Below are 141,129 nucleotides of genomic sequence, written 5' to 3' on the forward strand. Positions count from 1 at the left end.
GACCTACGGCAGCTGGCACAATGCGACCAGAACCTTCCGCCCCCCCAGGTTAGCACGAACAGACAAAGGGCGGCCGGTGCCTCGCGAGGCGACGTCCTGACATATGGACGCTTGTCTTACCCTTTCTGAACAGCGTTCTGTCCCCGGTCGGTTGTGGCTTCTTAAAGAAAGCACATCGACATGCTCTTCATGACCACGTTAGTTACCTGTTGCTGCGTAACCAGAGTTCCACAGGCTCAGGGTCAGGGAACGATGCCTGCTCACGGCCGCTGGGTTTCTGAGGGTGGAGAGTCTGGTCACGGCTGTGCAGGGTCTCCCCAGGCTGCCTTCAGGGGCGCGGGGTGGGGGGCCCATCAGAGCATCTGCGGGAGAGGGACCTGCATCCGGGCCTGTAGTGCAGGCCGAGGGCTTCAGCGTCTCGCTGGGTGTCTGCGGGGGGTACCCAGCGCCTCGTCTCTCTGGGGCAGCTTCCCACATGGTAGCTGCCTTCTTCCAGGACAGCCAGGTGACATGTCACACAGTCACAGAGCTCCCGGCACCCTGGCCATGAAGAAATGCAGCGATGAGCTCGACGTGTTGACTGGCCTGGGACATGGGGCACCAGGCGTTTGGTTAGACACTGTTCCGGGCGTACGTGATGTGTTTCCGGACCAGGCGGTGTTTCAGCAGGCGGCCGGAGCCCAGCAGAGGGCCCTCCCCAGTGCGGGTGGGCCTCACAGCCCGGCAGGGGCCTAAATAGAATGAAAGACTGGGTGAGAGTTCTCTGGCCGTCTGATCGTTTTCTTGCTGGGGCCGTGGTCTTCTGCCCTCTCCTGCTGCTGCTCTCCTTGTCCTCAGGCCGTGGGACCCAGACTGGAACTACGCCACCAACGTTCCTGAGGCTCAGCTGGCCAACAGTGCGGTGGACTTCTCAGCCTCCACGATCGTGTAAGCCGATTTTGCACGTGTGTGTGTGTGTGTGTGTGCGCGCGCACACGCGATAGCGTCCATCCTTATACCGTATCAGGTATACGCAGGTGTCTCCCACCGGACTGGTTCCGTTTGTCTGGAGAACCCGGACTGCTCCGGGAGGGACTCCCACGAGACTGCAAACCCCAGGGCTGAGGGTCAGGGGCTGAGGGTAACGGGCCGCTGCAGAGTCGTTCTGCTACAGCGTCCCATCGTACAGAGTGATTAAGTTCTGCACTCATATCTAGAAAAGTGTCGCTTTAACAGCACAAGACAAGGAGGTGACGGTGCTCATGGGCTTAAAACGGAACCGACGCGCGACGGCCCTGAGACAGCGGAGGCTCCTCCTCATAAATGAGTGGTTTCCACGGCACTGGGGTGCGCACCCGAATGCACGGTTCCCCCGATCATCCGAGCATCACTTTTTGCCATTCGTTGAGGGCGTGCACGGGCCAGACGGTGCCTCGGAGCTTTCTGAGTCCTGTGTCACTTCCGCTCCCCCCTGGGCCGGGCGGCCGGTGCTGCCGGAGCCACGCGCTGCTTCAGGACGGGCCGCGCCCCGAGAAGGGCGCCGTTAGCCGTGTCGTGGGCAGACCGCGGCGTGCCCTCGCGCACGGCCGGCTGGCGGCCGCGTCACACCCAGGACGCCTGCTCTAGTTCGCTGCTCCTGGGCCACCACCGGCCCGGACAGCGCGTGGCTGCCCAGGACTCCACGCGACTCGCCAAGCGCCAGGGCACACGGCGCCGTGGAGAGACCCGGGCAGCGCGAGGTGCACGAGGCCACCCGCGGAGTCGCGGGGCGCCCTGCCTCGCAGCACACTGTTTTTGAAAGTGGAAAAAGCGCGACTAAAATAACGATGAAAAGTATGGTGCAGTAAATACACAAGCCAGCGGGAGCAGCCTCCGCGCGCCTGCACCCCGGTCCGCCGGCAGGAGGCACGGGCTTCGTCCGCGTGTGCCTTCTCAGAACCTCCCGCAGCGTCCGGGCCACGAGTGGAGACCCCGGCGCTGGATCCCCTGGGGCACTCTGCCCCCCCCCCAATCCACCTCTACGACTCCCCGACCTGTAGGGGGGCCCACTCGACACTGCAGCTCAAAGAAGAAGGACGCCAGAGAGGCCGGACACCTGACGGGGGTGGGGAGCCGCCCCCAGCAGCAGGGGAAGCCCCCTGCTCCGGGCCAGTAGGTGGTGTTGAAGGTACTCCCAGCCCTGGGGGAGTGACCCCCGGGAGGACACCGGTATCGCACATCCTCTGTCTTTCTGGGTTTCAGCTTTGGCCGAGACAGCGGCGGGCGCAGTCTTCTCACAGGCAGCCGCAAACCAGAGGACAGCAGGTGACCATGGCTGTGCTCCGTGGCCTGCAAGCAGTGACGCCCGTTCAGATGGCAGGAACTGTCAGCGGGCCCTCCCCAGGGGCATAGAAGAGGGCTAGAGGGACTGGGGACCACTGGCGTGGCCCGAGCCACTGGTTCTAACGCGGTGATTTACATGGTGATCTTGGACTTCCTCACACGCCCGGATCTCCTCCTTGATGAAGCCGCTCAGGGTCACGTCGTCGGTGCTTTGAGAAAGAGGCCAAATGGCGGAGCTGGGAGGCAGACGTACCTGGCCCCAGCAGGGGCTTCAGTTCTGGCTGTTACTTCAGCCCCAGAGGGCCTCTGAGAGGACACCCCCTCGGCCACCTTGTCACCCACTAATTTTCCCCCAAGGAGACAGGCCTCCTTCCAAGACTGTTATGGAGCTAAAACCACAGAACAGTTGCGTTCATCCACATAGACTCGAATGGCCCTTCGCCAGAGGCGGCGACCGGCATGATGCTTGTCCAGCCTGTCCTCCCCAAAGCCACCGACTCCGGACACTTATTTCGGGATCCAGACCCTCAGGCTAGGCTGTCCCCCTTCCCCTCCCTCCAGGCTTTCACTAAAGCATGGAGCTTTTCTGCTCTGGCTTTGTTCTTTGAGAAGCAAGGCAGGAGCCATTTTTTCATTTAACCGGTGTGTTCGAGCCCTGACTATGTCCCAGGCTCCGGGCCCACAACCCAGATGTGGCCACTGCTCTCCCCAGGGCCCAGGGCCGGGCTGTCCAGTGGGGTGCAGCGCAAGCCACGAAGCCCATGCCATGCGCACAGCTGATCCTTGGCACCCAGACTCCTGGGCACTGGTCAACCTGGATGAAGGGAACGCCTCCATGGTGCGGTCTGCCCTGCACAAGGACGCTAGTGTGCTGTTTAGGTAACAGCTTGGGAAAATGCCACATTTTAAAGGTCATAAGATTTCTATCTGCGGGAGACCCGCCTGCAGAAAATGGGAAGAACAGTTAACCCTCTGAACATCCAATGAAGTAGTCTCCTGCCCGCTCGTATTTATTTATCTTGTTTTATGTAACTGAATCAGCGTTCTATGTAAATAATAAGTATGTAACCCTTTGCTATCTGAACAATGTAACATGTTAACAACCTTCCACTTTTGCTGAATGCTGTCTGACAGCCTCATACATTGACCGCCAATTCTCCGATGCTGTTCCCGTGTACCAGAGGGATCTTGGTGAGACTGTCTAAGGCATACAGTGGAAAATAAAATAGAAAATTACTCATTTCACTTTCCTTGCAATTTTGAAAAGATAACATCTTTATAAGATGAGGCTGTGTTTAGACTAGCTCTTCTTATTTTTTTAATAAAAAAAAATAGGACTAAGTTTTTGTTAATAAAGATCAGATAACTAGTTATCCTTGTTTGCTTCTTCCTGGTCAAACCAGTTTTCGACAGGTCAAACCAGTGTTCATCTTTCACCTTGCCCAGAGAACCTCCACCGAGGTTTGTAAACTATTTGCAGTGAATGTTACAATATTTAATAGAAGGAAGTAAATAAGTCATGACTTAAGAGTGTTAGTGGGAAAATGTTCATGTTTTGAGAACTGCTAAATTGAGAAGGAATCGTTATAGATTTCAGCATTCGACATCAGAGAGCTAGCTGCGTGAAAAGCTGACGGACGCAGAATGTCGGATCTCTTCAGCTATGAATCAGCAACTGTCCTAAGCGTTACTCGACCTGATGCAAGTTCATAGAGAGAGCAAAGGAGTAACGATTGTAGCGTGCGCACTTCCTTCTCTGTAGTACCAAGCCTTTGAAAATGAAATCCTTTTTATTTATCCAAATTGAAATTTTCTTTTCTTTTCAGATACAGCACTTCAAGTCTAAATTACATTTTGCCTGCCAATTTGAACTGGAGTCTCTTATGGCATTATGGTCTGTATCTAGCGTTTGAGAAGCTGTTTCCAAACCCTCTAATATCACATTTGTAACTTGGTATGCCACGGGATAAATGCTTCTGAGCTCTGGCAATCAAGGAAAGCTTTTAGTAAGCCCAGGGAAGATGCAGGCTGGGGATGTGATTTATAAAATTTGCAATGGTGCACTTATTAAATTCACGCTGTGAGTGGTCTTCAAAGAACAAGCCGAAAAATTAAGAAATTCAATCTCTGTGGTTAAAATTTTCCAAGTTTCAACAGAAATTCAGCTAAATTAAAACTCAGAGTTAAGAGATTAAGAAACCGTGACTCTGCTCTCACGTGGACCAGCAGTGTTTGCTGTGTGTGATCAAATGGTGGTAAAAATCTAAGGCCGTTAATTATTTGGCCTTTGATTAGCGTTAAATATTTGACAATTCAAAAAAAGGGGGTGAAAGACAGAGAATGAAAGAACAAAAGAAGGAAAGGAGGGAAGGCGAGAAGGAAGGGAGAGACAGGGAGAGAAAGAAGGGGAGGAAATGTTAGTTTTCCGAATCGGCCTTGGGTTTTGCGTTCCCGCCGCGACAGGTGCATGAGCTGCTCAGGAGCCCCATGTCCTCCCCGACTTAGTGGGGTCAGGCTTTGTAATTGGGGCCATTCTGTCCCTTGCAGGGCGATATGTTTATAGCCTCAATTTGCGTTTTCCTAAGGACCGATGATGGTCAGCATCTTTTCATGCGCTACTTGCAGGTCCAGCTTCTTTAGTGAAGTGTCCGTTCAACTCTCTTTGCTCATTTAAAAATATAGCCCTCGACTTCCACTCCTGAGTGTCTATCATGCGCATGCTCCCTCCCCAACATGTCTCTAGCTCATGGCCTCGTTTCCTCTAGACGCCCTAGCCACCTCCCGGGCCCTTGCCCGGCTGCCTCCCTCGCATCTCCCGCAGGGCTACCGGAGGCATCACGCAGGCTCTCGATCTCACGTGGTCGTCCTCCTGCTCAGACGTCTTCGGCGAGCCCCGAGTGACGTGACAGCATCGTCCGACCTTCTCTGGCTGCCGCGGGCGCGCCTGCTTCACATTCTTCTCACCTGTCCGTTAGTCCCTCCCTCCTCCCTCCCTCCCTCCCTCCCTCCCTCCCTCCCTCCCTCTCTCCTCTCTCCCTCCTCTCTCTCTCACCAACATGGGGCTAAATGCAGTCCCTGGAAGTCTCCTGGCTCTTTCACTCCTCTGGCCTCTGCACGTATGATTGGCTTCTACCCAGGTCGTTGTTCCCCCAGTCATTAATAGGCGATACCCCCTCTGAGCAGACTCGGGGGCCCTCTGTCCCATTTCCTTCCCATTACGTCCCCTTCTTGTACTTTCCTTGTGGTCCGTCTGTCTCCACACTAGACCACAGCTCTACTGAGGACGAGGCTGTATTTGGCCCTCTGCCTTGTCCGTTTCAGTGACTAGCCACAGTGGACAGTCCCGAGATGTACTGACTGAGCGACGTAATCCTGCTTTTCTCCCTCGGGACAAGGCGGTCGAAGGACGGGATATGGTACCTGTTCTCCGGTAAACTCCATGTTCACCGTGGAGGACGTGTCACCAGATCTCAGTGGGGTTCATGAGCTCCTCATGCTGCCTCGATTCCCAGAAACGACAATGTGGACAACAAAGAAACTCGGAAGATGCTCAGCCCGGCCGGGGAGCGTGGGGGAGGGGGGGGAGGGGACGCAGCACAGCCTGCGCGCCTGCGCGGACCTCTCCATGGTGCTGAGTGGCCGGCGCGGACCGCGGAGCGCGGAGCCCGGCGTTCCCTCCTTCATCCCCTGCGGGCTTCACTTCCTAGCATTCTGGACTCCAGGGCCCGGCTCTGTGCCCTTTCCATTTTTTAACTAGAAATGTAAAGATACCAAAAACTACAACGTATAACATAACTGCCCAGGATAAATATTGATATCTGAAAAATAGATTCATTTGTTTCAGATCTTTAAAACGAACAAGACAAAAAAAAAAAAATACCCATCACAGGAGTCACCTAGATTCTCTTGCATCTCAAACCCCTTTCATCTTCACAGACGCCCGCCCTCAGAGACTGCTGTGGATCCGGCCCACACTTTCATCCTGCCTCCGATCAGCTCGCGTGGGGAGAAGTGCCTGAAGTCATCCAGGTGACGAGGGGCCCGGGCAGATTGCTCTCCTGCAGCTCCCGCGCGTCAAACGTGGGCTCTCCCAGGTGATTGCATGTTTCTTGGGTCTCGGTCTTTTGTTATGTTTTCTGGGACTGATTTTTAGCTTCTACCTCCTCTACCAAATTTTTGTTTTCAAACTTCCTGGATTCATTTTTCTTAACTTGGTCTTGATAGCATCCTGTTATTTTATTGGAGTGATAACGTGTCTTTAAAATCAGGCTTATTGAGGTATAATGGACATACAATGGACTACATATATTTAAAGTGTATAATTTGATGCATGCAGCTATGAAAGCTTCACACTGATCGAAATAATAAATACTTGTTTCCAAATGTTTCCTTATGCCTTTTTGAAATTGTTTCCTTATGCCCTTCGCCCCCAGCTCCAGGTAAACAAACACTTGTCCGTACACAATACGGCACATGCGTTTTACGCTGGCTTCTTTCAGTCAGAATAATGATTTTGAGATAGTCATGTTGTCATTGCTGGTGTTTATCGTTTATTCCTCTTGTGGTGCAGAGTAGAATTCCATTGTACGGCTACCCCACCAGATGCTCGGTCCTTCGCTTCTCGATGGAAAATGGGATTGTTCATAGTTTTTGGCTATTACAAATAAGTCTGATATAAACATTCATGTAAAAATCTGCGTAGAGGCACACGCTTTCATTTTCCTTGGGTAAATCTAGGAGTGAAATGTTCGGGTCATATAGAAAGTGTACGTGTGACTTTTCAAGAAACTGTCGAGTATTTTCCGAAGTGGTTGTGGCATTTCTCACGTCCTGGCAGTGCGTGAGAGTTCCGGAGTCTTCACGCCCTTGCTGCGCCTTGGATATGTATATTTTTTTAGTTGGAAAACAAGTGAATGCCATTGGTGGAGGTCTTTTCTGTTGTTGCTCTGGAGCATTGCTTTTCCAGAAGAGTCCAGTGACTTCCTGTCATGCGTATGTGTCTGTTGAGGGAGGGGTGTGTGTATGTGTGTGTGTGTGTGTGTGTGTGTGTGTGTTTCATGGGGAACCCTACACAAGAAATTAATCATGAATGAAAAACACGATCCAAAGGGCTGGCCATTTCTCTCGTTCTTTTTGAATTTCGGGCCTGCTAAGGGATGAGTGGTGCCGGCTCGTGGTTTGTCGGATCCCCGCTGACCGAAGCTGGTGAGCGTCTTCGCACGCGTTTACCTGACATTTGTACGTATTCTTTGGTGACATGGCTGTTCAAATCGTTTGCCCGTTAAAAATGGACTCGAATTTTTTTATTCACGAAATTTGAGTCTCCGTATCTGGATGCGAAGCCCTTATCAGACAGGTGGCTTGGCCATGAGCGGCCCCCTCTCCCGCCGCTGGGCACGGCCCCGCGCTCGGCGGCCCAATCCGTGCCCTGGGCCGCCGACGCCGCCCCTCCCCGACACTGCGGCGGCTCGAAACGTTTCCCTTCTGCTCCCGGATCGGTGTTTTCTCCACGGGCACCCATTTTTCTTTCAACATGTAGACTTATCTGAGTCTCTAGTGATTCCCGGTCATCGTTTCACATTTTTTAAAAAGAACCAGGAGAGCTTGAGGAGGAGCCTGTGACTGAGGGCTCCAGGCCTCCTGGGGTTCCTTGCAGCACGAGGCAGGTGACCAGCCACCGTCATGCCTTTTTTTTTTCCCGGGAGGCCAACATCTAGTTGTCCTGGTTTTCCCAATTCCTCATTTTCACCCATGAGAGTCCCCGCCCTTTTCCACGCCCACCCCCTCGCTTCCCCCTGGGAATGGATTAGAGCTAATTCCCGGGCTTTCCTGCTGTTTGCAGGGGCAGGAGTGGGGGGCGGGGGACCCCGCCGCCTGCTCCGCGCACAGACTTCCGGCGGCTGTCCCTCTGAGGCACACGTTTCCCTGCCCCCTCCATCCGCCCTGGTTTTCCGGGCCGGCCGTCTCAGCAGCGCACGGGACGGGCTCTCGCCATCATCGTGGCGCCTCTGGTCCCCATTCCCACGCGCCGAAGGACTCGCTCTCATTCTCCCTACGGGCCACTGTCCCCCACACCTTCCGATCCCCTGACGGGGACCGGAACGGGCCAGGAGAGGGAGTAGGAGGAGTAAAAGCGTATGTTCAGAGCGTCATATGTAACTGGGACCTAGTAAGTGTACTCCTAAAAAACACAAAAACTGTTCCTAATGTTGCTTTTTTCTTTGTTAGGGGAACTCTCCTTTCTAGACCACTATAGGAAACAAGGAAGTTGCAAGTGAACAAATAATAAAAAACAGAACACATGATGGAAGATAGCACATTTCAGTACAGCGAATAGTAAGATAATTTGAGCTAACTTATTAAATGGCAAAGTCTACTTACTATGTGTCGAAGACAATTAAAACAAATGAAGTTTAAAAACTTGGAATGAGAGGATAAGCAAAGAAATATCAGATAAATTTATCAACAAAAATGCAGTGTGGCAATATTCTTATCAAAGTACAATTCAAGGAAAGAAATATCCAGCAGGAAGACTACAAGGTGGAAAGTTTTGCAAAACAACAGTATTAAAACATAAAGCAAAAACTATTAGAAATACAAGAAAAATTTGACATAGGAGAAAAATAAGTAAGGAATTTGAACAATTAGTTTGAATTAACAAACTACGGAACAAACAACATAAACTTTAAAAAAAAATGGTCTTCTTATTGTTATAAAAGGCTTGAGGCCACAAAGGAAAACTCAAAATCCACAAAGGAGAAATTTCACATAAACGATTTCTATCCACATATGTGGAAAAGAATAAGCCTTTAGACGAAATCCCTATACAGTCGAAAATTTTAAAAGCATCATTTCAGAAAGAAATTAGTTTCCTAAAATTATTCGGATCGAAGCAAACCTGAAGCGGACAGCCGAAGATGACCTAGGGTCATAACGATGGGGACGGTGTCAGACCAGAGAGGGTAGTCGGCCTCGCCCAGCAGAGACACACGGCCTCGAGCTAAGAACACAGGCGCCAAGGGCACTGAACACAGAGAACTCCCCTTTAAGGGGTTGACGGACATGACTTCTCCCCCGAATCAGAATGCCAAAACAAGATGAAAAGCAGATAGTAATAATTCAGGAAACGCAGAAGAAATTACCACAATAAAAGTTAGAGTAAAACAAACAAACTTTGAAAATATCTAATGAAGAAAATAACCCACGAGATGAGAACGCCCACGTGGACATGTCTTTAGTTTGCTGTTTTCCTCTGCACCTGTCGGCAGACCCCACTTCTCATTCCTGACGTGTATGGAGTACATTTGAAAATCTCAAAAGAAATAGATGATTTTGTGTTTCCAAAAAGAGCAGAGAGACGATCCCAACGGCCAAAGTAGAAACCAAACAAATAACCATGAAAGAAAATAAAAGGCTGCTCAAGATAGTAAGAAAAGGCATTCCTGCGGAAAACCACACAAGATTCGTGAGGATCGCTTCTACGATCCAGAATTCCTCTCGCCGTTCTTGCTAATATGAAGAGCAAACAACAACAGAAGCAGCAACTTCGAATGTCGCGAAACAGGAACGTCAGACATTTGCGGATAATATGACTGCAAAGCTAGAGAACCTAAGAATAGCCAAAGAGAAAAGTTGGACTTTGTCATGTATCTTCAGGACCATGGCCGGATGCGACCAATACACAAACCTCGACAGCTGCGATTTCTCCTAGTTCCAAGATGCCGTTCCGGGACACATCCTCATTCACGACGAAGCATCCCCTGTCTGGAAAGAACCTCGTGAAGACCACCACGGGGTACGAGATGCTCGTGCAGATTCCAGGGCTGGAAATGACGCTGCCGCCTGGACCGCCGGCGCGAGGGAGCGTCCACGCGGCAGAGCGCCGGAGACTGACGGGAACGAGGGGGCGTTTGACGGCAAAACTTTATTAATCCCCTCAATCGGCATGATTGACACAGAGACGGATGACGATCCACGACGTCGTCAGGAAAGGGAGGGCAGGGCTGACGAGATGACATGGGCCTTCTTGCCGTGTCGATCGCCCGTTCGGTGCGTGCGGGAAGGCGGCGAGCTTGCACCCAGCCTCGAGTTAACGCGAACTCTGTGCCCGGGGGGCCACCGCGGCGCCGACGGAAACGACTGCACGGTGACCGTCCCCGACGCGCAGACCCGCGGCCCCCGGGCAGGTGCGCCTTCCAGAACACAGGGCCCGGGGCGGTCAGGACCGGCTCAGACTTCCGACTCTCCCTGAGATCCAAAATATGTATCGCTTTATGGTTTCAAGCACTTATTTGGTCAGAAAAAGGGGCCGAAGTTCATTTAATAATAAAATTTCCCTGCGAAAACATTCCTTTTTTTTTTTTTTTTTCTAAGAAGGACGCACAGTTGCATCAGAAAAAGTTTCCTGGGTCCTTCTAAACACCTAAGAGACTAATAGTTTTTACACGAAAGCCCGTGAGGGAGGGAGCCCTGCCCGGCGGGCGAGCCGGGAGGAGGGTGGAGAAGCCGCTGGCCGAGGGCCGGGGGGCTGCGGGACCTGAGGGCCAGGGGATGAGCTGACGGCCAGCTCTGGAGGACTCCTGCCACCCAGCACGACCAGCGGCTCGGACGCGAACGAGCGGAGCCTCTTCCTTTCCACGTCTCTTTCAGATTCGACTTCTGCAAACACGGCAGTGCCGTCCCGGGAGAGGAAAATCATGAGGTGTTCACAGAGGGCCGAGGGATGCGACACCCCTCTGACTGGAGCCGGCTTTTCAATATCTCACAAGACTAGTGAATTCTATTACTGCCATTTATCTCGGCGGATCCTTCCAGTGCTTCTAGAGCAAGAAATTCTGTTTCAAGATACTGTTTTGCAATACCGAGGTACTTCAAAGAACAAGTGTTTTTTAAAATCCTAGTTCTACCTAGAAGAAGAAAAGGCATCTCAGGCCAGAGAATTCCGATGGCTCCCAGGGCGCCGTCCGAGCTGGGGGCAGGGAGTGGGGAGGTTGCCCCACTGTACCTGTACGCTCACCCACCGTGGAGCCTCCATCCAGTCCCTTTTGGGGGACAAGCAGCCTACGCCATACGAACACCCCAGCATGCAGCCCAGCCAGCACGGTCACCTGATGAGCCGGGCTGGAGCAGCAGCCAGACGCCTTCGGTGAGGGCCTCGCCGGGCCTCCCGAGGGAGCCTCCTCGCTATCCCACGTCCCCCCGCCAGCACAGCACCCAGCGGGGAGAGCCCACGGCTTTCCCTGAGTCTGTGACTATACTGTGGGCACCCCAGCAGGAAGGGAGGGCCCTTGAAGACTGATCACGCCCCTATGGGGGGAGGGGACATCATCTTTGACCTTGAACCAACTGTTGTCGGGGGCTGTACATGGCAGTGGAAGTTTTGGTCCGCAGGGGACACCCAGCATGGTCCGTGTGTCCCGGTCTTGCGCGCATAGCGGTGTGTAACGAGAGGGATGGCCGGCAGCGGCTACCAGGCTCCTGCCCTGTACGCAGCATAGCCGTCGGCCTGCGTTTCAGTTTGATTAGTTTGCTATTAGGTAGCTTCCAAATGCACTGAGAAAATACTTCTTATAGCGAATCTTGAAAAAGACAAAAATTACAGAGAAGCAATTCATTTATGTAATCCCTAGAGAAACAGCATCGGAAAGCTCAAGTCAAAGATACTTCCATTGATGATGGACTTAAAACAAAAACGGAATCATAATTTTTCGGAACTTCGGATAATCTTCAAATTTCTCAAGGTACCACCTAAAATAAGAAAAAAAAAGGCATTAGAAAAGGAAATAATTTTGTCATTTAAACGGGTAACAAATGCTAATGAAAGGGACAATATTTTTTATTACACAGGCAGAGTTTTTAAAAGTATTAATAAAAACTTTGGCATTTCAGATACACGGTTTGGTTTTGTCTAGACCACGAACAATTAAGTACATCCGATTATAGAGCGTGATTCGCAAGAAGTGACCCATACGATTCGCCTTTTCACTGGCAAGGGAATCACTGACGTGTGATCAGGATGCTGACCGGTGTGTGAGAAGCCTCCCTTCTGGACCCCGGAGGCATGCGGACTGGGGGGCGAAGGGAGCCGAGCGTCTGCCTGTGGCTCTGATTGCTTCGTCCGGTCCCCAGGAGAGAGCGACTGCGCCAGGCACGCGGTCCGCGGAAACGGCGCCCACCCTGCTGACTCCGACGGCCACGGGAAGACGACGGGTGGGCTCGTTTTGGAGCATGCAGAGCAAACGGGTGTCTTCTGCGTTGACGCAAGTCATCTCACCAAAGGCATGCTCATTCGTTTTGGGGTACCGGCTAGTCGGGAAGGGTGGAAACTAAGTGGATGCGGTAAATATCTCAAATAACTCGACAAGATGAAGAAGTCAGCGGAGAAAAGGAGTTTCCGTAAGCACGAAAGGCCACTGGAGAGGCTAAAACTCGCGACGGAACACGACTAGCTCCTCGTTGCTTCGGTGACAGTCTGTGACCGCGGCACGCTGGCAGTGAGTCGGCGAAGGCCTGTCGATTTCAGATTTTAGAGAAGTTTGGCACTGTAACCCACAAACACAGGACCGTCACAGACGACCACGTTTACTTCCTGATGCTGTTCTGTGGACCCAAAGAGACAGGTACTGGCAGAAGTCCTGAGAGGCCGCTCGGTGGCCCGGGGACCAAGCACGGGATGGAAGCCGCCGCCTCCAGATCGGCGACGTGCAGCAGACGAGAGTGCTCACGGCAGGGCGCGTGTGCAGTTGCATAATACGCACATTTACTCATTGGTGACCGACGGTGTTTACGGACCTATGCAGTTGTCTGAATGCTCATCCCCCAAAACTCAAACGTTACAAACCTAATGCCTGAAGGGATGGTACTAGCAGGCGGGGCTTTGGGAGGTGATTAGGCCATAGGGGTAGAGTCCCCAGAGGGGCCGGGGTCCCGATGAAAGGGGCCCCGGGGGGCTCCTTGCTCCTCTGCCTTGTGAGGACACAGCGAGCTGGCAGCCCGCAGCCTGGAAGAGGCCTCCCCCAGACCCCGCCTGGCCTCGGAACCCCCCGCCTCCAGAACCACGAGAGATAAAGGCCTGCTGTTCGTAGGCCCCCAGCTCCAGCAGCCCGGACGGATGGAGACAGCCCGCTGGGGATCTAGCACACGAAGCACAACAACTCTCTGAGCTTCTCCCCACGGGTCAGCGCCGGGCAGCGGGTCAGGGACGCGGAGGGGCTCCTCTCCTAGAGACCGCCCCGGGAAGGGGACACGCTGCCTCCAAGGGACCAAAGCAGAAGCAAAGGACAGTTTAGAATCCCGGAAGCGGCCGCCAGCCCAGGCCTGCTGGGGACACGAGGCACCCCGCTCCCCGCCCATCCTCCTGCGGCGCACGGAGTAGCAAAGCGTTGCTAAGCACCCTTTTCAGAGCAGAATCTTCTCTCCCGATAACGCTACGTCCAAACATACTAAATTTACTTCACACAAACCATTCTGTAGGAATAAAAGATACTTCGTTAAAGGATTAAGGAGAGAAAAATTACCCCATCATTTAATCACTCAGATCACAAATCCACCTCAAGAAGTTACATTCGAAGATGTATAAATACGTGTATACATATGAATACTTTTAAAAGGGCAACAAGCAGCATGATTTCTATTGTTTTTCTCACTCGTTTTCCTATCTCTAGAATTACAAGGATGCTATTCATGTGACATGGGCCAGGGCTGGCTGCTGACTTTTCCTCCTGATTTCCTCATTGTCAGGCCTGAGCTAACATCCCCTGGCCTTTGGGTGGAAAGCGTAAGGACCCCCCGCCGAGGCCGGCCCCCTGCATCACAATCCGATGGTGCTGTGGCCAAGATGCTTCTTCAAGTTACACTTCGAAGCGGTTGCTGTTTTCTTGGCTCACGGCGGCTCGATGTTCCCGAATGGCTCTTGGCGACGTCTCCCTCTGACGGAGACAGGTCAGGGACAATCGCAGAAACGCTCTGCAAACGCTCACAGACCACGCTCTTCGCGTGCGAGTCCGATGAACGGGCCCTGGGGCTAAGGAAGCGTTTCATGAACGTGCCCCCACGCGCCCTCCTTGTTTTAAATCATTACACCGTCGGTCACGATGTCTTGAAGACACGTCGGATTCATTTTTTTTAAGTGACATCAAACCTGATAGGTAAGCACGCGATACTTTTCTATTTCGACGGAGACCCTCCTCAAAGACTGTCCTCGCTGGCTGGCCTCAGGGTGCGGCCCTCGAGCGGGACAGGTACCCTGCTGTGCTCAGCTTGCCACCTCCTGGACAGCTGCAGAGGCTCCTGTGGCCCGCACGGGGCTCTGGGACAGACGTGTGGCTGCCAGAGGCTGGCGGGGCCGAGGCAACGTGGAGACAGGGCACCAGCCGTCTGTTAGCAACTCGGCACAGCTGACCCGACGTGTCCAACCTAGAGCGTGTCCATCACTATGATCATTTATGAATTAAATACTGCGCATCTGCCTGTCACAGGCAGAAACTTGTAGTAAGGCTGCTCTGTGCGGAACTGTTGTGGTGCGTTCAAATCTAAGACCCATGGAGCCAACTGAGATTCATTATGAGCCTTCATTAGCCGGCCGGCGACTGACCCTCCCCACTAGAGAGTCAGCCCCGAGCCTCCGGAGCAGGCAGCGTATAAAGCCCGAAACTACGTCCTGGTTGGCCTTGATCAAGCAAGCAAGCAGGTTACAAAAGTCGAAGTTAGCTGTTAGCGTCCAGCACAAAGAAATACGGTTTCCGGTGGACAGCTACGTTATCCTTACTCCAACGGCAATATCGTTTTATTTTTCTTCTTGGGAGCCTTGGAGCTATTTACTCCCAGGCAGCTGGCGCCTGGAGAGATCGCTCTCTGCCCTGTCCTTGGGCTGACTCACTGAGGAACTGATACCAATAACCATAACAGCATATTTTCCAAAGTGGTAACAGTAAAGAGGGGAGATGTGAACAAGAAAGATGTTATTGAAATGCAATTTTTTTACACTGTTACAGGACCAGCCCTGAGGGCTGTTTGCTTTTGCCATTTGTTTATCCCGTAGTTTAATTAGTTGGGCTCGCTGCATTACTAGATAAAGAATAGTTTTTATTTTGTCCTCGGCTTGTAAAGCCAACATTGCCAAACATATTTCCACTAAGCTGAATTGATTGATTGTTCGGCAATTAAAACTGCTTTCACACAGACGTCCACGTAAACCCCAACAGGGCGACAATGGGCCTCGTCCACCCATGACTCTTCCCTTGAAGGACACCTGGGGTTTCCTTACGGAGAAACGGGGATTCTTCACTCCCGTTTTCCATTTGGGGAACCCCTTCCCGGCTGTCCTGGCCTCCTCCTGATCCAGTTCCTTATCTTCTCACCGATTCTCAGTATTCGAGACCAGCCGACGTTCACTTCTCTGTAAGGGACTAGCACCCTTCCCCTCAAGCGACGGCAGCCCCGAGCGGGTGGTCAGGGCAGGAGGACGGGTCCTGGCCACGCAGGGCTCGGGCCGGGCTGAGGTGGGCTGGCTGCCGTCCTTGACGTGGACACGGGAAACCCAGCCTCGTTTCTATCCCCCCTCCGGGACTTTGTGATGCACAGTCTGCAGTGGTCACGTATCATTGCAGCCAGGCCCGTGCAGAGCACGGATCGCCTCGGTTCTGGGAAAGCACGAGGTGTGATCTGGGGGAGCCCAGGGGAAACGGGGCTGCATCGTGGGGTGGAGCACCGGCGGGAAGGGCTCGGGGGGGGGGGGCCTGGCGGGCTGCCCACCCCCAGCTCCGAGGTTCCTTCTGCCTGCGGCCTCTGCGTGCGGTCCGCACCGGGTCCCAAAGCCCGGCTCGACATTTGACTTGACTGTCGAGTCCAGAGTCCAGCAGCGTGAACTACAGGCTCAGAGGACGTGGTGACGCTACCACGCGGCCCGTGGCCCCTGACGGCTGGGCTCTTCTCCCCATAGCTGCCGCATTGTCTGCTAGTTTAGCCCAAGCACGATGTGACCCGGGGTCCGTGCGCCCAAACTAATACCGACGTTTCAGAAACCTAACCCAAACATTGGCATGATACGGTCAGAGAACAGACCGAGAGGCGGAGGGCGGCGTGTGACTCACCGGTGATGGTGCCGCGCCCTGCAGGCCAGAATGCAGAAGCTGAACATGGCGAACGCCGCGCCCTGGACCGACCAGCTGGCCAGGCCGTAGCCGCACCACTCCAGCACCTCCCCGAAGTAGTTAGCCGTGCTCACGTACTCGAACAGGCCCCCTGGGGAAAGGCGGGGGACGGCAGGCGGTGAGGCGAGGGGCACCGGCTCCGGAGGTGCGCCCGCTTACTCGGCGGACATCGGCGTGACTGTCGGAGAATACAACTTCCACAGAACTGTCATCGGTAACACATATTGCACATGGCTGGTTTCACTATCACCACTCCGGGTGCTGACTACATCCTCGTATCAACCCCTAGCTGTCTGAACATCAAACGCTACAGTTTTCACACACCTTAATAGGTCGCTTTACTGGTTCATGGGCCAAGCTGACGGAGCCTGAGAAAGGGCAGAACGCCGAGTCACGATTAACAAACTGGCTTAGAACAAGGAACTTGGAACTTAGCTTAGAACTTAGAGCATGGCCTACATAGAACTCTCGACCTAAGACTGAAAAAATATTACTTTTCACAGACATAGTCGCTCATTCGTTCATTCACGCATGCATTGACGCAGGCATGCATTCACTCACGTACCCACCACGCCTTCACAGACGGATCGAGTCTCCTTGGTGGGCTAGACCCTGCTCTAGGCACTGGGGTCCGGTGTGGAGAAGACCCCCCCCCCCCGCCCGTGGTCTGGAACACTGAACCTACGTGTAATAAACAAGGAAGGCACAGAGTACGGCCCAGGGCAGGGTGACAGGGCCCAGCCGGCCGGGCTGGGGTGGAGGGAGGTCACGGCCACAGACGGCGTCTGGGGACAGGCCTCCCTGGGCAGCGGGAGCTGGATGCAAGGCCTGTGGGGAGGGCCGGGCCGCAGCTGCGGGGCGGGAGGCCCCCAGGCCGGCCAGCAGGGGGCCCGAGGCAGAGGGCGGAGCTGCGCCCTCTGTGGGCCACCTCCGGGCCCCAGCTCCGGGGGCCACAGACGTGGAGGGCTGGTCTGGCCACCTGCTCACGTCACGCTGCTTCCTCCCCTCCTCGCACGAGGTCGGGTAGGTGAGTGGAGGGGCTCAGGCTACGTGCAGCTGCGAGCTTTCCGGCTGCACGGAAGTTTCAGCTTTTCCTACGGCATTTTTTTGTTTTAGAGGCTCCGCTGATTCCTGCCGTGTGTTTGCTTTGTCCTTTTTCTAGTGCATCACTCTTTCGCTCACAATTTCGATCCTTTTTTTTGGGGGGGAGGGGACATTTAACAGTGTATAATCTGTTTCTAGTAACTCTAAGATCAGGTCTCTCACGCTGAGTCGTGCCAGATTCCCCCTCTTCCCGGGTCTGCGCCTTTCCAGTGCGGGGTCCTCGGCACGCGCTCCGTTGGGCTCTCAGAGGCCCGAGTTGGAGGCGGGTCCCTCGGGAGACCTGGGCGTGCACCGGCCGATGCGTGAGGGAGGACACCACCTCACTAGGAGCACGCGGATCACACGGATCGTGGCTCGAGGTTCTCCAGACCAGCCGCGTGGCGCGCGTTTGGGCTACGGCCCACGCGAGGGCAGCGGCTGGCTGCGGACTCTCCCACGTGCGCCCTGGACACCGGCCCTCACGCGGACTGGGCCCTCTGAGGAGGCCTCCCTCTCCTGGCATCACGCGCATGCGTTTAAGGAGATTTCCAAGGAATGTCACGCAACGTCATTGTGTTCAGAGGGGCGGGGGTCGGTCGGGGTATCCATCCTTATTGCGTGACCCTGCTGGCAATGAAGTATTAGACACCCCCTGCAAACCATAAATTCTTCCCCCTGTTCTCTCTCCAAAGGGAGTTAACTAGACTTTCCTTTTCGCTTAACAACCGCTCGGTGGGCCGGAGCTGGCCCTTTTATCATTCTAACAGAACGATCATCATGGCGACCGCATTAAGGACAGCGACTCCCGCTGCAAACCACAGCTAACACACAGGCCGCCGGTTATCAGACACGGCGGGGCTCAGCCGCAGGCCGCCGCCCCTTCCAGTACGTACCCCTCGGGATTCCGTACCCGGTCTGCCCCGGCTGCCTGAGGTTCCTGAGGATGCCGTCGGAGTGGATGTTTATCAGCATGCCCGTTAGCCACAGGACGAAACCTGGAGACCAGAAACGCACAAGGGGATCATGGCTAATAAGGTACCGAACTGACGAAGCCGCGCCCGAGCGACCGCTGCCAGGGTCATGCTTCGTGTTGTCATGGTTACTACGACCTGTTGGCCGTAATTGACAGTGATAATCATCATGATAAATACTGTCCTTTACTTAGAAAGATAATTCAGAAGCACTGCTCTCACAGGTGCGCAACAGGGCCTTGTTTTTCTAATGATGTTAATCAATGATCTGATCCGCTCAAACTGCCTTGACCCGATGGCCCCGACCCATGCTTCCAGGATGACGGCTGTAATTGCAAACACGGCCTCTGTCGTCGGCACGAGGCTCGCTCCTTGGCCCGCGACACTGACTTTTCATCGCGACAACTGGGCGGAGCGTGCCAGCTCCCTCCGCTCGGCCGGGGACGGGCGGCCTCTCAGCACGCGCCCCGCCGTGGCGCGGGTCGGGTGCCGGGTCCCGGCTCGCCCCCGGGCCTCCTCTCTTCTTCCCTTATGGCCGCGTCTGAACAATCCCACGCACGTCCGCGGCGTCCCCCGGCGCAGCCAGCGCCTTGGCCCTTGGCCGCTGCCATTGCACAGCACCCCACACGTGTTCCTTCCCACCCTCCCGGTCCCCGGGGCACTCGCGTCGCTTCGAGGAGACGTGTTAGTGCCACGTCGACTAAGTCCCGGAAAAGCCGGCCTGCCGTAGCAGTGTTTTATGAAAGAAATAACTTGAATTGATAAAAGAGAGGTAATCGAGTGCTCTGAGGAATTTTAAAATGTGGAAGGCAGAGAGATGATGCTTAATGACGGTGCTCCATGCCACGTGAAGGAACAGGCCCTTGGAGTGACGTTACTGTCAGTTACCCGTCGGCTACCCCAGCGGCGTCAAATCGTTTTCCACGGGTGAAAGAGAGCCCCGCGAAGCGCTCCGGTCTGCGGCGAGGGTGTCGGCGGCTCCTCCTTCTGGAGCGGCCGCCGGACGCATCTTTCTTTCTAAACAGTTCATATCGAACCTTGTAATATGTCTCATAAGTCACTTATTGGACCCATAAATGTATAGTCGATTTGCTACATGTTTCACATTTCATTTTGTCACTTCCGGGCGATGGGGCCCCCAATCTGAGGTTCCGGAAAGAATCTTATTTTCAAAATTCCGTGCTCACTTTATTTCTCTTCTAAGCGACAAGCTCCTTTTGCTGTCGAGTTTGGCAAGACTGGTAGTATTTGTATTTTTATGCTCAACATTTAATTCCATTTTGGGGGATCTCAAAATCTTTGTATAAAATCTTTTTGATTAATGACTCTCACTGCTCTGAAAAACTTTTTGTTCATATACTATCATCATTGTTGGCTTAGCTCTCATGGTAACTACTGCAAATGTAATTAATTATCCATGTAACTTCATGTTTGTCTCCTTACAAAAACTATAAACTCTATGAAATAAATACAAAAAAAAAAGGAATCTAGTTTGCATCCTAATTGGCATATTTTTCCATTTTTGATTCCTTCTGTTCAACTGCAGAGAAGCCAAGAAGTCTGTATACGATTTACCTTAAATTTCACACCAGCGTCCAAGGCACCTGCAGGGGTTGGAGTCTGTCACAGAACTCCCTCAAGGACATTCAAAGTCACAGACCGAGAGGATTCTTTTGTTTCGTTGTCATTCATCAAAAGTATCCCAACGATTCATCAGATAAATGATCCCCGTGAGAATCACAAACACACACTAAACCCTTCCTTATTTTTTTTAGATTCGAAAAGTGCCCTCCTTCCCGTCCTTCCCTGCCTACTCTTGGGGAGCTGGGGTGCGGAGTGGGTTAAGGCCCTCCTCTGCCACTTACTTAGCTGGGCCAGCAGCTTAATCCCCTGACCTTTCCCTTGGCCCGTGAAAGGGTAATTTCTGCCCTTCCCAGAACCTTGGTGACAGAGAACGCATGCGTGCAGCTCCTGGCTGGTGCGGGGCCAGCGGGAGGCCCAGTCTTTCTCCTTGTCATGCTCAGGGCAGAATATCCGGTAGTCCAAAGCAGGTACATCAAGAAGAGGTTTGGGGACAGTGTACAAACTGCACACGTTAGCGTTTCAGGGATATTTGGGCACGGTGTACTCAGATGTGTCAGAGTTTCATGGGTTTGCAGAACCACACAGCTTTCTCACCCACCCCTTCTTGGAGAGATAGGGACCCAGATCCCTCAGGACGATTCTCAGGCATGATCGGGGCACTGCCCTGGGGAAAAAATTTTAATTCGCAGAAAAAAAACATGACTGAGAAAGGTAAAAGTGCTTTATGGACAACAACATATTATTCGAATGTTAGTTACTCCCTATTATTACACATTTAGAGAGAGAAAAATCCAAATGAAATGCGAGGTCGTTTTATGGAACTTTGGGCAAAGGACTGTGAGTGGCCTGAAGATGCGAAGGACAATGTGATGTGCGTATGTGACCATGGGGGCAGGTCATATCTGAATGTGCTAGAACTTCCAAATGCCCAGAGCGGGGTAAACCACATAAACAGCCTGGAGAATTTTCCTTATAAACAAGAGCCCCAAGGGCATCTATGTTTAATGCTCTCACAAATATTTTTGATTGCTAATGTTTTATTTTCATTTTTACTCAGAACTTGGTTATAATTAGAACTTGAAATGTACCTTAGTTTACATTAATTGATAAAAGTTTCAAAAACTCCACAAATGTAGAAGTTTATTCAACTTAGTATAATCACAAACCATGGAATCGCCTGGTTGGAAGATGCCCCAGTCTAACTTTTTTGCACCTTCCAGAAGGCACTGTAAGAGGTGTACGACTGTCTCAGATTACGTGCCCGCGCTTCCAACCTTAGCGGCCGCCCACTGTGCCGGAGCTTGTGGTTCTTTGCAGGCTCACCTTAAGAACAGGTATTTGTGCTGTCGGCATCTGAGAGGGCGCAGGTGCTGAACACCTGTGTCACCACCCGCTGCCGGGCCGAGCCGGGACGTCCTGACTCCCTCCAGCACTCCGGCCCCCCTGCAGCTAGGTCAGAGACCATCACACGCTCTTGGTTCGCTCAAGAAGTGTGCGCTTTTTAACTAGAAATGACCGGAATCCGAAAACCGAAGTCATGCCTCGCACGGTGGAGCGCGTCGCCAGGGGTACGCACCTGCGAGGAATCGGGGGTCGGTGACCCAGTCGTCAGCGTACACGGCGTAGTGGCTCAGGTATCTGCTTTGCAAGTAGCCGTTATAGGTGCAGAACATGAACGCCATCGCACACAAGTGCCACGCTGTCGGCTTTCCTCCTTGGATCAGGAATGGGAAAATCAAGGACCTTCGAAAACGAAAACCGGGAACAGATCAAAAACGACAGCCATGACGTCGAAGACTGGCATTCCTGCAACTCTGTTTTCAGGGTCTGGAGTTTTGATCTTGCTTCCGTGTACAAAGTCGTTCTCAGGAACACTCGGCTTTACTGCCTCTGTTAAAAGCAGAATTTCTGAAGAATTAACCAGGTTTCAATAAAGTACACCACAGTACACAAACTCGAGATTCTTACTAGATAGAATGTGAAACAGACACACCGAGTTACAAAAAACGGAAGCCTACGAGAGGCTTATAGAATCTCCACTACCCTAAAACCCATTACTCGGTCTAGTCTGAGCAATACGGTCTGGGGGACACCATTCTCTCAGCCATCGCCATCTCGATGGTTCATGAGCACCCGTCACCTACCAGGCCCCCCGGCTACCTGCACAGCAGACACTTCACAAACACTCGAAGGGACGAGACTGACTCAGAAGGGTGAAGCTTAAGTAGCCAGCTCAGGGTCATAGGGCTAATGAGCAGCGGCTGAGTGCGAGTGTACATCTGAGTAATTCGAAGACCATGTTCTTCAGACACGCCACACTGGCCAAGGTGCACACTAGTAAAAGTTCACGGAGATGAGATTTAAGAGCGAGAAATCAGAAACTCGCGAAGCAAAGAAGAAGCGACGCTTTACTTTGTGTCGGGGGTTTTCTCTTTAAAGTCAAGGCGTAGCAAGTACCTTTGAAGAGGGGGTGTCGCTACATACCCTATAGACCTTACAAAGATATCAAGAAACTATTATCGGCATCTTCGTGCCAATAAATTTGAGAAGCTGGATGAAGAGGCGGACAAAATCTTTAAAAGCCACAGGTGACCAAAAGTGACTCAAGAAGAAACTGACAACTTGAATAGCCCTCTATCCATACAAGAAATTGAATTTACACTCACGAAATTATAAAAAGGCAAAAGCAGAGGCAGGCGAGAAGGTTAACTGCAAAGAGGCACGAGGGAGGTTCAGGGGAACCTCAGCTGTTTGTCTCTCTCCCGCGGCGCCGACTACCCAACTGCATGCAATTGTCAAAACCGATCCAACCACACAAACTTAAAACGAGTGATTTTATTTTGTGTAAATTATGCCTTAAGACAAGGGAAAAACGGAGAAGTGTATTATTTGCTGCCATTTTGGCATCTACTCCAGGGTGAAAACGTAACTCATCACCAACAGTGACGGCAAGAGCAGTGACGTAATGCCGGCCAGGCACCCCCAGGGCCTCCCCCCGTCCCCGCCCCCCGACAGCCTCGAGGTTCTCATCTTGGTTAGGCCAGCTTCCCCAAAGGAGGCGTCATTCAGGTTCCAGCAAAGCGCTGGCTGGATATTAAGCACCCGCCTGCTGGGCCATGAAGCTGTCAGTGAGGCAGTTACTGGCCTGGAAGCTATGGTCTGGGCAAGCATCTGAAAACAGCCAATTCTCTCTGCATCTTACTACAAGGGCAGACAGTTGGGACAGTGGGCTGGCATCCTTGCATGCAGGAGTAGGGTTCGGCTCGGTTAGGGTAACTGTGTGCTTCCTGGACCAGCAGGCTCCCTTCCAAATAGGCAGAGATTTGGATCAGGCATCGTTGCCGAGGGGCTTCTCCCCATCCCAGCTTCTCAGGGCAGCGGGCTTGTGTTCGACCCAGAGGACGTGACCGATGGCAGAGACAGCATGGTTGTCACCCCAGCCTTGGGTGTGCAGACTCGAGAGGAACCAAGAGTGAACAGCTTCACTTCTGAAGCCAGCCCAGGGGATTCTCCCGCCACGGGGCCATCGTCAAGGGACCGTAGGATGAGAACGCTGAGAGAAAACGTCCCAGGCGGCGATGGCCTCAATTAATTGTCCAGGAAGCTAATTGCAGGACAGAGCTGAGAAAAGTGTTAGAATTTCGAATTCGAAGAAATATAGAAAAAAAGAAAGGAAGGAAGAATTATGGGAGAGGTAAGGGCTGGACTTGGTTTGCAGAGATTCCCGATAAACTGGAGAGTACTCAGTTCCTAAGAGAGTCAAACTGCTGACCTGAACACAATCCATGCTAAATTCAACACAGGATTCTAGAAATGCAGGTCAAAAGGGAGGCGAAAATCCTAGGAAGCTCGAAACACACACGACAGATACTAAAAATGGTTCAAGGAAGTCTTCTGGGCTCCACGTCACACTTTGTAAATTACGGATGAACTAAGTGTTAACAGAGTGACTCTGAGGAAACGGTCTGCAAACGCAGTCGACACTTCCATCCTGGATATGAGAAAAAGTCCCGGGCTTTCCCTCGGGGCCATGAGCATCATGTACACAGCGAGCATTTGCTAGGTTTCTCCCAGTTCAGTTTCAAGTTCAGGGCTGACTTCTGAACGACAGACGAACACCGGCTGGCACCTCGTAACCGTGGAGCCCGAACCTCTCCTGCTTTTCCTTACGCCCCTCTCCTCCTCCGTCACTGACGTCCCGCGGCCGCGTCGGCCACCCGAGTCTAGATCGGGTATCAGCAAATCGAGTCAGCCACTAACAATGGGTTTTTTTTTTACGTTTTTAAATACTGGGTAAAAAAAAAAAAAATCAAAAGAATATTCTATGAGACATGAAAACTACACAAGTTTCAGTGTCTGCAAACAGAGCCGTGACGGAACGCGGCCAGGCCACCCGTTTACAGCCCGCCTGCAGCGGCCGGCCTCGGGTGGCGGCAGGGCCTGTCTGCGGCGACCTCGGCCTCCCGCGAGGCGGCCCGGTGCGCTCGCAGCAGCACCGCGGCTCCGCGTTGCGAGTGTCACACGCCCCCTTGCATCACACGTGCCCAGGCATCTCACTTTTAGGGGTGCCCTTTGTGCCCAGACAAGAAAACTGGCCTCTCCGTGCTCTGGAACGGCGGAGTGCGGGCGGTTTTGTTATTTCATCAGAGTTCAGCATGAGGCCTGTGCTGAAAGGGCGAGTCACCACACGACACGCTCATCGCAGCAGCTCCAACTCACGGAAGTGCAAAGGACAGAGAAGTAACGAGAATTTAAAACAGACGCTCCTCACTGCCGGGGTCCCCTACCCCAGGGCCAGCCGCCACAGATAGGCAGACTTAACCCTATTTTGAGCTCAGAGCTGAGATTAACATTTTTCTTAATGAGAAAAATTGGCTTCAACCACTATTACTGAGTTTTAAAGGACTGGAAATTAGCTTTTGCTGCAGACTTGGTAATGTTTCTTAGTGAATTCGGCCCAAAATTGTAAGGGAAAACATCAATTAGGTGCAAAATTTATACTGTGTTTAAATCATTTCAACGACAACTGACATTATTTGGACCACAAGTCACGCTTTACGGACTATCTATACTTTTAAAGTTAAAAGAGGTGCCGAGGTCTTCGTTCTCACAGACATTTGCAATGGATGTAATTTCTAAGTTCAGATTTAGAAATTCAGCATTTTGAATCTTGATTTCCATATTGCAAAAACCATTTAACTGTAATTGAAGAGTCGCCACCTAATTTTCAACGGGAAGACATTAATCTACAAAGTGATGACATACTAAACAGCAAATATCAAGAAGAATCTAATAGAATTTCATAAATGCCTTTCAAGCAATGAATATGCCAAGATAAAGGTCAAACTTGTGGGCTGATGTCACTATTTGGCAGTGCCTACCTGTAGGAAAAGATGGTCTTAAAGATAAAATTTCATCACAGATCAACGCCAGGATGTGAACATTTACAACACACTTTGGTGCTAGGGACACTAACTCTGAAGCCCCGTATGTCCCCGTCACTGCCCTGTGCACACGAAGGACCCCAGAAAAGTCTCCCAGCTCCGCGCACAGCTTATGACAGGTGTGAGTGCTGCTGGGGATTCTGTTCTCTCCCGAACACTCGCTGCCATGGGTCAGGTGGCCGTTAATAAATTAGTTGCTTGGGTAGAATGGAAAATGTTTATCTTTTCTAGTTGGAAAATTTCAGTGTAAACCACACAGGCTATGTGTACAGTTACACATGTGACTTGAAAAAAAAAAAAAGAAAACAGCCCAGCAGTTTAAAAAATTACTCCTAACCTCTGACCCAGCAGGGTTTTGAAAGCCACTGGTCTAGGCACCAAGGGTGGTAGGTAGTCCCAGAAATCTCCAGTCCGAGGGCCTTGAGTAAAACACCCGAACCCTGTGTCCAGTGGCCTCGTTTGTGTGGGAGGATCTACTCAAGTTCTGTCCCCATAGCCGTGGCCTTGGCCCCTCGGGATGTGTGTTCACGCTCCTGTTCTCTCGCTAGAGTGAGCCTGGAAACCAACGTCATGCTTTCAAAAGCGTCTGCTCCAGGCTCTCACACGAAGCTCCGTGAAGCGCTCCCTTCGCATCCAGTGTCACGTCTTCGAGAACTCTTTTGCGGCGCACGTAAATGACACGCAGCATGTCCGTGGACACGCTTACTTGCACGGCAATGTAAAACGGCATTATTTATCTGCATCGAGCATTCGGATCTGCCAGTGCTGTGCAAGCGTTTTACAGAGTTGCCTTTACCGAATGCTGCCCCCGCAGGCTGGCCCCATCGCTGTGCCCGTTTCATAGACAGGGACACCTGCTGCAGAGCAGCTTCGTAATGGATCTCAGGTCCCCAGTGATGAGGCTGAGATAACGCCCAGCAATCTGACTCCAGCGCTTGCTTTTACCCCCTAGAGAAACAGACAAACACGGGTTCTGGCATAATTATGGACAAGCGTATATAGTCGCAAGAGTTCTACGGAGATTCAGATTGCAGTAATGCCAATCATACCACACACACAAAATGAGCAGCCGGGCATCAACTTTGCTGAATGGAATACTCTTGGAGTGTCCAGAGCACAGGACTCAGAAAGCTGTGTTGAACACCGACTCTGTCTGTTTAAAGTGTCCTGTACCAGGACGTCTGTGTCCTGATGACCGAACTGAGAAGAGGCTCGTAGACAGACGGGAAGACACACAAACACACTCATGCTTACTTCTTCCCACCTCTCTGTGCAGGGGGTGTGATGAGGTGGGACCAAAATGCAGAGAGGTAGAGCACCTGCCCCTCCCCCTTCACAGAAGCGAGCCCAGCTTTCTCGGATGCAGAGAACATCCATTTATATTGTGCAGCCTTCTGAAGTCTAAATGGAAATTTAAAATTTTGATTTCCAGCTTTTGTTCAGCTATTTGATTTAGCCAAAACCTGAGAGCTGGAGAGAGCCCTAATTTATCAGAAGAACTTGAAGATCTCCGACACAGCCATTCAAAATTCTTCACTAAAGTCAAAACACTTGAAAGTCATCTTTAAGACTTTATATGTGTTTGAAGCCATCACCTGGAAACCTACTCTCACAGTCCCAGGCACCCTGCATAATGTGGAAGTGAAAGTCCCAGCAGTGACCAGTTTAAAGAGGGATCACAAAGTCCTTTCATCAAAGTCGCTTTCCAGGTGATCGGTCACCTGTCCAGGAAAACACAGCCCCAGCAGAAAAGAAACCAGAACCCATGGCTTCCGCTTTCACCTTTGGCCAGACGCTCTGGTCTTGAACGAAACCCAGAACTTTGTGCAGCTGATACTCTCTGGGTGCCAGTTGTTTTTTCGGTTTTGTTTTTTTAACCCTTTCTATGACTCCTTTCTAAGTCTTTTAATATCTTCCCTACTTCTCCAGACTAATATTGTTTCAAAGCCAACTCCCTGACCACAGAGGATGGTGTAATGTGTGTATGGAGAGGACCCCAAAGACTTGGGGTGTATGTATGGGGAGGAGGATCTCACAGGGAGAAAGGGGCCACAGGGAGAGAGTGCTTGGGGGTGGGAGCACCGAGTGACTTGACAAGGGGAGATGAGGCTACAGGGAGATGGCGCTGCGTTGGAGAAGGGGCACGTAAGGACTAGGTGGGGGGAGCCAGAAGGGAGGGCAGCGAAGTACAGGGGACGAAGGCTGAGAGACTGGCCAGGCAGGGCAAGCCGGCCAGTGACACAGAGAGAGTAAGCCGGGCTGGCGGAGCCCAGCCCGGGTGGGGTGGAGGGGCGGCGCAGACAGAGGGAGCGGGGCCGGGAGCGCAGGCAGAGGGAGCCCGGCGGGGGTCACAGGCAGAGGGAGCAGGGCCAGGGTCGCAGGCAGAGGGAGCCGGGCGGGGGTCACAGGCAGAGGGAGCCGGGCGGGGGTCGCAGGCAGGGGATGCCGAGCCGGGGGCGCCAGCCATTACCGATGTATGTAGTGGACCACGAACATGGCCAGGAGGACGCAGTTGGGCCAGCGGCGGAGGCGCTCGGCAGCCGTGGCGACGCACACGAAGAGCGGCACGACCAGCGAAGGCAGCTCCTGTACCACCCAGGCGGTGGTGGCCTTCAGTTGCCAGGCGGAGCCCGGCAACGTGTAGCGCCCATAGGGGAAGCCCACCGTGTTGAACCGCACGGACAACAGGACACCCAGAGCACATTCCAAGTAGGCGAGCGCGTCCAACAGAAACCGCTCGGCCAGCTCCATCTCGGAGGGCGGCAGGGGCACTCCAGGGCCCTAAGGTCGCGGCGGGCCACATATAGGGCGGCGGAGAGTGGGCGGGAGCTGCTTTTACTTGAGGGTGGCACTGACGGAGGGCACCGGAGCCGCAATCCGCACACCTGAAGCGGTTTGGAACCTGCCAGCGCGCCGCTTGGGCGCGTGGAACCAATCATCTGTGCGCCCCGGGGCGGCGCTGGAGGCGGATCCGCGGGCCGCCCCGCCCCGGATCCCAGCCCAGCGGCTCTAGCCCCGCCCCTCGCCCCGCCCCTCGGAGGCTCGAGCCCCGCCCCGCGGCCAGAGCCCCGCCCCGCCCCGGGCGCTCCGCGCACGCGCCACCCTGGGCTGTCCGCACAGGTGCCTGAGGCCGCGAGGGGTCCCGGGGCTCGGTGCGGGACGCCTCGGGACTCGTCTCTGGGGCGACTGTCCCACCTGCACCGTCGGCGGACCGCCTCGCTCGCCGTCTTCCTGGAGGACGGGTTGCGGCGCTGTCGGCTTCGCAGTAGTCCCTGCGGGCCCGGCGGAGGCGCAGGCGCGGGCCGCGGGGGCCTCGGGCGCGGCCCGGAAGAGCGCGCGGCCGGCCGTGGCGAGGCCGGGTGTGCGGGCGGCGTGCGCGGCCGCGTGGGCCATGGGGCGACGGGCGCGGGGCCGGCGGCTGCGGCAGCGGCCCGAGGGCGCGCAGGACGGCGCCGCGGGCGGCGGGAAGCGCAGCGAGGCGGTAGGAGCCGGGGCGAGGGCGGGTCGGGGCTCCGCGCGGGCCTCTGCGACCCCGGGGCCCGGGGTGAGTGGGTGGGTGGCGAGGGGCAGCTCCTCAGGCCCTGGGCAGACGCCCCCTTCGTTCCTCAGGGCTGGGAAGGCGGGTACCCCGAAATCGTCAAGGAGAACAAGCTCTTCGAGCACTACTACCAGGAGCTGAAGATCGTGCCGGAGGGAGAGTGGGACCAGTTCATGGACGCGCTCAGGGAGCCGCTCCCGGCCACCTTAAGAATTACTGGTTACAAAAGGTAGGGGTCCGTGCCTTTATTTCCTTGAGAGTTTTGGGGTTAGGACGTCCAAGGTTAAATTTAAAAACGAGGATGTTTTTCCGAGGTGTCACAGTGCTGGAGAACTGCTGCTTGCCCGCGGCGCGGCTCCGAGACCGGACGCGTCGAGGAGGGAGCACAGGGTCCACTGGAATAGGTCGAGGAGGCATTGCGACTGGGGGCCTCGACTGAAATAAAAACGCAGTCTGAGGAAGGGTTGATCCCTGGGGATTCGTCTGAGCTGAGGACACCTACGCTTTGGAACACATGACGATTTGTGACATCGAATTTGCCTAAAGCTTTCAGTCTTTTCTTTTTTTATGTGCGTTTATAGTTAAACCTTTCCGAGATGAGCTGCAAGTAAAAATGGGACTGTAGAAATATTTAGGAGAAAAGGAATGCAGTACTATTGCATTTAGTTTATCATTCTTTAGTGATTGAGCAAAGACTTGTTTAGACTTGGATTAGAGTAAAAAGGCAGCGATTAAAGAATGTCTTCTCTCCATGCAAACGTGGTTTGAAACGTGCTTATTTTTAAATAGCCACGCGAAGGAGATTCTTCATTGCTTAAAGAACAAGTATTTCAAGGAATTGGAGGACCTAGAAGTGGACGGTCAGAAAGTTGAAGTTCCACAACCCCTGAGTTGGTAGGTACAACAAAGCCTCATGCCATTGTATGTTTCTTTGGGATTTTAATCTTTGTCACTTGAATGTACTTTTGGTAATGCATATGCTATTAGCTTGAAAGAACCTGAATACACTTCCCAGACATCCTCAGGTTCTGTCGTCCATTGTTTTTTAACAATGCTACTTAACGCTGTGCAGATTTTGTGTATGAATGACGACAGTTTTCTATTTTTGTTACTGACTTCAGTTAATTTTTCCTAGCTGATTCAGCCTCTTTCTTTCCTTGATGTTACCACTTCCATTTCCACTTAAACCCTTGTTTTCTCATGTCACAGCTGTTGGAGAGACTTCTCTACTTTCAGAAAAATGACAGACAACCCAATGAAGGTTCACCAACACTGCTCCACCTGATTTTGTCTCCACTGTCTCCAGCGCCCCAGCATCCTCCTGACCTCCATGCTAACCCTTTCTTTACCTGTTCTGTAGGTTACCTGTTTCTCATGGCCCATTTCAGATCTCAGTTGCCCGAAGACAACCCCAGGTGTGGACAGCATAGTCTGTCTTGTAAAATGCCTGGAGCACTCAAGCACAAACTTAGGGGCGCCAGGCCTTGGGGAGCCATTCAAATAGACCGTTACAGGTTCACATGTCAGGTGATGAGCTTCGAGGCGTTGAAAGTTGTCACAACCCTGCCCCCAAATTTATTTTAAATGGCTGCTATAAAATGGCGAATATAACCAGCATTTTCTGACGACTTCTGGAGGTTTTGGCTATTCCGGTCTATGCTGTTGTCTTTCTTTTTTGGCTGTCCTTTAGAAATGATTGTAAACCAAGGTCAGGTTTCTATTCATCATGGGCTAGAGATTTGCTTGCTTTCCTGCCTTTCATTGGCCATTTGGAGTTTCGGTGTCCTTGTCACAGATGTGTGCAGCATACACATTTGAATGAGTGATGAATAGCCAAGTTCAGCATTCAGCCAAAGTCGTATGTCGTCGAAGAATAAAAGTGAATCACTGTCTAGTCACAGCCAGTCATTTTCTTCACGTTATTGTTTGCTTTAGTTTTCTGAACACACAACTGAAGGGTGGGAATGGCATATTGTATAATTCGGGTTCCTAATACTCAGAGTTTTCCTTTACCGGTGACGGCTGCATGGCAGTTTTATTGTATTCAATCAGACATAGGGTAAAGCAAAAATTAGCAAGATGTCTGCTGATATTCTATGCTGCCCAAAATGCAGAAGTGGATCACATAATAGTCTTCCTAACCTTTGGTGTATGGTGGAACACAATTTAGGAAAGTGATTTTGGCAACTCTTTTCTAGAAGGATATTAAGTATAGGACTTACAACTTGGCAGATTGCATTTTTTCCTTACTTTTTGTAGACTCAGCTTGAAGGGAGTACCCTAAAGCATTCTTATAAAAGTCTTGTTTTGACAGTTGTTTGTAGAGAACTCACCTTATTGTCATTCTGTTCTTTTTAATGTCTGGATTGAAGATGATTTATCATAGATGCTGTATGTATTTACAGAGATTTCTTTTCTTTTAAGAATTTTTGAGGTGTAAAGGTGACAGTGATGCCTTTCATTGATCCTCAGAAGATACAAGTTTCTAAGTTAGACATTAAAGATGTTTGAGCTGAATTTGAATTGTGCAACTAAAAATTAAATATAGTTCTTTGAGATTATTTTGTTATTAAAATCTACACAGATTTTAATAAACATTTGTTGGCTCAAAAAAGTTGATCTTAAAGCCATATAAGAAACATTTTTTAATTATTTTAACAGGCAGTTTGTTTTTCTACTTAGGTATTTGGAAGTCCTCAAATATACTTTTTCTTAAGATTAACAGCCTTCACATATCATTAGAGTAGAATTTTAGTCTTGTTATAATAAATTTACAATTTAACTGTTAGAAATTCAACCTAGAAGCACATAAATATTCCCTCGAGTTATATCTAGACGGCTTATTTATATTTGAAAATGGAAATTAAGCTATTATAAATAATGGCATGCAGAATTCAATGTTGGTGATTCGGTAAGGTGGTAACTTGCATGATTATTGGTCATTAATCATGGATAATTAGGGTTGTGAGAAGTCATATAACAGTAGGTGTTTAAGCTAGTCAGCCTTGTAGAGGTTGCAAGGGAGGGCAGATTTTTCAGAACACTACAGTTGAAGCAAGTTTGAGTGTATCCCTAACCATTTCACCTCTAATGAGGCCAAAAGGAGTATTTAAAACTAAAGTCTGTTTTTTTAATTGGTAAGTATGATTGTATTTTGTTTTTATATTTTTGAAACATTTTAAGTTTTAAGATAGAACCAGGCATAGGAAATAGAACCTAAAGCACTTGGGACATTTGGAGGGTGACTGTACAGATCCAGCCAGTTTAGCCTTTATTTGGTAGACAACTTTCCGAATGTATCTCTGTATTGCGTATCATGCTTGCTGAACCGTGTCTTAAAATCTTAACCCTAAAATTTCTGTCAATCAAAATTCGTTTTCAGAAGATTGTTTCATTTTCGTGGCTGTTACCTTAGTTGCAATTTGACGCATGGAAACATTGTGACTGTGCATTGTTAAATTAAGCTCATTATTGCACCTGAGGCTTAATAAGTGCTAAAACTGAAATAAGATGTTATCGCTGAGTGCCACGTTATGCTTCGTTAGGCGTTGGGTTGAGTGTAGCTCTGTGTCCTGCCAGTGCAGTGAATTGCGCAGTTGGCGATGAGTGGACGGGAGCAAGCCAGGTTTAAAAAAACACCCGTTCTGACCAGTGATGTCGTTATGGAAAGTTGAAATATGGTCACGGAAATGGTGGGAGATGCTTCATTCTTAGTTCTGTACGAATGACGACCGAGGAGCTCAAGTTTATGCATTGTTGATTCCCAAGGCGTTTTGTTATGTTCAACATTTCAGTACGTGGTCGGACGGCCTTATTTTAGAAGTAGTGAAAAATATGGTAAATAAGATCATAATCAAATATTTGTCCAACATTCTGACACCTGCCCCACCACATCGTTTTGATTGCGTGTGATCGGCACGTCTTTTAAACGTAAGGAATTCGTTCCCGTAGGTCGTCCGCGCCGATGGCCTCTGCCACCGCTGACTCGCCCCACACGGAAGCGGAGCCGGCTCCTTTTCCCTCAGCTCTAGCGCGTTCGTCGCTGCGATTTTGCAGTGACATCATACGCGCGTGTCTCCTGTGACCCCCCCAGCCTCCCGTGTTTCTGCCTGGGCCGTGAAGCAGGCAGGACCTGCTTCACGTGTCCCACGGACGTCACGCGGTGTGGCCGACTGCTGACACAGGTCGTGGGTGAGCAAGCAGCACGAAAGTCGGCTGTCACGTTTGGTGTCGTCCTTGGGTCAGCGTGACGTCGTTAAGACAGCGCTTTAATACTTACGATTCTTAAGGGTTTTACTCTCTTTTTGGCCAGGTATCCTGAAGAACTTGCCTGGCACACAAATTTAAGTCGAAAAATCCTGCGAAAGTCTCCACAATTGGAAAAGTTTCACCAGTTCCTGGTTAGCGAAACCGAATCTGTGAGTAGAGTTCTTTAGATTTGTTGGTTTGTTTAAAGCTTTAAATGTACATCAGAATCAGAATCATATTGTAACCTATCTGTCGCTGGGAACGATCGAGTCGCTAAGGCACCCGGGAAAGACACCTTTAGGCGTCTGTGCCCCCTTTCATCTGCAGTTATGGCCGTAGCCCTGACCGTTTGGCCGGACTCGTTTTGAAGTTTCATGATACCACAGTGGTCAGCCATGTCGTTTCCTGCTGCTCCTGGGTCAGGGGGTGGTGGGGTGCTGCACAACTGGGGTGCACACCACACCTTGCTCGACGCCATGCCACCCCGGAGACGACCACGCAGTTCACTCGTTGTCGCCCTGGGGGCACACGCCAGGTGCTTGTCGCACAGAGAAAGCGACGTATTTCTATGGCTGTGTTACTTACTTCACCAGAAGTGAGACTTTTAAACTCGCTTTTTGTCATTTCGGTTTTTCTTGTACTATCTGTATTCCACGTTTGCCAAAACAAATAGACATATATACATTGAAAAAAAAAAACACGTAAATAGGACAGTTTCAGTTCTCCTAAAATGACACCCATCCGCACCCTCTCCGTTTTTTTTTTTTTTTTGCCATCCCAGGTTCCTCAGTTGCAGTGAACATTTATCATTGTGGTCACTAAACTTTTTACCTTTAGCATCAAACTTTTACCAATGAAATACCTGTCTCCTCAGTACACGAGTCAGTGAATGTACAGTTTGGCTGTTGTGAGGTCTGCCGCTTCCTTTTTATTCTCCTGGAACCCTTCCCGGCCTCACGTTTAGAGTCAGAAGTTGCCCCTTTCTGTGTTCTGATCTCCTAGCCAAGGGGACATGCGCGTCAGCAGGTGGCGTTTCTCGTTGGCTCTTCTGTGTCCACTGGCAGGTAGCGTGCGCCCTGTGTTTCTCCTCTCAAGCCGCCGCCAGAGTGGAAACCCTTCCCCTCCCCGAGTTCTGGCCTCTGCTCCACCCACAGCGTTCCCCCCGGCGGGCTTCCTGCCTGCTTGGTAACCCCGGAAACCGAGCCGTGCCAGGCTCCCCCCCCCACCCCATCAGTTAGGAATAAAGCAAACCACGTGGGCCAGCACAAGGGCGGGTTCTCGGAGCAGGCTTTGGTCGAGATTCAGGGCTAGCGGAGGGCAGGTCGAGGTAGCAGCGGAGGTTCGTGGGGAGTGGAGCGGACCGTGGTGCGGCGGGTCGTGCAGAGCCGGATTTCGGCGGCTTTGGGGGGGGCGGGAGGAGGGGAGAGCTTGGTGTCGGTTAGCGTCTGTCGCAGGGAGCCAGTCTGGTTTTTGATCGGAAGTCCGCGGGAGGAGACGCTCTTGGTTATTGAAAGCTGACTGCAGAACCCCTTCAGGACGTGTTTGTGAACCAGGACTAACTTTCGGGATGTCTTGTCAGGGGCCCAACGTCCCCGTCCCACTCTGATGCTTTAATTGGAAATGACTAAAGCAGAAGGCAGGCTTGTCAGAATCACAGGTGTGACCCGAAGCCAGGAGCCAGTGTACCTGGCGCGTGAGCTGGGGTTCAGGCCGCACAGGCTCGTGGCCCGGGCGGTGGGGACTGGCGGGGGGACGTGCAGTCTGTGTTTAGGCAGGTGCGTGAGCGCGCAGTGAGCGATGGCAGTTCGGGTGCCCGAGACCCGGATGTGATGGCGCGGAGGCCCCAGGCCACCGATATGTCACGACCCCGTCCAGAGCTTTCGTCATTCAGGCTGGGCAAGCAGAGTCGTGCTGGAGGCAGGTGCTGTCTGGTTCCGAACAGCCGTGTGTTTTAACAGCTGTCCCGGTCCACTGTGGACGTCCTGACAGACGATGAGGAGGAGAGGGAGGCCAGGGAGGCCAGTGGGGGTGGCTTCAGCTTTCTGAGCGGCAAGCGCCAGGACTAGGGGGCAGACATGACTTCCTGGAAACCGGGCGCTGAGACAGGAGTTGCGGTTTCCGCTGACCCGGCGACCCGGTCCCGTCCTTTACCGAGACTGTTTCGGCAGCAGGGTCTGCCTGTGACACATGCTCGTCCGGCTTCCGTGCCTTCTGAAGTTGGGAAGTTGGGACGGTGTAAGCTTAAACTCTCCTTGCTTTTATAAAATTATAAAACGTGGTCTTATGCGTGCATTTCTGTGCGTGATGGTAAAACGCATGACGGTCACCCTGACTTGGTCTGCAGGCGGCGGCCCCTCATCCCCGGTATAAAACCCGCCGTCGTCACTTAGCGTGAGTGCAGCAGCACCAACTCATTCCGTGTCCGAGGATGTGGTCTTTTTTTGTTGTCTTTGAATGTTTGAGTTTCCAATGTTGAAATTTTCTGCCTTTTAAAATGTCATTGCTGATATTTTTTTCAATCTTATTTTTTAAGGGAAACATCAGCCGTCAAGAAGCCGTCAGCATGATTCCACCACTGTTGCTTAACGCTCACCCTCACCATAAGGTACTGTGTTTACGTAGAACGTGGCGGCGGCCAGGCCGCTGCCTCTGTTGGTGCCTTTGTTTTGTTGGGACCATTTTTCTTTAATGTCACGAATCTTTGTTTTTTGTTTTTTGTTTTTCTTTTTCACTTTCAATGAAGTAGAAAGTGATACATATTTCCTTTTAGGTGCATTTTTGCGTTCAGTTTTTTACAAGTCACTCTTCTTCCCTCATAAAGCCTGTTTTTTAATTCGTTTATTCACTGCACACATTACCTTCAGTGGTTTCGATTGAGTGACTCAGACTGGCAGTCGTAGTGAGAGCTGGTCATGTACCGAGCATTGCTTTTCACTCTTTTCGTTACTTAATACGTTGCTTACCCACACAGTCCTGTGAGGGCGGATGCCGCCGCTGTCCCCTCGTTTTCTAACGAGGAAGCGGCAAGGAAGGCGCACTGGCCGCGGGCCGCGGTGCGGCTCGTGTGGAGGGTGTTCACACTCGTCACAGCTGGAGCACCGCCACCGGTTTTCCGTGGCACCTGTCGCCACCCCTCTGCCCCCGTGCAGAGAGTAAGTTTGGGGCACTCTACGTTATCACTTAAATACGTCACTGTACATTCACTTTTCTAAAGAAACGTATTTGGATCTTGGAATAGAAACCAACTACTAGGATTCCTCAAATTGTTTTAAATTAAGTGTAGAATGTTTGATTTCTTGAAATAAAAATACCAAGTATTGTCTTGCCGTTTAATAGATCTTAGACATGTGTGCAGCGCCTGGATCCAAGACCACGCAGTTAATCGAGATGCTGCATGCCGACATGAGCGTCCCTTTCCCAGGTAGGCGGCGCGTGGGCGTTCGGCGGGCGGGAGCGCCCTCTGCTGGTGGGCTGGGAGCAGGAAGCTGTTAGATTCTCACCTGAGCCTCTCTAGCGCGGCGGGCGGTTTGCACACTGCCGTCCTGAGTCCCCAGCCAGCGTGCGCCATGCAGCAAGGGGCCTTGCGTTTGAATTTGCGTGTTTTCTGTAACAGCAAATGGTCTATCTTTATTAAGCCACAGTAGATAGATTTCAATCTCTTTGCATTTTCAGTAGCGAGTTTCACATTGTTCGCTTTTGTCATTTTGATTACCTCTTGATTTTGAGGCAAGAGAGTGTAGCCGCTAAGAGCTGTCTGACTCCCCAGGTTCAAATCCCAGCACCATCTACAAGACGAGTTAGGGGGCGTTTCTAGACATCATATATGAAATGAGACGTCAGTGCTAAACTTGGGGAATAATATAAGTTGCAAAGTACTCCGAGAATGGCAGCTATTACTGTATCACTGATGCTCCTTTGTGGGGATGTTTTAAAGAGGCAAGAAGCAGTGTTCATAGTGTTTTAATGTCTAGCTACCCGTGTCTTCTCCTCCCTTTCTTTTAAGCCAGCTGCTCTAGTTCGGTTTTAATGCGCATGCTTGTTAGCTGTGTTTCCTGAGTCCTTTCTCTGGTGAATATCTTTTCTTAGAAGACTTCTTGTTTTCTCCAGATCAGTAGTAAAGAGCCTCTTCCTGTTAGCAGTGCTTTGTGTTTCATACTGTTTAGAAGAGCAGCATCGATCGTAAAATGTTTTTAGGCATAAACGAGAGAGAAACCGAAGTGGGAAGAGCCGGCGCCCGGGGAACTTTCCAGGGTGGTTCTTAACCGGGGGCACAGCTCGGAACCTCGCAGAGAACTGGTCAAACTGCAGGAGCGCAGGCCCCACCCCGAGACAGACCCGCGGGGTCTGGCATGGAGCCCCAGCCGTGCCCCGTGTTTTAAACACTTGTCAGGCGATTCCATTGTTTTTACCCCTTCTCTCTTCCCTCATCCGCCTTTTTAATTAATGGTTAATAGCAATAGAATACATTTTTAGCACAATAATTGGTACAAACTGAATAACTGATGAATAAATGAATCTCGAAGTTGTAAAATTTTAAGTGACCATCAAGTCTGTGCCAAGCCAGCCGGTCCCTTGTTTGGAACGACAGACATAGTCTGAGCGTATCTTACGCTCCGGATCCAGGCATGAGGCAGGTCGTCCCTTCTTACCTGCCAGCCTAGAGGTTACATATGTCAGGAAATTGCTCTACTTAAGCTGCATGTCACCTGACCCTGTAATTTGATGTTCCCAGAGGGATTTGTCATCGCAAATGATGTGGACAACAAACGCTGCTATCTGCTGGTTCACCAGGCCAAAAGGCTGAGCAGCCCGTGCATCATGGTGGTCAACCACGACGCGGCCAGCATCCCGAGACTCAGCGTGGACGTGGGTGGGAGGAAGGAGATTCTCTTCTATGATCGCATCTTATGCGATGTCCCCTGCAGGTACGTAGCGTTCCAAGAGACCAGAAAGCCCAAGACCTGCCCCAGGGAGGCCCCACAGGCCCTCCCTCCAGGCCGTAAGTACAGACTCAGATGAAGCTGCACATAAGCACAGCAGTTGTACAGACTCAGATGAAGCTGCACATGAGCACAGCAGTTGTACGTGTGACTCTGCTGGCGACTGGCGTAAAGAGAGAGATGTCAGGACCTAAGTCAGAAGGTACTCAGGGTTTGGGTGACGCCCAGCACAGACGGAGGACACGGGACATACAGCTGCAGGAAGGGTGGTTTTGATGAGTAGTCTGAAAAGAAGAAAATGCCTGAGAGGGAAACAGCGCCGTACTCTCATCGTGCTGCATTTCGGGATGTGGTTGCTTGGAATGATCTGCTCATCCAGGCATTTATACCTGCGCCTCAGCGAGTATGTAAGTCACTGTCCCAGAACCACACATAATCACGCTGGGCGTCTGTGATAAGTCTTGCGTTATTTAGCACAATGAAGTTAGGAGTTAAAACCTTTGAGAAACTGATTTTACCTGTATTTTTTCACATACTTTTTTTCAAATTTTACATGTAAATTTTATATTTTTGGAGTTCACGTTTAAAAGACTCTCGTGGCATAATTCAATAACTGAGTTTTTCCAAAAAGAAACAAACTAGACAGTTGCTCAGTGCCTGCAGGCAGTGATGTAGGTGACACTCTCAAGACTTTAATACCTTCTGAACACGGGAAGTTGTCAAGACCAGGGTATAGAAGCTGACACGGAGCTTTCTTAGCACTGAACAGTTTCTGACACGTTGGCGTTAAACCCATCTTGTGTAAGTGGCTGGCAGTTTTACCGCTGGTGGCGGAACTGCCTTTGAAACTGTGGCTGGTAGCATTGAACATGGCAGGGTTTTTAAATATCTGGAAGAATTCCCTTTAAAGTAACATTTAAAATCTGTCATGAACTGCATTTCTGTTTTTCTATTTCACAATTTTCTAATTTTCTTACCCCCATATTCTTTTGATGAGAAGTATAACTCATTTCTCATTTTGAGAGAATGCGGTGACCTTATGAGCCTAAATTGTAAGGTGAGAATCTCCTGAAATTATGGTAGAAGTTTAAACTACCACCATACAAGTGAGGGATGTCACTTGAAAACCATTATATCTCAGGACATTTTCGTCCTATAGACTTTTCATCTCACGGACATGTGACTAGGTCACCAGGGAACATTAAACTTTATAGAGAAAGCCAACAGATGCAAGAATTACCCCAGAAAAACAGAGTAGCTAAAATTAAAACTGGACCAATAAATGGAGCAATTCTGTATTTTTACATGGAAAAAATTTGCATGACATAAAAGTAGAAAATCAAAAATGTTTAACTAATATGTAGAAACACCATGGTAAAGAAATTAAATTGGCTTAATTGAATTTTATGTGGGAAGCCCTCGTAAGTGTATCATTATTCATGGAATTCTGATTAAAATGCCACTTTTGAGTTAACCAAGTTTCTATAAGTAGCAGAACCAAAACTCCTCCGTTGTCTGCGTCTCTGGGGCTGATGGCTAGTCCCAGCAGTACCCTGGATGGAAGGTAGCTGCTGTCTCTGAGTGTTGAATGTTTCCTTTTCAAATCTGTTTCCTCCCTGAATTGAAAACTGGAGTATAATTAAAAAGTTTAATGCATTGGAGTGTCCCCGAAACAGAAGTAGCAAGTTGGTTGTAGTTTGTGAGGATGTAGATTGTTTTCTAATTGATATTTGTAATGTGCTAAAACCTGTTTTGAAATTTAACTTGAATATGCCATATTTATTAAGCTAACCATCTACCTATAGAGTTTTAAGTTCGTGAATATCTCTTTCCAGTGGAGATGGCACTATGAGAAAAAACATTGACGTTTGGAAAAAGTGGACCACGTTAAACAGCTTGCAGCTGCACGGGTAAGTCAGGCTGTCACTGGCCACGCTGTCACCCAGCTGAGCGCCCAGGTCCCTGACTGACAGACTGACGAGGGAGTGTGCTTGTTCTCGAAAACCTTTACTAGGAGCAAACTGAAATGCAAATTGTAAACGTTTTAGGTACACGTTTATTAAAACTTCCTTTTAGAAAAATTTCCTCTAACGTTTCAAACGTATTTTTCATGAAATGACTGTTTACCTTACTGTTTTACCAATCTTCTCTCCTGCCCGCCTGCTGTTCTTTTGTGTTGAATTCTTTTATTTCACAATTTGATCTCAGAAATATTTTTTGTCTTTAAGGAAATTTGGAAAATTCCTAAAAGGAAAAACAAAATCTTATAACTCAAAGATAATTTCTGTAATACCCAGTATATTGGAGTGGTTTTCTGTGCCTAAGGATTTTTAAAATACCTGTTTTGTACTGTTTTGATTGTCTAGACTACAGAGCTTTTTTTTTTTTTTTCCATCTAACATTACAATTATACATTTTTAAATGTAGATATCAGGATGATCGAAGTGTATTAAATGAATATTCAACATTAATGACTAGTAAGAGATTTTTGTTTTTCTTAAATGAAGTCAGATATTCCTACGAGTATAGAGACTTTTAATAGTGAAATTAGCCTCACATTTTGAATTTCGCCGGCAGTCCTTTGTGCGTTGTTGACGTGCTGGGGAAGGTACGCAGAACAGCCAGACCAGTGTTCGCACGAACCGATGCCGTTGTATTCACATGAGCTGCCTTCCTTACGTTGATGCTAACTTCACTTAAAAACTTCAGGTTTTTTTATGGGAATGGTTCATTTTACCTAAAGTGTTTTGTAGTTTATCTTAAGTGTGACATAAAGACTTGTAGTAAATGCATGACGGAAGAGGCACCTGGAGAGCCGTTCGGGCCGAGGTCACCTGGTCACCTGTCCTTAGCTTGCAGCTGCGCATCGCCACGCGGGGGGCCGAGCAGCTGGTGGACGGCGGCCGGATGGTGTACTCCACGTGTTCCCTGAACCCCATCGAGGACGAAGCCGTCATAGCCTCTTTGCTGGAAAAGAGTGAAGGTGAGCGCGCTCCGTGAACCTTTCACCTTGCAACAAAACTGTACTCAGAAAACCTTTTTTTATTGCTGTGATGTATATTCTTGTAGGCTTTTTCCTGCTTTTGCTTATATGGATTTAGCCTGTAAACTCTAGAATGAGAGTCCTTAATTGAAAACATGCTTACATGATGGATTTGTCACCTTTCATGAGTTACGAGGTTTGCCCATTTTATTTGTCTAAGTGCGAAAGATTACGTCAGAATCTTACCAGTTTTAAACGTAATTGTAGAATGCATGACATTTATCGTCTTGCGCGTATTTGAACACGTATCTCAGCATATTAAAGTGCGCGCGCATTGCCGTGTGGACCTCCAGAGCTCCTCCTTGCAGAGCGGGGATTCTGAACCCCTTAAGTAACTCGCGGCGCCCCTCCCCACGGCTGCATTCTGTCTCCGCGAGTTTGACTGCTCTGGGTATCTCACGCGAGTGGAGTCCATTTTTGTGTGCCTGGCTTGTTTCCCTGAGCGTGATGTCCTCGGGTGTCTCTGCGTGGCAGCAGGTGGCAGCGTCCTTCCCGTCAGGCTGCATGATGGGCCACTGTGTGTGTGGGCCACACTGTATACCCCGCGTCCACCGATGGACACGTGGGTCTCCTCCTCATTTCAGCTGCTGTGACCGTGGGTCTGCAGATGGCTCTCGGGGGCCCTGCTTCGGGTCCTCGTGGGTGTGTACGTGGAAGTGGGGTTCCAGGGCCCTCGTGCTGTTCCTGCGGCGGCTGCGCGGCCGTGGCTCCCGTTGGTCGGCGCTCCCCGCAGCGCTTGCTGCGCCCGCGGCTGTGACCGTGCCGTCCCGGTGGGTGTGAGGGCCTGATTAATCACACCACTGCCGTGCGCGGGAGGCCGGGCAGAGTGCAGAACGTTCCGAACGGCGATTTCCATGTTACGATATAAAATGCTCCACTTTCATGTTTTCACTGAAGTGGCACCTTTGCCGTCACATTCTCCTTAAAGTACGCGACGAGAAATTTCCGACTTTCAGGATGGGGTGCCGCCGGGTCGCCGTGCGTGCGCGTCTCTTGCGAGTTGGCACGTAGACGCCGAAGCCTGTGCGCTCCGACCACCCCCCCCCCCCCCCGCCTGGCGGCGCCCGCACCGTCCAGGCTCCGGCCGGGCTGTTGGGCCGGCGCTGCGTGGACGGGCCTCCCTCCGGGTCACCGCCGGAGCCGGATCTAGCACTGTGTGTCTGCCACGTCCTCGCTGCCCTCGGGCCGGTCTGCAGGAGGGGGAGCTCGCGGGCGCTGTTCGTCGTGCGGTCTCGGCCCCCGTGTGCTCGGTGGCGCCGCGCTTCAGAGGGCTCGCGAAGAGGGGGCAGAGCGCGGCTCCCCGCCGGCGTTGCCGTGACGTCGCGCGTGGGAACGCTGCGTTTTCTAGGATTTGTCCTTTTCGGTGATAGAGAATTACTGTATTTTGTCAGTGGAAATGCTGTAAATAGAATGACGTCATCGGTTTCCAAAGACTGTCAATGTGCTAGAGCAATGCGAAAATAAAGCGCGACATCTTGTGGCAAACTTTGGCGGTGAAGTTAGGACTGTGCCCCCCCGCGAGTTATCTCGGGGTGAGCGCCGCAGCCACAAGAGCCACTGGCGAGTATTCTGGGGGCACACGGGGAGTGGGTTCATAGTACATTAAGTCCGGCGTCCTACCTGGTCATCGTTTTCTTACCGGGCAGGTGATTTCCAGTTTGTTTCAAACCGCCGCGTAGACACGGCTTCACCTGAGAACCCCCCTCAGCTGAGCTCTGTACTTGACAGTTGCTGGGGATTGTGACAGCATGGGATGTGGTCCCCAGAGACTTAGCTGGAGAAAGGGTGGCCGGTAGACATTCAGTCTGACTGCTGGGCCGCCGTAGGCGGCTTCTGACCCAGAGCGGCGGAAGGCGCTGCTGAGCGCCGGGCAGTGTTCAGAGAGAAACCCCGTTTCCGCAGCCCCGCGCCGTCAGTGCGCCCCTTCGCAGCAAACTGTTCGACACGCTAGTGGAAGTCAGGGTCCTGCTTTTGTCAACGGCATCCTGCTGCTGGACACGCCTTGGGGATCCTCTTGCATTGTTGCGATCGCCGGCGCTCGCCCTGGCCTCCGTGGGGCTCGTTGGGGTTCCTCCCTCCGAGAGGCTGTCAGTCAGGTCGGCGTCTGTGGTCGTTCGTGGGAAGGGCTTCCTGTGATGTCGCTGCCAAGACACAGTGTTTTCAGACTGGACCGTTGTCTTCGTGGGCAATTTTTGAAAACTTGCTTGGACCTAAAACTGAATGTTTAAGTATTTCCACATTCACTTTAAATGTTTTCAGGTCCGGGATGTTAGTTAGACATGAAGGCATGAAGAAGACCCAGGTCACGTGAGAGGCGCGTGTCTCGGCCTGGCCTCGGGGCGCCTTCGAGGGAGCCCCGGCCATGCAGTTGGTCTTGGAGGCGCGGGGGCTCTGCAGCCCCTCCCTTCGTCGGTAGCTCGCTGAGCTGCGATGCTCACGCCGTAGCAGCCCCTTGTTTTAAGTGGACAGTCAGCGATCTTTAGTAGATTTGCACAGTGGTTACGGATCCCTGCTGCCCGTTTGTGGCCACTCGCTGTCCCACCCCCGCCCGGGAGCCATTGCCGTGCTCTCTGCACGTGCGGCTTTGCCCTCCCGGGGCATTTCCTGGACACAGAATCATGCAGTAGGTGATTTTTGCCTCTGCTTTTTTTAACTGAGCATAATGTGAAGAAAAAACCATTTCTAATCCTAGGTGCCTTGGAGCTTGCCGACGTGTCCTCTGAGTTGCCGGGACTGAAGTGGATGCCTGGACTCACCCAGTGGAAGGTGGCCTTTCCGCGAGGGCCAGCTGGGCCCAGCAGGCACGGCGCGGGGGCCCGCCGTAGTCAGAGGGCTGTAGCGCGCCCCCGCGGGCGCCGGGAGTAGGGCCGGGTGCGGCGGAGCAGTGTGGCACCCGTTTCCAGGTGCACGCGTCATAGCAAGTGGTGCGATGGTGCGGACGTCCTTCTCCGGCCTCTGGCAGCGGGAAGGTTTTCCTGCCTTTATTCTCCACTTAGAAGTGGACGTTGTCATTCTCGTCCGCATAAGCACAGCTTTGCTTTATTTACTTACTTGTTTTTATCGGCTGGGAGTCCATCTTAGTTTCAAATGTGAAATGAAACAATTCACTTTTTAGTTTTAAACCAGAAACTGTATGAGGCTTTTTTTTTAATCACACATGGAAAACACTTTTTTTGTAGAGTGGTCATCCTGCTTTATGGAATGAGAGATGATCTCATTTTAGCTTGCAAACAGTCTTCCTCACTTCGGGGAAACTGAGAGCTGCCATTTGTCGTGCGTGAGGGCACACACGTGGCGCCCTGTGGTTTGCCTTGGTACCGGTCGGGCTGGTGATTCGGGCCCCACCCTCACTCTGCAGGTCATGACAAAAGATGGACAGTGGTTCGCATCGTGGGATGAGGTTCCTCACAGCAGACACACCCAGATCCGGCCCACCATGTTCCCACCGGAGGACAGGGACCGGCTGCAGGCCATGCACCTGGAGCGGTGGTGAGTGGGGCTCGGGGGGCGGGGCTCCGGGGGGCGGGGCTCCCTGACGCAGTCGCTGGCCTCAGGGCTTAGTGACTAAGGGCCGTGGGTAGAACCTGAGTGGCAGTACTTTGGATGCTGCGTTAACTTTTTGCATGTTTACACGCTGACTGTTCTGTGAGCAAGGGCTGTGATTGTTTGCAGTGAAACGTGACTATCACAGGTCATCTTCAAAGTATGTCTTGATATTTAATGTTATGTATTTTGGATCGGTCAAAAAGTGCGAATTGTGTTTTTTTTTAGTCTCAGAATATTACCACATCATCAAAATACTGGCGGGTTCTTCGTCGCAGTGTTGGTGAAAAAGTCTTCGATGCCATGGAATAAGCGTGCGCCAAAGGTAAGCGTCCCCCAGCACAACACAGCGAGCACATGCATGACCTCTGCACTCAGGCAGAAGCCGAGGACCAGCGGAGTGTTTTGGGGGGGATGGAAGGCGGCTGAGCATGAACGATTGTGCATTGGGGGGATTCGTTTAAATTTTGAGTTTTCCAAACAGAAAGTAGCGATTTCTTATAAGGGATAGATAAATGGGAAAGGCAGGCTTTGGGGAGCGCATTTCTTTTACATCTGATAAAAACTGAAAAGATATAAACAGAGCTTTGTGGCTCAAAATCAAAACCCCATCCCCCAAACTGGCTCTGCGCTTGGATCCCTCTGCGTTGTCCAGCTCAGCCCGATGCGGGTTGCCAGGACTGCTGGCCTCAGGCCAGCCTGTCCGTCTTCCCCTCGCCGTGGGGGCAGCGACAGGGCTTTACCCAGGCCTGGCTGGAAAGGAACTGGACAGGCCTGGCCCGTGAAAGGAGTTCGCACGGCCTCCTGGTCGTGAGGGAGGCCGCCGTGGGGTGGCGTGGGCGGCCGGGGGCCCCGAAGCCTGACACGAGGCTGCAGCTGAGCGTGCGCTGTCCTCTGCCCGCTGGGCATTCTGTGGGTTTCCACGTCAGCCTTCCCTGGCTGTGGAACGCGGCCCGAAGGTCTGTATTCCTTTCAGAACCGTGCTTAAAACTTAGGACAAACGATGCTTAGGCCTTGGAGAAATAGTACGGAAACAGTTTCTGGGAGACGACCAGTCCAGATTAGCACTCGCGCGTACAGCTCGACCCACACTTCCGGGCAGGCCCCGCGGCGTGGGCGCGGCCCAGGGGCTGATGCGCAGCAGGCTGTGCCCTCGTCCCCAGCAATCGCTCGCCCTTCCATGGCCAGCGGTGTCTCCGGCGTCCCAGAGGTCGTACTGCCCTCCCCCAGCTGCGGTCGTTCAGGGCTTGTCGCCCTGCGCCTCCCTGACGTTCAGGGGTGGTGGTCACGCATTTGTGCCCGCAGTGCGCCGTGCACACGGCAGACGCGAGAAGACAGGCTGGCGTTTCTGCCTGCGGAACAGGCCGTCCGTGCTTGTCACGGGGTTGATGTAGAATCGATTCCAACTTCAAAGAAGCAATGTCCATGCATCATTTATAATAGCACATAGATTTAAAATAACTTTTAGAAAAGTTTTTGTTTCCTTTTGCACATAAAAGACTATAGAGAATCGTTAAGATCAAATTTGTGAGCTCGGTGTTCATGATTTTCTGGAGCGGTGCAAAGCAGGCCGCTCTCTGAGTGTTAACGGCCTCGTTCCCTGTGACAGCTGCAGGGAGACTCTGCGGAGCTGAGGGCGCCCATGCAGTCCAGCCCTGCAGGTCCCACGGGAGGGACAGCCTCGGGTCCCTCCGAGCTGGAGAGGAAACCAGCCACTGGGATGGGTGACGCAGAAGCAACTGAGAGAACTGAGAACTTAGAGGATAACGGAAGCAGGAAAGACGGCGTGTGTGGGTGAGAGACGGGGCCGGTCACCTCTCGAGCCTCGGTTGGTGTCGCCCCAGCCGCAGACTCACGGGGGTCCCGAGCCTCCTCTGCAGTGGCGTTGCAGCGGGCGGGGTGGGAGCATCGCTGTTCGGTGTTACTGAACCTGCTGTGAGTGCGGCCGCCTGCCCTTGTGGGAGGTAGAGGCCGAAGGCCGCAGAGCCTGTTGTCGCCTCACCCCAGGTGCAGAGGGGGTGGGGCGAGGGCCGGGCGGGGAGGGGGCAGTGCTCTGAGTAATGGTCAGCGTCGCCACCCAGGTTCCAGACTGACATCTCTCCCCACATCCCTTCTTAGTCCTCCTCCGTCGAAGAAAATGAAGTTGTTTGGATTCAAAGAGGATCCGTTCGTGTTTATTCCTGAAGACGACCCGTTATTTCCACCTATCCAGTAAGGATTCCTTCGGCCTTCCAAATTCGTCATTTAAAGAAGCCGACTGTGGGGTTACAGATGCACAGCTGGTCCCATTCGGCCGTGGGGTTTTATTTAGCTCCGTATGGCAGAACTTTTCCTTCGTAGTTGAGCGGTAGAGCTAGCCGAAGCGTTAGAAGGTGTTTACTGAGCCCTGCAGTTTAAGGTGAACAGTGATGACAGGAAGTAGCTGCTCCCAGGGGAAGTCCAGAACACGACGCACGGGCTCGGCCCGCGCCCCGGCTGTGGGTCACAGGTCACGTTAGGCGCTCCGTGGCCTTGGCTGTGGGATGCGAGTCCGATATAGGAAATGAGGGCGGCGGGGCTGGGTGTCGCCAGGTGGGAACTTCCAGGCGGAACCGAGAGGACCCGTGCTGGGGCGAGTGTCAGAGTCTCGTGTCCTTAGTCATGGAAGTTCTGTGCGTTCACCAGGGCAGTCACTTATGTTGTCTCGTGGGTAATTGGTCCCTTTCATGTATCTGTAAAGATCCCTGTTCAACCATCTGGAGTGGTTTGGGACCTTGTCTGGAGTAGCACCTCAGGGAGAGAAGGTCCCACGTTGGCCTAGGGCTCTGACCTGGCCGCGCCGCCAGTAAATGCCACCTGGACGCTGCGGGTGAAGTGGGTTCATCTTAGTGCGGTGCGGGGCTCGGTGCCGTGTCCCGCACGGGTTTCCGGGACCCAGCGCTGTCGGGGTGGAGGCTGCCCAGGGCCGTTCGTTGAAGTTTGGCCTGTGCTCCCTGTAAACAGGAAGTTTTACGCCCTGGATCCTTCGTTCCCGAGGATGAATTTGTTGACGCGAACGACGGAAGGGAAGAAAAGGCAACTCTACATGGTCTCCAAGGAGCTGCGGAACGTGCTGCTGAACAACAGCGAGCGCGTGAAGGTGCGGGCGATGGCGCGGGGTGCGGGCGATGGCACCGGGCGATGGCACCGGGCGTGGCCCACGGCGCCAGGCGCAGTGACGCCGCCGCCCTTACTGCTGGGGGCCCGGGCGCGCTCGGAGCCCATGGAGGCCTAGGCTGTGCGGCCGGCGTGCCCCCGTTGGGGAGTCGCTCACGGTTCGTGTCCGGGGAGGAAGGCGCAGGGGGCTCGGGGGCCGGCCGCTGCCCCCGTGGCCTTCGGCGGTGGACGTTTCCTCTTCCTGTCGCTTTCCTGCCGTCAGCCCGTCTTCGCTCCACTGCTTCCCGGCTCGTCCGCCCTTGGGCTGTGTCTTCACGCATCGCGTCTCTAGCCGTGGTCTGCAGGGCCGCGGGTTGACGTGTCCCTGTGGCAGTGCGAGGCCCTTAGTGGCCTTCGTCCTCTCCAGTCCTGGGTGTCCACTGGGGTCTCCGGGGCGACAGCGTCCTCGCTGCCCTGGGCCCGGGGAACGCGTGCTCGCGTGTTCTCACGTTTTCAGAGTTTCCTGTTTTGGGCGTCTCTTGCGGTCGTTAGGCAGCATACGCCACATAAACACAGCCACTTGAGAGGGTCAGTTGGGCCTGGAGACCCCTGTGGGCCCCTGTTTAGTCAGATGGCTTTTCAGAGTTTTTCACTTTCTCTTCCTTTTCAGCTGCTGCTCAGCTCTGCCTCCTCGTGGTGGAAGGGAACATTTTAATCGGTTACCCTGATTTTTATTCGCATGCACATTTTGGCTTATTTTTTCCACTTACAGGTTATCAACACCGGAATAAAAGTCTGGTGTCGAAACAACAGCGGAGAAGAGTTTGATTGTGCTTTCCGGCTGGCACAGGAGGTGCGTGGGGGTCGACGCGGGTGGCGCGGGCACGGGCGGGGTGCCGGCGCCTGCCGCCCGTCGGGCTGGTCGTGGAGCTCTCCGCCGTGGGTCCCCTGCCCCAAGGGGTTTGGTTACGTGCTGCAGGTGCCCCCGGACTGCAGGCGCTGACTTGCCAGGGGCTGCGGCGGGCAAGGCCCCGAGGGCTCCGGTGCCCACTTGACACTGCGGCGGGGATGCTTCTGTCCCTGACGGCGCCCCCTCTGTTTCCACAGGGAATATATACTCTGTATCCGTTTATTAATTCAAGAATCATCACTGTGTCGTTGGAAGATGTTAAAATTCTATTAACCCAAGAAAATCCATTTTTTAGAAAACTTAGCAGTGAGACGTACAGCCAAGCCAAGGATCTGGGTAAGCGTTGGGCTTGCGTAGAGGCGTAGCTTGTCCTTACGGAGGCTTCCGACGTGGGCGTTTACCCTTGTTGGAGCTCTCGGTCTTGCATTCAGTACATCGTGGCTTTCTTTACCTGACTCAGTTTCCAGAGGGCTTTGTGGAAACGTGACTGACGTCTCGGTGCCCTGAGGGTCGAAGGCACCCTGGGGGTTCCTTGACTTCGCCGGGCCCTGGTGGCCCCCTGTGGAGGCCCCAGTCGCCTGCGCTGGTCGCAGGTGTTGGGGCCTGGCCAGCCCCCCAGCCCGAGCTCCAAGCCCGATCTTCAAGCCACCTGCCCGTCACCAAGCAGGCGGCCAGGGGAGGGCCCTGCGTGGAGGCGGAGGAAAGCGGGGGGCTCGGGTCTGCGTATGAGGCGCGGACACCGCCGTGCACAGGCCATCGGGCCGGTTGGCGCTTCGCTCGACCCCGCTGAGGCGGAGTCTGCGCCGCGCCGGCCGCCAGCGCAGCCCCGGGCACGCCGCCGTCACGGCGCAGGCCCCGCCGCTGGCCCCGCCGCTGACGTTGCACCTGAGGACACGGGTCGCTCCACCGAGGGTTCCGATTTGGATTTTCGTTTCACTAGTCCATTTTCTATGTTACTGTTCAGTATTTCTGGCTCAATTTGATGACAGCTGAACAAATCAGTTGCTGTGGTTTAGGACCCTGTGTCTCGTGCGAACACGTAAATCCTGCTGTGTGAGTCCGTCTCCTTTTCCTTCCTCAGGCATAACCGCAGTTTAAAGGAGAGTTTTTTTTAAAGGGTAAAGGAACTGTTTGTACTTTTTTAATCTTTCACTTAGGTGGTTACAGTATAATTTTTGTATTTTTTTATTCCGTTGTTTCATGCCGTATCTGGAAGTTGGAGCCGTTATTCACCTTTGATGTTGCGGGCTAACAAGCAGTTAATCCCCACGGCCCCTGCCCTGTGCAAGAGACTTGCTGGGGAGCTCCGCCCGGACCCCGGCGGTCTGACTGCCTCGTCCTGGCTGCCCTGCTTGGGGCTTGGCTGGCTGGTGGCTTTGGATTTCAGAAAGTCCTTCCTCCATCAAGGTCCTTGAGACCAAGTATGGGTGATTCGCTGCTTTCTGGGCACATGCACGTGCTCAGCCAAGGTGCCCCAGCCGGGAACACTTGGCCAATGCTCGTGTGTTTCTCTTCCAGCCAAGGGGAGTGTCGTCCTGAAGTATGAGCCAGACCCCACGTAAGTGAGGATGCCGAGAGTCACATTTTCATGGGGGGTGGCGGGGTGGGGGGATTGGTTTTAGAAGCCTTTTATGACTGTTCCCCTAAAAACAGTACTGGGAAAATTTTGCCACTGAACGACGTGTATGTCATCATGCAGGTATGTTTTCATGGAACATTCAGCTCAGGTTAAATGTCTTTTTATTCAGAGAATAAAATGCATAGTGTTTATTTTCTGCGCTTTGGAAGCCAGAGTCCGACTTCTGTCTTAAACAGAACAAGTGTAAAGGTTGAACAGTGAAGTGCGAGGCCTGGGGCTCCCGACGAGGACAGGCAGGCCTGGCCCCGCGCGGCCCGCTGACGGCCGCCTGGGAGCCACCGCGGTGCCGCGCTTTCCCGCGACACCCCCGGGGGCCGGGGAGAAGGGGGTCGTGGGCGGCCAGCACTTGCCAGACGGGGACAGGGCCCAGAGCGCTCGGCGAGGGTGCGACAGGCAGCTGTGCTCCCTCCCAGGGCACTAGTTCCCTCCCAGACCGTGCGGCCCGGAGGGGCGGTGTCTCTGGGGAGGTGGCGTGTGACCTGAGTCTGATGGTGGGAAGAGACGGACGGGCGCCCACCCCCGAGGCAGGGACGAGCGGGACGGCGAGCGTGCGGTGGCAGGGCCCGGCGGCGGGCGAGGCGACGGGGGCGCAGTGCTGCACGTGCGTCCCTTCGGGGCGTGTGTTGCCGACCAGGCAGCTGGGTGGCCATGTGGGGCGCTGAGGGGAGGTGGTGCCAGGGAGAGGCCCGTGGGCTCCGTGAGTGGAGCCGCCCTGTTGGGAGCCGGGGGGCCTGCGGGCCTGCCTGAGGAGGACGGAGGGGGTGGACGGGACAGGGGCCTGCGGGGGGGCGGACCTCACATGGGGAGCACTGCAGAGGCCGAGCGGGGAGGGCGCCGGGACCCCGGGGGCTGTGGGGAGAAGAGACAAGGAAGGCACTGGGCGAGGCCGGGCGGCAGGTCGCGGGGTCGAGCTGGTGTAGACGTTTTCCTGCAGGGTCGAGCTGGTGTAGACGCTTTCCTGCAGGGTTGAGCCAGTGTAGATGCTTTCCTGGCGTTTGCTGTGACAGGCGGGGGCGTTTCCCAGGTGCAGTCGGGTCAGGACAGGCTCAGAGTGTCATCTCGTGGCTTCCGCGCTCGTGGAGATCCGAGACGCCGGAGGGGCTGCCGGTGTCTCAGGAATGCACGTGGTTTTACAAATCCGTTTGGCCAGAGACTGGAGTTGTTTTTTAAAGGAACAGTACTAAGATATTTTTGAATGTAGATTTGTTTTTCCCCCTACAAACGCTAGTTTTCTAGTAGTTGAAGTATACCCGTGAAGACACAGCTCCAGGAATTATTAGATTTAAACAAAAATAAGGAAATGGGAATTTGGAGATTTCTTGTGTTTTTCTCTCATCATTTTCTAACTCCCTGTTCATGGAAAAGTTCTGCTGGGTTTTCCTCCCTCTTTTGAGTGGTCTCTCTCCCAGTTCAGGCCTTTCTGTTACTTTTCTTTGTCTGTCTTTTAAAAACATAACTGAAGCCTCCTGTGGCCATTCCTTAGTTTCTGTCACAGACGCCTGGCATCAGATAGGTTTGGGACCTGCGTTACATTAAACAGGGCCTTTAGGAGCCGAAAAACTAGACCAGAGTCACCTCTGAAAGACGTTAAATAACGGTGCGCCCAGCAGGGGCATGTGTGATACCGGATGGGCACAGGGCGACAGACCTCCCCGCCATCTCAGGTGTGGAAAGGGGCGTGGCGTGGGCCGGCGAGTAGGGAGGCGCCCCAACGGCGGGCACCCAGGTGGCACCACGTGCTGGCGACAGCCACGGCATCCCCGGCGGGGCGCGCTGCTCCGTGGGCAGTCACCAGGGAGAGCCAGTTAGGGCCACGCAGCCCAGAGGCACGGGGGTCCTGGGTCCCAGGTCCGGTGCTCCAGTCTGCCGGCGCCGGCGCTGTGGGTCGAGGTGCCCAGTCCCCAGGGAGGCTCGGTTTGTCCACCTGTAAAAACGGGCAGCGAGCCGTGCGGGGCGGTGCAGCAGCTGGACCGAAGTGTCGGGTGTCGCCAGGGCGAAGCGTCACCGACGGGTCTTCACGTCCGAGGGGGCGAGCACGCGGAAATGCCGATGTCGGAAGTGTGGACTCTGCAGACTCGGGGGCCGTCTCACTGGGAGCTGGTAGACGGGAACACGGGACAGCCTGACAGTGTCGCAGGTCCTCAGGACACGGACGAGGACGCCGATCTCCCTCTGCGCAAACCCCCCGTAGCCCGCAGGCTAAGTGGCTTCCCGGCGGGTTAGCGGCGTGTGTTTTGGAGCAATCGCACGTCCTCGGGTGCGGTCACGAGGACGTTCAACACTTACGCGTAGCCGTTTCGTCTCTAGGAAACCGGACACCCTGCAGTGTCCCATCGTGTTGTGCGGATGGCGGGGAAAGGCCTCAATTCGAACTTTCGTGCCCAAGAATGAGCGGCTGCATTACCTCAGGATGATGGGGCTCGAGGTGCTGGCAGAGAAGAAGAAGGACAGGCCTGTCCTGGCCGGCGACAGTGCAGCTGGCTCCGGGCCACCGGAGGACGAGGCGAGTGCCAGCCAGGACGCAGAGCAGGCTGCCAGTCCGGACGCTGGCACGGGCGGTGACCCGGCCGGGGGTCCTGAGGCGTCTGCACCCCAGTCCAGGACTGCCGACCTGTAGAGCACACGATTTTAAAGCCTGGAAACCGACGGGACGATAGAAGCATCTGTGAGTGGCCGCGCCCTGCTCGCACCCGGAGTGTGAGGAAAGTGTGTTTTTAGCTTGTTGGTTGCTCCTTCTGCTTTGTCCTCTGGCGAAGCTGGGGCCAGTGTGCCTGCTGCAGGTGGCAGGCGTTCACGGCTGAGGTCTCACTCCCATCGAGAGATGTAACTGCCCATGCAGAAATACTCAGGTCCCGTGTATTACACCTGTATTGGTCTTAAAGTCCAGTATTTCTCGCAATTATTATTTATAGGGAGGATCTGTATCTCCTCATGAGTCATTGGAAACCGCACTGTGAGCTTTAGTGATTGTGAGTTGCGCAGCGGTGTGGCATTGGTGTGCAGTGGGTTAACATCCGGGCTGCCAAACGGCTTCTGTGCCTTTGTAACAAAGGGTGAAACGTACCCTGTCGTGTCCGTGAGACCTGCGTCATGAACTATGATGCTCATGAGGGTTTTATGTGCTTTTAGGAAATGAAGCACTTTGCAATTTTAATTTTTAAATGGGGTTGGGGATGCCTGGAACGTTTAATTAAAGAGACTAATGAAATGTGTACATGTGCGTGACTTGTTTTATTCTTCACGAGGCAGAAGGAACAAACTTCTTTTCGGGTAAGTGAAAATGTTAGAATTAAAACATTCTTATCTCAGCTGGTCAGAGGCGTCTGGGGCAGTGGGCCAGGACAGACGGCGTGAAGCTTCCAGAAAAGGGGAGAGGGGGGCGGTGGACCCGCAGGCCCTGTTACCCAGCTGTCACCGTTATCAAACTGACTAAGGCCTTTCCTTGTTTGCCCGGCCCACCTGTTTGTACTGTTTTCAAATAAATTGCATCCAGTAACATTTGTAAAAAACAGCCTCAATGAGGTCGTACCCAGACAGTAACAATTCCTTAACATTAAATAGCTTACATGGAGTAGTCTGTACACTGAGAACTACATGACGTGGATGAAAGGTGCTGGAAATGAGTAAGAGGAAGGGTGTTCCGTAATTGTGGGTCGGAAGAACCAATGTCGTTAAAATGTCCGTGCTACCAAGTGTGATCATGGAGTCCATAAAAACCCCAGTGGCCTTTTTCACAGAAATAGAAGAAACAATCCTAACATTTTGTATGAAACCACAAAGGGCCCTAATACCCAAAGTAATCTTGAAAACAAGAATGAAGCTGGAGGCATCGTATTTCCTGATTTCAAACTATATTTTCTTAGCTGTGGTAATCAAGACAGTATGCTGTTGCCATGGAGACAGACACTTAGGTCAGCAGCAGCATGAGGGGCCCGGAGCAAACCCAGTCCCGTGTGGTCCGTTTCCGACAAAGGGGCCAGGAAGACACAGAGGACGGTCTCCGGTGGTGGAGGGGAAACCGCACGGCCACGTGGACGAGTGGAGCGGCCTCCGTCCCGCACCACGTGCAGAATCTACTCAGCGGGCGAGACCTGACAGCAGCACGGGCAGGAGACGGGGGCGAGCTCCGCCCTGGGGTCCCGGCGACGCGGCCGAAAGCCACTTAGCCAAGGAAACCGACGGAGTGCAGAGGCGGCCCGCGTATCTGACAAGGAGCCAACACCTAAAGCGGTGTCGGAAGAGCTCATGCAACTGATGAGCAGGAGAACCATCCGGTTTAACAGGAGAGGGGCCTGAATGGGCATTTCTCCAAGACGACACGGACGGCCAACAGATACCATGAAGAGCTGCGCAGCGTCGCCGATCGTCAGGGAGATGCAAGCCAAAGCCACAGCGAGCCGTCACCTCACGCCTGTGAGATGGGCCGTCATCAAAAAGACAGGCACTAGGCAGGATGCGGAGAGAAACCCTCGGGACAGTCGGGGTGTAAACTGGTGCCGCCACGTGGGACAGCAGAGGGGGTTGGGCCGAGGCTGCAGCCGGAGATGGTGAGTCGGTAACCGGCGTGTGACTCGTTTAATCCAGTACCTGCAGGAGGGGGATTGTTCGTACCCCGACCACCGTGTGAGTGAAGCAGACCAACCGGGCGTCACAGTGACAAAGCCAGAATCCCGGTTAAAAAGAAGTCGACCCCCGGGAGCAGGGCCAGGCCTCCGGCGGCAAGTACGGGTCTCGTCCCAGGACGCCTCCCTTCAGGGACAGCCACGTGGCAACGGCCGCCTTTTAGTCGGACTTTGGCAGCTTTGCAAAACTGCCAGAAATGAGTGTACCTCCGAGGGACGAATGCGGCCATCGAGTGTGTGTTTTCCCGCTGCTTTAAAAGTTAAGGCTATTGAAAGCCTCTGAGCTTTTTGGTCAGATGTAAATTTAGGAACTTTTCTCCAGAGGGAAGATGATTAGGGGGTTCTGCCTGGACCGAGATACGGGTTGAATCCACCTCTGCTTTCACCGCCTCCCGAGGCCTCGTGACCCAGTGGGAGCGACGTTTGGACAGAGACGGGGAGGGGAGGGCAGAAGCAGCGAGCGTTTGGAAGCAGGAAGGCAAACGGGCAGGTGGCGACGGGCCCTGAGCCAGCGCGAGAGCCACTGAGGCACCGTCTGCCGTGTGCCAGGGTTCCTGGGAGGCTCAGACCGGGCTCATCAAGATGAGCCGAGGCGGCTTGAGGAGCAGCTGAATCGTGGGGCCCCCTCACCTGCATGGCGGGTGCCACACAGGGCGCTTGTCCCCAGGGGGCGAGGACTGCGCACGCTGCCCTTCCCTCGGCCCCCCGAGTGTCGGGGGCGGCCAGACCTGTCTCTGGTGGGAGCTCACCGGCAGGCGCCTCTCTGGGGAACCTGTCCCGCTCCAGAGAAAAGATGAGGATAGTGGCCTTGGGGACCCCAAGAAATGGCCCCCTCGCATCCCCCTCAAAGATGACATGTCGCCACAGCAGTGCTGCCAACAGGCCTGGCAGCCCCTCACTTAATCGGAGTAGAAAAGAGGGACCCCTCGACGTCGGAAAGCGGCCTCTGGCACTGGACACAGGCGTCAAAGCCCATGGGACCGAGCAGCCCGGAGCACAGACCGCACGAGGAGAAAGCGGAAAATCGGGAGCTGGACAACGGCGGCGTGTAGCCAGGCCTGGTGAGACAGGTTAGAAAGAAACAAAAAAAAGTTCTGAACGTGAGCAGATACCGCAAGTTCTCTCTCCAGTTTTAATCGCCATTGCGCTGGAGACATCTCCAAATAGTGGGGGCCTTGCAGAGGAAAGACAGCTTCGGTAGAAGGGTTTCTCTCCCGTAACGGCATCTGGAGAGGAGCCACCCATGGGAACCGGCAGTCGCCGCTGCGGGTGGGTGATAATGGAGACGCGGTTTTCACTTAAAACCCGCTGTTCCCTTTGAACTTTGAAATACCTTTTGAGAAGATGAATAAATGCCTAAAAAAGAATGCCAAACACACATCACTTGGGCCCAGGAGGTCTGCTTCCCAGACTTGCAGATGTGTAAAATGACGAGTTTCGATGTCATTCGATGCAACATTTATTAGGGCAGAAAACCTGAAAGACCCTCGATGTCCAGGACCATGGCACAGTCATTACAGACTCAGAGCCCAGGGTCTAAGCGGGCGCTGGGCCCACAGGCGCCCCGTCTGGCTCCAGACTCCCAGGAGGGAAGCAGGCGTTCCAATATTGTTTGCAAAAAGCATTAATTGCAGGAAAGTAAGTTCCTCAGAAGTCACGTGCAATAGTTGGGGACCGAAGTTTGAGAAGCATTGGGCTTTTGGGGGTAGAAAGTATCATTTCTCTGTTTCCTCGCAGTGAATTCAGAGCCAGCGACAGACAGCGTGCCCAGGTGAGCTCTGGCCGTCCCCCCCCGCCCCACCGTCCCATCCGCGCATCCAGATTGTCGACGAAGGAGTGAAACTGGCAGCCTCGAACTGGTGGAAGAGGCAGTTTTGAGAGACCTCAGAGAGCTGTGGGTCCTTCTTTTGTCACTGAGTAGCTGTGGCATCACCTCTCTGAGCCTCAGCATACTGAATTCAGACGCGTATAAAAGGACCTCCACGACCCGGCCAGGCTCCAAGGTCAGGGAGTGGGAGCTTTTTGCTCCAGTCCAGAAGTCTGGTACCAGAGGAAGAATCAGGAAGGACGGGAGCCTCCGTCTGAGGGTGACGCGTGTTGGCATCCCAGCGGCTGCCTAGACACGCGTTCTCCGTGCCCCGTCCCCCTGCCCGGCGCCCGAGTGGCAGGAGGTGGCCTGAAGGGCCATCAGCCCGCGGCCTGTCTTCCCGGCCCCTCCATCACTGTCCACTTTCAATACCATTGCCCCGCGGTGTCAGACGCCGCTGAGAACCGTCAGACTGACCTGACCGCAGCCGAAGCTGTGTCACCCGGGCGACCAGGAGAGAGAGGCCACATGTCACCGGAGCTCTGCTGTAGTGCATTCCCAGAGCTGCTGTGAAAGGCAGGCAGCGTCCTCCCAAAGGGCAGCGGGGGTCACAGGCGGTGCAGCACGACTGGGGTCGCCGGTCGTACCAAGGGCATCAGCTAAATCACAGTCCAAACCGGAAGATGCCGGGCAAACAAAAACGGCACCGGCGAACTTCTGTCATCCCGGAGAGGCCCTCAGTATCCGCGGGGGGCTCCCTGCGCCCTCCCTCTGGTCTGGACAGAGAGGGGCGTCTGTGCGCGGCCGCGGGGCTGCGGCCGGCAGGAGCCCGAGACGCGCAGGGTCTCCTTCCCCGACGTGGAGCCGTTGCCACGTGGCTCAGGCTCCCAGGCGACAGGGCGCTGTGCCGGCCGCAGGCGGCCTCCGCCACCAACCACTCGGCCACCTCTGCGCCTCGCAGGGCGCTTCCCCCTCCCACGGCAGGTGCCCGCGGCGACCTGCGCTCTGCCGGCTGGCGAGGGGCGGGCGTGAGCTCCGCGCGTGGGGTGTATCGCTGCGTCCCGCACGGCTCGCCCCGTCTCCTGGACGAGCCCCGCTCATCTTCTGCCAAGAGGGGAGAAGGCAGTCGCCACCCTCGTCCAGACCTGCACACGCCTGGGCACTTCCGCCGCTGACCGTCGCTCCCAGGCTGAGGCCTTTCTTTCGCACCGCCTTGACCCTCCTCGGATGCGTTCACGCTCTCCCGGAGCGGGGAGGGGGGGGTTGGAGGGGCTCCCCACCTGGAGGTGTTTTCCACCGGGACCTGACGCACGCAGTAGCCGTGGAGGACGCGGAGCGCGCGCGTGGCGCCATCCGCACGCACCGATTCTGCGGGCGCCGCGGGCGCAGACGCGGGCTCCGGGCCCGGCCGCGGGAGGTGCGGGGCGGAGCTGAGGCAGGGGGCCCCCAGCCCCCGCGGGCGTCACGTGCCCGTGCGTCCCAGGCGCGTTGGTGAAGCTTTTCTCCTGCGACAGCGCCCTCTGCGGCCCATCCGCGTTCAGATTTGGGATGTGCTGTTTTCAAAGTAACAGTTTCGATGTGGTACTCTTCTGTCTCCTGATTCATCAAATGGATGTACTGCTAACATGTTACTGTGAAAAATTTCAAATGTAGGGGTAACAGTACAATGAACCTGCCTCGTGTAATTGTCACCCGACTCCAAGTGCCACTGGGCTGATCTCGTGATGTCTACACAGACCCTTCTACTAACCCCCACCCCAACACACCTGCTCCGGATTATTTTAAAGCGAACCCAAGACATTCTGTCCTTTCATTCATATATTTCTAGGGGATAAAAAAAAAAAGGACACGTTCTCTCTTAACTCACTGGGACGCGATTTTCTCGCCTACAAGGTGCGAGATGCAGAGTTGAACCGTGTTGTGCTCCAGGCTCTTAGCAGCTTCCGGGACATATCGTGTAGCTCCTACGTGTTCCCAGGGGACACCGTCCCCCATGAGGCATGGCTGCTGGCTCTCTCCAGCTCGTGCTGGGGTCTCGGACACCACCACGGGATGACCCCGATGTCCCACATAAGCCACGCCCACCCCCTGCGACCCTTCACTTCCTGCTCCAATGAGCTGAATATCCCTTCAAGGACATCAGCAGGCACCCCAATGTTTATCTTCTGAGGGATTACTCCCCAAATGACGGTCCAGCCTTGTGCTTCTCAGCCCTGGCCACCCATGTGAATCACCCGAGCAGGTCCAAGGACACCAGGGCCCCCGACTGCGGGCTCCTACCATGCGGCTGGGTGAGGGGCCCCCCGGGGGGTTCAGACGAGCAGCCTGTGTGGGCGCCCATGTCCAGCCACGCTCCAAGCCCTGACTGTGCCCGGAGCACAGACGTGATGATCAGCAGAGACACTAACGGCCCTGGACACTCAAAGCCATTAGTTTGACCCAGTTTTTTCCTTTTAAATCTGGACAATACCTGGGGCCAGACTATTAAGCCAGCAAGTGCAGCTAATGGAGAACCACGATGGGCTTCCTCTCCCATGGCGATGAAGGGGCCTGTACCGGACTCCTGGTCACCTGTGTCGTGCTCCTGAGGTCTCAAAGCAGGCTGGCCCCTGAAGAGTGCAAAGACTCATTTTTGTCCGTTCTCTGTCCCTCAGTAAAACCCTCTTTCCCAGGAAGCCCTGTGAGCTAAGCAGAGAACTTGGGGTGCCTGTCATCTCCCGGCTGTCGCAGGCTTGGTGGGACCTCTCACACACGCAGGGAGGTGTGAGCGGAATTCCAACGCCACCCCCAAGATTTCTGGGCGGCAGGCCGAGCCCGTGACTCTGCTGGGGAGGTGACACCCAGCCTTGTTTGTGTCAGTGAGCCCAGCCCGTCTGTCTCCTCAGGCTGTGCTGGCGGCGACAGTAAAACCCAGGCTCCTGGTGACGGCTCTGTGATGGCAAAGGTGGCGGGTGGCCGCTGACCTCTCTGGCCTCTTGCTGGGGAGGGGCTCTGGGCCCTGGTCCTTCCGCATCCAGCTCCTCTGACGCACGGGGAGCCCATTCTTCCCCCTGCCACCTGTCCGCCTGGGCCTCCCTCTCGCAGGCTCTCCTGGAGGGCCACAGTCTGGCCCACTGTTGAGCCCTCCCAGAGTGTCCTTCTGCCCTCCTCCCCGCTGGGAGACGCCGGGGTCTGACCACATGTCTTCCACAATCATGACACCTCACGTTTTATCGTGAACGACTGCTGGGCATTTTTGATGCAACAGGAATTTTGTTAGAAATTTTATTTTCGAATATTTGTGGTCTCGCTAATATGTCCCTGTTTATAAATGACAAACTGAGGCTTGGGGAGGTGGAACAACTTGCCTAAAGGGACAGCACTGGGTCCAGAAGACCTGAAGCCTTCCGCGGCCAGCCGTGGACTAGGGTACACTGGACTTCTGGGGAGACGGAGGCAGGAGCCCCCGGGAGGGGCTGCTCCCGGATTCCCAGGCCCCGCTCCTGCACCGGTCGACTTCGTTCTTAGTGTCTGTGGGAGTCCCCCACAAAAGACCTCTGCTCCCCCACAGCAGAGCGAACGTGAGCGAATTTGTTTCTTGCAGCGAAAGTCCCATGTAACTGTCTCGTATTATAGTTTGCATTTTTTTTTCTTTATGGGTAAGAAATTCCTATGCATTTCAAACAGTCTGGGGGGGTGGGGCAGGGAACCCATTAAAGCAAACTCAGACAATTCCTACTTTCGACACAAAGCAATCGATGTGGTTATTTGCTGCTTACCTGTGAAACCGTTTTTATGTATCTAAATGTTTTACGAATTGTTATGATCGGCACCGATTATTTCGTAATCTGCATGAGCTCTGGATTACTAATGTCTTTGGAGAACGTTCTGTAGGTGCCTGCATAGATTTCATTGAATAAATGAACCCTAGTTTGTTTATTCACCGGCCATAGTTTGCTGTGGAGCGCCTGGGCTGTTTCCGCTGTGATCAGCACTATCATCACCGGACAGAAATAAGTCAGCAGTTGGCAAATGCTCACCGGTTGATAAACTGAGAGACTGGTCCATTAATAATATAAAGACCTGTGAGACAGCTTCCTGGAAAGGAAAATTCAGATTTTTATGTGGCACTTTTTCTAATCCTGGCTGAAGATTAGACTCACTCAGTGATTTTTTTTAGTAAATGCGATGATCTCAGAAGCTAAGCAGAGTTGGGCCTGGTTAGTACTTGGATGGGAGACCACCTAGAAAGACCAGGTGCTGTAGGCATAAAAACTAAAAAAAAATAAGTGATCATAAGCTGACAAGGTCCTTGCAATCTGTGAGGTCAACCAAGGGTTGCCTCAACTAAAAAGAAAAATAAAAAAAAAATAAAATAAATGCAATGACTAGGCCCAATCCTGGAGATTCAAATTTAGTTGGCCTGGGTGTGCTGATTAAAAAAAAAAAAAAATTCTCCAGGTGATGGTATTTTTCAGCCGGGGTTGAAAAACACTGAAATAGGCAACGGAGACTGACAGGTACTCTTGACTGGCGCGACGTACTGGGAAAGCCTGATCTTGAAACAAGATGCTGTTTTTCAGACAGTCTCGATTCTGCCCACCCCAAGCAACATGCCATTTTCTTCTGCGCCGCACCGGAAGCCAGGTCCAGAGCCTGCCCGGGGCCATCTCGCAGCCATCAGCGACTCACCGGAACCTCTTTCGGCCTCGTCTGTCCCGCGACAGGAAGTGGCGCCGTGTTCCCACGGGCGCGTTGTGGGGCGCATTGTGGCGCGCGGGCTCTGCGATCGCTCGCTCTTTGGAGAAGTTCCTGCCGGCATGGGAAGAACTTTCTTCCCAGACCCTAACCTGTCCCTTGCTTGATACACTTACCATGACATTTATTTGGAATCTCTAAAGACTTCGAAAAAGAAGAGTAAGAGGGGACTTGCCCTGCTAGGTATCAGGACATTCCGTTAAGATGCTGCGATAAACACGATATGCTGTTTTTGAAAGGGAAAAAGGACCTGTGAAGTAGAAGACAGGTTCAGGGAGCCCGTACACATGAGAGTATTCTGTACCGGAAACGTGGCACCTCTCTAAAGTAACGGAGGCGGGTGTAAATGGATACCCATGTAACACGGAGGTGGAGGACCCGTTCAATGAAATCCCCAGGTACTGTACGACAAAATAAACTACCGATGAATTGAGCCATCTCGTCGTAAAGATTTATGTGCAGTGCCGATGGAGCAAAACATCTGTGGCCTGAAATGAATAACCGAAAAATAAGTTATACAAGGAAATGCTAAAATTATTAAGAAAAAGTCAAGAACCCAAGCAGAAAAATGAGCAGAGTACCAAGAGGCAATTTACAGAAGAAGAAAACTTCAAAGACTCACTAAATAGGAGCTGTTTAAACCCGCTACTATTTAAAGAATTGCAAATTGAAAAAACGCAGTGGCTTTACACCCATTAGACTTGCAAATATTTGAAGGCTGCGTGATGCCTTTAGTGCCTGGGGATGGCACACGCTTGCATTTCCAGGGGGAGCATAGCCTGGTGAAATTTCCTGTTGCAATCCATCAGAATTTAATAAAATTAAGTATTTGAATACTTAGGGCCCGGCAGTCCTGCTCCTCCACGTGGACCCTAAAGAAACTCTCCATGGGTCCCCGCTAACTGGAGGTGGGTCCTGTGGGTGTACCCGCCGCGTCTCAAAAGGGCGTGTGTCCTGTCCCCACGGAACTACACAAATGGACGCCTTGGAGACAGGAATTACAGTGTCCTGGGGCAGGGCCTCCTAACCTCTCTCGGTCTGGGGTCTAACCTTCCTTGTTTCTTCGGGGAATTTTCCTTACTCTTCTGCGAGCTCCGCCATGCATGCGAGCGTTAATACGTGTAAAATACCCAGGCTTTTGGGGTGTGTTGGAGAAGGTGCGGGCTGAGGGTTTTACCTCTCCCCAACTTTGTGCGGTGGAGAAGCGGAGTCTGGAATGAAAATCAACCCACTTCCCGTGGTCCCAGCCACACAGCCAGGGCAGCTGTTCCTCCCGGATCCACGGGGACCTGTCTAGACAGTGTGTCGGGGACAGCGAGTGTGTCGCTGTGGCATTCTGGGTCTTCTGTAAATTACAGAGAAGGCGTCTGAGCCTCCATCTCTGTAGTGAGAGTCCAGGATTCTTTGTGTGTGTAGGTCACATCTCAGCTTGTCCCAGCCCGGCCCTGTGACTTGTCCCAGGCCTTCATTCTGCAGCGCGAACCGTGGCCTCCCTGCCAAATGCCCGCGGTCCCTGAAGCTCACGACCCCGCCACCCACAACCCCACGGGCCCTCCAAGGTGTGCCAGGCGGGGAGGGGGTTTTCGGAGGTTGTTTCAGGGCGCGTGTGAGCTCTGTCCGCCCCCCGGGTGTCAGGGTCACATTCCGGGGGTGAGACGACACAGCCCTTGAGCGGAGGACGCTGGGTTGACATCGTACCATTAATCAGCGCTCTCGGGGATGGCTGTCCAGTGGTTTGCATCCTCTGGACGATGCTGCTGTCCACTCCGTCGACTATGATCCTGCCCACCCGACATCGTGAGAGGCTGGGCAAGCGCATGCGCACTGCCTGACTGAGCCACCTCTGGACCCAGGACAAAAGGAGCAGAGGAGGGTACGTCCCTGTCACGCGTTGTCCACCAATGGCTCGGCCTTCGGCACCTCGTTAGAACGAACTCCTGGACGAACCCTAGCCGCGCCGCCAAGGTGTCGGGCGATGGACCTTCCATTAGGATGCGTTCGGAGCCGTGGGTCTGCCCACCACACCGGGCCGCGCCCCTGTTTCACGACCCCGTGTGAGTCATGCCTGCACGTGGTCCAGGTGTGTCCTGCTGCCCCGCACCCCCTCCTCCCGCACCCCCTCCTCCCGCACCCCGCCGTGAGCCCAGCCTCGGAGTCTAAGCTGGCTTTTCAGATTCATCCTTGTCACTGAGAATGCCAGTCCTGGGTCGCCTGAAGAATGGCAGCCCAGGTAACTGGGCTCTGTGGCTGGTGGTCCCCAGGCCCCCCTGAGCCTCTGCTAGGGACTCCAGGGGGCCTCTCCAGGGGGTCCCCACATTCATGCAAAGTGCGCACATGGATGCCGCACTCCTGCAGAGGCTGCGAGGGGACTTGGAGAAATGATCCTGCCGGAATTATCTGGAACCTTCCTTTATTCCCTTGTGTCCTCCTGCCCTCCCCACCCCCCATGCCAGGATCGAGGAAAACGGGGGTCTCCCACCTCCCCTTGCCTGCCCGAAATGGCGGCAGCGCCTTGCGCGTGCGCATCCCCTCCCGCCGCGTGGAGGCTGCTGCCCGCGCTCGCGTGTTGTCCACCAGCGACTCGGCCTTCGGCACCTCTTTCTGTTTTCTTACTGCTCCCTCACCATTTTTCTAAAGTGAAAAAATTACAGGGAACATGTATGTTCTTCACAATACGAACGGAACGTGGGGAGCTCGCGTGGGCCGTCTGCCCGGCCGAGCGGATTCTGCGGGTTCCAGGCCGACGCGGCCTCGCTCCGCCCGGCCTCCCCTGGGACCGCAGGTCCCGGCCACGTGCCCGCGCAGGACAGACGTGCTTTGTCAACTGTTTCTTGACTCCAGAAATGATCAACCAGGAAATATAATAAAATATTAAGATGTTACTCTCAATGATAACAAAAACTATACAGTGTGTGGGAATCTTCTAAGACTCTGTGAAACTTCTTTGGTGAGCACTCAAAACTCTAGTGGTGCTCCCAGAAGTTGATGCGAATAAGTAAGAAACAATCCATGTTCCAGGATGAGATGACAATATCATATTAAAGACTTTTTTTCCTCCTAAATTAAGTGAGAAGCAAACCTTGTAAGCAAGGAAAACAAAAGTATAGAAATCAGGTGTGTGTGTGTGTGTGTGTGTGTGTGTACACAGAATTTGGTACAACTAAGGTGTACTCTCAAATGCAAAGTGATCTGTATTATTTAAAAGGGGTAAAACTCTGAAAAGCTCTAGCTACAAATATTCCTTGGAGTCGGAGGTTTAAATGTGGTTTTAGGATCTTCTTTAATGTAACGTTTTTGCGACACGGGAAAGTAATTACCACATGGACTAAAATCCGATTAGAAAACTCAAGTACGTGCTAAAAGCTCATTTCTAGTCCACAGGCTTGGCAGAGTACCGGCCACTAACTCATCCCGCAGCATGCTATAGGCATGATGGAAGCAGGCAGATCTTAAAGGTCTTTGAGAAATTAAAAACTCTGTAAACGTAGACAAAGAAAAAAATAAGAGTGGTTCCCTGTGGGAAAGTTTATTCACGTTGTTTAGGCTTATCGGATTGTATTTATCCTTCGAAATTATTTATTAGAAAACTTCTCATGACTCAAAAAAAAAAAAAATCTTTTAAAAAGCAGCCTGAGATACGTTTAAACAACAAAAAGTTTTGTTTTCAACTAGTCCTGCAGTTACACAGAATCCCCACGGGAGGCCGAACAAATCAACGTAGCTTCTTTTTTTGCAAACAGATGGTCTCCACCTATCTCAATATCGCTACCATGCCCCTGTTTTTAAGCAAAAATGACTTGCTTCCGTGAACATGGCGCATTTATTTTGGTATGGAAAGAAGGCCCTTTGAGACAAACGCGTAAGCGACAGGCAAAGCAGAGCCCCCACGCATGCGTCTTGGTCGTTTTGACCGGCCCCTGTCCTGCTTACGACAGGTACAAAGCGATCGCATGTCTACAAAGGAGGACAGACACTTAATTTGCCACCGGTAGAGAAATGGGGACCCGCCAGAGCGAAGCCACAGGAGGCAGCAGTGCAGGCATTTATTCTGACCCAAGAGGATGACCAGAAAGGCCGACCCCACCCCCTCCCCAGTCCGCTCTGTTTGTCTGGCCCCGTTCGACCTTGAAATTGAATCTTGCTTTCCTTTGCATCTATCTGTACTCTGTTCAAATGCTTCTCCTTGGGTACGTCTCCTTGGCCAGCACGCTTTGCTCCCGTGTTTCTTCTGGAATGAAGTTTACATTGCTCGTTGCCTTCCCGGATGTCAACCATGTTTACTTGTCCTTTCCAGCTCGCTGGCCACAGCCCGCGGGTCAGATGGACTCAGGGATTGAGGGATACTTAATACTATGTAAATTGGAGCCTGCCTGCATCGGAAAGGTGAGATCGCCTGTGGCGGAAAGCCGAGGAATGGAGTGGTGATTATCTCGATGTCTGCGGAGGGGAAAAACAAGTGCTGATTGGGATCAAATGGGCCGAGGTCTAAGTCCCTCCCCGCAGCTCCCCGGAGCACACGGCAGTGGGAGCTTTTGACGCACAGCGGATTGCCTCTGGTGTCTCCCAGCCAGCTCGGAAGACGTGCGGTCCCCTGACTCAGCAGTGGTCTAAGATGCGTGTGCTTGGGTGGGGCCTTGTGAATTGCCAAATGGTCCACAGCAGCGTCGTGGAGGACCAGGCAGCACCTGCAGGACGGGCCTTGGTCCACATCCCACGGTGACCCGGGAAAGCCCCTCAGGCCCTCTGGGCTTGTTTCCTCCACTGCCGAGTCTATGAAGCTAGCTAGACTAGGTGGCCTCCCCGATTCAGTGGGTCCACCCTCTTGAGTCGGCCAGGTAGCTCTGCCCCTCCGGAAAGCAAATTCCATTACAATTTTGCATGTTCTCAGAAGCGTTCAGATAAAACACTGGGGTAGAATTCTTAGGTAAGGGGCCAGCGCACACGCCGTGTTGGGCTGTGAGGCTGGACAGAGTGAGTCCCGCCTCCTGAAATCAGATCCGTGGGCAGGGTCCCTGCAGGTGAGACGTGGCGGGAGCTGCCCCCAGGCCGGTGTGGACGGTGCCCACACCCAGCACGAGGGCACCCTCGGCTCTTCTCACTTCCATGCCTGTCCTTCCCTCTCACGGGCCATCGCTCAAGCCTGGCTTTCTCTGTGAAACCTGCTGGGTCGTCAGTGAGGGGCCCTCTGCCAGCAGGGCCTTGGCCGAGTCTGCCCGGTGGCCGAGCACCTCGGCGTCTTCGTCTCCACTCACCCGCTGCCGGTTCCTGTGTTGTTCTTGTCTGATGAGCACCCCCCGAGGCGGGGGGGTGGGGTAGCGGGGAGAGGACGTGCCTCACACTCCTGCATTCCGTGTCTGAGTGGGTGGACGGATGGCCAATGGGCTTGGATGGTTGACTCAAAGTAGGGGCTGGGGACGGAAAGCTAGCATGGGATTAGAAGGGACTCGTCTCAGAGCCACCGTGACTGTTCAGTCTGGTCTTTATCTAAGCGTGTTACGATGAAAGCCTGTCGTGATAAAAGTTCCTTGTTACAATAAAAATAATCCCTAAAGTCCGCACGACGGAGTTGGGTTTCCCAAGTACTCTCCCTCACGTGCAGGTCAACTCTCACTCGACCCTGGGGGCAGTTGCGAGGATGCTGAGGCCCAGGCGGGAGAATGGGTACATGGCCTCTCCGCCTGGGTCTTTTCCTTTCCACGGATTTCCTTTCTAAAAAATGAGGTCGAATTTTGATAGATAGAGTGAACTTGGGAGGCAAAAAATGTAGGCCTAGTTCCTGTTTTTTTTCTGAGTAATGGGTTTTAGAGATTGTAAGCCTTCTAAGGAATATGTACGTGTGTGTGCGTGCGTGTGCGTACATGTGTGTATGTGTGTGCATGTGTGTATGTGTGCGCGTGTGGAAATGCACAGTAACCTTGCTGCTCACATGGAACTTCCTAAGGCATGAGTCACCTTGCTCTTCCAGGACGCCAGTGAACCGCATACATGCGGCTCTCACACACCGTGGCCTGCAGAGGCTGTCTGCCCAGGAGAATCGCCGGGTAGAAGGCTTTGGGGCTGCCTGGAAGTGCGCATGTCTGCATTCCTTCCCTCGGTTGGCTCTGGCCCCTGGGTGGGTTGGTGTTCCCACCAGCAAGTGGGGTGCGCGCTGGCGGGGTGCGCACGTCCGCGTCGGGTCTGACTCCTCCCCTGCTGCCTGTCTGGAGGAATGGGCTTCTCGCCCTGTGTGGGAAACTGACCCCAGCCAGCTGGCTCGTTGGCTCCGGGTCTGGCCCCGCCCACCCCGGGGCCCACCTCGGAGGCCTGGGATGAGCTGGAGGCGGGCACGACCCACTGCGAGGACCTCGGAAGGGCTGGGATTCGACCAGCACCACCATGTCTGCCTACAAGCTTCCGGCCGCCAGGAAGCGAGTTCTTGCTTGGGGCTGAGGGTCAGGGCAATCGTGGAGCTTTTGTTTTTTCCCCACTGCTTTAAAACGAGGCAGTCTTTCTGCTTTAAGTGAGAAATGGTGTTTTTCTCACTAAAGAATATTTCTTCTCTACGGCCGTGACACCCTGAACGCGCCTGATCCCATCTGCTCTTGGAAGCTAAGCAGGGTCGGGCCTGGTCAGTACTTGGATGGGAGACCACCTGGGAGTACCAGGTGCTGTAGGCTTAAAAATATATATATTTATCTCACAACTTCCAGTTTCTAACAAATGTAATGGAGGTGCCGTGCAAAAGAGATGCAATTCAAGGGGTGCGGAGATGTGGAAATTGAGCCAAACGTCCCTGTTGCCGTGGGCAGTAGCTCGCCTCCCCCCCCCCCACCCCCATGGTAAGGACCCGCGTGGCTGCCCCTTGAGGACGGTGTCCCCTGACATAACAGTGCACAAGCTCTTCACGCAGCTGGCAGACAGCTGGGGGACCGAGCTCGGGACAAATAGAAAGATCGCCACGTACGCACATACGGGTCCTTGAAGGACGCGTTGCATTAGACGGGGAGCTGTCTGGAGAGAAGCAAGCTCAGGTGCGCCCCCAGGCGGGCCGCTCCTGTCCTGGACGTCCATGGCCAGTGAGACCGCATTGCAGCGAGCAGCCGAGGGCGCGCAGGCTGCCCCGCCCGCCCGGTGTCGGCGCTCCGGGCCGGAGGACCGGATGAGCGGACGCTTTACGTTCATTGCCATCAGATGCCATGACTGCTGTTCACGGAGGGAGCTTGAGCAAGAGGTCACGCATGCTCCGTACGCTGCCATTTTGGCCGGACGAAGCTGCATGGGTATTTGGGATACGAGAATATGGCGAAATGATAGAAGCCGCAATAAAGGGTGGATTTGGCGAATGGCCAGTCGCACTGGGAGGACGGGACCCCGTCCTGGGAGAGGAGATCAGGTCCCTGACAACCTTGGACAGTGAACAGGGCCCCAAGCAGCCGAGACTGCATGAAGAACTTTATGTGATCAGCAAAGACCTCTCTTCCTTCACGGTGGGAAAGTATAATTGGCAACATTCAGGTTTGGCCAAATCATCTCTTCACGCTCCAGTTTCTAGTTATCTCCTGTTTGCCTCTGGGGACCATTTCGACCCACCGAATTTTTGTAAAGACTATGGGTTTCTGAGATTCATTTCCTGAACCCTGACGCAGAATGCTGTCATGCTATTCGCCTTACTCGAAACACTAAAATTGTTAAACTGGATTAAATATTTTAGACGGAAGCATAGCCCACAATGATTGGATTCTTGAGGCGGTGTGTTGGTATGCATGATTTATTAAAATGTGTCCAATAAGATTTTCCACTTGGATGAACACTTTCCCTCTTCCTGCACATTATAAACAGTATTTCCTCATTTCATGGAGTTTCTTAGAAAGTTCTAAGTAACTTAACAGAAGAGAGAAATGAAACTGTGGGGAGATTAAATAGCAGGAAGTTTGTCACAGCGAGGGTGCCTGGGCATCCCAGCCTCGGGGGACACACAAGTGACTACGGGGTGGAGAGTGAAACCCGGTCATGCAAATCATCGTATGATCACCTGGTACCCTCTGATGCTCCTGGCATCGCCTGTCTCTAGCACACATGATGCAATGAGTCGGATGACTTCAGAGAGCGGGAATCGTCTTTTGCTTTTGGCGGTGGGCGGACCAGCGGAGAGAGGACAGGAACAGAAACACCGGCTGGAGGAGCATCTCAGGACATTCGAGGCTGTCCGTGACCGACCACCCGCTGCTCGGAGCCCCGGGGAGCGCGGGCCTGGCACCCGCAGCGCTCTGCGCCCCATCGCGGCCGTGGCCCCCCGCCTGTCATGTGAGGGCGCTGGCCTGTGGACAGCCACTCAACACCCCCTCCGCGGACACGGCACGTGAGAACCAAGAGGGCAGTTGTTTTAAATCACTAGAACCTGGCGATATTAAATTTTTGTTTTCATGAGCCAAAGGGCATAGCACAAATGAGGTCTACATGTTGTCACACGGGGCCACAGAAAGACACGTCTTCAAGTGACATTGCCCTGCCAGGGAGAGGAACAGACACAGAGCACAGCGGACGGGTACCGATGGGTCGCGGGAGCAGCGGGCCTCGGGGTTCCTGCCTGCTCTTTGGAGCTGCTGTCATGGAAAGAAGCTAAGGGCGGTGTGACTGGGGCTGGGGAATGTCGCCATCTCCACATGTGTTCTAGAGTGACTCAGAGATGATCATTCACTGATAACCGAAACGTAATCCCGAACAGCGTTCGCTCCCTCCTTCTCTCTGTAAACACATCCATTCATAAATAACTTAAACGTCTCCTGGGCGTTCAGGATTCCGTTCCAGCGGGAGTAGAAAAGGGTGGCGATGCTGGGTGTCGGAGGAGATGGCGGTGTCTGCGTGTGTGGAGAGGCGGCGCGAGCGTCTGCCTCGCCCGGCGGGCGTCAGCCGTCGGAGACGGGCGGGGTGACCCAGCCGTACTTCTCGTGCGTCTTCACCAGGCTCTTAAAGGTGGCCTCCGCTTCCTTGCGACTGAAGGACTTTTTTGATTTCCCGGCTTTTCTGCAGATCCGCCCCTGCGTGAGAGGAAAAGAGAAGCCAGGTTAGAACCCGGGTGGGAGCCGCGTTTCCCACCCGCTGTGCGGAAACGTGCCAAGTCGTGGGAGTTTCTGATTTCTGAATCAGCGTGACGTGGGGACGGTTTCGGGGCAGGACAGATGGAGGCGTCAGTGGCTGGCAGGCTTCTGGGGAAGGGTTCAGGGGAGACACGTGGCTGCGGCCTCCTCGGACGCTGGGCCCTGCTCCCTCCGGGCTGGCTCGTGGCGGTGCTGGGGCGTCCGCACCCTCTGCCAGGCCCCGAGGGCGGGGGGCAGCCTCATCTGCAGAGCATCCATGCCGATTCCAGCACGCTGTCCCCAAGGCGGTACTGTCCTAACTTCCTTCCGTGCCACCAAAGAACGCCTTTAATGATGACTTCCGGCTCCCCTTCCCCAACAGTGGAGATCCACGTTTATATGCGGATGAGCGAATTTATATATTCACAGATACATTTTAAAAATTGGGCTTTGAACATTCAAGCTCAGGGGCGATCGGTGAATGCTGCGTCAGGCATGTCACTGGGGAGCCATTTCTCGAGAAGACGGTGGAGCCCCTAACGCCGCTGGGGAAGCTGCCCTCCAGGCCACACCCCTCGCCCCTCCGGGCCACCCCCCCTCGCCCCTCCGGGCCACCCCCCCTCGCCCCTCCAGGCCACACCCCTCACCGCTCCGGGCCACACCCCTCGTCCCTCCAGGCCACACCCCTCGCCCCTCCAGGCCACACCCCCGCCCCTCCGGGCCACACCCCTCGGCCCTCCAGGCCACACCCCTCACCCCTCCGGGCCACACCCCTCACCCCTCCGGGCCACACCCCTTGCCCTCCAGGCCACACCCCTCGTCCCTCCAGGCCACACCCCCTCGCCCTTCCAGGCCACAGCCCTCGTCCCTCCAGGCCACACCCCTCGCCCTCCAGGCCACACCCCTCGCCCCTCAGTGCCCAGGTATGCTCGGGTCTGAAGACTGGGCCTTCGGGTCTGCAGTGGACAAGGGGTCCGATTCCTCTGAGGATGGGCACAGAAGACTCTGGACCACGGAGAAGGACACAAAAGTCGCTGCTGGTGTGACCGTGTCTCGGGCCATGGTCGCCCTTCCGAGAGCCCTGGGAAGTGACGTTTGTTTGGCCTCAGCAGGGACAAGAGACTGAAGACAGCGGGGCGCTGGGCAGCGCTGGACACTGTCGGGCAGAGTCGCCGCCGCTCCCGGCACCCGGGTCACGCTCACGCCTCCGGTTCCCTGGCAGATCAAGCGACACGCGCTCCTGGCGGCTGGGGGCGTCTCCCGGCCCTCGGCGTCCCTCACCCCTCCCGGAATTCCCGCTTGTCTTCCTGAGTGTCTCGTGCAGGCATTTTGCTGCTGGGGCGAAAACGCCCCCAAAAGACTGGGCTGCTCCTTCTCAACATGGGTACGGAGGCGATGCCCCGGTGACGCGTCAGAAACCGGTCCCCGCTGTGCCCCGTCCCCTCCGGACACCCCCAGAGGAACCGCCGTCTGCCGATCGAGGGCAGAGCTACTTTTTCTATCTGCTGCTGGGTTCAGAGCGAATGAGCTGCTACAAGGGCGAAGTCTGGAGGGGAAGACGAAGGGCTGCCGTCTGCCAGCTTCTAGAAACTTCTCCACGTCTCGCCGGGGTATGACTCCTGGTTTTAATTTTGTACCTTCGCACGTCGCTTATGTGGGAACGCAATTACATGGCGAAACGCGGCCACGACAAGCCACGACGTTTATGATCGTCACTGACACGGGTGGAGAGCGCAGCGCAAAGTTACCTCACTGAACATAGTGCACGCGTCTGCGCGGGGCTGTGGGCATCCGTCCCCACGCAGGGAAGAGCGAATATCGATATGTATCTTTTTTCACATTAAACACAAACTCTAACCATCTCTACCATTCTCTTCTGTCATTCTGAAAATGTATGGTGCGATTTGGGAATTCCGGACTAAAAGCAACCGGCCACGTACAGGCTCACGATAATCTTGAAATATTCTGCTGCTTTGGGCACGAGCGCACACGTTGCCGGTTCTTTGTGGACGCCCCAATTTTTAGAGAAAACCCCAGATGGAACCCCAAACGAACAGACCACTCCTGCTGCCTTTTCTTTCCGGGACAAACTGTGAAGAGAAGGCCCCGGCGCGAGACAGAGCCCGTGGTCCGCGGCCGGGGACACCGGCCCCCGCACGTGGCATGGCACCGAGGGCTCTGCCCTCCTCTCCTGTGGTCTGCACCCCGGTTCACAGGTGACGGACACCTTTTCACAGATTGCCTGCCCTCCTCTGATTGGCTGTTTCAATATCGCCCAGTGAGACGCTGAGCTTGAAAACGCCCCCTTCCGTTGTCTGCCCCTGCTCCCCACCCCCCCACCCCCACCCCCGCCCCGCCCCGCCCTTTTCAGCCCGGACACCCCTGAGGTGCCCAGTGCACCAGGAGGGGACAGTGCCAGCCCAGAGCCGACGGGCCACGGCCACGGCCATGCCGATGGGCGCTGGCTCCATTCCTCTCTCCGAGGGTCAGTCTCCCCGGGTCTGGACTTTTAGGAAACCGTGAGCCTAACTCCTCTGACCCTCTGTTTTGTAAAGCCGGGGTGACACCCGCTCACAGCATCACTGTGAAGCTCAGGTGAGACGCCGCATCTGGACGCACGCTGAGGATTTCAGAGTGTGTACGAGCAAGAGCTGTTGTTCTCACTCTCATTACACACACAGGCCTCCCGCGTCTGCTCCCATTGAACTAATAATCAGAGAGCCTAGTCTGGACATTTGCCCTCAAACAGCTGCTTGTATTTAATGCTCAAAGACCTGGATGCGACAATCGACTCAACCCACAGTGATCGCTTTGCGCTTTCATGAGGCAGTTACACGAGGAAACACTCTCTCCCGAGCCCCAGGCTGTAAATGTAGAGTTATAAGCGACCTAGGACTTTGCTGTAAGAACCTGAAAAATCCCACCATGACATGGACACAGAACAGTGGGAAAGAGCGTGCGGTTCCGTGGGGCTGCGTCCGTCACACAGAACCGTTAGTCGGTGCTTTGCTTTGACCATTTTCTCCTTATGGCCAGTTGGGGGCTGATCACGATGACCAACATGACATTTCCATATGGCTAACTGGTGACCCCAAACTCGGGTCCTTGGTCCGGCCACCTGATCCTACAGGGTTTTCATTACTCCAGTGTGCACACCGAATCTGTCTGGCTCTGTCGCTTCTGCGTTCCTCTCATTCACCCACCCATCCATCCGTCCCTCCCTCCCTCCCTCCCTCCCTCCCTCTCTCCCTCCCTCTCTCCCTCCCTTCCTCCATTTCTCCCTCTCTCCATCCATCCCTCCATCCATCCATCTCTCCATCCATCCATCCATCCTTCCATCCATCCATCCGTCCGTCCGTCCCTCCCTCCCTCCCTCCCTCCCTCTCTCCCTCCATCCCTCCCTCCCTCCCTCCCTCCCTCCCTCCTTCCAGCTGGGGAGGTCTCGGGTAGGCTGTTGCTGTGGGGACAGAAGGTCTAGGCCAGGCTCCTCAGCCTCCCTGCTGCTGATGTCATGGGCGGGAGAATGCTTTGTTGTGCGTGAGAGGCGGGCTGTCCTGCTCACTGCAGGGTGCTTGGCACTGCCCCTGAGTTACGGCAGCCAAACTGTCTCCAGACAGTGTCAAGTGTCCCCTTGGAGGTAAAAGCACCCCCAAATGACAGTCACTGGTGTACAGAATTAAGAGGGCTCAGAGCAAGGAGGAATCAGTTCATTCTGTTTGGCAAATAATTGTCCGTGTTTCCCATTAGGCACTGTGCTGGAGACTGGGCTGCAGGGTGTCCAAGGTGGAGACGATGCTGGGCTTTGCGCAGCTGGGAGCGGGGTAGAGTCTGCTGTGCTGGAGAGAAAGGGAAAAAGGCGGGGAGGGGCAGCGTCGGTTGCCCGCTCGTCCAGAAAGATTTCTATGTCTAATGACACGAGCTGAGCCTTAGAATATGGGTGGGTAGGTGTTTACCAGGTCATGGTGCTGAGGATAAGGGGTCCCAAAGCAGAGGGTGAAACAGCCGACCGCATTTAGAGAGTGATGGGCAGACACCCGGTTAAGCTGGGGGCACAGAGTGTGCGTGTGCACGTGTGTGTGCGCGTGTGTTGGGATGGGCAGTGCAGAATTCGACAAACCTGCTTCAAATCCCTGCTCCAACATTTCCTGGCTGTGCGACCTTGGGCAAGTTACTTAACCTCTCTGAACCTCGGTGGCCTCAACTGCAAAATATGCATGATAATAGTATCGCATGACACTGGATTTCTACAAAGATTTAATACGTTAAAGCGGATGAGGTGCTTGGCACAGTGCCAGCCACAGGGCTCACACAATAAAGGGTGCACTTTATTTTTTAAAATAAAGAGGTAAAGTCCTTTTGAAAAAAAGGACGCTCAAAATTTTCTGTCTTTAGTGTGGTTATTATGACTTCGTTCACTTGGTCACAAATATTGGATTCAGGCGAATCCAATATTTGGCATTGACGTAGCTAATTTCTCACCTTTTTCAATAACATCTGTTTTAACAAGTTGACATATAGACGTCCATTCTATAGTTCTCCCTTGATTAAATTAAAAAAAATTTTTTTTTCTTTGCAAACATACTTTTGTGGCATTTTGTGCTTCGTTTGCCTATGAATTACAGGGTGCTCGTTTAAAAATAGAATTTCCAGACAGCTCATGTGAAGTTTTGAGGTTCCCTCACTCATTTCCTGGGCTGAATTGCAGAGCGGCTGCTTGTTTTTCAAAGTCTTGGAAAGTGTAATTGTTGGTCTAACGGGACGCGCAAACCCTAGCCCCTGCAATGCGGGTTTCAAATGGTGCTGGGCTCCTTTCAGGCAGGGAAGACTTCCTGGAGGAGGCGGTTCCGGGGCTGGACTCAAAGACAAGTGGAACCATCCAGGGAGAGGGAGCAGGCAAGGGTGGGAGGTGTATCGGTCCCTGGGGCCCTTTAAACAGAGTGCCTTAGTGGGGGGGGGGGGGCTCTTATTTACCCAGAAGTCGGAAACCCAGGTGTGGGCGGGGCTATTTCAGGAAGCTCTAGGGGAGCAAGAGGCTGTTCCACGCCACCCCCTAGCTTCCGGCAGCTCGTTGGCGACTGTCAACGTCCCATGGCTCGCAGATTAACTGTGATCTCTGCCTTCATGTTCACATTGCCTTCTCCCTGTGTGTCTCGCTGTCTCTGTGTCAAACTTCCCTTTTCTTGCTGGGGACACCAGTCATTGCATTAGGGCCCACCCTAACCCAGTGTGACCTCACCTTAACATTACATCTGCAAAAGCATCAGGTAAGGTGGCATTCACAGGCGGGGGAGGGTCAGGACCTCTGTATATCTCTTTAGGGCATACAAAAGGTACGGTTGATAGAAAGGCTTTCAACCCCCTCATCCGGTACTTGGGCCTCTCCTGGGTCAGGTTGTCTGTTGGGACAGGTGGGTGGCCATCGGGTTGGGGTGTTGGCCAGTTAGGTTATTGTCACCGTCCAGGGAAGATGGGTGAAGGCTGGGCCCGGGGCAGAGGCAATGCAGGTGGAGAGAAAGGGGCTGATGCCAGCCAGGCTTGGGAGGAATGACATTGCGCGGACAGTGACCCCGGGCACCCAGGTTTCTGACCTGGGAGGAAACAGGCTTCCAAGATCAGCCATTGTATCCCTTTGAGTGGGCGGGCGCGGGGTGCGCCCGACATCTGGGCACACCGGCGGGAGGCCGCTGGAAGTTAGTGCTTGGCGCCCTCACATCGCGGGGTCCGTACGAGGGGCACAAGGAGAGAGGAGAGGGAGCGGCCGCCCCCCGCTCCGCCCACTCGCTACAGGCTCTGAGCAAGTCGCCCTCCCGGCGCCGGCCTCCAGGTCCGAGTCACGTGCCCGCTGACGCCTGCAGCACAGGTGGGCCAGTGGAGAAGGAGGAATCGCGGGCCGGGCGAGGTTCGCCTCTGGTCAAGCGGAAATGCCTCCGGAGACGCGGGGCAGGGGAGCGCGGAGCCGGAGGAGGCAGAAAGGCCGCCAACGCAGGGGTCTGCGGGGGCGGCGCATCAGGGAGGGTGGGGGTCCCGGTGCAGGGTGCCCAGCGAATGCCTGGAAGACATCGGCCTTAAGAGGGGGTAGTCATTTCAGAAGTGAGATGCTTGCTTGATTATTAATGAAGTCAGAACTCTGAAACTTCTCGACCTTGCTTTTTTTTTTTTTTTTAGCAATCTCTACACGTTAAAGAAAAATCTGGTTCTTTAAAAAAGTGAAGCTTAATAATGAAAAAGTCCAAACACAGCAACCCGTGGGAATTATTAAGTGCCTGCCACCCAACAGACCCCCGTGCGCCTTGCTGGGGACACCAGTGGGGTGCTCGGGGCTCCGCCAGGGGCCTGGCGGGCGGTGGCAGTGGGCGAAGGAATGAAGGAGTGAAATTCCATGAGTGTAACCCACCACATTCTAGCTCCCCCCCCCGCCCCCCCCCCGCCCCCCATACCCCTCCCCGCCCCCCCCCCCCCCCCCCGCAGCTCTCCTGCGGCGGTTACTTTATCCGGGCAAAACATGCGAGCGATGCCCAGGGTGTAAAGCCATTCCACTCAAGAAGAGATGGTTCCTTACTGGAACATTCTAGAATTTTCCATTGAGAAATATTATGTAACCACAGACTATTACAGTCTCTAAAATATTTGCTCAAGTATTAGGTAATAAACATCTTCAGACATTTGCTCTTAAATTTGTGAAACCTCTCAGATGACAAAGTCACATCGGTTTTGTACAATAAAATTGGATCATAGTCAATATTACCGTAAAAAACCCTCAAGCCACGGGAAGCACCAAAGGCACACTTCATGGATATTTTCGATCCTTGCAAAACATAAGCATCTCTTCCCGCTACGTTAAAAAAAAAAAAAAAGTTCTACCAATTATTGATTCTGTTTTGAGATAGATTGTATTTTCTTGGAAAGAGCGGGCAGAGAAAAAGAACTTTTTGCAAAACATTTAAATTATATAATCGTCTCAAAAAAAAAACCACTTTTTTTTTTTTTTTTTTTTTGGAGATTTCACTAACACTTCTACTCCTCCTGAAGCAGCCGGGCCCCAGTGGGCTTCATTAGCTGCACTGGCGCACAGTAAGCGACAGCTAGACATACTTAATTACCGGCGCTCATGGTGGCTCTGTCAAGTGCTTGCTGGGTGCCAGGACAGACTTGGACACATTCATTAAAAGTTTCTGCACAGCCAAAAGCAAAAAAACAAAAACAAAACAAAAAACAAAAAAAAAACTGTCAACAAAACAGAAAGGCGACTAACCGGATGGGGCAGAGTATTTGCAAACAACACCCCCAATAAGGGGTGTATACCCCAAATACATAAAGAACTCAAAACTTAACAACAACAACAACACAACCAAACAATCCAATTAAAAACTGGGCAGAGGACCAAGAAGAGATACAAATGGCCAACAGATACATGAAGAGATGCTCAACTTCATTAGCTATTCGGGAAATGCGAGTCAAAAGCACACGGAGATATCACCTCGCACCTGTCAGGTCGGCCGTCATCACCAGGACAAGTAATGCCAAGCGCCGGAGAGGGTGTGGGGAAACGGGGCCCTCACACACTGCTGGCCGGCGTGCACGTTGGTACAGCCGCCATGGAAAACAGTGTGGAGGGTCCTCAGAAAACGGAAAATAGAGCTGTCAAATGACTCAGCAATCCTTCTTCTGGGAAGCTACACAAAACATTTGAAAACATCGGTTCATAAAGCTATATCTACCCCTATGTTCACTGCAGCATTATTCACAGCGGCCAGGACTTGGAAACAAACAAAACGTCCTTCGATAGATGATTAGATGGATAAAGAAGCTGTGGTACATATATGCAATGGAATATTACTCAGCCGTAAGAAAGGATAAAATATTGCCATTTGTGACAACATGGATGGATCTTGAGAATATCATGCTAAACGAAATAAGCCAGACAGAAAAAGTTGAGGACCATATCATATCGCCCATTTGTGGGATATAAAACTGAAAGCCACAAACGAACAACACAAACTAACAAAAACTGAAAGGCACAGACAACAGTTTGGTGGTTACCAGAGGGAGGGGGGCTCAGAGGCACCGCGACCCGATGAGATCTGACTCTGGGTGGTGAACGCACTGCGCAACATACACGTGATGCGTCATAGTATTGCACACTCGAAACCTATGTCATTGTATTACCCAATGCCACGCTAAATGGAATAAAACTGAATAAAACAAAAACACCCTCCCTGGCGCCCTCCCAGATGGGCTCTGCCACTGCCGCCCCGAGTCATGGACGGAGAAAGGGGCACAGAGAGGCCCACGCGCGCGCAGAGCCACACCGGAGCCCGCCGCGGGGGCCGCGCTCTGAACCGCAAGGCCGGCGAGCGTCGGAAACGCGGGGGAAGGCCACGGAGCAAGGGAGAGGAAACGGCGGGCCGGACGCGCACTCCACGACGCTGCCGCGCTGGGTGCGGGAGGCCCCCGGGCACTGAACCCCAGTCCACCCCCGTCCCCCTGCGCCCCGGGCACTGAACCCCCCACCCCCATCCCCCAACCCCCGACCCCTGCGCCCCGGCACTGAACCCCCCACCCCCCACCCCACTCCCGTCCCCCTGCACCCCGTCCTCACGTGGAGCCCCGTCCTGCGGCCCGCACATGCCGCAGAGGTTGACGACCCCCGAGCGGACCAGGGCCTCGCGCCCGCCTGTGCCGCCCAGCGCCCGGTGCTCCTGCTGCCGTCGTGCGGGCCCCTGGACCGGACCCCGCGTGATGGGAGCAGGCGCGGCCGCCTCACGAGACCCCTCGCTCGCGGCCGGCTCCCGCGGATGGCTGGCGAGCTGTCGTTCCCGTTTTGCTCACGCAGAGTGCAAAGGAGCCGCTGTTCATAAGCCAGGCCAAGGGCACCGCGCCCCATTTCCACCGCTGCCTCCTGCGGGGTTCTGGAGAAGTCCGGCGAGCACGCCCTCTGCCCCTGGCGTCACGGGCAGGCTGGCCGGACCGTCCGCAGTGACCGTCCTCACTCACGCACAGGGTCCTCCTGAGACCGGGCTCCGTGACAAACACTCATCCACCCGCTGGCTCGGCACCCCGACCTTCTCACTGGGGCAGCTCCGCCTCTGCTCCCCGCTCAGGGCAGTGACAAGGGACGGTGGTGTCTTCCCGGCCAACCCGACCTCCAGGCTCGGATCCCCGGCCACCCCTCTTCCGTCCCTGCACACCCGACCTTGCTTCCGGCACCATCTTGACCCTTCCTGTTGGAACACGTTTTGTAAAGGCCGAGAACCAGGGGTCTTCCCTCGATTTCAGGGCCTGCTCCCCTCCCCTCACTCCCCCTCCCCCAACTCTGCCGTCCTGCCACCAAGGCCCCTGAGGGTGTCCCCCTCCCACCACGTGGCCCCGATTAAGGACAGGGCACAGGGTTCATGGAGCCTTCCACAGCTGGGAGTCAGAACAAAAGAAGGGGTGCCTGGGGACAGGGGCTTTGTGGGCGAGGCCAGGTGATCCTCTCTTCCAGGGCGAGAGGAGCCCTGGGCTGTGAGGACCAGCAGAGCTGACGGCCACCAGCGAGAAGAGACGAGACGCCCACCGTCCACCCCTCCTGCCTTCTGCCCACCCGACAGCGAGCGGCGATGCCAACAAGGTCACTCGCTCCTGAGAGCATCACCCCCGTGTGTAGGGGGCGATCCGCCTCCAGCCAGGGGCCCTTCCCCCAGGGCTGCCGTTGATTCTATGACCCTTCGCAGCCAGGTGACCCTGACACCCAGCACCCAGGTGACCCTGACGCCCTCCGGGTGATCCTGACACCCACTCGCATCAGCAGCAACGGCTCTGTGCTGGCCCAGACGCCAGCACAGCGAGGCCACCGAAGGCAGCGCCAGAGACAGGATGGAGACCGACCCCGCCGCGGGAGGACGGGGCAGGGACCGGCCCGCCTGTCACGACGGAGAGCGGCCCCTTCCGGCCCGCGCCTCGGCCGCAGGGGCGCGTGAGCCTGCAAAACGACCCCGAACCGGGCCGCTCTGCACAGCTCGGGTGGGGAACGGGGCAGGGAGCCGGGGACCGTGGCCGCGCGCCTGCACTCGCGAGGTGGCTCTCGCCTCCGGAGGCGTCCCCGTCTGCGCGATCCAGGGTGACGTCTCACTGTCTTCCCCAAGCAGGGGGCCTTGCAAGGACCGAGAACGTTCCTGCCACAGTGCCGTTAACACAGGGACTTTAGAACATGGAACGCAATTCTTGAACATAAGTAAGGCCGGTGAGATTCAGGGATCATCGTTAAGCTACGTTTTCTGGAGAAACACAAATGCGAAAATGTTATGATTTGGGCTCAAATTCTCTAAAACATATATTACTTTCAAGAAGAGTCCATTTTGCTGTAAAAACCCAGCGATAACCAAGGCCCACGTGGGGTCTGTGCGCTGTCTCTTTGCTTTTACGGGGCGGGGCTCGCGGAGACGTGGACGTTCACCTCCGGCCGCTGCGGCCCGCGCCCGTGCCTCTCCCGGTCCCAGCAGGCCGGGCCTGCGGACAGCCCGGGCTCTGTCCCCACATCCGTCCTCTCCCTTGAAGCTCTGAGTAAAGACGGAGCCCGTCGCTATGGGGACACGGATGAAGGCTCCGAGAACAGCCACGGATATGCAGCTTGTCCCCGGAGAACCAACGGACCTGGTCACCAGCGCACTCCGCCTCCGGCTCACGTGTGCCGGGACAGGGACTCCGGAATTGTCACCCTCCACTGCCACCTCGCTCCTGAAGGTCAGTCCCTTCCTGCCCGCTGCTGTCACTGGGTCAGCCACCGCTGCCCGTGCGTGGAGATTTTAGGCTCAAACTCATCGCCTTTCCACCCAAAGAGTTTCTCTTTCGCCTCTCTATTTTGGACAAAGGCCACCCAACTTTCTAGTCAGCCATTTTTTCAGAGTCTGGAATGTCCTCCCGCCTTCAGCCAAAGAGGCCTGTGGACGGTCACGCCCGTCCCGTCCCGGTGGCTTCCTGCCAGTGCCACCGCGGCCCGTCCTGCCTGCAGCGACCCTGAGCAGTCTGGCTCCGGGGGAGGGCTGAGCGCGGCTGGGACCCTGAGCTTGGCCTCAGGGGCATCTCCTCCTGTCAGCTTGGCTGGGAGGGGTCACGGCCTGGAGCCAAGCGCTGTTTGTGAGGCCTGGGGGAGCCTGCTGGGCACACACAGGTGGCCTGGAGATGAGCGGGCGGTGGGCAGATGGACAGATGCCGACTCGGTCTGAGGCAGGAGGCCGTAGCGGGTGGAGGCATGTAGGAGAGGCTGCCCTGCTGGCCCTGTGTCCCCCAGGGGGTGGGGGTCCTTCCTGTGACCACGGTCTTCAGCACTGATGTGAGCCCATGGGAGAGGGTGCTGGCGGTGGAGAGTCCCTGGAGCTGGGCTCACACTGGTTTCTGAGGGGGACAGATGTCTCCATCTCTCTCTACCCCGAGAGGGGGCCCCTTCTGCCCTGGGACCGGCCCCTCACCATTGGTGGCAACTAGCATCCAGTGGGGACAACGCAGTTTGCTTTTCTACAGATCCCAAGTGTGTCCTCCTGCTGAGGAAACTAATTAGCAGGTGGGCATCACAAACGGGACATGACCCAAGGCCACGCCACGGATGCGAGGACCCCACGAGCTGTCCCCAGGAACGGGGGTGCCCCCTGGGGCACTTCTGCTTTCGGTGGCATTTGCGTGCACGCTGCCCTGAGTTCTGGGGCGGATTTTGCACACTCGAGGGACAGTGCGTGTGACCCCTTCAGTGCCCCTCCCCCCGGAGCTCTGTTTCACGGGACCGTCCCACGAAGAGTCACCAGGCCCGGGCTCCACGGCCCCCGGCACCGACCCGGAACGGTCTTCCCATGGGGTGCTCCCCTCGCAGAAAAACGCGCCCCTTAGGTGCCGAAAACTCTGACTCACCAAACACCCTGTCATGAACTTGAACCCTGCCTGGTACCTTCGCCCCAGGAACAGTTGAGCGGTTCCCAGAGGGAAGGGGGAGGGGAGGTAGGTCAGGGGACAGGAGATCAAATTCACACAGTGACGGAAGGAGAGCCGGCGTGGGGGGTGAGCACACAATGCTGTGTGCCGACGGCGTGTCGCAGAACTGCACCCCTGAAACCCACGTAATTTAATGTACCGATGTCACCCTGGTAAATTTAATGACATTAAAAAAACCGAGCGTCGTTCACAAGGCGCGCTTGCCGGAGGGTTTTGCGGTGGCACCCGCCGCCCGTATCGGGGCTGCCCTGGCGCTTCCTGGGCTCCAGCATTTGGCCCCCCGTATCACCACCCCGCCCCCACCCCCTCTGGCTCCCCACTCGCTCCCGTCCCCCGACTCCCACTCTGCACCTGCCTGGTCTCTCGACAAATCAAGAGCTCTGAGCCGGGAGTCCACCTGACCGTGCGCTAAGAACAACTCAGTGGGTAAAAGCAGAGGGAGGATTCCACCCATTTCGGGGCGACACACCCGCCACCCTCCCAGCCACAGTGAAGGTTCCGGTGTAGATAAAACCGGACACACGCTTTTTGTTTGTTTGTTTGCAAGAAAACGCAGGGCAAAGAAATGGCATAAGCTAGCTCACTCAGGGTCGGGAAAGCAAAGGGGCATGGATGCTTCTGGAAAGTGTGGTGCCCCATTACCGTAAAGGGGTCTTCAGATGGTAATCGAGGAAGGCAGTTGGTTCTACATTCACATTTCTAGTCTCGGGCTGAAAAGCTTAGAAAACTGAGGGACCGATTCTGGCTGACCTAATAAAAACTAAGAAGTGATTTCCTACATGCACCTGGGATGGCTATTATTACTTTGAGGTCATTTCTTCGGGGACGCTCTGATTTCGACGCTCTTGTTTGGATAAGGGCGTTGCTGCAGAATCTTTCCTTTTTGACTGACTGAGAATTAGAATAAGTAGAGAACGTAATTCAGGCGATGAGTTTTACACACCTCTCTGGGGGTCTTCAAACAATACAGACTTTATCGTACGAAGCAGGTAAAGTGTGTGCCCGTTGCGTTCCAAGGACTTTTTGTGAATAAAGGAGCCCGGTCCTCCCCCGAGACGGACGGCCAAAAGCTCGCCCTTGACGAGGACACCAGGGCACAGAGTTAAACCGCCCAGGGCCACACGGCAGGTGGGCGATGGAGCCCGAATCTGACCTCACACAGCTGGGTTCTGGGGTCAATGCTCACAGCCGCTCGGCTGTACTAGAAAAGGCAATGACAAATGACGAAGCTATCGATGCTGGGGGCCACTGTCGTCGCCCACACCCAAACGTGCCCGGGTCATCGGTAGCTTTGCACGATATCGGTGCAGTTTTTAACTGCGTCTTTCACAATCGTGTTTAAATGCTCACTAGATTTTTAAGCGGTATATCCAATTGCACTTGTCTCTTTTGAAAACAATAACAAAGGGTCATTTTACTCAGACCGTTTGGCGCTTTCCCAGCCTCACCCCCTACGCCCACCACATCCCCAATCGGGATTATCCTTGATTCATTTCACCATTTCTCCAAATTAATTTTCCTCTTTTGTACACGGGCTTTGAGGTTTGGGGACGAAGGGAGAAGCCCTCCCCCTCCTCCAGTCTCTTCCGTGACGACACCGACTTGTTTTCAACCAAAATGCATGTGAGCACTGAGCACAGCAGCCACAGACCCTCGCGGTCAGGCGTGGCCCACGTCCCGGCTGTGAGTGAGCATGTTAGGGCAGGGCTGGCGGGCGCCGCGATGGGGCGGGACTTGCCGGGCTTGCTTCCCCTCCACCCGTGGGCTCCTCTGCCTTACGATCTACGACGCCGCGTACAGGAAGCAGGGCCGAAGGCTTGATCGGCCCCGAGACGCTTGCCGTTGTTTCTACGTCCTTCCCAAATCTCCTTTCTCACGCACATCGCCCTCCTTGGTGCGGCAGACAGAGCGACTGTCATCTTCCCTGAGGCCGGCAGGTGGGGACATGTTCAGCCCGCTGAGATTCGCAACAACCAGAAATGCAATCGCATCCCTAAACGTTTCTTCCACATGATCCGAGACACGCACCAGCAACTCCCTAGACCCTGCCAAACCCCATGGGTCCTGGGAATTTTAGGGGTGGGAGCAAAATGAACCTCTAATTTATACACGATTAGCTACATAATCTATCAACACTGCGGGATGGCGAGTTCGATACTTTAGTTTTCTCTGTTAAGACAAGGTTGAGTAATTATTTGGTCAACATAATTGACCAGCACAATAACAACGTAGCAAAGAAAATCGACTTAGCCACTGGAGGCTAAATGGCTCCTCTGTATAGACATAGCCTTGAAATTCTAGTGATTGCATGGGCGCACAATGCAATCAAACAGCATGTGTTCTGGGTGCGTGAACTTGATATTAAATGATGAACTTGATATTCAGCCTAATGAAAACTATTTAAATTTGAACACAAATATATTCTCAGGATATCAAAAATGTAATAAAAATCAAATGAAGCAATTTACATCAATGATTTTGGATTTTTAAAAAAATGTCACACGTCACATTTTTCTAAGAATTCTTGGTTTCAAATTTTCTCAGAAAAATGAGAATGCCTAATTGGCTGTCAGTTGCTAGGGTGCTACAAATAAAGGAAATTCTATTTCCATTGAGCCACAGATGTGACGGCTGGATCCTCTCTACACTGCGAGTTCCTGGCAGCTTTGGTTATTTGACTCCCGTGGTCGTCCACTTTCTTCGCGTCTCTGACCTTAGGAGACGGCGCGAGGTGAACCAGAACACTCCGTCTTATTCTGTGTCGCGACGAAAACTCGAGGCCGCCGCACCTGCGCTCACCGTGGGCTCTCAGGCCTCCCGAGGAAGGAATCGCGCGTTCCTTAGGGAGCTGACCCCAGGAAGAATTCCGAAGAGAAGGTACCACACACGTCCCCCCTGCCCAGAACGTGCCCCACATGGCATTTCACACGTTAGCTGATTTACTCCTCACCCGGGAGGTGATCATGCTCGTTGCAACCTTGTAAATGATCGAGTGAAGAAGGAAGGGGAGGTTGTGAATGACTCCGTCCCTCAACGGCCCCCCAAGCCTATTCCCGGAGTCAGGGCTGAAATCCTATGGTGCAAAATTTTGGGGAACACTGCGTTTGGAATCTGTACTTGGACAGTCACAGGAAGCATCAAGCATATCGATGGCTCTAAGAATTTTCAACGACTTTGCGTAAGGCGGGCTATCCCAGCCTTGCCTGACCACAGATGGCCCGTCCCCACCCGCACCAGTCATTAGTCACAGCCTAGCCATGGCTGCCTTGCTGGGGACGTAACGCCTCTGAAGTCACCGCGTGGCCGTGGGCAGCGCCGCTGGGTCCCATGTGCTCAGGCCACCGTCGCTTCAGCCCCTCAGGCTGAAAACTTTGACGGGAGCTCACGGTGTGGTCACGGCTCCCAGTGCGTGTCTTTAATAAGGTACACGTGTCCGGGAAACTGGATTTTTCAGAGTGAAATCTTTCATTTTTACCGAAAACGCCTACGATTGAGTTCGCGGTCCATGATTCTGGGTAGGGCCTGCCGGGGTGGACGCTTCTTGGCTGCCGGGGGAGCCCAGGAGATCATCGGAGCCGTCTTTTCCCAGCTGACGGGAAAGTTCGTCCCAGGGGTATTTGGCAGCGGTAGTCTAAGTGTCCTAAGAACAATGGCACGCGCTCGTTTTCCTGGCTTCGTTCTTCTGTATTTATGTTGGCTTGCATCAAGATTCAAACATTCCAGAACCAGGTGTGCGCAATCTTCACATTCGAAGTAGCAAAAATAACCGTTCCGCCCTGGCTTGGCGCCCCGCCCCGCGTGGTGTTGACAGTTTTTCTGGGCCGCTGGGAGGCAGGGCTCTGCTGATTTCATTATTCGGAGATGACAGAATTTCCTACGCAGAAAATCCTAAAGGCTCACATGTGTTTTTTTGAAACCACCTTGTTGAGGTCCGGCTGACCTACCAACAGCTGAGCGCGCGGCGTGCGTGCCGCTGGACGAGTCCCGGGGCGGCTCTTTCGAGAACGCGGGCGCAGTGGGGAGCGCTGGTGTCCACGGAGCCACGTGCTCGCTCACCATCCGGCCCCTCCCATCGGGGCGTGGCCCTGGGGCTGGTTCCGCCCAGCGGGCCCTGAGCAGGCGGGAGGCAGGTTCGTTCGCTCGTTCCGGATGGGGACATTTCCAAGCCGATGTGCTCACCCGTTCTTGCCCCCCACCACCCCGTCTCTGTGAGCTTGGGGGCCACGTGACCCAGATGGAGCAGCTACAAGATGGAGCAGGCACAAAGCGTCGTCACACTGTGCAGGAAACGCGGGCTTGCTGCGTTTTACTGAGGTCGCGGGGCGCACTCCGTGCGGAGAAGCGAGCTCGGACTACCAGGGAAATCCCTGAGAAATCACTGCAAAATTTACACGGGACGTCAATGGCCCACAAAAACTGCGACGATTCTAAAAAGGGTGAGCAAAGAGGGGGTCTCCCCTGGCTGATGCCCCACAGAGTAGGAGGCCGATCCCTAGAAACAGCATAATATTTGCAGAAGAGCAGGCAGGTAGGTAAGTAAACTGAAGAGAATCATATTTATATGGGACTTGCGCAGGCTACATAAAAATGGCAGAAAAATAAAGGCCTCAGAAAAGGGCCAGGTGGTTTAGGAGACAGGGCTCAGGGCGCCAGGTCCCTGCGTGGGAAGAATTGAGGCCAGACTTCGACCTGAGTACGCATGAAGAAAATGGATTAGCCTTAGAACGCAAAGGAGAATATAAAGTCGGAAATCCAGTGGGAGAAAACCCAGTGGCTTATCTTGTGACGGAATGGGGAGGAAATAGTCTTCGCAGCTTTCACGGTGAAAGATGGATGAATGGAAGTACTTCACAATTAGAGATTTATTTTCTTCAATAAGATAGAGAGAATGGAAGTGAATGAATATATTGGGAGAAAATATTTGCAGTGTCTAAAACCCGCACAAGGAGTTAATATCTGGAAAACAGAAAGCGTTCCTGAAAATCGACAAGAAAAAGCCAGACAACCAGAAAACTCGAAGAAAAGTAGGGAAACTATGTGAACAGGCCGTGCAAAGGAGAGCGAATCTGGATGGTCTGGACGGCTGACAAGTGTGTGAGTGACGTCCAGATTTACCCGTGATCAGACAACCACACGTTGACACACTAGTCAGAGACCCCTCAACGCCTGTCAGAGGGCGAAACTCAGGGTGGAGGATCGACGCCGAGGGGCTGCGAGGGCGTGTGAGGGCCAGGGAAACCATTCTGGAAAATTCTGCAATGCCTGGAGAACATCGGTGTGCACAGGCCAGCGCCCCGGTGAGCTCACACCTGGGCGCGAATCCCAGAGAAAGTGCAGGTGTGTTTCTAAGAGGCCAGCTGGAGGAGGGAGCCACAGGGCTCACGTGACAGCAGTGGGGGGTGGGGGGGGGACGCAGGGGCCTTGCGCAGGAAATGGTGCGTGACCGGGGTCCCGCCCACCATGTAACACGACACGGCATGAGAAGCAACGGGCGAGTCACACCAAGAGCACCGTCCACGGCTCACGAAGCCGAGCTCTGGGAGAAGTTGCTACGACTCGGAGCGACGCACTGAGGACAATCCGTGATGCTTACGGCACATGCGCCCAGACAACCCGCACACTTTACGGGGGTCCAGGCGTGATTAGGAATGTCCATTCCAAACCGAGTGGGTTTCCGTGGGCAAGACTGGTGGGGTCTATGATGAGCCTAACTCTCTGCACCCCCGGCCAAAAGAAAAAGTCACAATAAAAACACAGTGTAAATTCATAGGAGCCTACGTGCATACATCATGTGTGGAGGAAAGCTCGGTAGTTTTCCTGTGTATCAATAATAACTGTTTAGAAAACGTAATGAAAACAGGCCCCACTGACACCGTCAACAAATACTCTGTGACCCTAACCTGGCCCCGGGGTCCTCCACCCTGGTGCCCACGACCCTGTGTGACCCGCCCCTCCTAGCCGTGAGCGGCACCTGTCACTCGCTTCTGACTAACGGCCTATGGTGGAAGCGCTGGGCTGTCATTTCTGAGATTTAAAAAGCTACGAAAAGACGTGGCCTCCATTCTGGGCGCTGTCATTCTCTCAGGAGCTCCCGGGGGAGCTGCTGCCGCACTGGAGCTGGCCCGTGGAGACGCCCACGTGCAAGGAAGCGGGGCGCCTTGGTGAGCAGCCCTCGGGGAGCAGGATGCCGCCGCCACCTCCTGAGGGGTCTTGGAGGCGGCTCCTCCCACGTCAGCCCTCAGATTCCTCAACCAGGGTAAGCCCTGGGCTCTAACATGACATGACTGTATGCGGAACTGAGGCCTTTAAAGAGGTAATTAGGGTGGACTCTAAACCTATAGGTCTGGTGTCCTTGCAGGAAGAGGAGATTAGGGCCCAGCCACACATAGGAGAAGGCCGCGTGAGGGCACTGGGGGCAGACAGCCGTCTGCAAGCCAAGGAGAGACCACTGATCTTGAACTTCCAGCCTCCGGAAGGGTGAGAGGTAAATTTCGGTTGTTCGAGCCCCCCAGGATGAGTGACGGCAGCCCTGGGAAAGTAGCACGGACCCTGCACCTCAGTGAAGGAGGACGTATGCGGGTTTAAAAATAAGATCCGTTCGCCACCGAGATTAGGGAGCACCGACTGGAGTACCAGCCGGAGACGCCCGGGCAGGTGTCTGGCTCACGCTGCTGACGGGACTGCAACCTGCATGGCCTCTGTGACGGCCGAGAGGACGATGTGGATCTGACCGGCGCTGGAGGGGCCACGCCAGCGGCGCCAGTAACCAGCTTCCCGTGGCTTCCTCCGCGGCCACACGGGCACCGGCGAGCAAGCCTGGTGTGCGGTGCGACCGCGCCGGTCGTCTGCGAGAAGGCAGGACCGCTCCCACGGCACCTCAGGGCCACGGAAAGAGTGGCCTTGGCCTTGATTCGCTGACCGGAGGATGGATGTCTGTAGTGTAGGTGTGTGAGCTTCGGACCACCACGGGCAGCACGATCCCGGTACTGCGGGAAGGATCGCACCGCAGGAATTGTGTGTGAGTGTGCTTGCGTGTGTGTGAGTGTGTGTGAGGACAGTGTGAGCGTGTGCGTGTGTGTAGAAAAGCAGTCGTCACCTCTGGCAGGTGGAACCTCAGTGCTTTGCATTCTCAATTTCCTACCTTCTGGCAGTGCACAGATTCTGCACAAGCAGCGTGTGCTACTTTTCTGTACTCAAAACAATCTCTCAAGAGTTTTACACACTAGACAGAATAACATACACCGGTAAGACGTCGCGCATGATCACAAAACCGATGCTTTTTCAGGTGCCTTCCTGAAATACTGAGTCACGAGTATTCATGCAAGAGTCGAAAAAAATAATGACAATGATAACGATGATGACGATGACGATGATGACGATGACAATGACAATGATGACGATGATGATGATGATCACGACGATGACGACGACGATGACGATGACAATGATGACGATGACGATGATGATGACAATGATGACCACGATGACGATGATGACAATGACAATTACAATGATGACGACGATGACAATGACGATGACGATGATGACAAAGATGATGACGATGATGATGACGATCACGATGATGATGATGACCATGATGATGATGACAATGATGATGACAATGACGACGATGACGATGATGAAAACGATGCTGTCATTGTGTACCAGCCTCACGCCAGCCCTGACTCAGGTGGGCCAAGGCGCGTTCCTAGAACTGCCCCTGGGAGAAACGGGTCTTCTGAGGGGCCCGTCGTTGGGGGGCACAGTCATCACACCACATTCTGTCCTCGAAATACCTCGGACTCGGTGCTGGAGCACGAGAACGCGCCTGCGTCTCGGCCCCGACGCCGAGCAGCCAGGAGAGGGAACGGGGGGCGGGGCGGGGGGAGTTAGTGGGGGGACGGAAAGTCGCAAGCCACGGGCTCGCGGCGTGAGGGGGCGAGAGGGGCTGAGCCGGCGCGGGGCGGGGCGCGATGCCAACGCGGCCAGGAGCGGCCGTCCGGGTGGGAGGGAAAAGGGAAACGCGAAGAGGCAAATCACAGTTATCGGGGAAAAGCCGCAAAGAGGGGAATTCCGGGAGAGCGAAGGGAAACGAAGAGCCCCGGGAAAGCCGAATTTCACGGGGAGGGAGGTGTCGCTGCTGCGGCAGGGGAGGGGCTGGCGGCGCGGGGGAGGGCCACGGCGCACGGGGCCCGGAGGCGGTGCGGGCCGAGGGTGCGGGACGGCGGGGACACGGCGGGTCTCAGGTCAGGGTCCCGGGAGGCAGCACACCCGGTGCGAACTAGGAGGCGCTGGGGAAGAAAGCCTCCGTTTGCGGCCGAATCGCGCCCCCCAATATTTACACGGTGGCGTCCTGGGCCCCGGTACCTTGGAATGTGGCTGTATTTGGGGACAGGGCAAAAGGCGGTCGTACGGGTGGCAATCCTCCGTGACTGGGTCCCCCTCAGGAGGCCCGGACGCGGACGTGCAGAGGGATGGCCCCGCGAGGACGCGGGAGGTAGACGGCCACCCACACCGCGACCGCGGACGCCCAGCCCCAGACGTGCGAGGAAACCCACGGCGGTCGTCCGAGCCGCCCTGCCCGTGGCCCTTCGGATCGCAGCCCTCCAGTTCTAACGCGGCTCGGATAGGAGAAGTGACAGCCGGACGGATAGAGGAGCCGAGGGGACGAGAGAGGGAGGGATGCAGGGCCCGAGTTCACACACACAGCAGCACGGAAAGCTCCCACGCGGTGACGCCGCGTGGAAGTCGGAAGTCCTTGGAGCACAGCCCCTGCGCGACCCTGACTGCCGGAGTCGGCGCGGGACCCCAGCGAGCCGGCCGGTGGCCTGGGGACAGGGAGCGGTGATGGAGCCGTCCACCTTCTCTTGGACTCTGAGTTAAAGCCCTCGCCCGGTGTCGCCTGGTTATTTTCTGGCAAGCAGTTTGATGACATCTCAAGGGCACGTGACTACAAACAACTTGTGAGACCAAATCCCACCGACCAAAACACCACGATCAAAAACTCCGGCGTTTAGAGAAACACAGGAAATTCGAATCTCGCGGGATGTGCGCGGCCGCGGTGAGGTTATTTCGGGGGCCGGTGTCGGCCAGACGGCCCCTTTGCGATCAAGCGTCGTTTTGCTGCTAAAAACGTCCTCTCTTCCGACACTGCAATTACAGTGCACGCAACACCCATAATTTTTCTTGGATGATTCACGACCTTGCGGTAGCTGAGAGTCATCAACTCCGTTTCACTCCGCAATGGCTGTGGAGCGCGCACCTGGTCCCCACCGGCCCCACGAGCCCACTCAGGGGCCCTGCCAAGTCCCCGCCCCCTGAGGGCTGCCCCCCCCCCCGCCCCCGCCTCCCAGCAGGGCGGGAGCTGACGTGGGAGGCACAGGCCTCGGCACGCAGAAGCGAGGCCTCGGGTCTGTGCCGGGAGCTGGCGGCTCAGCCACCGGGAGGAGCAGAGGCTGCAAGGAGACGTGACCTGGGGTTGGGCCTGCCGCGTGGGCGGGACTTGGGGTGCTGAAGGGGCAGCCCCGCGCGCCCTCACAAGGACACTAGGTGGACCCTCGTTACGATCTGCAGCAGAGGAAGTGGGAGGCGAGGGAAGAGGGGGACCCGCCGCGGACACCTGCTGAGGGCTGGTCTCCCTGGGCGCAGGCGGGCCAGTGAGGGGTCAAGGTCCCACGCTGGCCGAGGCCACACACGGGCAAAGTGCCAGCCTGAGCCTGGCTTCCCGCAGCATGGGGACCTGGCGTTGGCAGCCCAGGCGGTGATGCCCAGGCGGGAGGTGAGCCAGGTGTCCCCCAGGTGTGGCCTCCCTCCCCACAGGCACTGAGCTGCTGTGTCCTGGGCCCCAGGGACACGAGAAGCGTCACGGCGTGCCCCGAGGAGTCCCCTCACGGGCTCTCCACCCTCGGGACCAGGGGAGAAGGCAAACAGCACCGGGCTACGGGATGGCAACCCAGCGGGTGACATTTTGCTAATCTCCTGGTTTTCTGTTACAAAATTAAAATATGTGCTCTCACTGAGACACAATGTAATTATAGACTGCCACTTCACTGTTGTCTAAGAAAACTAAAAAGGTGGTTACATTTAAAAAGTGCCCAATTCTGGTGACGGCCCCCATAGGTCTCACATAGGATGACATTATTAATCCATCAGAGGGGAGACTTCTCTCTGGGGGCTGGGGCACAGGATATGTGGCCCCTCAGAGCTGTGAATACCTCTGACCTCACCTGCTTAAAATACTCAGAGCAGAAAACAGCCACACCTAAGTCCGGAAGAATCTCTATTTTCCAAAGGCCGTCAAGGAGTTTAAAACCCGATGTGGGTGCTCGAGGCAGGTGCAATTTGTGCATTTCTCTCTTTCGTTAAGTTACTTAGAACTTTCTGAGAAACTCCATGAAATGAAGAAATGCTGCTTATAATAACATGCAGGAAGAGGAAAAGTCTTCATCCAAGCGGAACATTTTACTGAACACATTTAAAACAAAATCACGTATACTACCTCAAGAATCCACTCACTGTGGGCTATGCTTTCATTTAAAATATTTAATCTAGTTTGACAATTTTAGTCTTTTGAGTGATACAAATAGCAGCCACCTCCCAGTTTTCTCTGGGCCCCCATATCTGTTCCAGTCCAGCCCTGAGAAGGACAGCCACAGTGGCCAAGAACTCTCACGCATGTGACAGTAAAATCGGCTGTTTCCGTAAAGACTCACAGAAACTTACACACACACACACACACACACACACACACACACACACACACACACGTACCGGGACCATGGTTCCCAGTTACTTTCCACTGATGAGAAGACTTGCCACCTTCACTTTAAAATTTTGTCTCCTGCAGGATTTTAAATCTTTCGTAGCTTCCTTATTCTGACTGCAGAATTTAAACCATGACACACTGGGAAGAAAATTTGCTTTGAATGGCACGGGGACGCCCCACGTTATTGGGGCTCAGTCCACATCACAGAAATCTGGGTTTGCAAGTGAACATCTACCCTCTAACTTTGGCCGATCCTGCCTAATTACGTGATGCTAGTTTTGTTGTTGTTGTTGTCATTGTTGTTGTTTAAATCTTTGAATACTCTGAAACGAATGCTCGGCCTAAATGGATTTTGGAGGATTTCAGATCAAGGCCCGGCTCCTGATCCCTTGTGGCCTGACTGTGGCCCAAGGTCCTCCACAGGGTGTGAAAGTGGGTATTGGCCGCACCACAAGCCAACGACTTTCGCAGTCTGCACCAGCATGGAAGGATGGAGGGCGTCCCATCAAGGCCCTGCGGTGAGGATGCCATGACTCTCGTCACCTTTCTTCTCCCTTCCAGACACCGCTGGACCCGGACTCTCTCTGACTACCTCCTGAATCCATCAAACATTATACATCTAACACTTTGTACATGTTTAAGGTCTCCGAGAAATAAGTTTCAAAGGGCTAACTTACCCAACAGCATAGGGAAGCATTCTGGAACACTCTGAAATATCTTTTAAACACTATCTCCCTGTAAATATTATGACTTCCTGACTTAGAAGAGCAGCAGAAAATAGTGAAATAGATGAGACTGGCAGAGGAAGAAATGAAGATGGGTACAACGTACCCATATTCACTGTGACTATGCAGAGAAAACAACACGAAAAGGAAAATACCGAGTAGCAAACAAACGGGTGATTTAGAGATTTGTGCTTCTGAAAAGTAAGATTACTTATGAAAATTCTTTCTTTTATCACTCAAACTATGCTTGACTTATAAGACTAGTTAATATCGCCGCATTATTTATCTTATGACCAAACATAGCAGTCTTTCACTGTAGGTTTGGGAGCCGGGAATGTCAGAAGCAACTCCTCGTGGCCGAACTCATGAAGTGGACAGTCAAGAGCAAACCTGTGTAGGTGTTAGAGCAGAGTCTACAGGTGCGGGTACCGCTTTAACCGAATGTCTCCATTGCTTCGGTTGTCATGTAGCTTACGGCCAAAGATTAAACAGCGTGTCAGTCATGTCTGGAGGCCTCCTTGTAGAGCAAATTCCAGAAAAAGGTTTAAAGTTACACCTTGCTTGAGGTAACGGAGAGATGCAGCTAGTCAGGCACAAAGCAGTGTCGGCTTAAACAACAGTGGTCACAGGACGCTCGGCTTCTGCCCGTTGCTTTAAAGATAGGGTTGCTGACATACCAGCATGAGATGCTTGGCGGAATCTTGGTTCCGCAGCCCCGTTAGGTCACCTGACCGCGGTGACGAAGGCTCCGGACGAGATGACTCAGGCTCTAAATCAGGCGAAGGGAAACCACAGACGCTCACGCAAGGACTAAGCGGTCAGCCTCGCCCCGGCACCGAACCCCGAGCCCTCAATCTTTGCCTTTCAAACCCCTGATTAAAGTCTGCCCGGGAGTTTGGGGTGTAAGCGATGGCTTCCCGTCCTGCTGGCATGGCGCCCTGCGGATGGACGCTTTAATTTCTCTGCAGCAGAACTCGGCATTTGGTGTCAGGCTCTGCTGCATGTTGGTGGCTCAGGACCCTCCTCAGCAGGTCCCTTGACACCTCTGGGCAACTCACGTTGATGGGACTCGTGTCAAGTTTCCGCTGAATCCACGGGGACTGTCCGCAGGAAGTTTGGATGAGGCGTACTCCGTCCTGAACGTGCCCTGGGTGAGGGCCATCTCCTACTCCCTGTGACCCGTAACGAGCGCATTCTGCCCATCCTCCATGGCGGGCCACCTTCTCTCTACTTCCTGGCCTCTCGAACATGGATGTCTGACAATTCTTACTCGCCAATGCTATGAACTGGGGCAGTAGATGGCCTTGGAGATTCTCACTAAGCCCCTGGTCCCTACAGGTGACGGAAGGCGTCCAGCCTGCTTGTCCCCCGCGCCAGAACACCCCCGTCTCGGGCTTCCAGAAAGCCCTGCCCATGACGTGCTTTGAGGACGTGCTTTGAGTACAAGCTTAGCTCTGGGATCGGGGTCTGGCTTACTCTCGTCTGCTCGCCTCGGTCCCACGCCCTCGGCTGGCATCTGCTGGCAGAACCCCACTCATTCTCCACGCAGACCCAAGCCTCTTAGGTCCACCTGCTGGCTGCATCCTTCGTCTGCCTCCTGCATCTGCGTTCCGAGTCCTGGGCCTCGGGTCTGAAGTCCCTGAGGGTTTTCTGGCCACCATGATCATGTGGGACCATTTATCCCTTTTCGACAGGCCTGAAAGGGTTAAACGATGGTTACCTGCTCTTGGGCAGTCTACCAGCCAGGTCAAGGGCAGAGCAAGTGCAGACAAACAGCCTGCTTTCCAGCCAAGCCGGCGGGGCCCAGCAGCTTATGCGAGTGGGGAAGCCAGCAAGCCTCCGGGGGTGTGCGCTTGGGGCCAACGTGTGTGGACTGAGTGAGGGTTCTGAATATTTCTCTTAGGGTAGAGCAACCAAAATGATCTCCACCAGAAGAATCTATGACAGCTAAATAATTAGTTTGCAGGAGAGGAAGAAAAAGAGACAAAAATAAACGCGGAAAACCCTCTGAGCAATGCCGGGTAGATCTGTTTCTATTTGCTGACGGTGATGCTGAAATCTTAAACCTAAAGCGGTAGTTATGGCAACACAACCCAGGCCCATGCTGATTTGGATGCAGACTCCACTCCACGCGGGAGATGGTATCGCAGGCTCGACAAGCTGGGGGCGGAGAAGGCTTCGCGCCCCAAGGATCTCAGGTGTCGGATTTCAGGTTTCAGTGTTGCTGAACTGTGGGAACAGCATCGAGAGTCCCGCGAACAGCAGAACAGTCCCGGAGGACGCGGGCCGGGCGCCACCCCCTCTGCCGGAGACCGAGCCGTTCCGCCCGCCCCAGTCTTCAGACTTGAACCCTGGAGACAGCTTAGTCGCTGTCCTGACAACTGCAGGAATGCGCCCTCGACTTGGGACCACCGTCCAGGGCCCTCCGTAGCGACCAGGAGCAGGCGAGGCAGGCGCCGGGTTCCACCGCTGACCAGCCTCCAACTGTCACGATGTCGCACGTCCTACCCCGGAGGTTTCCGGGAAAATCCAGCAATTTCTGCGGGTCGAGCATTTCAAGGAGCTTTCTCTCGAATTTCACTAAAGGAAAGAAAGACCTTTCCTGAAGGTGACAGCGACGTCCTCTTTCGACTGCGCTGCGGGAATAATTGTGGTAATCATTGGAGCCCGCAGCATTCTACGAAGTCTTAAACACAGTCTCCGAGCCAGCTTGTCATCTTGGAACAAAATGGCAGCCACGGGGCTTTCAAGCGGACGTGGCATTCTCCGTCGGAGAAAGAGTCTCGACGACCCTTAACGGCTACCAAGGACGGCCGGAGTGCACGTAGGGATGATCGCAGCAAATGTTTTCAGTAACAGTATCCTCCCTCGCGATTTTCTAACGTGGCAGCAACGGAGGGAATTAAACGGATTCAAAGACAGTGCCGACAAACAGGATTCTCATGAGTGCGAGACCGAAAGCGGGCACGGCCGCCATCGGCCCCACGGTGGGTCACCAGCGTGACTCGTCATGGTCAGACACTGGCTCCTGACGACTCGGCATGGCTTGAGAGCCAACGGAGGCCGGGCAGGGCAGGAGCCCACCGCGAGGGGGTACAAGGAGGCTATCTGGCGGTCTTCGTGCCTGTTCACAAAATTATGGTCAGGTGTGAAAAAATTGAGCCAATTGGAAGCCAACGGTGGCCTGAAATACTAACAGCGAGGCCAGCAGATCCCTTCACGCGACGGATGTCAAATGAAGCCCGGTCTGGGTCTTTGGTCACTCGCTTCTTCTGTATTTATCTCCATTCATAGTCCACTTCTCTAAAGGGAGGAGCATCTGCTGACCACCTCTGCGCCAGGCACTCTGCACATCATGTCTTTGGGCATCACGACTCCCCTGTGAAGTGGGGTTTATGGTCCTCATTGTCAGGCGAGGTGCCGAGGTTTGGGGAGGTAGCCACTGGCTCGGCAGGCTCAGGAGCGGGCGGTCCTGGAGCCCTGCCTCCGCCGGCAGGCCCGCAGCTTTATCCCAACTCCCCCTCCGGCCCCCCAAGAAGACCCAGGGCGGAACGAGACGTGCATCGAGCTCCTAAACCCTGTTCCCAGCGGTTCCGGCAGGAGCTGCACAACTAGCTTTAGGATCTCTCCCGACACGGCCACCGACACTTAGAGCCACGCGCCACCTGGGGCTCTCACCCCCACCCCAAGTGTAGACAGACGCGAGTGAGAAGCAAGCCTTTGTTTTCACTAACTCCTAACTGCGATTTAGCACTTCATGTAATTATGACGGATAGTGACAACTCACAGCAGTATCAGCAATGCCTTGACTTAGAAATCCCAGATTAAAAAAAAAAAATCGCGTTACCGTTGTAGGTGCCCAGAAATGCCACCGGTTAGGGGACTTGTGGGACCCGTCCCCAGATCTGGATATGAAACGAGTTAACGAAGCTGTGCTTTTTAATTTTGTATTTCAGTTTGTCACATTCTTTTAAAAAATGTGACAACTGTATTTAAGTAAACAGCGGTCCTCCCTTATCCACGGGGAATGAATTCTAAGACCCCCTCCCCCCCAGTGGATGCCTGAAACTCCAGAGAGGACCAAACCACACACACACACACACGCACACACACACCCATGATAAAGTTTACTTTGTCAGCAAGAGATTAACCACAGTAACTAAGAACGAAACAGAGCAATAGAACCATGTGCCGGAACGCGTCTCTCGCTCTCCAAACGCCTAATGGTGCTACGTTCGCCTTTTCCTTCGGGGGCGCACGCGCCAGCGGCCCTGTGGCGAGTCCCAAGTGCCGGCGTCACCCTGCTGCTTTGGGGCCGTTAGTAAGTAAAGCAGGCGTCACCGAGGTGCCCCGTGGCAGTCGGCCTGAGGCGTGGGACGGCTTCCGAGTGCCCGGCGGGCCGCCGCGTACACCGCGTGGGCACGGAGGGGGGATTCCCGTCGCAGGTGGGAGGAAGTGAACGGGTGCGAGATGCCGCTGCGCTCCTCAGAGCGGCGTGCACCTGAAACCTTGTGAATTGTTTATTTCCGGAATTTTCCATTTAATATTTTTGGGCCGAGGTTGACGGCCACCGGGGGTGAAGGGCAAATACTGTAATTGTTTTCTTTTGAAATGCTATGAATTTTATTTTGTGCGTTGAAAACTTTGTTCCGAGGAGGGGTCCACAAGTGTCCGCAGAAGCCAAGGGGCCATGCCGTCTTCGGGGTGGCCTTGTCAGGGCCGGAGGTGGCAGGAAGTGGTCCTGGGGGCTCCCCTTCCTCTCTGATCTGCGAGAATAACCAACAAGCGGCCTCCCCGTCTCTTATCCACGAAAAGGCAGATGCCAGGATCCCCTTTCCAATAAATTACTAAGAATAAGTCACCTTAATTCAATCCAGCAGAATACTCTTTATGAGATTAGTTTTATTTATAAATTAAAATTACTTCCTTTAAGCTTCATGTGATTTTGCCGGTTGATCCTACAGTTAAGAGAAACTGTCTTTTATGAGTTCTCTAAGATCAGGATTTTGCATAAATGTGCAGTATAGAATGATGGAAGCAAAGAGCAGTGGGTGTGAACGGAGGAGGGCAGTGGGCGCCCTGGGAAGCTCACGTGCGTAGCTTTAGGTGGTCTTCAGAGGGGACGAGGCTGGGGGCCCGGGCCTGCAGGACTGCTGTGCTCCGCCTGCCCCAGGCCCAGCTGGAGGCGGCTGCGGCCCCGGGGGAGAATGCTCCCACGCACGGGGCTGCAGAGCAAGCTACCCTGACTCGGCCCTTTTGTACAAAGCGGGAGTCAGGAAATCATGATTTAGTAGTTTGACGCCTCTTTAAAAGTTACATTTTAAAGGCTTATAATAGTTAACCGGTTGCGATTCATTTACGCGTGTGACCAATCCGGTTTCGGGTTTCCTCACGGAAGTTCTACATCTCCCTGTGAAAGGCCTCGACGCAGCGAGATCCTTAACAGCAGAGACTCGGTGTCTGTCCCGAGCGTCCTCATCCGTGGCTTTCCCGACTGGCCTGTCCCGCAACGCGAAACGGGCCCCCGGTGCGGCGCGCGCAAACCACCCGGGTCCCTACGCGGCGGCGAGGCGGGAACGACTGTTCTAATAACTATGTCCGACGTTCACGCGGAGGCGACAGCTGCTTTCTGTCCTAACCCACACGTTATCAATTCTGAAGCTCCATATTCCGATTTTCAGAAATGTCTGAGTCTCAAGGTCAAAAAACGGCAAGGACCCCCTTAACATTTTTTTTTTCCTGGAAAAATTTCTTTCAATTCCCAAGTGAACTGAAAACATTTTAACTTTAAGTGTGATCGGATCCATTGTAAGACAGCATCTCCTCTTCTCTCTCTCTCATCAAAAATCTCTTAATGAAAATACTGAGAATGCTTGGCAAATATTGTGACAGAGAATTAGTATTTATTTTACAGAAATTATTTTTAAAGTAGCAATTTCTTCAGTCTGAGTGGTTTCCACCAATGTAACAATTATGTTCAAAAAGCATTTCTTTCTCGAGTTATTTTCGGAATTTTTAAAATGCCTTTCTCTTTTGTGCATCGAAGAAATAAAGCAGCAACAATTATCTTTCTTCTACAGTTCGAAGGAATTAAAACATCCTTCCGTTTCGCACAACAGATAAACCAGCTCACAGTGAATTCAGACCAACACAGTCATCCAACTTTGCCGATAAGTCAGCATCGTCCGTCAGGTTTGATGGACACGTCCGGCCCCCCTTTCTTTGTGGGTTCATTCTGGGTGTCGCAGCAAAACCAAGCACAGTATCATCACCCGGGTTCCCCAAAGGTCATAGGGACCCCTGAGAAGAACCGAGCCGCAAGCGCACCTTGGCGAGGTGGCTTCCATGGGCCAGCATGACAGTGCATCAGAAGCAGGGGTCAGTTGTCAGGTCCAACACATGGGCACTTAACCAAAATATCACGCAAAATATAATGGTGAAGCTGCCTGGCATGTCGGGGGTGGGTCTGCACTGCCCCCACGAGAGAGTCGGCTCTCCGTGGCAGGCTATCCGCGGGTCCCTTCTTCGCTGCTGTGTGCCCAGCAAGTGCCCGGCACACGGCAGGCACTTGACACCTGGCCGAGCGCACTGGCTCTCCGCGGCTCGGGCGGCCTGCGGCCGAGCACTCTCGGCTGTGTCTGGGGGTGAGTGACCTGTCTCAAGCACACGTCCTTCTCAAGGTTCACGCACCCCCACCTTGGTCTACCGAAGCCGCCCAGGGAGCAAGGACTCATGTTTTGACAGTACGGCTTAAAGGGGCCTCCGTCAGGGTGGATGGAGGACAGCGAGACCATCCAGGTGGAGGGGAAGAGGCCGGGGCGGGGCGGGGGGGTTCGCGTCCACCCATCACCACCCAGGGCCCCCTGCCACCCTGTAGCTGCGGTGGGGGGAGGAGAGGATGCACCCCGGACGACTGGGCCTGGAAACGCTAAGCCACTACCGGTCCAGGGTCGCTTTTTCAACCCAGGCCTCTCAGTAGAATCACAAAGGAGCTTTTTCGAGAAGCCTCCACCAGGAAGCCTGAGTCTCCGAGGGTTTGGGCCCTGGCACCGAAACAGTAACGTGAACACTCCCCAGGGCATGCGATTCATCACCGAGGCAGAGAACCGCTGGTAGAGAGTGCAGGAGTTCCGCCTGCCCCCGTGGCTCTCTCCCTCCCCAGGCCCTTGTCAACGCAGCACAAACCAGGATTTAGGAGATCGGAAATGTGGCTCAGAGAACCCACTACTAGGGGCTGCTTTAAAAAGAAAAAGTCAGCCATCCCCAGTGTGGTACCCGAGGCTGTCTGCACCCAAACACTCCTCCTTCCGGGGGCGAGAAAGGGCACGTCGGTTGTGGGTCTCGGACTTCAAAACAGACTTGGACTCATCGTCCACGTTGGCACCTTCCATTAAAGACAAACACCCCTCCCCACGAACACTACGCAGTCTCCGAGAAAGAAAACCAGCCTCTCGCATCCCTCGGATAAAGCAGCAGAGCACACGGGAACACGGTGACATCCTCTTCTCGCAAGTGCAGATTCTCAAACGCCGGCGACTCAGGGCAAAGCCAGCCGCACTATTATTAACTGCCCCGTCCGCCCCAGGAGGAGCGCGGCGCCAGGGAGCAGGGTGGTGGGGACGCCGCGCTGGCATGGGGCTATTTTTAGGGTGCAGCGCCCTGTCTGCGTCCTCCTGTCTGCCCTACTTGGTATCAGAACGAGCTGTTTTTTTCTCTGAACAGTCCAGCGCTTGGAGACCTCAAGCTGCAGAATCGTCTGGTGGGTAAATCCCCACCCCCCACCCCCCCGCCACCTGCATGTGGCACAGGACAAAGCACACGGCGACGGGCAGAACCCTCTCCCCCGGCTGAGCACCCGCGTTCCCGCCCCGGGTCCTCCCCGCCGCCCCCTGATGGGGCCGCCCTCTCGCTGGTCCAGGACGGGCTCGAGGCTGGCCTTGCCGAGCCTTCCCCGGTGGCCCTGTGCTCCCGCGACTGCCTTCGCTCCCGTTACTAGCACAGCCTCGCGAGGACCGGGAGGACGGGCTGGTTAAGGGGTCCCTGTCCGGGCTAGTCGTGGGGTGCATCGTGTCCCTATGAAATTCTTGTTGGCGTCCTACCCCCAGCACCTCAGGGTGCGGCTGTATTTGGAGACGGTCGAGTTCAGCCGAGTGCTGAGGGTGGGTGGGCCCCTCAATCCCGATGACCGAGTGCTCCCGAGAAGAGAGGACACAGACATGAACAGAAGGAAGATGGCGTGAGGGGAAGCCGGCCACCTTCCAGCCAAGCGGAGGCCTGGGACGGTGTCCTCGCAGCCTCGGGAGGAACCGGCCCTGGCGCGGCCCCCTGACCAGGGTGTCTGGCCCCCGGGGCTGCGAGACGCCCCGTCTCTTCTGCGAAGGCCGGATCCGGTGCCTGGTCAGCAGCCCTGGCAGACCAAGGTGGTAGGTGCCGGGCATGACAGCTTAGAACCCAAAGCAGTGCCCAGCTCCGCCACATTTTTGGAAAAGACCTGGAGATTTTTCAGTCATAAATAAAATGCTGTTTTCAAGCCTCATATTTGGAAGACGTCCTGAAGAAAGCTGTGTGTGTGTGTGGGTGCGCATCCTTGTGCCTGTGTGTGCCTGTGTGCATGTGCGTGCCTGGCATGCATATGTGCAATGCATGAGCACACACATGTGCGTGTGTCAGCATGTGTGCGCACTCATGTGCATGCGCGTACACGCATGCCCTGCATGTGCACACAGCTGTGTACATGCATGCACACATGTGCCTGCGCACACATGTGCGCCTTCGTGTGCATGCATGCGCCCACGCATGCCTGTGCGCTCACGTGCGCATGTGTGTGCGCACATGTGTGTCCATGTGCGTGTGCGCACACATGTGTTCATGGGTGTATGTGTGTGCATGTACGTGTCCGTGCGTGCATGTGTGTATGTGTTCGTGCATGCATGTGTGCACGTGCATGTGTGCACTTGCATGTGTTCATGCGCACCTGCGTGCATGCGTGTTCATGTGCACATGCATGTATGTGTTTGTGTGTGCACGTGCATGTGTGTTCATGTGTTCGCGCGCGTGTGTCACGCACGTGACTCAGCGGCGCCCACGTGCAGGTCCTGCCACGGCCGACATTCAGCGTCAGAGCTGCGTGTTGTTGCCGGAGCTGACCCTTCACGTCCTTATCACATCCTGACCAACGGCCACCACGTCCGCCAGTCTCCTTTGCTCGAGCCCCAGGAGCCAGAGTGGCGGGCAGACGGGACCGCCCCGGCACCGCCCGCCAACAGGACTTCGAGCGCTAACCTCTGAGGAGGTCTCGGGGCTCTTGTCCTCGGTCTTCTGCTGACGGCTGGCTGCGTTCTCTTTTCTGTGTACACAAAAGCCTGTCACGCGGGTCACAATTCAGACCACTCCCCGGCGACAGCCAGGTGTGTGGATGGCCCGGGCTCGACTCCGCCAGTCCTGACTGCGGTGGCCGGAGGGGGCTGTCCTCAGGGCACTGTCACTCACTGCTGGCACCACGACAGGGCGCTGCGTGCACCGCCCCGAAGGCGGGGAGCTGCGTGCGGCCCCCTCGCCCGCACAGTGACCGCTGAGGTGACGCCGCCCGCGTGGCTAGCTGGCCCAGATGCACAGTGCACGTTAGCTGCCACCGCCGCCGCTGTCACTATTAGCATCCTCGACATCATCGTCACGGCGGGTCCAGGGATGTGGTTGGCTCTGAGGGGACGGAGGAGGAGTCGGGGACTGTCTTTTAAGTGCCATCTGTCACCTCTCCCTGGCTACGTCTAGTTAATTAAAAAGGGACGATCTAGAGGTGAGCAGATGTGGAAACAGAACTGAGTTAGTGCTCCCTCACGTGGCTTTCGGAGACCCTTCTGCTCACACAACCACAAGCACAGGGTGTCCGGTCACCCAGTCATCCCGGGCCCCCCACCTGGAGGGCGAGCCGGCGAGCACCAGGCACGTCCGGGCAGAGCCCGCCTACTTCGGGGCTAGTCCGTCTGGGTTCACGGAGCCTGTCTGTCCTCTGTCATCTCTGCCAACGTGGCTTTCGATCTCAGACTGCCTGCTAGGTGCCGGTACCGTGCAAACGTGGCAACTGCCTTCAGAGACAGGAGTCACCTCTTAGCGCTTTCGGGTGTGAAAACCCTGCATGGGAAGCATGGACTGCCTTCTGCAGGCTCAGCACACGACAAAGGGCAGAAACAATGGCCTCGGCTTTGGCCACTGTCACCAGTTCATCTTTAAAGCACGGGGCTTTTCATCCAATAGCAGAGGACTGAAGAGTCTCCTAAAATACCTTTGCTTACTCAAAAGAGGCCTTGGCCACGGACAGCAGACAAACGGCAGCTGTATCGCTGTCTCCACGCAGAATACGGCACGGAAGGAATGTATGCTGATTTGAGTGAAAGCGACCCCACTCTGTAGAGCAGCTCACCAGAGACAGCTCACCCGACGTGGGCCAGAGAGGCAAGTAAGGGCCTCGGGAAACGACTGAACTGATCATGTCCTGCGATAAACCCCGACTTCTTACTTAGTACGCAAAATAATAAAGCAGATCATCTTTTCATGACATTACCAACGAGACCCTTAAAGTTATTTTACGATTCCCCTAACGGTATAGAAACAAATTCAACGCGGTATCTTCTCAATTCAGAAAGTTAAGCTGAGTGAGGACGAGGAAAAGCAGCTTTTCTGACTTGGTCACTCAGAAAAACAAATCCTAACAAGAACTGCCAACAGACGGAGGAATGTACTAGAATGCAAGGACTCTTCCTCGTGACTCCTGGTTCGGTGGCAGTCCTGGTTCCCTTTGATACCTAAAGAGGCATTCTGAACGCTTTCCCAAAGCCCATGATCCTCAGCTATGGGCGTCTCCTGGTAAGAACAGTACCTACCACATGCACTGTGTAGACAGGGGATTCACGTGAGCAGGAAAGGCGCAGAGACGCTCGGGCCCCCCGAAACACGCTTAGAACCCCGAAGCGCTGATGACCGATTTCTCCGATTCTTACGTGGCATTTCAAATAGTTTATGTGTATCCTACGTTACTCTCTTTTGGACGTCGAAGCCAGCATTAAAAATGCAAACACAATGGATTGGTATTTTAATAACTTGCCGAGTTCTCACCTTCATTTTCAGATATTTATGCACCAGATTTTAGAATTGGTAATAAAACCAATATGCTAGGTGGAGGGCCCTGAGTTCAGTGAGGTAAGATTTTGGAATTAATAAATAAAAATGTTGATAATTACATTCAACACTGAAGTCTCTAACTTGCAAGCTGTATGCAAAACTCAGTTACGATTACAAAGAAAAGGACTACACACACAAGGACCTGCCTATCTTAATAGAAGTCCATGGGCACAAACAGAAATGTTATTCATCGCATTCACAGAAACGTGGAAAATGATTTACTAAGACATCTCTCTCTCTTTTTTTTTTTTCTTTAACTTCCTTATTTCTCATTAGAGATCTTTTAAAACGCAGACTGTGGTCCAGGTCGCCCCTGGAATCTCTTCCAGGTCTTAAATGTTATGATTCTGTGATTCTAGGTAAAGTGACATTCCTCTTCCCCGGGTCCCCAAAGTCATCTTCACTGTGATGAATGAAAGAAGCGAAGAGACTGCTCTACAGAGTTCTGATTAGCAAGGAGTTCGCGAACAAATAAAGGCATCTCTGCAGAATATTCTTCCACAGCGTTCGTACAAATCCTGTTTGAAAAATAAATAACAGGCCCCCTCCCACCCCTGCGGCTCGTGCTGATCCAGTCGCCTTACGGCAGAGCCAGCGTGGAGCCGAGAGACTGGGGATGAACCCCGGGCGTGAAAGTGTTCGGCCCTGCTCAGTTATGGATGTCTTTCCACACATGTCACATCCATCCTGCTCCGAACTGAAGCAATCAGCGGAACCTACACCCCAGCAGAGGTAGACCAGCTGCTTGGTCACAACGGGCTTCGGTCAGAATTAAGAGCCCTCCTCCAGCGGAGGTAGGATGCTATTTGCTTGGTATCCCAGGGGCTCTGACCTGAGTGAAATTGGCAGAACGAGAATTATTTGATTAGTGTGAAAGATCCCGCAGTGAAAGGGACAGAGGCAGGGGACAGGAGACCGACCGATCGCTTCTGATACGCCAGCTATAGAAAGGGCAGATCGAAGTCATTCAGGGTCTTCTAAGCAAAACAATGATTCTTCATGAATCTAAAAGATGCCCATTTAAATATAATTGTATTAAATAATGTTTGATAGAGGTTCAGGACAACACCAGCCAACTCGAACAGGGTCGAGGCACCTAACTTGGGAAGACAAAACCCTCGTGCCCCCGGCCGCAGCCAGGTGGGGACATATTTCAGAAGATTCTTTCATTCCCTGCTCTCTGGTGCCCCGAGATTTCTTCTTGGTAAAGCCACCATCTGGTGCCATTAGGCGAGGAGACTCAAACTCATCCCTCACCTCGGTACTTAGTGAAAACTGCTTAGCCCTGATGCAGGCAGGATTTAACCCCCGGGGGCAGGAGGAAACCAGAGGAAGAAACAGGTCTGCGAGAGACCTTGAACATCTACCCCAGAGGTGAAGGTCCTGGAAGCGGCAGGTACCAGACATTTTCTTTGAGGGAGTCTGGCCTTGTCACACACTACACCTCTGCCTCTCCGGAGACATTTCTCAAAAGCGACATTTTCACCTCTGCACTGGGTGCTGCTCTGGGAAAAGGAAGTGGAGCCGGTGGGGTGGATCCACCAGCAGTGGCCGGCCCTCTGCAGGGCACCCCACCCGCAGGGCACCCCACCCGCAGAGCACCCCACCTGCAGAGCACCCCACCTGCAGAGCACCCCACCTGAGACACCGCGGGGGAAACCTGTGTGTGGTGGGGGGCGGTTATAAACCAGGTTGGACAGGTGGATCCCGAGGTACACATAAAGTTCCACCTTCATGGAGATTGTGGGGACAGCAGATGGGGAGAAGCAGATGAGGGGGGCATGGGAAAGGCAGGGGAGAGGAAGTGGGGGAGATTGGGAGGCTGGGGGAAGGAGGGAAGGGGAGACAGGGGGAGATGGCGGAGGGCTGGAAAGGGAGTGGATGGCGGGGAGAAGGGGCTGAGGAACAGAGGGGTAGCGGGGAGGTCTGAGGGACGCGGAGGGCCTGGTGGGGGGATGGATACAGGAGAGCAGGGAGGGGGGCTCACGGCGCGCGGCGGCCGAGAGCAGGAAAAGGGGAGCGCAGGGCGGCGCGAATTCTGGGGAGGCCAGCAGAGAGTGAGCCCGCGGGAGACCGGCGGAGACCGGGCGGGGGGCCGGAGGGACGAGACGGAACAGGAGGGAAGGGAGACGACGCTCCGGGGAAAGCAGCACAGGCTCGGGGAGCGTCTCCCCACGGAGGCCGGTTTCGAAAGAGCCCCGCGCGCTCGAGCGGCCGGCCCGGCGCCTCCCCGCTTACCTGGCCCTTGACCAGGCTGGCGGCGAACTGGCGCATGACGGCCTCCACGGTGTAGGCGCTGGACCAGCCGCGCGGCGTGAGCAGCTCCATGCAGATGGCGCCGCCGTCCAGCACGTAGCCGTTCTCCAGGCGCGGGCTCAGCACCCGCATGAAGGGCGGCGAGAAGGGGAAGTTGTCGGGGAAGGTGAGGTTGAGCAGGATGAACTCCGTGTTGGTCTCCTTCATGTCCTGCCACAGGACCGAGTCCTTGTCCACCTGGTGCAGCTTCACGTTCCAGTCGAAGAGGCTCTCGTCCACCAGCTCCACGGAGATGAAGCGGTCGCTGAGGCGCGCGATGTCCTGCAGCTCCTTCATGAGCCGCCGGCTGCGCACCTGCGTGCAGTGCTGCTGGCGCGCCGCGGGCACCAGGCTGCCGCCGGCCGGCGCGGCCGCCGCCGCCGGGCCCGGCCCCGCCTGGCGCCCGCCGCGCGCTCGCGGGGGCCCGCGGAGCCCGCCGCGCCCGCCGCCCCGGCCGCCGGCTGCGGCGGCTTGTCGCGCGGGGCCGGCTCCGGCGCGCGCCGGCCCTTGCCCTTGCCGGGCCCGGGGCTGGCGTCGCCCGCGCCCCCGGGCGGGTGCTGCGGCGGCGGCTTGTGGCCGCCGCTCTTGGCGCCGCCCTTGCCGCGCAGCGACGCGCTCTGCTGGCCGCCGGCGCCGCGGTGGTTGTGGTGGTGCTTGGGGTCCTCGGTGTCCCGGTTGTGCAGGCGGATGAGCCCGATTTTGCGGAGCAGCGTGGCCATTTTAGGCTCGGCGCCGGCGGGGGACTGCGCTCGGCTCCTGCCCCCGGAGCCCGAAAGCCGGGGCGCGGGGCGGCGGCGACGGGCGACTCCTCAGCGGCGCGCGGCGCGGGCCACCGCGGGCGCCGGCGGCCGAGGCTCCGCGGCGCGGGCAGCAAGCGCGCTCGCCGGCCGCGGTGGCGCCGCTGTCATAGGACGGGGCCCGCTCCGGCTCCGGCTCCGGCTCCGGCCGCCCTGCGAGCGGAGGCGTGGAGGGGACGCGGCGTGGCTGGCCGGCCCCGGCCGGCCCCCGGAGCCCGCTGTCCGCGGTCCTTTGTGCGCGGCCGCAGCCGAGCTGGCCTGGAGTCCGAGCGCCGCGCCGGGGCGCGCAGAGCCGCGCGCAGAGCCCGGGAGGCGGTGCGGGGGCCGCGGGCTCGCGCCGTGCGCGCCCGCCGGGCCGTGCGGCGCTGGCGGCTACCGCGGGGCCCCGGCCGCTGCGGCTGCTGACATTGCAGAGGCGGCTGCTCCGTCTGAGCGGCGCGCGGCGCGGAGGGGCGGCCCCGCCGGCGGGAGGGGGCGCGGGGCGGAGCCGCGGGCCGGCCTGCGCCGAGCCGCCCCGCTCCCGCGGCGACAGCGCTCGGCCGCTGGGGGGAGCCAGCGGCGCGCGCCGGGCCCGGGCCCGGGCTGCGGGGGCTCCGCGCGGGAGCCCACCCGCGGGCAGACCCGGGGCGGGGGCGGGGGCGGCGCGCGGCGGCCGCACAGGCTCCGGTCCTTCTGCGCGCGGTCCGGGCTCGCCGCGCACCCCCAGCCCGGGTCCCCGGCGTCACTTAACCTCGTTAGGACCCCCCGGAGGGGGAGGGATGCGGGGGAGCGTGGACGGCAACCTCGTGGTTGATCCCCCGGGACCACAGGGAGCCTGATGTCCCGCGCGGCAGTCCCGGGCCAGCAGGGGCCAGGGCCGGGGGACCCGCGGCGGGGACGCTCTCGTAAAGACCGATCAAAGACTAAGGGCCGGGGAGGAGGATGCGGAAATCGTGCCCACCGCGAACCTCCTAAAGTCCCCTGAGTCGCGACCGAAGGGCGGCGTCACGCGAATTCACCCCTGCGCGCCGGCCGCCGCCCTCCGGCCCGCCACTCGGGAGGGTCCCTGCGCTCGGGAGGACGGGACTGCCCTGTACTGCCGGCTTCCGACCCGTTTCCGAACGGCCGCGGGGAAACGCGCGCAACGCGGGCGTCCGAGGGCGCTCAGCGCGCGAGGCGAGCGTCCCCGCAGGCCCCCTCGGCCCCCGGGGACCTCGGTCCCAGCGGCTGACCTCCTGACCTCCTTGGGAGGGGAGGGGCGCCTCCCTCAACCTGGACGCCTCCCCGCACTTTCCGCTTTTCACCCTTGAAACTTATTTTTATCTGTGGACATTCCGAGCAAAAAGCCTGCGCCGAGCCTCAGAAGCTGGAAGACCCGGGAGCGGGTGACGCTTCGGCGTGTGCGCGGAGCGCGCCGCCCTGCGCGGGCTGGTGTGTCTGGCCAAGGCCGGCAACCGCGCGAGGCGGAGCTGACCGCTGACATGTAGGTAACGCTACCCGGTAAACGTAAATGGCTCAGACTTTAAACTTCGCCGCTGTTTCCGGTTGGGCTTCCAACTTGGAAAGACTCCGGGTTCAGTGGAGCGTGTTCATTTCTGATGCAGCCATGATTTTTTAAAAGTCGTCTTTATCATGTTCTCTTTCTCCAAATCATTATTTTCATTGTGGAAAAAAATAACTCTTTTCAGGCCACAGTGGATACTAGAGCGGGTCTGGGGTTCCCTCTTCTGGGCTTGTCTCCCAGGAGAGCCAGGTGCCACCCAGCACAATCCTCGCAAGCCTGGCAGGTGAGCAGGAAGTGGCTGCACCCTGGAGTGCCGTCCCCTGGAGAGGTGACCCTACGCGAAGGTGCATTTCCATGGAGGCTGTTTTCAAGTGGGCGGCATGGAGCAGCACAGTGGCCCAGGCAAGACCAGCAGCTGGAGACGGGTTCTAAGCCGCCGCCCACTAAAGGTGTATTCCTGCCGGTCTCCCGGGCTGTTCTGGTGCCTCTGCCTGGTTCAGCTCTGCCGCCTGACGATAGGTTGAGAAGGGAGACGGCGCTGTCTGTTAGGCGCTGTGGGCTCCTTTAACCTGTGGGGTTATGCGAAGGTCGAAAGGTGACATGGGCGGGATGGGCGGGCATTGCAGGTTTTATCATTTCCCGGCCACAGGAGACCCTCCGGTGTCATCTGGCCCTTTTTATTGGTGAAGAAACTGCATTCTCAGGAGGCTCGGCAGCGGGCCCCACTGCACCACATGCTCCGACCTGGCCCCCCGTACCTCCAGGCCCCGGGCCCGCGGCTGACTGGCTTGCTCCGGAGGGCACCATGCCCTGCCGAGTCTGTGACCCGCTAAGTCTCTCAGCTCCGGTGCCCCCGGTGGAGGTGAGAAAGGCTCCGCTGGCATGATTGTCAGCACCAGAGAACCAGCTGACCTTGGGCAGGGCTCAGGATCTCATAGGGTGTGGTTTGGGAGTGGCTGAGCGGGGACCTCAGGCTGTCTGCGAGGCCTTTAATTTTCACTGGAATTATTCCTACCATGAGCGTATACTTTACTGTCTGAATGCGATTTTTTTTTTTTTTTTTTTTGGAGATTGAAAGGATTACAATTAATGCTGATGCTGGGACAAGAGGCGAAAGCAGGATGGGCAGATGCAGGAGGTGGTGGCCATCTCATCATCTCCTGTCACACAGCCTCTCCGATCCGCTCCTTAAAGGGCTAAAGCCAAATGTTGGTCAAAAATCAGAAACAACCTAAAGTTACAACCGGAGGGAAAGTGTTAACTAAATTATACTGAATCCACCTGAGGGTGTATTATGTAGCGGTAACATTGTAGTTATAATGATTATATAGCCAAATGTAAATATTTATGCTCAACATAATAATTTTAAGTGAGAAGACAGAGCACAACTCATATCTACGCTGCAGCTACAACACATAAAATCGCAGGTACAAAAAACGACTAGAAGAAAAACGTTAAACGGTAACGGTTATGATGCTAATACAGGTTCGTATTCTCACCTTCCTCCCTCCTCAGTTCTCCAGTCCGTGGATGCAAACACTGGCTTCTGTGACGGGACGGAAGGGCAAAGCGGGGAGAAGGCCGTGTAGTTTGTAAATCCCCTTCCTTCTATCCCAGAAGGTTCTAGAAAGTTCCACTTCAATGAATGGATACCTACCCAGCCCAGCAATGCGAATGGGTAACATTTTGTTTCTATAGTTATTCTCTTCTATTTGTTTTTCAAATATTTTGAAGAGGAATATATTGCAGCTATAATGAAAAAAAAATTGTTAGCAAACTTAAAAAATTAGCTTATTGAAGGTTAAATTTGCAACATGGGGAGAGTTGGATTGATCTCCAAGGGCGAGCGTGGCTTTCTGGCTCCTCCGTTCACAGGTAGTTACGGGGCGGGTGTGGGGGAATGGTTAGGGAATGTCTGCAGAGAGGGCTCGGGCCAGTCTACCAAGAAAGGAAGCAAGGCGGACACACTGGTTGTCAGGGTCGGGTCGTCATCGCTGGGGAAGTGCACTGTCCCTGCCAGGTTCTCCCGTGAGCATTCGAATCAGTGGTTCCCGAGGCCGCTGGCGGTCTCCAGCAGCAGTTTTTATAAAGAGTTGCAGAACTGGAGTTTGCCTATTTATTCTTTGCCTCAGAGGACTGCACCCCATTTCTTCAGCTGGTCCTATGTCTGCATGCACCCCACTCTCATAGAGTTGCCAAGGCATCAGCCAGATCACCTCGAAGTAGCCTGCCTCTGATTCACACACATTTACTCCCTTGAGCTAAGGTGTTAAGATCAGTGTCAAAATTAAAAACAAAATGAAACACTTTTCTGCTAGAAGAATTAATGCCAGGCAGCATAGCGTGGACCTCTGATATCACCAGGCCACACGACCTATTACGTCATTCGTTTATTGATCATGAAAGCTAGCACTTAGATGACGCTTGCCATATCTCAAATGCCTTCCCATACACATGCATATGTAATACATAGTATATGCATAATATATAATACGCGGTGACGTTCCTGTATACTACATCTTCCTATATATTATATAACATCAAAGAATGCTCCATACTCACCTCAGCACTTGCTCAAGGCGCTCGATGGGCACATACGTTTTTGGTTTTGTTTTTTTAATTTAATTAAAACTCAATCTTTCATCTTATAGCACAGACACCGGTAGCCACAGCAGTTAGGACGTTGCCCAAAGTCAGGACGCGGCGGGAGAGGGAGCTTGGCTGCTGGTCCTGGTGCCTTGTTCAGGCTCACCTCAGGGCGCCACGTTCCGCAGGGCTTTGCGGGGTGAGGAGTGGGAGCGCGGGGGGCGGGGAAGAGGGCGGGGTATGGAGCAAGCGCCGCCCTTCTGCGATGGGTGCTGAAGGACCTCTGCTTTTCGTCCGCTAGCACTTAATGCACCAGCCACGTGTTTGGAGGGCTTCCCTCCCATGGCGGATGGGCTTTCCCGAAGCTGGCCAGGCTGACATGTGGGTCCCACCCCACACACTCTGCTTACTACTGACCGCCGCTCTTCCCAGAGAAAGGTGGGCTCCGGGGTCCCTCCTGCTGAGTCTAGGCGGGCGGGGCTGTGAGTGCTTTGATGGGTGGGGAAGGAGGACGCAATGAAGCCACGTCACTTCTGAGCTGGGTCCTACAAGAAAAAAAATAAGCAGGCTCTGCGTGCTTTCTCTCAGGGTGCTTGTCTGGGGGACCCCGCCGCCAGGTTGCATGGAAGCCCCGCACCGCGTGGGGGTTCGGGTGAAGGGCGTCCGGCCCTCAGCCCAGCAGAGGTCTTGGCAGATAGCCAGCAGCACCCACCACCCATGTGAGCGAACTGGCGCTCCAGGATTCTGGCCGCAGCCTTTGAGGCTTCCGGCTGAGACCCCCGACGTGGCGAGCAAGGGCAGAATCCTTGTCCCTACAGTGGACCTCCTGACCGAGTGCCCCACGCCAAGAAACTGTGAGAGATAAGCAGGAACGCTGTCCCTTTAGGCCGCCACGTTTGGGGACGATTTATTATGCAGCTGATAGATAACCAACAAGGCTCCTGAAGACCCCACCTCCTCGAAGGCGGGAGCTCGCCTTCCCAGAATCCCTTGCAGCCGGGCACAGAGCCCGGGTCCCGCCAGGTGCGGGCGCGCGCGGCCAGACGGCAGGCCGCCTCTTACGCTGGCCCGGGGGCCGGGCGCAGCGGCCGGTTAGGGATCTCTCCGCCGTGTGCACTTTGCTCAGCAACCTGGAGCTGGTTCAGCTTAAGGGAGTGAAGCAGCGAAGCGAAGGCCTCCAGGCCACGCGTCCGCGCAGGCCTTGCCAGGTGTCCCCAGCCGGCCCTTCCGCCTGGGACGCCGCCTCCGCCAGGGTAAGTGACGCCGTCCGGCGGTTCCTTTAAGCTCTCTCCCGCTGGGGCAGGCGTGGCATTCGCCCCATGGGCGAGCCAGGCCCCGGTTTGGTGGTGGACGGCGGGGCCGGCCCTGAACCCCGCCTGCCTTGGGTAGGTGGGCCGGGGTCCCGGGCGGAGCGAGGCTGCTGCTGGCGCTCGGGTGAGACGGGACCCCACGCCTGCAGGCGCGGACACCCCCGGGGCCGTGGGGCCGTAGGGCTGTCGTTCCCGGAGCTCCGAGTCACCCCAGGAGTCCTCATGGCAGCGGTCCGGCGCTGCTCGTTTACGATCGAGGCTCCAGCTCACCAGACGCGGGGCAAACCTGCGAGTCCGATGCACGTTGGATCCCGCAACCTCGAGAGCCAGATTTTGGGGCTGCGTCTCAGCCGTGCCGGCCCTGCAGCTCTGAGGGCCGTGGCAGGCTTTTGGGCCACCACGGCGTGTCCTGCCCACGCCGACTCTTCTCGAGCTGTGTCCCCGTCGCGGGGGCTATCATGGTCCCGCGGGCTGTCACTGCGGCCAGCAGCCGCGCGACCCGCGCCTTCCCGCTGGCGCCCAGGGCGGCAGCCGCTCGGCCCCCGGAGCGTGGCCCCGGCTGTCCCTCATCGTAGGGACCCACAGGTGGGGATTAGCACAGGACCGGTGGCTGCGCCCAAGGCGACAGCTGCTGGACAGTCGCCTCGTGGTCAGACCCACTCCTGACCTCCCGCCCTGCAGCGGCCGCCTGCCGGGGCTGGGGGGCGGGGCGGAGCTCGCAGCAGCCACGCGTGCCCGAAGGGCTGCGGGGACACCGCCCTGCGCGCCCCTTCCCTCCGCTGTCACCGCGGCCACCGCCAGGAGCGGGCGCGCCACCATCGTGACGCCTTCGTTAATTCGCGGCCTCGAAATCAGAGCCACGGCGTCCAGCCCGACCGCAGGCCGGGCCAGCGAGCGGACTTCTTAGAGGGCCGGGGGCACTGTCACCGTGGCAAGCTCCGCGCGGTCCCTCTGGGGCTGTACTTAGCTTTTTGAGCACCGAAGAAAGGACCCGAGGTGGCTCCTGTAATTACGGAATATAGATTTTCTGGAGCTTTTGCAGGAATGCTCGAGTGATGAACTGAGTCATGCATTCTTTCCTGAGGAAGAAACTACTTGGTCCTAAAGAGATTTCCAGAGATAGTCATCTCGGGCGCCCGGTCCTTTTCATCCTTGCCGGAGGCAAAGACAGTTGCTTTCTGGTCATGTGGAAGTGTGACATGACAAGCTGATATTGTGTGTCAAGGTGGTGTCTCTATTCGATGCTACCTTAAACATCAGGTCTAAATAAAGGTCCTAATAGAGCATTCTGAGAAAGGAAAGTCACTTCTGCTTCCTGGCGCAGCTGAGGGGTGCTGAGTGAAATATTATAATTAGTTGAAACTGAGAACGTGTATTATATTTATCTTATGCATTTTCAAAGCATTAGAATATAATGGGATCCTTTGAACCTTTTTGCTTTTTGCCTTATCAAGAGTATAAGACAGTAAATGTCTTATTGCGCTCCTGTCAGCTTTAAAATATATAATTAAAATGAACTTTGCAAATGGTACTCAAAAATAGTATCTTATTTCCAAAATGATTTTAAATAGAGAATTAATTTGCATAGAGCAGAGTGCACAGGACTTACTTGCACACCTCGGTGTGTGCAGCTGTGTAATTCACACTCAATCATGATCTTTCCATCGCTCCAGAAAGTTCCCCATGTTCCCTCCAGTCAAGCTCACCCCACATCCCCAGCAGACGCACCCTCTGTCCTGATTTCTCTTACCGTAAATGAGCTTTGCTTGTTTTTGAAATTCATGTCGGTGGAATTACACAGTACGTGTGCTTCGATATCTGACTTCTGTCGATCAATGTGTAATCAATACATGATCTCGCGGTGAGAGCCAGCACGTCACGTGGTCGTCCGGAGTTTGTATTTATTGATCAGACGTGTCCACTGCATCAATGAACTGCGCTCTGTTGCTCCATCTTCCTGTCGAGGGGCATTCGTGTTGCTTCCTGTTTTGAATATCGGGGATGAATCTTTCTGGATGCGCTTTCCCTTCTCTGGGGTTTCTTCCAAATCGTGCCATTTTACACTCCCATCGGCGTAACTGCTAGAAAACAAGAAAGAGGTTCATCAGCGGACGTGACATTTGCAGGGATCCCCGGAAGACCAGAGCGGATGGGAGCGGATGGTCAGAGGAAGTAACTCAGGGAAGCCGCAGCGTCGGGGCGGGGAGCTGTTTCGGAGTGAGGGAGATAAGGGTCGGGACGGGGACTTCGGATAGTCACCAAGACGATCCTGGCTGTGCGGCGATCGGCAGCACCGGAAGATGGGAGCAGCAGGAGCCCCGGGATGAACTGGGAGCAGCTCACTCAGACTGGCCTCCTGCGGCTGCATGCCCCTCACCCCCCACCGTGGGAGGCCAGGAACTCAGACCCCGCCTCTCCTCGGGTGCCCGCATGGAGAGTCAAAGTCCACCAAACGTTTGAGAAAAAGCAACTCTAAGGAAAGAACTAACATCGGAGGAAACAAAGCTGGAACAACAACATCAAAAAAAAGAGAGAGAGATTTTATGTGCAATGAATCCAGAGCACTGCAGGATCCACTCTGGTCAGCTCTCCCGGTGGACGGCACTTCCGATGCGTTCTTACTGAAGCGCCACATACCCGCATCAATGAATTAATCCGGGAACAGACATTCAAAGAGAAAAGGCAGTGTCCTGACCGAAGCACTCCCCAGCGGCCACACTGCCTCTCCAGACTCCAGAAGCCGTCTGTGCAGCCCTCCCCAGGTCCACCGCCAGGCCGCTCGGGCGAGGAAGGTGGCGGTCTCGCTGGAGCCATCATTTCGCGTGGCCGTGGTGATAGGTGGCCTCCAGTGTCCTGCACACTTGCGTTTTAGGCAGGGAGCTGGTTCAGCCGCCTCTCTGCCCCGGGACTCTGCCCTGGGGAATCCCACGGGGCCTGGAGGGATGTGACCGCACAGACGGGTCGTGGAGCAGACGCCACGAGGTCGTCCCACGCCGCCGCGGGGCAGGGCGGCCGTGTGGAGGCCCTGAGCATGGCCGTGCCCCAGCGCCTCGGAGCCCAGGCGTTTTCCCAGAATCCCTGACACGGGGTTCAGCGGAGGCTGTTATCTAGTCTCTGCATGTCCCCCTTCGACAGACAAATCAGACAACCAGAGAGCCCAGGCATACACATTCCTTCAAGTATGCAGAAAGGGCGGGGGTTGGAGAACAATATGCCGAGTTTTGCTTAATCTGGAGTAAGTGTTAAGTAGGGGACAAAGACAGGGAAAGCCGGGGTCACACAGGATGACCGCGATGGCACGCAGCGCCCGTGCTTACGGGGTACGGCCGCCACGGGCCGCCACGTCCCGTCGTGATTTCAGAATCCCGCAGGATCCCGCGGTGCCTGCCTACCTGGATGAAAGGAGATGCCTGGGGAAGGGTGCCGGAAGTTCCAGACGCCGCATATTTATTTCAGCAGCATTTCAGGAGCGAACGATCTTCGTGGATTTGCCACTGCCGGTTCTGAGTCGTCTCGACACCCCTAAACCCATGTCCGGATTTCATTCCGTCTTTTAGCTTGTTAAAAATGTAAATTTTTAATGATAGACATTTGTGCAAGAAATTGGTGTGTCTTGGACACCTGGGATACGCGGGCGGACTGTAACACACACATGCACAACGCCGAGAAAAAGCTACAGGGATTCGTTAGAAGTAAAAGGGCCCTTTTGGGAAATGGCTGGAACGTTCCGTTTTCCCTTTCGAGGGGGTGGCGAGTTTCATTGCGCACCGATGTGGCGATGACCCCATCCCCGCGGTGACCAACGAAGCCCGGCTGGCCCGTTCGCGCTACAGCAGGGCGGTCTAGGCGACCCCGGCTGGTCTCAGTCACCCCAGCTCTTCCCGGGCTTCTGTCTTAGTGAAAACGGCTCCCGGGCAGGATTAACCCTTCACCCCAGGAGGGGGCGACCGGTGGGCGGTCGTCACCTGGCGTGCATCGTGCTGTGCCGCTGAAAGGGCGAAGGCGTTTCCAGCAGATTTGCCCTCCCCCTGTGCGAGGCACCGGGATGTCCTCTCATTTGTCTCATCGGAGTCCAGTCTAGTCTGTCCCATCGTTTCATTTTTCGGAAATAAGCTTCGATCTGTAGTATTAAAATTCTGCCCTACGTCATCTACCACCAGCGACAGGTAGACCCCCTGTCCCTTGCGCGAACCACGAAGCAGGCGTCTCGTGAAACGGCGCACAGGTAGGAACCGTCCTCGCGGACCTGTGGCCGGCTCGCTCGCTCGCTGTGAAGCCATCACTTAAAAGGGATCGGCCCTCCAAGACCTCGGGAGAAATCAACACTAGGTTATTCCTAAAATGTGGGGAACGCCCCCTTTCTCCCTGCCGCCTTCCCCGAGGGTGTGGCCAGGCCCTCACCCCAACCTGCCCGGCAGGAGAGCAGAGCAGCCCGACTCCTCCTCCCTCCTTGCTGCTGCTCTGGGCTCCCGCGAGACGCCCCCCCCCCCCACCTCCCTCTGAACCGTGGCCCTGCAGTCTCATCTTTCCCGAGATGGTCTTTGGTTTCTCAGTGCTGCTCGTTTCATCTAGGCACCAACATTATTCCTGAAAGGAAATTTCATTCAGAGTTAGCCTCTGCGGAATGAAAAAAAACATTAGGCAATATGAAACGATAGCTATTACTTCCTCAAAACAGATAGCTTAAACAGATAAGCCAGGGGTCGCGCGCGTGCACACACACACACACACACACACACACATATATATATTTTTTCTTAAAGCAATTACCATCTGCCTGATATAGAAGAGTAACTCTGTTGGAACCGAGGTTTATTGTGCAGCTTTGTAATTAGGGTGCCTCGGAACAGAATGACATCCTCATCAGAATTCACGAAGAACATCTTCTAGTATTTTCCTTTTATTTTCGAACTCATTTTATAAGGCGAGTTTGGTTTTCAGGTAGAGGAATCGAGCCTGCGGAGTGCTGGACACTCTGGGGCGCATCTGTGTTTTGAGAGGTGGAGGACCCACTCACGTCGGGCGTGGGTCCTTTGGGCTCCTGTCGGTCATTTCACTCACGTCGGAGCCGTTCATGGAGTCGCCTGCCTGGTCCAGGCCCCGGCGCCAGTTCTGGGCTAATGGAGAAGCAGGTGGGATCCAGCCTCGTCTCCATTCCAGGGCCCCCGTTGTCCCCCCGCCACCCCGCACGACTCCTCCAAGCCTGTCCCCCTCCCTGCCCACATGTTCTCTGTATTTGACCTTGAGTCCGCCTTTGCTCAAAGGCTCGCTGCTCCCTGAGACGCCCTCGCTCACCTCCCTGTTACCCGTGGCCTCCAGGGCTGCCGGATAGTTGGGTTATTCAACCATGTGTAGGTGAGCGTGGGCAGGGGTGAGGGGAACGCTGTACCCCCTTCTCCCCAAGACACACGTCCACGATTCTCCCCGGTTCAGGGCTGAATTGTGTCACCTCGCCCCCCACGAAAATTACATGTTGGAATCCTGACCCCTAGAAGCTCAGAATGCAGCAGTATTTACAGACAGGGCCTTGGCCGAGGCGGGTAAGGTAGAATGAGGTTTGTGAGTGGCCTTCGTCCACTGTGACTGGTGTCCTTACCAGAAGCGGGGGTTTAGGACACACATGCAGGGGACAGACGCAGGGCGAAGACAGCCATCGACAAGCCAAGGACGGAGACCTTGGGAGGAGCCAACCCTGGTGACTGACGCCTGGGCCTCAGACTTCCAGCCTCCAGGCCTGGGAGAGAAAGGCACCTTGTCACGACAGCCCCAGGAGACCGAAACTCCCCCGGAGAAGCCCGTGGCCCCCAACGAGTCTCCATGCGCAGGGTACGCAGGGAGACGACGTAGAGATGGGCTCTCACTCCTTCTGGAAGCTGCGGCTCTTGCAGGAGAACAGATCGCATTTGTGCTGAGAACACTACTGAGTGCGGTGGTACGGTGCCCAGGGCGCCGTGCGGCGGCCTCTGAACCTCGGCGTGTGGGGTCACCTCCTGGGCACGCCGCGCCTTCTCTCACGGACCCTGGACAGACTCTCACGCCCTGAAGCCCGGTCCCGGACGGCTCTCTGCTCTCTGTTTGGCCGGTTCGCTGACAGCGTCTCCTCGGGCTCCTTCTGGGGGTGGGGGGGGCTGGAGCCTGGGTGAGACCCCAGATGGAGCCTGGGACTGGCATGATGGGTGGCGGGGAGGGGAGCCAAGCCCCGTCTCCGTCCCTCTGTTGGAAAGCATGCCATCCTGACAGATGGCTTGGCTTCTTTCCCCCCAAGTGGGTTGTGAGCTGCCTTGAGCACAGACCCCGCCAGTCTCTTCTACAGTGTTCAGTGCCCAGCAGGGCGCCCAACGCCCATGGGTGTCGCTCAGGACCCGGGGACCGTGCCGATGGACGCTGTGGCCTCCCTCAGCGGAGGGCGTGGGAGGCAGAGGGGGCCGTCCCTTCCCGTTCTTCTCCCTCCTCTCCTCTCCCTCGCCTTCCCCCCCCTCCCCTCCCCGGGCAACTGGACCCAGAATAAAAACGTCCCTGTCCCCTGTCCGCAGCACTGTCGTTGGAGGCGGCAGGGTGGGGACCCGAGGCTCCGTCAGGGAAGGAAGGAGGGAGGACCATTGCAGGAGAGAGGGTTCGTCCCGCAGAACTGCAGCTGGCATCTGGGCGGCTCCGAGAGCCAGCTTCCCGGGCCTGGAGCTGCTCGCTCCCCCGGCTCCCAGCTGGATGAGTCCCCAAAACATGTCTCACCCAACCCCCGGAGTTCAGGGACAGGCTTCCGAGGGGCACCGCTGTCATGCACAGACTTCAGAGGCGGAAACCGGAGCGGTCCCCGCGCCTCGAAGCGTCAGGCCTGGCGGGGATCCACGGGCTCCCACGCAGCTCTGCAGACCCCCGAGCCCGGGAACCTCGCCAAGGGAACGCAGAAGCGAACGGCAGAGCCAGCTCAGCGTGGGACCGAGGCTATTTTTAAAAGTAATGCACGGAAGCCGCGCCCGTGACAGAGAACCGGTCTGCACGCGACATGGAAATTGTGAGCCGTGTGGCGATGATTTGCAAACGCCGTCAAGTCCGAGGTCACGAACACGTGAGAACTCATTTTTTCAAAGGCCTCGGATTTACTGTACTTTCTAAAGTAGTAATTTTTTTTTAAATGTTCAGATTTAGGAATAATATTAAAATACCCAGATTTGAAAATGGTGTTGAACTGGAAATATGCAAACGGAGAAAGTCTTGAGACCATGCCTGAAAATACTGCCCCGTCTTCAAGGCGGTTTCCCTGAACTGGTGGCTGGGACGTGTGTGTCCGAATGTCCGGTCACTACCCCGTTACTTCCTGAGCCGAACTCATTGGCTGCCAGTTTTTCTTTCTTTCCCTCTCTCCCCCTCTCCCTCTCTCCCTCTCTCCCTCTCTCTATTTCCCCTGCCACACGCCCCCCCCCCCCCGACTCACTTTCTTTCTTTTTCTCTTTCGGCTAAGCACATCTAAACATAGAAATTGTCAAACCTAGAAAAACCCGCAGTCTACAATCGCATTTCATCTTTGAGCAGAGCACCAAGAATGTTCAGGTTAATTTGTCAAGCAATTGCCAATTGACTCTTGAGGACGACACACAGGGTCAGGGCTGGTCTCGAGGTAGTTTCGGGAAGGATATGATTGTCCTTTCCGATGGCAGTTTCAGAAACGAGCCCCGCACAGCCTGCTTTCCTGTAAGGATGCCGTTAATAATGTTATCAACACATTAATCTGGCTTGTGCTAACTTTCATGAATTCTGCCAGTGTACTTACTGGCATGAGACTGTTTTAAATCACATGTTTCAGTTTTAAACTTACATTTTTCATGCCTTGGTGAAACTTTTTCATTTGATAACTAGAGGTATTTGGTCTGTTGGGTTGATTTTATGGACACCATCATGAATTACTTAATTTGGGGTGAGTTATTTAACTTCTGCGAAACTTACATCTTCTCATCTATAAAATGAAGATAATACTCTCCTCCTAATAATTGCAATGCGTTAGATATGGCACATTTTCCAAATTTTCAGCATGTATTTGTGGGCCTTCCTTTAGCCATCTAAAAGACATCCAGAATGTTCTTCCTTAGCTTCATTTTCATCTGAGATGTCTAAAACGTCATCGATTCAACACGGGGATTTTTTAATGTGATACTGTTAACATTTAGGCCAGAGAAACCTTTGTTGGGGGGCTGTCCCATGCTTTCTAGGACATTCAGGCAGGTGCTCTCTACTCGCTAGATGCCAGCGGCAACTCCTATCTTCGTTGTGACCACTAAAAATGTCTCCAGATCCTGCCAAGGGTCCCCTAGGGATGAAACCGCCCCTGGCTGAGACCACTGCTTTAACTTAAAAGGGTTGAGTTTCTAGTTATGGAGTTTCAGGCACATAGCCAACCCTGGGGAATTCTCCAGACGCTACACCTGCATCTCTCTACCTGTCTCGATGTTAGCTTGTCTTTGCCAAGAGAGGAATGGGCACTTAGCACAGAAAAGAGACCTCGCCCAGAACTACTTTGTGACTAAAGAGTGTTGCTGGAAACTTTGGTCAAAGCGTATGGTTTTGAGGCTATGGTTATCCCTAAAGAAAACAATTAAGGAATTTGCTGTATCCTTAATTCCTCTGACCATTCAATCATAGTCTGCTTCCAGAAAAAATGTTGGAAAAGTGTTATATATACTGTACTTTTACCAAGCATGAAAACCTTTATAGTGATTCTATATTACAAATGTCATTTGATTCATAATATATGTGTCTGTGTCCATGGCTCCTTTGGCCTGCTCAATAATCCATCCATCCATCTATCTATCCATCCATCCATTCATCCATCCATCCATCATCAAAGATCTTTAGGAACAACCTATCTAAAAAGACAAAATGCTAAATGTGTCTTAGTCAAACCCAGAGAGACTTTAGAGTCTCCAATATTATACACTTTTAAAGATTATATATATATATATATACACACACACACATATATACAATTGTTATAATTATATAAATATAAATAATTATAATACAAAATTATCATGATGATTATGTAATGATTAAATATAATGGAAATAATTGTATGTCAGTATAAATAGTTATGCTATGTAATATGTTACACAATATTATTTATATGTCACATACATACGTATGTCATTATAAATGATTTAATTAGAATAAGGTACTCTGGGCATATGTTCCTCATAAAACGGAATTAGGCACAGAACTGGCACGTGTTAGAAAGAAGGAAGAAGTAATTTCTGTTCTGAAGGATATTTTAATATAGTAGGACACAGCAAATGAATTAGTACAGCATATTTTTAACCAAAAAAAAAGTATAGCTTAATATCAGAACATTATTAAATATATATATTCTTGTGAAGTAAAAGGATTGACTGGTAATAAAGAGGCTGTTTTCTGTATGAAAACTTATCTCCTTGTGTTCTTGCAGGCACTGATTTTGTCGTGCTGAGCCTCTGTATATCCACTTATAAAATGCCTCATTTCTATTTATTATTGGAAGTTTGCACCAGGTCTCATTTTCTGAAGAATCTGAGAATTCTACCTCGGTTGTTATCCTAACTTATTCCTACTTTTCTTCATTACTTACACATTTTCAAAATTATGTCTTCATCTTTTGCTTATCTGAAGGGTTTTTTCCCTTACTGTGTAAATATTTGAGTCCAGTGGTTTGAATCTGATGAGATGTTTGTTTGAAGCTTGATAAAAAAAAAAAAAGATGTTATGTACACAGGGTTTTTTACTCTACAAAAAAAAAAACAAAAAAACAAAAAAAACCACGGTAAGTTTTAATCAGTTCAAGCCCTGCCGGAGCATGTCCACGTCACAGCTACACTCACAAACGGTTTTCATTAGAAACTCCTTTTTTTTTACTCACCGATTTTCATTTGCTTCCCATTTTCACAAGTTGTGGCTTATGTCTGCAACTCATCATATTTATCGAATTCCAAAGTCAAATTATTCTTAGTTTATTTGCGTCAAATGAGATCTGCCCTTGTAACGACCAACGATTCTCCGGACATGGCCACGTGACCCTTGGCGAGGGCGACCGGGTTCTAGGAAGGGGTGAAGGTGTGCAGGGAGACGGGGTCAAGGTCGTCTCGGTGAGCTCCCCGCCGCCAACGCTGGTCTCTGCGGGGCGGGCGCGGGCAAGCCCACACCTTATCGCGGGGCAGTCCCACGTTCCGGAGTCGGTCGTCTGGTTTATTTTTCCAGGTTTACGCGATCAGATCAAACACATAGTTATTGATAACACAGAAATCTGTGCCACACGCGCACACGCGAGCGGCTCAAACAACAGAAATGTCCTTTCTTACAGTTCTGGAATCAAAGTCGGTGTTTGGTGAGACCGATTTCCTCAGCTTGCAGATGGCGCCTTCTGGCTGTGTCCTCACATGGCCTCCTCTTTGGGTGTGCGGGGCTGAGGGTGGGGGGCGGGGGGCAGGTAAGGAGGGAGAGAGAGAGAAGAGAGAGAGAGGGAGAGAGAGGGGTTGGGCGCCACCTCTTATAAGGCCACCAGTCCTATCAGGTTATGAACCCGCCCTTATGACCTCATTTAACTTTGTTCACCTCCCTAAAAACCCATTTCCAAATACAGTCCCATTGGGGCTTTGGGCTTCTACCTATAAATTTGGGGGCGCACAGTTCAAGTTATGAAAAATGCTAAGATTATAATTTTGTCCCCAGATTTCCAAGGTACAATTAAGCACAGGGATGCATGAGTAAGAGCCCCCATGCTCTTTAAACAAGGTTTGTGGGGAGCTCTCTGGACCCTGAAACCGTGACGTGTGTCCCTGCTTCGTGTTGGATCGCCCTGAATAAAAGCAACCCCAAATGGAGCAAAGCAACCCCAAATGGCCCCCCGGCTGGTCCGCCGGTCCGGAAGCGGCAGATTTCCTCCTCCTGCTCCTGGCTTCAGGCGTCGGCGGCCGAGCCCCCCGCATCCCTCCCGACTCCGCGCACCGGGTGTCGGCCTTCCTGGAGGGGGCCGTCAGCGTGGGGGAGAGGACATGCACTCTGCAGAGCGGGAGGCACAGCCCTCTGTTTACCCCACGGCCGTGCCAGGCCCGGGGCCAAGTCCCGAGGATGCCAGAGAAAGTTCCCTAGCTGGCTTTGCCCCCACGCTGGACAGAGAGAAATCAAATCGCCCAGGAATCAGTGGCAGCAAACTCTTGAGTGACAGGGAGAAACGGTCGACAGGGCCAGGAAGGCCCTGGACCAGGCACTTCATCTCCTTTGGGGGAGGTCAGAGAGGGCTTCCTGGAGGAAGTGACCATGGGCTTGAGATGATTTTTTAAGTCATAATTTTCATGCTTGTTTTAGACACTTAAACGGAGGTCTTGCTTTCCTCTGGGCAATTCACATCTATCCGGGCACTTTAATGACAGTGAAAGTGGCTATTTAAAATGTGACTTGGGGTTACTTGTTGGAAGAATTTTAATAAAACTGCCCTGATTATGGATGCGCCTGAACACAAGCAGAGAGCATCGGAGGGGAAGAGATGATCGTCCTCCTCTCCCTTACAGAAGCCAGGAAGCCAGGGATGAACAGGCTTTGGGGGAGAGGCCGGGCCGGCAGCCTGATATGGTGGAAGGCGTTTTTTTTTTGTTTGTTTGTTGTTTTTTTTTTTTGTGGGGGTATTTGGATTTGCTGTGACCCCAAGTCCCAGGACAAATGCAGGAATGTGGGGCTTGGCTAAGTCACTCGAGCGTGGTGGTCTGTGAACCGATCTCAGACGACCACGAGGAATGAATGGCATTTCTGAGCAGAGTGTGCCGGTGAGCATTCCCACCTGAGTCTTATTCTCCATCCGGTTCCGATGTGTGGTTTTCTCTTATCGAACAATTCTGGGACACCCGCTGCGTGTCCCACAATTCAACTGAATTCTGACCCTATCTGCCTGGAGACAGCGTCAGGTGCCACAGGCGGAGGACCGGGTCCTAGGAGGCTGCCCTCCCCGCAGCCCCCGCCGACCTCAGACGCCAGTCACGGGTCTCAGTCCGCGCCTGCGCTTCCGGCCCACGGGCTACAGAGGGGAGGCTCCAACACCCTCCTCCTTAGATTTGATCAATTTGCTAGAGCAGCCCACAGATCTTGGAGAAACATTTCGCCGACACGATTGTGGGTTGGCGATGAAAGGGTATAATCCGGGAAGAGACACGGGGGGCCAGGTAAGAGCGAGGGGCGCCATGCCGTCTCCCGGACCACCGCTCCCCCAGTCCCCCCGTGTTCACCAACCTGGTTTCTGTGGAGGCTTCAGGATGTCGGCACGATCGATAACCACATTGACCCTGGGGGTCGATTCAACCTCCAGCCTCTCTCCCCTCCCTGGAGGTCAGGAGGTGGGACGGAAAGTTCCAGTCACAGACTCGGTTCCTTCCGCCACCAGCTCCCATCCTTAGATGCTTAACCTATTAACCTTCTGTTCTCAAAAGACACCTTTATTGCTCTCGTTTCAGGCAAGTCCAAGAGTGTTGGGAGGTCTGAGCCAGGAATGGGTGAAGACCAAATATATGAACTTATTATTAAAATTCACGGTATCTCCCCAGCCCCATCTCTGAGATCATTCAAGTCCTTGTTGCGAGATGAGGATGGGGCCCGGGCTCTTAGCCCTTGACTCTTAACCCTGGTTGGGCGTTAGAACTGCCTGAGAGATGATAATGAAATAAACTTAACAACAGTGAAGTGAGAATTCCCGACACCTCCCCCGATGAGTCTGATGCTCAGCCACAATCGTCGCCACCCCTGCTCCGGACCGACCTTCGGTGAAAGAAACGTAGCTTTGGGGCCTGGAAGCAGAGCTGGGAGGGGGGGGCACAATGCACCGGGGCGGGGAGGACCCAGGCTCCGAGCTTCCGGGAGGAGCATCCGCGGAGCTGTGATGACCAGTGTCCACGCCGCGGCCCACGCCAGCGGGATCGCAGCCCTGTGATCTGGCACCAGGCTTTTTTATTCTATCTTCTAATTCACGGCCAGGTTTGAGAGCCAGGGCTGTGGAGCCCGTGAGCTCGCCCCAGGTCACTCACAGGTCACTGCCCCGTCCTCACCACCACCCCCCACCCCAACCCCCGCTTCCAACTCAGATGACCCCGATGCTGCCGTGTGACCGTGGAGGACAACGCGCTGGGCCGAGGACACGGAGCAGCCCAGGGACGTCCTGGCGGACGCGTGTCCACAGTGCTCCAGCCGGGCGGATGGCCGAGCAGCCGCCTCCTGCCACTTGAGAAATGAGTCAGGCCTGGCCACGGCCTCGGAGAAGGTCCTCCGTGGCCCCCGGTGGGTGGCTTCTCAGTGGTTCAGTCCGTCTTAACAGAGCTTGCCTGTGACTGCCGGTGGCCAGAGCCAGCATCAGACAGATGACCAACCTCCAGCCATGGCCGACCCCTTTCTCCCAGCCCTCCGGATGGGCCCAAGAGAATGAAGCAAGGGTTAAGTTGTTCAGAATGAGAAGCAGAGATAGATTTTCAACCAGTTACTTTGACATTTACGAAGCTATTTATAAAAATGATCATTTCTCAAGAAAATAAAAATAGCGAGAAACTCAAACTTGGCAATTCTAGCAGAGGGAACTAAGCGATGCAGAAAGCATTTCCAGGGTTTCCTTAAGACGTATTTTGGGTTTATTCGGTGTTCTTCCTCCTTCCTGACATTATTCAGATATTCCTCAGCCAAGATCCGCCAGTCCTAAGCCGTTTTTTTTTTTTAACCTTGCAATTTCAAACAATGTGTATTTGATCGCCTTTGTTTTCGCCGCGCATGCGCAGTGCTGGGCGGCGGGGGCGGGAGCGCCGGGGTCTGGGTGGGTGTTCGTGGCCTCGCGGCGGAAGTCACGTGGCGCCGCACGGGTGGGAGAATCTTTTTTTAGCTCTCAATTCAAGTAGAAGGTGACTCTTCTCGCTAAAAGAGTTGAGATCTCCTGCCCCCCCCCATCCCCATCCTGCACCACGCCAGGGACAAAGCCGGTGAAAACACCCTCCGGAGGGACCGAAGGCCGAGTGTCCGGGGGCGGAGATGGACCTGTCACCCCGCGTGGTCCCTCGTCGGGTTCCTAAGCCACGGCCGAGAGCCCACGGCCCGCAGGCGCGGGGCGCCAGGCAACCGCGCCATCCCCGCGGGTCCGGACCGCGTGCGGCCGGCGTAGCGCGGCTCGCGGCCGGGCCCCCCGGTCGCCGTCCAGCGGCGTCGGGTCTGCAGTCGGACCTCTCCGAGGCTTATCGGAACCCACACTTTGTCATCCCTGGTTGGCGGTGGACAGTTCGGTTAGTCCATTCACACGCTTCCAGTGGCACGTGGGCCAAGACATATACCCGGGTTAACAAATACACACTGTTCACAGATACTCGGGGTTCACGAAGCCCCAGGTGAAGGAGTCCCTTTGGGAGCCCTTAAACATGGAAACCTCCTGCTCGACTGCCGCGCCGGGTGACTGGGACCCCTGACGTCACCGTCTCTCTGTGCTGCACGCTGCGCAGCAGGTCCACGCGCTGGCGCCACACTCGGGGGCTCGGATCGGGGTGGACCCTGTCTCGCCACTGAGTCAGAAGCTCCCTCTCCCTTGTCAGGACCATTCTAGGAATATCCTGGTGAGGATGGGGAGAGTCCAGCCAAGGCCTTTTTCTTTCATAAACTTTCTTATTGTAGAATTTTAGATGTACAGAAAACTTGCAAGGACAGCACAGAGAGGCCCCACATGGGGTCACGCAGGGCTACCTGTGTGAGGCCCCGAGAGTGAGCGCCCCCCTAAATTTGCACCGTAGCTGCCCCGCTCACCGACACCTGGTCCTGGTCCCACCCGCTTGGCCCCTTGCCCAGTTTTCCCTGATGGTGATGGCCCATGGTTCACAGCACACTGGCCAGGTCTGGGGGTGGACGCCGCCGGGCCACCGGGGCCAGGCGTGGGCTTTGTCTGGGCTCCTCCGCTCCCCCCACTCTCTCTCGGACTGGTCCAGGATCCCTCGCAGCAGGCACGCTGCATTTAGCATCCCCCTCGGCTCCTCTGGTTTGCGATGGCTTCTCAGTCTTTCATTGTTGTTTAGAACGACCTTGGCAGTTTGAGGAGGGCTGGTCAGGCATTTTTGTAGGATGTCCCTCGATTTGACTTCTCTAAGGGTTTTCTCGTGTTTACACTGGGGTCTGGGGGATGTTTTGGAAAGAATACCGCAAAGGCGAAGGTCCCTTTGCGTCGTGTTGTATCAGGGGCACGTGACAGGACGTGACATCGCCGGGCATGATAACCTTGGCCATTCGTTGCTGGCGGAGTCTGCCAGGCTCCTCTGCTGTCCTTTGGAAGCAGGTCGCAAAGTGGTGTCCACGCCGAAGGGGCTTGGGGTGGTGGTAAGTCCTGCCCGCCAGGCGGGGAGGTGTTTCCATGCATCACTGGGAAATGTCCCCAAGTGGGGTGGTTTTGAGAGGTGGGTCCAAGTGTTCCCGGAACTTACTTACCTCTTTGCAAACGATGGATGACAGCGACATCAGCAGCCTCGACATTCTCGCCAGCGATGTTGACGGCCATGACGGTTACTGGTGTCTGGAGCCCAGGGGCCAGCGCCGTGTGGGCGACGCGGCACTCGTGCCGGTGAGGATTCTTGTCGGGGTGGGGGAGGGCCAAGTGAATCCAGGCGTGTGGCCCAGTGACCTCCTCTCTGTTTGGAGGACTGCACTGACCACCCATGGATAGGGGTCGGGTCCAGCCCCAGACCCACCCCAAGGCCAGTACCGGGAGCCTCCCTGATGGGACTAGACAGGAGTAATTAACGGAGACATGGCAAGGCACTCTCCTGAGGGAAGGGAGAGCTGCCAAGCTCCTCTTCCAAAGCTGTAATTAAAGAAGCGGCTGAGAACCGTTATCTTTCCCATCCTGCGTGTGTGAACGTGTCTGTCACACACATATTGTTAAACTCCCTCTTAGGTCTCGCTGTCACTTCCAGACACCTGCTTGCACGGATCACTTATTACGCCTCTACGCTTGAGTGTTCCAGCCCGCAGAGCCTCAGTCTCCGAAGGGCCCTCCCGGGCTGGAGGGAGGCGGCGGGGTGCAGAGTTCAAAGGAAAGCAAATCCGCCTTACATCTTTATCAAGTATTTCAGATATGCAGGCTGCAGGCAACCTCGTTTTAAAAACAACCTTTTTGGATGTCTTTTTTCTCCATTGGTTCCCCCCCCCCAAGAATATCAATAGCGTTATAAAAAAATGGAGTCTGGAAATTAGTATGTGAGCTCTGTCCGTCCAGGGCAACAAAGATTCAAGGATTCGGGATTCACCTCTCTGATTTGGAACCCCTGGAGGCAGCAGCTTTATCCCAGTTTATTGTTGAACCGGTTTGTAGGGGAGGAAGTGCTTCTGCCCCCAGGCGTCCGCATGGCCAGACCTGGGCCTGCTTCTCTTGGAGGCAGAAGGAAACAAGGCTGGCCCTCACTGGGGACCCGGCTGCCCTTTCCCCTTGCAACACGGCACCCCGGAGAGGGGAGGCAGGAGCTGAGCCTTGCTGTGCTCAGGGCCGGTGACATCACGGGCGACCCTTATCCATTATGATCATCAGGAAACCAATGTGGAGCTCTGTGCTCTCTGGTGCGCTTAGGGCTGCTAGTCTGGGTGGGTTTGGGGTTTTGTTTGTTTGTTTGTTTGTTTTTTCTCCAGTTGGTTGGTCTGCTCTGGACTTAGAAGATTGAGAATTAATTTTAGATGGGGTCATGGGAAATTCTCAAGGGGCCCATCCCGATGGAGGAGAAGAAATCACCTTTCGGGTAACATCTGCCCGATATCTGAAGCTCTCGAGTCTGAGGGGCTACCTGCTTCATCTCCCGGATCTCCTCATTCCCCCCTTTCCCCGTCTCGTCAGGGAGCAGACGTATTCCCCTGCCTCTCTCCCCAGCAGCGGCACAGTTTGTCCGGGGAGCTGGTTAAACAGAGTGGCCCCAGGTCCTGTGGGGGCTCTGGGGCTGGAGGGGGCTGGAGGCCTCAGTCCACTGGGGCTTCTGTGCACGAGGCTCAGAAATCTGTCTCAGAATTGTATTCATTCCCTTGCCTGAAAACACACACTTCTTCCTGATGACCTCTGGCTCATTCCCAAGAGCTTTCTGGGCTGACCTTAAGGTAAATCGACTGCATCTCGGCCCCCGCCCTTCTCTGGAACGCAACCGCAGGAACACAGAAGGAGATCAGGGCCCGCAAGAGCTCCCAGACGCTCCCAGATGCAGGGCGAGCGAGGTGGCTGCGGGTCTCCGAGCTCGACACAGGTGCCTGCCTCACTGCGCCTTTGCTGTCCTGTCGAATCAGGTCACTGCCCACACGGCGGCTGGCTTTGATTTAACCTGTGTTTTTCCAGGGAAGCTTTTGGCTCAGAACAGGCATTCCTGGAGCCGCTGGAGCTGTGAGAGGCCGGGAGGCCTCTCTGAGAGTGTCCTTGCTGAGAGCAGAGGTGACCACAGCTACTCAACCTTGAGAGGAGGGTGCCCGGCCTCCAGGGAGCCAAGTGTGTCTGTGAGTTACATCCTGCATTTCTGGTCAAGGGGAATTCGGGTTTATTACAAACATGTCCTGCTTACACTACTTGGCACCACAAAAATAAGTCACCATGTCAAGTTCAAAGTGACGATGTGAATGCCCGCGGGCCACGCATGAGGTTCTTTCATTGAACTTAGTTATCTAAACAAGATTATTCACCTGTATCACACAACCGGACACGCATATTTGCATGTCTAGTATTTATAATTCAGCACCTGCATCATCATTCAAAATAAAATATGACCTTGGGCTATAGAAAGACCGAGGTTGGCGTGACTACTCTGAGAAGATTTTTAATGTATTTCTCACCAAGACACACTGAATTTTCAGTTAGGAACTCCGCTTCTGGAGCTGGAAAGGACATTTTAAGTGGCTCGTTCTTGAACTATATACTTCACGCACACAAATATTTTTATTCGTGGTGTGGAAATGTGGAACGCTGGGGCTGGGAGAATCCTCAGGGTCTCATCTCAAAAGAGAGCCACCCGAAGCCCAGAGGAGGGCGAGTGGCCGCTAAGGTCACCCCTGGCTGGGGTGCAGGTGAGCACCGAGGTACGGAGGAGGGTGGCATCGACGTGTTCACTGTTTGCACAGGGATGTGCAGGCCTCTGCCGGCCTCAGAAATAACATCTGGGTGGTCTGGATCCCCGCCTGAACCCCTAAACTTTGTGATCCTCAAAGCTCCTTTTCTTAGATCTCGAAATTTTCCTCTCCCAGTTTGTCAATATCCAGTTACTTCCTCGGAATGCTGTGCAGAGATCAATCGGACAGGACAGTCACAAATTTGTCATCACGATCAGCTTCTGTCACGGCATTCGGATGATACTGCCCTGCTCTGGAACCACCTGTTTCAAAATGGGACAATGAGAACTCTCCAGATGGAGGAACTGGGACCTTACTTCTGTGGACAGTGGGTCTGGTAAACAGATATTTTTCATTCATATTTTGTGTCCTGAGGAGCATTGATTAAAAACTAACAGAATTTTAGAATTATCAGTGGAACGAATGCCCCATGTAAATGTGTACTTTATAGTCCCACTAAAATGCTCCAAAGAAAATTAAAATCTGGAAGCGTCGTCTTTGGTTTCCCTACTAACTTTCATTGCAAACCAAATCGAGGAAAGTTAATAACAGAACAGAAATAATTTTTTTAAAGTCCACATAAAGCTTTGGAATCTGGAGTGGATTTCTGAGAAATGGATATGAAAATAATTTCTCAAAGCAGCTGGTTTGAGGGTATTTCTAGCTTGAAGATCTTAAAAAAAAAAAAAAGCTCGAAGGAGTTTATCACCCCAGAATTATATTGAAATTCATTAATTAGGATAAAGCCACGTGCTTTCCTCATGAGCATGTTAATCACATCGCGGTATCGCGGCGTCTGGAACAGACAGGCAGTCTCGGGAAATGAGTCAGTGGGCATTCGTTCACGCGTCTGGCCTCTCACGGTCCGAGACCCACGAGACCGGTTTGGGGCCAGCGTTCTGCTGGTGACATGCCACGGAGAGTGGAGAAGGACCAGACCGGAAAACCCGAGTCCACCGCTGCTCTGGCCTCTGTGTTTCAACTCGCTGCGCGTGCTCAGTTAAGCCACTTACGCATCTGCTCTTCTCCTGTAAGGCGAGGGCCTCGGGACGGACGGGTCTACAGCCCCTCAGATCTTAAACCATGATGGCCGTTCTAATGTCCGACCCTCTCCAGGGCCGTCTGGGTCGGTCCCGAGAGCTCCGTGGGGCCTGGGAGAACCGCCGGGCGTCCGAACACCTGCCCGCGTGTGCAGACAATGAAGGTTGGGAGGGATTTAGGCAAATGCGTTCGGAGGTGTCCGCTCTGCCAACCAGAGCACTAACTTACATTTCCCTGGTAATTTTGATATTTTACAGGATCCATTGGGATTTACAGCACCCAAAATGTCTGCTACCAGTGGTCACATATTAACCTACGCGAAACGCGCCCCGGCCAGCATGTCGGCCAGTCCAAACCAACAGACCTGGAGCCAGACCCAGACCCTCTCGCTCCAATCCTATGTTTTTTCTTTTATTATCTCAGCAGCTGGTCATGTGACCTTTGACATTGTACTTTTAGTAATTCCTTAGGCTTTAGTTTCTTCATCTCCAAAATTAGAACTTAACCCAAGCAATTACTAAGGCAGTCTACCTTTAAGATTGTATACTACAAAGTAAACCTATCTGGCTTTGTACATAATTTGAAGAGTCTTGGTATTAAGAAGTCAGGGAAAGCCATGCATCGCAGAAACATGCATTTGAGGACAGACTATATCCTCATTTTGATAAGATTGAGGAGTTCTGTTTCATTTGGGTTAAATCTTTACATGCCAGAAATCACTGTGGTTTTGTACTCATCAGGGACGTTATAGAAATTTCAGCTTCATCATGACCTGAGGAGGTGAGACCAGTTTTCAGTCTGGGTTTGAATTCTACTTGTTCTGTGAACTCAATAAAATAGCTGATTTAATTCCTTTCTTTGCTACAGTGAGAGATTTTGACATGGTTGCAAGATATGCTGCATTTTTTAAAGGACCAAATAGACCTCCATCTTCCTAAATGCGGGACTATCCGATCCCCAGGAATTTATTCCTATTAAACACAGCAACCACAGCAACAGCAAACACAAACAGTCTCCATAACCTCATCTGCCTCGCTTCCCCAAAGTAGAATTAGTTTCTGAGGACATTCAGTGAGATGCCTGGAGAACACTCCGGCAGCTAGATGTGGAAACCGGTTTCCCAAGCAACACACTCTGCCTTCTCGCATTTAGGGGCCCTAAAGCATAATGACTGCCTCCTACCATCCCCAGCCAAGTGACGTGAAATCGTTCTATCCGCGTTTACTGAGCTTACAGGGAGCTTTTGCACTTCACTGAGAACAATAAGTAGGGACCAGTCGATGAGGAAAGCCTGCCATGACTAGAGAGGCCAAGCTATACACACAGGAAAAGAGAGAAAAAGAAATCCGCCAAACCAAACAGAGGAATCCAGGGAACGGGATGCTTTTCCGTGTGTGTGTGTGTGTGTGAAAAAAACCCCACTATTTTGTATTCTCTGAGGTTCAGGATACATTGCTTCTGCTAAGCAAAAAAGGGTTTTACAAGAAAAGGGAGCAAGCAGAGGATAAGAAAAAGGTGTTAAAATAAAAGATAACTGATAAAACTTAAAAAAATCAGTGAGGGGTTAGAATATAAAATAGAAAAAATCTCTTAGACAAGAGAATAACAGCAATAGAGACAGAACATACAAGAAAAAAAAAAACCGACCTGGAGGATCGATGCGCGGGGCCCATACGCAACCAATAGGAGTCAATTAAAGAAAGGAAGAGAAGAAGGAAATATGTGAAAGGAGTGAGATTGAGAATTCTCCAGAATCAAAACAGACTGAAAAAGTCCACTGTGTTCTCAGTGTCGCGAATGGGAGGCCTAGGCCCAGACACATTCCTGAAAACTTTCAGAAAACCAAGAAGGCAGAGAAACTGTTTCTGGAAATGAGAATCGATTTGAAATAAGATCTTCCCGTTATCCACAGTGGATGTTAAAAGATAGTGGTGTGGCCTCTTCCAAATTCTGAAGGAGACGGACTTTGAACCAAGATTTCTCTGCCCAGCCGAACCATCGAAGCGGACGGATCTTCTGCTCCCTACTGGAGACTCCGTGCTGGCCCGAGGAATTCTGGGTTCCAAATTCCAAGCCCTTGATGCCTCTACCCCCTCCCATCCCACACCCACCCTGCCAAACTCCCTCCCTGCCCACGCGAAGGCTGCAGGCTGACTTCAGTTTTGCAAGAGACCATTAATCCCCTGATTTTAGATGTCCGGGGGGCCTGTTACCTGGGTTCTTCACTCTTGCCGTTGGGTGAAGGAAAAAGTTTAAAGGTTATTTCTCAACAGGTGTTTGTGGCTTTCTTCACTCTAAACATGCCCATCAAAACACACAGATGCACACATGCATTCACATTCGTACACACACTCACACATTCACACACACCTATGCACATCGACATCTACACGCACATACCTGTAGACACTCTCACACACTCCTCTCACACTCAGATATAGTCACATTCACACATACACTGACACACATTCACATCTATACACATTCACACACTCTTACACCCATTTGTTCACATTAGCACATGCACACACATACACTTTCTTACACACTCACACATTCACTCTTTCACGCGCTCATGCCAAGACCACCCTGGGCCCTCCAGGCCGTGACCTGAGGGGACTTTCCAGAGTCTGTCTCATATCTGGGGAGACCGACCCCGGCTCACCGCCTAATCAGTACTTACGAGGAGGTTCCGGACAACTTGCAGTGGAAAACTCGTCACTGCCAGCCAGAGGGATCCCAGAAAGAGGAAGCCTGTGACGGAGAAAAGAGAATGTCAGAACAGGCCAAGGAGCCGCCAAGTAATCATACAGGGAAAAACAGGTTTCTAAAACAAATCACAGGGATCTAAGTAAAAACGCCTGCCCCAGACTTGAGTTCCTCAATATTTGTTAGCTTAGTGAAAAGGTCCCTACTCCCAATCTAGCATCTATGAATAGTGATAAGCTTTGAGATGTGTTAATTCACCCTTCCAAGGAATGAGAGTTCATACACAATTTGGAGAATATGGAATTTTAAAAGACGTTAATGATTATAGAAGCCATGATAAAATATATACCTTAGGATAGATTATCGATCAGAGTGGTTTGTATGTTAATTGCAAACGTCCTTTGAGAATTTAGTGGCTAGGCACTTTTTAGTTCAATTTACTGTCGTGATTATGCAAAAGTAATGTTATTTATACTTTTAATCAGAACAAAGTTAGATAATTTCTGTGTTGATTATGCTTATGAAATAAATTATACTCGGATCGACAGGCTGGAGATCAGCATGGAAGAGTAAAGGCTAGAAATCTTCACTCTTGGATGATCATCTTCTGGCTGTGAATGTAGGTTCGTAATTCAGCTTGGCAGACACCAGCAATAGACTCACGGCACTGTGTGTATGATAGGTTCTTTTTAAAGCAATTTTACACAGCCGACAAGTTATTAGACCTCTAAGATTTGGAAAAGGTATGGTATTGGAGCAAGCCAACACCTAACTCTCTCTCTCTCTCTTTTAAACAAGCAGAGGTTTATTTTTCTCATATATAATGAATCTACGCCCAACTCTTTTAACTGCTAGGGTAACTACAGCCATGCGTGTAGAAGGTTTTGAGAGTGCGATGTCGCATGTGGGGAGGGGACTCTGTGACCCAGCTTCAGTGCCCTGGGCAGGTTTTGCACTCCAGTTGTGGGAGGCGGGCGGCAGGAGGGCAGCGTGAGGGCTTGACCGAGCCGTCCCGCCCCCTGCCGTGTGACACAGAATTATTCCAGGCGATGAGCATGGGTTTAAGTGACAGGCTAAAATCTGTAAAAGGCAAAAGCGATTAGCAAACGTTTGAGCCTGAGCAGATCCTGAACTCAGACGTTCCACGCGGAGTGTGCCGATGTGACACTCCCGTGGCTCGTGGAATTTTAAAAACGCTTTCCGGAGACCGCACTTCCTGGAAATGCAGGTGTGGTGACAAGAGCCGTGAGGTTCAGGTCTCGGGGTCGTCAGGGAGGAACGCGGGGCAGACTCAGGGGAACCCCAAACTGCTCGGATAGGGTATGTCGGTTTCTTATTGCTGCCCTAACCAAAGGACCGCAAATGTGGTGGCTTAAAACCGTAGACGTGTATTTTCTGGACGTCTGGAAGCCGTAAGTCTGGAATCGAGGTGGCCGAAGGCTCTGGAGGGGGACCCTTCCCGTCTCGTCCTGCTTCTCGGTGGCTCTAGCATTTCTTGGCCTGTGGTCGCATGAGTCCAAACTCTGCCTCTGGGCTCTCTCTGTCCTCATGTGGCCTTCCTGGTGTCTCTCCTCCCTTCATAAGGACATTTGTCACTGGATCTAGGGTCTGGCTAGAATGATCTCCTCATGTCCAAATCCTTCATTTAATTATATATGCAAAAGCTCCCCCCCCCCCCCGAAAGTAAGTCCCATTCACAGGTTTCAGGGGCTAGGACGATGGACATATCTTTTGGGGGGCCACCATTTAACCCACTACAGAGATTGTTTACGTGACACAGAACTTCCCGGTGGCATCTGAACAGGCTGCTCCATGAGCCAGCGGCCCTGTGACTTGGGAAGTGGCCGCTGGGCTCACTGCCAGCACGGGGTTCCCGGTGGCGCTCCGCCGGCTGCTCAACCTCAGACAAGCCGACGGCTCCCCTCCACAGCGCCTTCACCGGAGGTCACCCCAGACGAGGCGCTGTGAGGATTCAGGGGTTAATACGCGTGAGGCGGTCGCAGTGCAGCCCCAGCGGGCCGTGACTGAGGATGAGAGGACTTTAAACAAAGGTTTGTAGCGTTTATTTGAGGCAGAGCTGAGGGCTAGACCCGGAAACAAAATCTCAAAAGATGGAGCAAACGCCCAAAGGAACAGGGCAGCTTTTTTAGTGCATCAGAACCGGAGGAGGAGGCGTGAGGAGGGTTAACGCGAACTCCACCGCGGTGGACGAAGAGGGAAGAGGGCAGAGGGCGGGAGGGAGCAAGGAGGGGCGCGGGGCAGATGCCTGCTGGGCGGGCATCTCCCACCCGCAGGGCCAGGAGGCGAGCGGGAAGGGCGCGCGCTGAGGTCCCGTCTGGCCCCGGCGTTGGCCTCCGAGGCCTGGGGAAGAGCTGGTTCTCACGCTGGAGGGGAGCGGCCCGAGGGGCAGGGCTTGCTCGGGGGACCGGCCGGCCCGCGGCGCAGCCTCAGGACGGGCCTTTGCGTCGGGAGCGTGTGGGGCCGGACACCCGCCCGGAGACTGTCAGCGCCGGAGCTCGGCGGCCCTGCCAGGTGGTGCCTTTTCATTCACGTCGCCATCAGTGATGCTCACGATTCAAACCAGGGCGACACCTCCCAAGACCCTGCGAGCCGCACCGCCCGGCAGCCGGCACTGCTCGAGGCCCCGTGACGCTGGAGAAACGACCCCTCCCCAGCCGCGGCGCGTCCCGAGGCCCTAGCCGTGGGCGCGTTTCCACCCGTGTCCTTCCCTGTGGTCACCGCCGAGTCCTCCTTCCTCCCTCTCCCCGCACCCCGGGCTCCCCCTCTCCACGTCACCTCACGCCTCTGAGATGCTTCTCCGGTGCCCTTGTGTCCTGGAGCATCGCGGGCCTCCCAGGTCCCGCCCCCAGCCCTGCGCCCTCAGCGCCTCGCTCCAGGCTCTCTCCCTGGACATCTCCCCCTGGACGTGATAGTAACGGCCTTGATTCCCGAGCCCCCCGAACCCCTCCCCCAGGCTCCGTCACCACCGGGACCCTGAGCCCCAGGCCCTGCACTCAGCTGCCCGCCGGGCATTTCCCCTCGGGCCTCCCGGGAGCCTGGCTGAGAAGTGACACACCGCGCTCCCTTGAGTTCTTCCTCTGGAACCTTCCGTCCTGTTTCGCGCTTTCACTCCCTGCCAGATGTTCAAGCCAGAGCCACAGGGTCCTGTGCACCCTCACCCCGCCCCGCCCCCCCAACTCCCCGTTCTTTCGTGTCACCTCCTGCCACACTAACCGCCCTCACACCCGCCCTCCCTGCCCGTAGCTGTGTCGGAATTCAGCTTTTCTGGTTTTCCAAAGTAGTATGGTTGTGAGGATTAATTTATGTGTCAACTCAGTTGTGCCATGGTACTCAAATATTTGGTCAAATATCATTCTAGAAGTTCCTGTGAAAGTATTTTTTAGATGAGATTAACATTGAAATCAGTAGACTTTGAATGAAGCAGATGACCTGCCATACTGTGGGTGGTCCTCATCCAATCAGATGAAGTCACCTTAAAAGAAAAAGACTGATCCCCCTTTCCACCCCTCCCCCAAGGAGGAGCAATTCTGCCTCCAGGCAGCCTGCGGACTTGAGCCGCAGCCTCGGGTTTTTCCAGGGTCTCCAGCCCGCTGCCCTGCCTGCACGGTTTGGACTTGTGGCTCCGATAACCACATGAGCCAATTTCTTAAAATAACCCCCCCAAACCCCATCCTACTAGATCTGTGTCTCCGGAGAGCCCTGAGCAATACACCACCTCACCCTGGGGTTCACTGCCCGATAGACACGCACGTTGGGTCACCGGCACCACAACTGCCCGGCTCGCCCCTTGTCCAGCCCTGACCACCGGGAAAACTCCAGTCCCTCCCACCTTCGAGCAAAGGCACGAGGGTTTCCTGCCAGGCTCCTGCTTACGGGAGGTCATCCGTGGCGGTCGGGGAGACTGCTCTGCCTGCCAGGCCCTTCGATTCCAGCCATATGTCACCATTACCCCTGACACTCCTCAGGGCCGGCACGTAATAAGCAGGAATTGATGAAAGGGATCCTGAAGGTGTCCTCCGCCAGCAGCTCCTGAGAGTCATGCTGACCCGTCTTCGCGTGGGCTGAGGCTGGAGAGTAACCCTTTCATTAGTCGCTGTCCCTGGGGCACTCCGGGCGGGAAGGACAGACCGCCCTTGTGCAGGCTGTTGGAGCGCCATCGGGGTTGCCGTGCGAGGGCGTCTCAGAAGCAGCATCTCAACAGCTAGAGTATTAGGTAAGCGATGCTAGAGGAGTTATTGATCCATTTGCTAATTTATTCAATAGAAAGTTCTTGGGCTTCTTCACTGTCTAATTACTGAGTAACAGAAAGATAAATGACGATCTCTATTCTTGAGATGCTCACCACAGAGGTGCCTGAACAGCTGCGCACGCTATAACATGACATGCCTTATAATCATAGTCACAGATCCTCGAGTGCATAACATGGGCCAGCGATTTGCCCACTCTCACACAAGTGGTTACTTACTGGTGGAGCCATGATTCAAACCCTCGTAGGGTGGTTAGTACAAAGCTGAGACGCTGTAACAAAGAGACCCGGAATCTCTTAGCGACAGCTAATGACGAGTGGATACAATGTTTATAGGCGTTTTAATTTATGAATCACTTAATTCTCACAACTGCCCGAGGTGTCACATGCACCCTTAATCTCTCCAGTGCGGCAATGAGAAATTTGGGGCATGAGGAGATTAAGCAACCCGCCCAAGGTCATACAGTTAGTTATTAAGGGGCGGAGCTGGGATCTGAACCCAGAAAGCGAACCTCCAGACCTCTGCTATAACCACGACGCCACGCTGCCCTAACTGTCCTAAAAATATTGACCTTCTTCCTCTCACCCAACGGCTGCGAGGGGTTGTTCGGCCCCGGCAGGCATTCCGAGACCCACGTCCCTTCTAAGTCGCTGGTCCTCTATCCCCACGGGCTCCGGTGCCTGATACCGTGGCCACACGTGACAGGAAGCTATTTAAATTTTAATTAATTTAAATGATTAAAACACAATTAGAAATTTAGTTCCTCAGTGGCACTGGCCACATTTCACCTGCAGCCGCCACCGTATTGAGCAGCATGGATCTTACTTTATTTATTTATTTAAGTGACCCCTGGTTGACCTCACAAGTTGCAAGGACCTTGTCAGCTTACAATCCCTTATTGGTTTATTTCTTTTAGGCCTCCAGCACTTGATCGTCCTAGGTGGTCTCCCATCCAAGCACTCACCAGGCCCGACCATGCTTAGCTTCCGAGATCAGACGGGCTCAGGTGTATTCAGGCTGGCACGGCCATGAGCTTGGGTGGCACCCACCTGAGAGCACTCTTGTCATCTCAGAGGTTCCCCTTGGGAGTCATGGCTGCGTCCAGGTCCATCCAGAGAGATGAGCGCACGGCCACTGAGAAGGCCCCCCGGACGGGCCGAGTCTCAGGCTCGCCCCTGGTGCATGACGCTTCTG

The 141,129-nt window shown here is 54.3% G+C and overlaps 3 protein-coding genes, 1 long non-coding RNA gene and 1 pseudogene across 4 annotated transcripts; 3 read left to right on the top strand and 2 right to left on the bottom strand.

The window, feature by feature from the left end:
* Positions 1-6,044: 6,044 nt before the first annotated feature.
* SRD5A1 (steroid 5 alpha-reductase 1) lies at positions 6,045-28,430 on the bottom strand. The gene is made up of 5 exons (XM_016160989.2): positions 28,004-28,430; positions 21,666-21,832; positions 18,428-18,529; positions 16,392-16,542; positions 6,045-12,048 (listed from the first exon to the last, which is right to left on the bottom strand). The coding sequence occupies exons 1-5, from the start codon at positions 28,282-28,284 to the stop codon at positions 11,982-11,984; spliced, it is 768 nt and encodes a 255-aa protein (XP_016016475.2). The 5' UTR covers positions 28,285-28,430; the 3' UTR covers positions 6,045-11,981.
* A 457-nt stretch (positions 28,431-28,887) lies between these two features.
* On the top strand, positions 28,888-53,722 carry NSUN2 (NOP2/Sun RNA methyltransferase 2). Its single transcript, XM_016160987.2, has 19 exons — positions 28,888-29,014; positions 29,143-29,300; positions 29,861-29,965; positions 33,384-33,489; positions 35,853-35,924; positions 36,656-36,740; positions 38,052-38,244; positions 40,095-40,169; positions 41,112-41,242; positions 43,995-44,068; positions 44,661-44,791; positions 45,074-45,170; positions 46,455-46,639; positions 46,964-47,056; positions 47,828-47,963; positions 48,732-48,812; positions 49,067-49,205; positions 50,388-50,427; positions 52,816-53,722. Exons 1-19 carry the CDS (start codon positions 28,925-28,927, stop codon positions 53,123-53,125), a joined length of 2,301 nt encoding a protein of 766 aa, XP_016016473.2. The 5' UTR covers positions 28,888-28,924; the 3' UTR covers positions 53,126-53,722.
* A 14,489-nt stretch (positions 53,723-68,211) lies between these two features.
* LOC118607145 lies at positions 68,212-68,330 on the top strand (annotated as a pseudogene).
* Positions 68,331-69,405: 1,075 nt separating this feature from the next.
* Positions 69,406-108,851, bottom strand: UBE2QL1 (ubiquitin conjugating enzyme E2 Q family like 1). The gene is given in 3 exon segments (XM_016160988.2): positions 69,406-70,691; positions 107,598-108,049; positions 108,052-108,851. Coding segments are annotated over 3 exon segments (906 nt in total). The 5' UTR covers positions 108,374-108,851; the 3' UTR covers positions 69,406-70,559.
* Positions 108,852-131,030: 22,179 nt separating this feature from the next.
* Positions 131,031-132,337, top strand: LOC118606878. Its single transcript, XR_004952679.1, has 2 exons — positions 131,031-131,311; positions 132,053-132,337. It is a non-coding gene; the product is annotated as an uncharacterized LOC118606878 (long non-coding RNA).
* The last annotated feature ends 8,792 nt before the right edge of the window (positions 132,338-141,129 follow it).

This window comes from Rousettus aegyptiacus, unplaced genomic scaffold, assembly GCF_014176215.1.
Source record: "Rousettus aegyptiacus isolate mRouAeg1 unplaced genomic scaffold, mRouAeg1.p scaffold_m13_p_8, whole genome shotgun sequence".
Lineage (NCBI taxonomy): Eukaryota > Metazoa > Chordata > Mammalia > Chiroptera > Pteropodidae > Rousettus > Rousettus aegyptiacus.

Coding starts and splice junctions, on each gene's coding strand:
- SRD5A1 (XM_016160989.2), bottom strand. CDS start 28,284: ATGGAGCTGGCCGAGCGGTTTCTGTTGGACGCGCTCGCCTACTTGGAA. Junction 18,530..21,665: donor CGACCCCCGATTCCTCGCAG/GTGCGTACCCCT, acceptor TCTGGTCTCCAG/GTTTCGTCCTGTGGCTAACG. Junction 16,543..18,427: donor CGGGTACGGAATCCCGAGGG/GTACGTACTGGA, acceptor GCCTTTCCCCAG/GGGGCCTGTTCGAGTACGTG.
- NSUN2 (XM_016160987.2), top strand. CDS start 28,925: ATGGGGCGACGGGCGCGGGGCCGGCGGCTGCGGCAGCGGCCCGAGGGC. Junction 46,640..46,963: donor AGGAAAGACGGCGTGTGTGG/GTGAGAGACGGG, acceptor ATCCCTTCTTAG/TCCTCCTCCGTCGAAGAAAA. Junction 47,057..47,827: donor CCGTTATTTCCACCTATCCA/GTAAGGATTCCT, acceptor CCCTGTAAACAG/GAAGTTTTACGCCCTGGATC.